General features: G+C 39.3%; 2 protein-coding genes across 11 annotated transcripts in view; both read left to right on the plus strand.

The window, feature by feature from the left end:
• The first annotated feature begins 246 nt into the window (after positions 1–246).
• SLC44A1 (solute carrier family 44 member 1) lies at positions 247–83,602 on the plus strand. Of its 8 annotated transcripts, none has more exons than XR_007200785.1 (18): positions 247–484; positions 15,748–15,837; positions 17,905–18,047; positions 25,592–25,728; positions 39,451–39,544; positions 44,326–44,495; positions 46,280–46,369; positions 48,483–48,610; positions 49,641–49,827; positions 51,774–51,939; positions 56,858–57,014; positions 57,456–57,539; positions 58,604–58,741; positions 60,462–60,698; positions 62,282–62,563; positions 72,308–72,456; positions 74,006–78,696; positions 80,186–83,602. XR_007200785.1 is itself a non-coding variant. In XM_048290768.1 (17 exons), exons 1-16 carry the CDS (start codon positions 458–460, stop codon positions 72,407–72,409), a joined length of 2,232 nt encoding a protein of 743 aa, XP_048146725.1. In that variant the 5' UTR covers positions 247–457; the 3' UTR covers positions 72,410–72,456; positions 74,006–83,602. The 8 variants fall into 8 exon arrangements, 5 of the variants coding, with proteins under 5 accessions (XP_048146725.1, XP_048146726.1, XP_048146729.1 ...); XR_007200784.1 differs by having other exon boundaries at positions 74,006–74,215; positions 78,619–83,602; XR_007200786.1 differs by having other exon boundaries at positions 74,006–74,215.
• A 27,897-nt stretch (positions 83,603–111,499) lies between these two features.
• The window catches only part of SLC27A6 (solute carrier family 27 member 6), a 37,272-nt gene continuing 4,592 nt past the window's right edge, over positions 111,500–144,179 (plus strand). Inside the window, exons 1-8 of one of the 3 annotated variants that reach the window (XM_048292339.1) lie at positions 111,500–112,500; positions 120,476–120,682; positions 122,835–122,993; positions 123,712–123,836; positions 133,997–134,188; positions 140,712–140,802; positions 142,593–142,791; positions 143,376–143,473. In XM_048292339.1, coding sequence (XP_048148296.1) covers positions 111,987–112,500; positions 120,476–120,682; positions 122,835–122,993; positions 123,712–123,836; positions 133,997–134,188; positions 140,712–140,802; positions 142,593–142,791; positions 143,376–143,473 — 1,585 coding nt within the window. In that variant the 5' untranslated portion in view covers positions 111,500–111,986. Of the gene's footprint in view, positions 112,501–120,475; positions 120,683–122,834; positions 122,994–123,711; positions 123,837–133,993; positions 134,189–140,711; positions 140,803–142,592; positions 142,792–143,375; positions 143,474–144,179 lie in introns of all 3 variants that reach the window. The other 2 variants (XM_048292338.1, XM_048292340.1) reach the window with 2 other exon arrangements.

Genomic DNA, 144,179 nt, shown 5'->3' on the forward strand with positions numbered 1-144,179 from the left:
CTCCGGGTCACACACTGCCCGTGGGGCGAGCGAAGGACGCGGCCTGAGGGCAAACAGCTCTACAGCGGCGGCACCTCCGCCGCCATTGCCGCACCGGAAGCGGCGGCGGCGCGCGGGGGGCGGGGCGGGGGCGGGGCCGCCGGCCGGGCAGGTACCCCCCGCGCCGCGGTGCCCTGGCCACGCCCACCCGGGCCCCGCCTCTACAGGCCCCGCCCACCCGCCGGTTCCGCCCCTTCCTCGAGCGGCCGCGGCGCGGGGGAGGAGGATGAGGGGGCGCCGCGGCGGCGCTTGTGGTGCAGCCGCGCTCGTCTGACCGGGCCCCGCCGTCCCCGCCGCTTCGCCGGCGCTCTCTCCGTGCCGCCCTCCGTGCGCCCCGCACCACACCGCCGCTCGGGGCGGGGAGTCGCAGCGAGTGGATGCCTAGCGGGCAGCCCCGGGGCAGAGACCCGCGGACGCCATGGGCTGCTGCAGCTCCGCCGCGCACGTGAGTGGCCCGTGTCCCCCTCCCTTCCTCCAACCCCGCCGCTCTCCTCTGCCGGGCCCTGTCACAGCCGCCCGCGGCCCCGCTGCCCGCCCCGTGGCTGTGCCCCTCCCGGCCCCGGGTCTGCCCCTGTCGCTGTCCTGTGGCTGCGCAGCCGCTTGTCCCCTCCCCAGCCGCGCTCTCTGGCGGCCGTGCATCCCCTTGTGCCCCTCGCAGCACAGCTTCCCTTAGGCTGCGCACCCACTACAGAGCTCCGCTTTGCTGTGGCGGTGCATCCCCTCGCTACACCTGTAGCGCCGTTCTCCCGTGGCTGCGCGCTCGCCCGTGTCCCAGTCTGTAACCATACTCTCTCATGGCTGGGAGCCCCTTGCTTTCCTTCTCCCCTTCACGCTCCTCCACCAACAGCTCTGCTCCCTCATGACTGTGACTCCCTTGCTTTCCTCTTCCGTAGCCTTGCTGTTTCGTGGCTGGGTACAACCCTCTCACATCCACTCGCCCCAAGCCGTGCACATGAACTGTGAACCTTTTTGCTCCCTCTGTAGCTGTGCTTTTCCCGCTTATGGTTATGCACCCCCTTGTTCACCCCCTATAGCCTTGCTCCTACCGTGCTGCGCAGTTCTATCCCTGCATGCTGTTCTGTATGGTGCTTCCCCTGTGGATCAGCTTCACCTTGCCCCTTCTTCCCCAGCCCTCCTTTGGCTTTGCAATCTTTGCCATACCCTGCTCCAGTTCCTTGCTATGGCTGCAGCTGCAGACCTCCAGTTCTTACCTGCCATCCTCGTAGTGCCTTGCACCACTGTCCTGTGATCCCCACCCCACCTCCCCCCACCATGCCTCAATACATCTCCCTAGATAGCTCTGCATGCCTTTCCGTTCTTGCAGCATGTTCTTTGGGGTCCCTACTGCCCCACCCGAGAGAGAGAGGCTATTCCGTGGGAGGAAAGTCATCATGCCCAGGGCATCCCTCAAATCCACTGCCTCTGGAAAGGGAGACACAGTGAGGAAGGAGGCTGGGATTAGGACTATGTCCAAGGGTTCAGGTGCCTCCCTACATCCATTTCCCTGTGTGTGATTGGTCCCGTGCACATCTCTTGTTTCCGAGGTCGGCTTTTCTTTCTTCCCCCTCCCCCTTCGCTCTGCTTTGCCCTTACTGACTCCTTTTTTTCCCCCAGAGTGGTGCTGCCAGGCAAGGCACAATCGGGAGCTCCACCCAACGCTCCAGTTTGCGGCTGTGCTTCCCATTTTAACTTTCCCTTTAAACAACACGGCTAAAGCTATGCTGCGTTTTTGCTTGGCTCTTTTCTGAAGGCTGTAGTACGATCACGACTGATGCCTTGGCTGTGCTTTGCTCACTTGTAAATGTTAGTTTCCTTTGGCTGTGTCACTTGCAGTGGCTGCTGAATCCAGCTTCCAGCAGACTGCTTATGTGGGAAAGTCTGTCTCTGCTGTCCCAGATGACTCATCACACAGATGAGTTTTTGTAGCTCATCCGTTCAGGCAGACTTTTTTTTTTTTTTATATAAGAGCTCTGTCCTTCCAATGCAGAACACTGCGGAGAGCTGTCCAGTTGCAATAGGGAACATCCTTTCTGTGTAGCAAATATGCTGCAAAGAGGGAGGCAATCAGCTTTATGGTGCATGAAGAAATGGTTTGAACTAAGAGAGTGAGATATATGCTAAATGTTAAGGGAAGATCTTGAAATTGTTCAGTCACTGCAGTAGACTGCCAGAGGATATTGTGAAGTCTGTATTGTTTGAGGTTTGCTAAAAAAAAAACCCAAACAAAACCATGTTAGATAAACATCTGTCAGGAGTGGCTTAAGGAAAGCTGATACAGACTTGGAGCACTGAGAGTGAAGTTGATGTTTTGAAGTAATGTTTTGAAGTCTTTTCCAACCTTATTTTCTGTGATTCCTATCCAAATTACTTTTCTTAAGTGTTTTGTAGGCTCTTTCTAGCTCTTTTGTATGAATTTGAATTGCTGTTCACTGTTCTTCTCTTAAAGGAAAATGCAGGCTTCTTTGTTTGTAATGTTAGAGGATGAGTTGGTTTGCATATCTGGCCTGTTCATAGGTTTCAGCCGACTGATTCTGGGTTTTAGTGAAATTTGTGTTCTGCTGCCAGGTTGTATGATGTTAAAAGTATCCTGCTGAACTTTTCATTTGCCTTCCTTATGTGTGGCAAGATGCAGTACAACAATTGAGCTTTGTACCCCATATATATAACTGAAGTATGAAGAATGGCAGTTTATTGAATTTCCTGGCCGTAAGCAGTGGTGTGTCTCCTCAAGAAATCCAAATCAAATGCTAGTTGCTAGTAGATAAAATATTCATTTTATCAGCAGTTTTGTCTGGTATATGGATTACAGAAACCTTGCTACCTGAAATACAGCATTACATTAGGTCCTAATGCCTGTCTTATCATACCTTTTATCATTAAAAATAAATGTTGTGTTCCTCATCTTCCATGGTCCTTGCACTCCCACTCTTACATTTTTTCCTGGGCAGGGGTCCATCAGACATTCCTTCATGTCTCCTCACCTTTTTGCTTCTCCCTTTGTAGTCCATATTGGTCTTTGACATAGTCTCTCCTCTTATCATGAATGCACTCATTCCTTATGACTTTGTTTTTCAAGTAGATTTTCTCATTATTTTTCAGCTCTCTAGCCTATTTGATCTTCATCTGCTAATCCCCATTTGTTTCTGAGAGAAATGATTACTTCTGTTTTGATTCTGCCAACCATCTTATCTGATTACCGCATCTCCAAGTCCCTTTCTCATGACTGCCACCTTCTTCTCTCATTTCTGATAATGCATCTACCTGTGTCTGATTGTTGAACTGGATAGATTTCTTTGTAGTTTTATTCACAGCTTTTGTTTCATACTCAATTACCAATTTTTTCCCTTAGATGCATTTCCCATTCCTTTGCTTTGCGGACTGTGTAAAGCTCTATCTTAAGGCCTTTTCCTGTGCCTCTTCCCCAGCAGAATCTGAAGGTTTCCAGAGAAAAACTGATTAGAATCGACATGTTTACCTTTATTCAGCATTATTGATTGCTACTTACAGAGATGTATTCTCGTGTTTGTTTTCTGCTTTTTCTGCCTTTTCAACTACCCAAAGCCCCATTCATTCTGTTTTTCAGTTTTAATTTCAAATTTCATGTTTTTACCTTCTGCTGCCATCTTATTCCCTTCTTAATTTTATTCTAAGTTGCTATTCTCCATCCTTAAAAATAACCACACTCTAGTCTGTTTCCCTTCTTTTCCAAATTCCTGAACAGAGGAACGTATGCTTGTTGCTACACATTCTTTCCTCCTTCTTCCTACTACATTAATTCCAGTCCAGATTCTGTGTTGTGCTGAAATGATCTTCGATTAATATCTCTACAGGCTTCTTATGCCCAAGTTGCAAGGACTCCCCTTCTTTCTTACCCTCCTTGATCTCTGTTGCTTTCAATAGTATATGTAATCCTCTACCACATGATGTCTTATTCTCCTTGGGACGTCTGTAGTACCGCAGAATTTTTCGAGTTGGAAAGGATCATTGAATCCAACTCTTAAGTGAATGGTCCTTACAGGGAAAGTACTGTCCTTTTGCAATTATTCACTGCCTTCTACTCTCTGAATATTATTTGCCACTACTTCTATCTGTGTTTGTACTTCCAGCCTTTTCCCCCCTTTTGTTAACTTGCTATTTTACCAAATTTTTCAGCTTTATCTGTTAAGAGTCATGTTAAATTAAACTTAATGCAGCCATACCAGACTTTCTTCCAGATGAGCTCATTCTTTCTGTTATTCCACTGCTGTTTTGCCTGCTGAGGTGATTAGAACTGGAGTACTTCTTTTCCAGTTTCTTTTTTATTTTCATTCTGGTTTTCCATGTTTGCATGAAGTTCTTTCACTTCCACGGGATGACAGCATCTTCTGTGATCTCTACTATTTCTTTGTCATCACAACTAGAATTCTTGTTTACTTCTTGTTCCTTTTCAGTGTTACCTTGTTTCTTTTTGGTGTTATGAGGGTGTTATCTTTTCTTCTTTAGGGACTTGTGCAATTCTGTACTTACTGAGTATCACTAAGCTGTCATTTTTTTGTGCTTGCTGTCTCTTTACTATTACCGTCTTGCACCTTGAACTTTAGAGAAAAGCTTGTGCAATGTCAGCTACATTTTAGCAGTTGTCTTAAAGCAGTCTGTGTATTCCTTTTTAGTTATCATGACCAGATCTTCCTAACGTTTCTTTGAATTGTAGTTTAGCCAAAGTGTACTATTGTATATGAGATGAAAGCCTGTAAAAGAAGGGACAAACACTGAAGTGGGATTTCTGTCTGCTGTCTGGTATTGCTGTTAGTTGTCAGTACCTTCATGTTGTTTCAGCCCACTGTCCTCTCTTGGCCATATCTATATCATGAGATGGCTGTTTTCTCAGGATGGGTGCTTCTGTCTGGATGCATCTCTTTTGCCATGGATCTGCTGTGCAACAAACCTTAAGTTTCTTCTTACTTTTGATAGAGGTAGCTCTAGTTCGGGTTTGTGGAATTTTTTGTGTGTTTGTGCTGTTTTGGAAATGATCTTCTCTACCTAAATCTAGGGATCTTTTGAGCAAGTGGTGCAGAAGTTGTGAGTTGTTAGAATAAATGAATTTTTTTCAAGTCTTTAGTTTTGCTGAGAAAGAAGAATGGAACTGAGCGCCAGTATTCTCTTCCCTTGCTTTTCATTCTTCTCCTTTACCGGTGCTATTTTCTTCTATGTCACAGTATCAATCCATTTTAAAACTGGATTTTTAGGAAGTAACTGTTGGAGTTCATCACTCCTGTGTTGCCACAACTGTTAGCCTGTGCCGTAAATCTGTTTAAACTAATCCATACAGGTTTTTTGTTTGTTTCTAAGCAAGAAAACTTCTTTTACAGTATGACTCAAATTGCTCCACTGATCTAGTTTATAGCACAGTTCTGTAGAGTTTGGATTGTTATATCTGAGGGGGCAGAAATTCATACATAGTAAAAGGGAATGAGGTGTGGGGAGAGACAGACTTTAAACTGCTTTCTCATTCAACGGTTGTAATACATCTGTTCTCCCTTCCTGCTGTTCTGCAATGGAAGTAGTTGATTGTAGTTAAAAGGTGTTTGGTTTGGCAACACGTGATAGGAAACAAGGCAATTTATTGAAGTCTCAGTGTTTGTATTGCAATTGGGAAATACTGTGTGTGTTTAAAATAAACTTACAGCTTTTTACATTAGTGACTTAATCTACGATATGTGTGATAGAAGCTTGAAATATCACTGTAAACTGGAGGCATGACTGAGAAAAACAAAGCACATGTTATTCTTGGTGGTTTTAGTGGTGGCCTTGGTTTTTGAAAGACTGTAAGAACTTCCCATTATAAGAAGAGATGAAGACAGATTATCCCTTATCTTTCCCTTGAACATCTGCTAGCAAAACAACATTGAATAAATCTGGAGTTCCTAACTTTTTGAAAAAATGAGTAGTTCTGACAGAATGTCTCTTCTAACTGTTATGGGCAATACAGGTTCTAATTGTACATCAGCCATATATCTTCAGCTGTCAGAAGTTCTCACAGTCAAATGAATTTAAGGGACATCAAAACATGCCTGTTTCATTGTGGGTGTACCATCATGGAAGAAGACCAGACAAATAATGGTGTTGATGAAGGGAAACAGAATGAGTTGTGAATTCTCCTTCCAGGAGATAGGAAGCTTGATTTCCCCTTCAGTATATTGACAGTAGATGAGGCTTCTATTCTAGCCTCTGGTAAGCAGATATAGTATGAGGGATGAAGTGTACAGGCAGGATCCAAGAACATGCTGATGATAAGGCATCTCATGGAGTTGCTTCTGTATTTCTGGTCTGTGAGCTCCGTAAGTTTCCTGTGAAGCATGAGATGTCCTTTTATAAATGCTGTCACAAGCAGCACAACCTGTGCAAATATTTTCTTTTGATCTTAACATAGAAATATTTCAACTACATAGATACTTGTGAGTACTCTATAAAATTCACTGAGCTTTTCCTACTGAGGGCTAGCTAATCTGAGGTTCAGACTACCCTTCTGTTGTATCACTTCTTGAAAGTTGTAAGTAGCGAGTTCTTTCCTTTGCTTTGTCAGGTAATTCAAAGATCGGGCGTTTTAAGAGCTTCAGGAAGTGATAGTTTGTACTGGGAACAAGCCTGGGACATAGGATCCTTACAAAATTTTTTTTTTTTGGATGGAGTGAGAACAGTTTTGGAGAAGACTGATTATCTTGCATTGTTAATAGTGAATGCTAAATCCAAAGCTTATGTTACTGTAATCTAATTGACATCAAGACTGCTGTCAGCCATCAGACTTTTAGGTTAGTAATTGTGAGGATATGTTCAGTATCACCCAACTGATGGCTTTTATTTGTCATTATGAAGAAATGACAGTGTTTGTTAAGTAGTGAAGTTGTCAGCTGTCTTTATGCTGCTTACTCTGAAGGCAGGCTTTGGCGCTAGCTGTGCATGCTTTTTCCGTATTTTGGCTGACTGTAATTTTTGTTCCTATGAACTTAGTGATTTCTTTTGTGAAAAGTAGAACTTGCAAACCAATTTAACAGAAAATGTGTCTTTGATATTTTGTATTTGCATCTTTCCGCCTTTGAAGCAGCTTTTGGAAAATTGTGTAGATCTTATGCTTACCTTCTAAAAAATGTTTATGCAGTGTTGTCAGGTTACTTCTACCTGTTGACTAAACTGATTGCTAATTTTTACCTTTGTTTTATGAAACTGTACTGAGAGCTTTGCTATAAATTTTAGAGAAAGTTTGTGTTGGTGAATATCTAATCCGGTTTCTTAGATATTTTTAATATCTAGTATCTAATAGTGGCCTTTCAACCACTTTGAAGTTTCCTAGACTTAGACAGTAAGTAAATGTCATTGCATTGATTGGCCTGCTTTTACTAGGCCCCTCTTCTCTTTTTTTTTTTTTTTTTTTCCCCATTTAAATCTTCTTGGTAAGCATTTTTCTAATGTGGAATAAAAGTGTATAATTGTATGACAACAGCCTCAAGAGCATCTGTATGTATTTTTAAGAAGAGAGAAGTGTCAACTTCATTTTGAAGTTCAGCTTTACAGTCCAAAAATTTAGTTTTCTCTGCTTTAATATGATTTCAACCCAGTATGCAATGCACTATAAGAATAAGAGATGATTGCTGTATATTGGAAAGCTGATTCCATACTGCATTTCTACATGCTAGTTTCTAGCAGCCACTGTTTTTACTAGTGGTGTTGCTGGACTATGGTGGCGAGCATGGTGAGCAGAACATGGTGACTTGTATCTGATAATATATAATGTTCCTGCTCTTTATTAATGTAGTTAATAACACTAGAAATGAGCACTGGCCTGTTTTGTTTTCATTTGGTTTTAAATTGAAACTACTCTTGCAGCTCTTCAGATATATTATTTGACAGAGGAAGAGACCTCTGCGTATTGTATACAGATCTACAGAAACAAAAGAGGAAACCCATTTGTTCAAGGTCATGATAACCATGACCTGGGAATGCTTTGTCAGACTTCCCATAGTTTGCTATGAAAAACTGAAAAATTATTGCCTAGTTAAAAGGAAATACGCTTATGTAATAAGGTAGGGGCTTGACACATTATTTCCCTTTCCATTCTCCTCCCAGTGTTAGCTCCTGTTGATCTAATACACTCTGTGTCCTCGAGCACTGCCCTCTTACTGTAATTATGAGTGTTTTTCTTTCTTGTTATGCGAGAAATTTGAACCTCTAAGCTGGGAGTTTGTATTTAAGCAGCTATGATTTTCAGTTGGCAAACATATTTGAATATAGGATGGATTTTGAAGGAACATGTATCAAACTGCTATGAATGGCCCTGTAAGTGGCAACATGGTTAGTTCTCCCAGCAGTGCTGTGCAGGCCATGAGCTCCTAATGAGCTGTGATGTCTTTGGTCTTGAATTTACAAGAAGACAGTGGAGAGAACCGGGGGAGCTTTTCTATGGAATGTCCTTCACATCTCATGTGGAGACCAGTAACTGGGGAGTTCTGCCCTGGGATTCCTGGTGGGTTTTTTGCATGTGTCTTAATGTCCTGTGATAAAGCTAACATTGGAAAGTAAAGTGTGTTTTTAATTTTATGTTTTAGTAGTCTAAAGTTAGAAAATATTTTGTAATTTGGGATTTTCAGTCTGTAGAAGTAATAACATTTGAAATTCTGTGAAACAGGTTGATGAACAAGTAGAAAATTCAAATGTAATACAGTAACTTGGTAGGTGCAAAGTGTCTTCAGAAGTGAAGAAATGTTTTAATTTTTTAGTTTTGTGGGCTTTGGGGGTGTTGTGGGGTTTTGTTTGGTTTTTTGTGGTTTGTTTTATTATTGTTGCTTTGAGTTTTCATTGTTATTGGTTTGGTTTTGTTTTCATGACTGTTTTTTTTATTAGTGAGTAAGAACCATGGAAGTTCCAAAATTGCATTGAAATGGATATTTTAAGCCCCTGAAAAATACTACTGTGATATTTTTAAAGTATCCTTATTTATTGCTCATTTGAAATAAATGCTTAATAATGTGTAATGAAGAAAAGAAACAATAACTAAATATTTTGAGACTTAAAAACAAGGCTTTTGTCTGCAGATGGCCTGATCTCTAAACTTCAAAACTGCAGCAGGTGTGCTGATCATGTCAACTCTTTATTTAATCAGCTGTGTTATGTCTCAAGATAAATATTTAGTTGTTGATTGAGGCAGAGGCATGTAATCAAGGAGTTTTGAAGCAATGTTTAATATGAATTGACTGTAAAGATGAATGGAAGATGATCTACAACACAACATATGCTACCTTCAAGAGCGAAGTCCCCACGTATGAGTTTTCAGGGTAAACATCCATTAGTAATTCTCTAAGTGATACCTTATGGTGATCTCGATTTTGTTTACCATATGTTAAAAACTTATAAATACTATTGGTGGAGTCTGAGAACATTAGTGAAATAGAAGATGTGGACCCATTGAATTGGTGGTATTCTTAATCTCTGAAGAGAAGCAAAGTATAAATTCATTACCCTTCGGTGGATAAAGCAGTATTACACCATCAGAAAACTTTTTCTAGCATTATTTCTGAGTTTCATACTTTTAACAGGCAGGTGCATTTTTTCAGTGGACAAGGCATTGGAGATCAAGTGATGAATGTGAAGTCATTAGGAAAATAAGGATGTAGGTGCCTGTATGTAAAATACTGGTATATGGCTCTTAAGTCTGAAGTGTAACTAGTGTCTGCTTTGCAGTAAACTGAAAAATACACCATTTTGTAATGAAATTGAAGCAGAAATTACACACAAATGGACTCACAGTTGAACTCCACCGTGAATTGCATGTTTTATTATGCAGTCCCTTTTCGAATTGCTCCAAGGTGTTTGGGCTTCTTTCTAGAGATGGCTGGGACATGCTGCAGTAGTGTTACAGTGACAAGCGCTTTTGTCCCTGTAAGTGGGAGACATTGCTTCAGTTTTGCAAGTCTGGGGCAATTCAAGTCTCCCATGAGAATGCAACCATTAGTAAGTTCTTTGAGGTTGGAGCAATACTGCTCTTCCCCAGAGGTAGATCCAGGCCAAGTCTATACTAACAGTTTTTTTAGTGTGTTTATGGAGGTATTTTTATGATACAATGTAGTTCATTCTTCCAGGGAATTGGTAAAATTTGGTAGGGTAAAAGTTTGCACTTGCTGGTGCATGTTCCTGCTCTAGTAATGGAGGTGTACCAATAATATGCTGTATAATAAACAAGTTTTATTGTGAACCTGAGAGATTGTCTGAACTCATGATAGTGATGTAAGCTGCTATTTAGTGCTTTGTCTGAATACTTGTAGGTCATGCATAGGAAGTCTGTAGGTAATGGTGAACATTTTAACTAAGTCAACTGAGCCAGTGTTCTTAGACTTCTTGGTGAAGTAAGCCAAGGGTTTTCTATAAAACTGTAACATGATTGGTAAAGACGTGAACTGAAAATATGTTTATGCTTCAAGACTTTGTTCTGCACACTTTAAACAGTAGATTCACCACATGAACTTTTTATATAGAGAACTGGTTTACTTGAGTTGTTAACTTTTGTTCTCGAAAGTGTACTTGTGTGGGGAATTGAGTGTGTATGCTTGGGATCAGGACTCATATACTCTTTTTCTTTAGGCTCTAGGATCAAAGTCTGTTAAGAGGTGGAAGAAGTTTCATTAGGACAGCATGCAGCTGGTGCTAGTTCTTTTAAACAGCTGCACAGTGTAGAAAAGTCTGCCATGTCTTAGAAAAATGCCATATCTGTTAAACCTGGAGAATTACTCTATTGCATTGCAAACAGTTTGGTAAACTAGTAAATTATGGCTCATCTTATTTGTAGGCAGAATGCTTCACAGTAAAGGTCAACGTGTGATTAGTACTGTTCTTTAGCTTGTAAAGATGTAAAATGAATAAAATACCATCTCCTTAAATGGCTGTTAGGAAACACTGATAAATGTTTCAAGAGCTGTCTTTTTTCTGTTTTTTTTCTTCTATGTGGGTATGTTTCAATAGCCTTTCAAGATGCAGGGTTAAACTTGGCTTGCAGGACAGCTTCTGAACTGGATGACTTCTTGGTCATCACCTTTTTAACTTGGCTTGCCCATTTCCCAAGGAGCCCTTACATATAATTTGGTGGTATGCACAGTATTGCAAATGGACTCTCCAATTTTGAAGGGTCAAACTTGCATCAGAGGTGTAAAATTTATGTATTCTGTACTCACAGTGCTACTGGAATAAACCAAATACTGTTTATATGATCAGTTGAATCTGTTACTTTATCAGAACCAGTCTGCCTTCTAAGAAAGGTGGATGTCGCAGGACTCCAGCAGTTTCCACAAAAGATGGTCAGGATGAGAACCCTTTTTTGCCTCTAAAGGCCATTTATTAATGCTATGTGCATGCTGTGGCTGTTTGTCTTCTATGAAGATAGTTAGCTTCACAATAATTTCTGAATTCTAATATAAATAAACAAAGAGCAGTTATGTCTGTTTACTCTTCTGTATTGAACTACAGTTGTATGTACTCTGAGTCCAGATGTTACATCAAGGTGATAAAACAACAGAGAATTTAAAGGAGGTGTAGTTAGATTAATATGATTCCTAGGATAGGGTTTTGTAGCACATTATCTTAACATCAGTGTCCCTTAACTATGTGAATGAAGTTGTGGCTTTATTCTTACAACCTTTGTGTTCATATGCAAATTGGAATAGTCCTATACTCTCCAGTTGCTAACTTACACTCACTAGCCGAAGTGGAGCCTAGAGTCTAACCTCTAGGCTCTGACCTGCAACTTGTTTTCATCTGGTGGTTTTAACTCATGCCAGTTACTAATTGGGTTGTCCTTAATTCAGCCCACCTGCCTCACTAGTACTTTAATTTTCTTCTTGAAACATGTGCTCTGACCACCACAAGATTTTTTCTTTCTGCTGCCTGTACCGTGGTGTTGCAACATCATCAGCTGATGGCAAATTCCATCTTTATCCTTATCTTATTCACATCTTTGCTATTAACCCACAGCTTGATTATCTGTATATATAGTGCTGCAGATGTTCTTTAATAGGCTTCTTGCTTCAGTCTCATCACTCCCAAATTTTACATTGCATGACACGTCTTGTGTTTCAAATAAATTCTCTGTAGCTCCCTGCATCTGTAGTCTCCTGTTGAAATGCTGTATTTTTACATTTTTTTAATGGTCTTATATGTGTTTCACTCTGGTTATGGCACGTGAGTGCTTGTATGGCAGCATCCAGTACTGCTATTACGGTTGCCAGTGAAAGTGGTAACCACTGGTTTTGGCTATTCTTGTACCGAAGTATACTGCAGTATGCAGAGGAGACCTACTATTTGGTGCTCCAAAGATATATTTTGGAAGTGGCAGCAAGAAAGAAATCTGGAAGAGGGATTTCTGTTTTTGCTTGGGAGTGACTGGATGCAATGAATACCAAGAAAATAACCTCTTTTTTATTTTGTATTTGCGTGCAAGTATTTTTAGTCATGAGAATGTGTGACTCTGAATTTAACTAGGAAAAACCAGTAGTTAATGTCCTGACGTTCTTCACACTTCCTCTTCTGCAAGAGAAGGCTTAATTGTAGACATGCAGTTTTCTAGGTGTGTAGTACTAAAACATGATGGTAAAACTGCTGAACCCAAGGGTTCTGATTTGGTTTTGAGTTTGCTAAGTCTTGTGCAAAATGGACAGGTGTAAACTTCTGAACACACTCATTTGGGTTCTTGAGTAAATAACTCATGAAATCAACACAGAAAAGCTATTATGAGGAAATGCCCAACCTGCAAGTTTGTCTTGGAGAGAAGGGCTCTTTTGCCAGCCTTCCACTTCTGACTGATAGTGCTCAAAATTCTCTGTGCTTTCATGACAGTACAGGCTCTGTGCTTTGTTAATGGCAAGAATATCTTTAGAGAGCATAGTGTAAATTACGAAAGCTCTATTTTAAGAGAAAATGTGAAATGAATCAAATAATTTCAAAAACATTTTTTTTGTCTCTAGCTTTCTTGCATAAGCAAATACTGTAGACTCCTAATCTATCTGGAAGAAGGGCTAAAATAAGTAGAAGTGCAGTTTTAGGATTTCAGGTAAAGCATGTCTGCTATAATGTTGTGGTGTTTCAGTCACAGTGAGGGCAAAGTATAGTTTACAGATTGCAGAACGAACATTTGTTAGACCTTATGTTGACCATGGATTAACAATTTATGTTGCTAAAGCATGAAAATCACAGTCTGAGTAAGTGCCTAAGGGTGTAGAGTAGACAGAGAGCAGTCACTGGAGAGACACAGACACCAACGTCAAAGACAAGGATAAAGGGCTGGGAAGCTATGGAAGAAGATTCATTGGGAATCCAGAGTACAAAGAGGCAACTGGGAAAAAAATAGTAGATAATGGTAGCTAGCTTGGGTTTTGTAAGGTCTGAGGACAAGAAAGATGAGACAGGCTACAGAAGAGGGGTGTTGTTTTAAACATACACAGTTTCAGACCTTGCTACCTTGCTAGGTGGTTAAATTGTAAGTTAGTAAGTATCTAGTGCCTGTTGAGTTTCTTCCAAGGATACTTTTTGTTTAGAATACCTTCCTTATTTTTTTAAAAATTTTGTTCTGTTAATTTTTTTTTTTTTAGCACAGTAAGAATTTTAGACAGAGAATTAATTTATCTGTGTAACCTCCTAACTATGTCCTATGTTATGGCATTTCAAGTTTCTTTTTGACATAAAAACTGTAGTCCACTTAGTAAGTAAAATGGATTACTTATGGTAACTGTGACTGGTCAGACAACCTAAATCCTTACCAGAGCTATTCTAGAGGCTTTTAAAAATCCTATTAAAAGATTTTGTATGCAGATGGTAGAGAGAGGATTAAAAAAACCCCAACAAAACAAACAAAGCACACACTGCAGTGCATTTTGCTGCTCCCTCTTTTGCCAAGGGCAGTTTACTCTTAAGATAGCAGCTGTAGCTGAAATTTGTCTCTGCTGTTTGTAAATAAAAGTAAATTTCGAAAAAATCTAGAGTTCTTGGGGTGAATTAAGAATAGGAAGCACGAAGTCTTATGTATTTTATGTAATTATGATTATACTAATTATAACAACATAAATGTCACAATCTTGTGGTAAATGTTAAGTTCGAAGAGGGTGTTCGTTTTAAGCGTGAATTGCCAGGATCAGAAGATTCTGTTTTGTTGAATGTGGGTTGTAGAGTGCATAATGTGACCTTTTAGCACCTCTCACTACTGATTATTGAGTAAAATCTAAAGAAGTTTTACTGTTCAGAACCTATGGTGAGTTTGCAGTCTGAATTAAAACTGTATTTATCACATCTGTAAGTGGAACTTCCTTAATAAAAGATTGCAAAATTTGCATGGAATCCCCTAATGCAAAGTCAGACTACTTAGAAAACTGAATTTTTTGAAGTGTGATGCATGCAGGATTTCATTTGTTTACCCAGTTTTTAGCTTTCTAATGGTAGTATTTGAAAAGGTTGCTTTGTGCTTGTGAATTAACAAAAGCCAAAGTCATGAATACCAAAAAAGCACCTTGCTAATATCATTTAAGTTACATGCTATTGCTTTTTTTTATTAAAAATATGCAAAATACATACTGGAGATAAAAGCAGTTGACATTTCACCCAGCCATTCTGTTTTAATTCAGTACTGACATTTACTACCTTGTCAGCAAAATCTTGAAGATTCTTCAGAGTCTTAAGAGAAAAAAATAAATTCAAAATTTGAATAGGTTATCCCCTTTGCTCTGTCTCTGGAGAGAGCTGTTGTGTATGTAGTCTCCCTGTATCAATCTCCTTTTCTTCCTCAAGGATTAAAACGTTGTCTGCAGTTTTTGGGTCTCAGCCAATATATCTGAAGATTCAGTATTTGGGAGCCTGTTGAAAAAACTTGTTTGTGTAACTGTGTATTTTTAAAAGTAGCTGTAATCAGTATTTTTGTTATAACAAATTCTGATTTGGTGGTTGATTTTGTATTACAGCGAGTGCTTATTCTTTCCCTGAAACCTTTCTGCCTAGATGACTGTTTATAAGACTTTAATTGTCTTAGCAATGTATACATGAGAATTTTTACCTCATGAGCAGCAAACTATCTGAATTGCTTACAACTACCTCCATCATTGAGTGTTTCAACCTTTAATTGCACAACTTTCTGTTCTGGCACCATAGCAATACCGATAAAGTATTTCTTCACTGAAATGTTAAGCTCAGCTGCCTTATGGCAGGTAGAAAACTGTTCCTTAATCGGCAATTTGTTGCCTCCTTTCTACAGGCATAGTTCTTGTTCAACCTGCCAATAGTGTTTGAATACTTAGGGGCTTTTGAAAAGTTTAATCCTTTATCTTTGCTGGAAATCAGATTACTGAAAGGCAACTGTGGAAGACTGCAATAGGAGACATTGTCAATTTCATGCCATTAATTTCTGTTTTCTGTTAATAAAAAGACAAGTGAAAATAACCTGTTTTGTGGATAACTATTTGTAAATTTCTGGATAAATTAACTGTTTTCTGGATAAATAACTGTTTGGTGATCTAGCTCCTGTGGAGGCACTTCTTTTGGAGTCCTACATGAACCTTACTCTAAGCCTTTTGACCAAACTTCTTCAACTATCTTGGCACTTAAAGATGGCTCCTGCTGTATGTAAATGCCCTGTAGAATAATTTTCTGCCTTTTTCTATTATGAGCAGACAAAGTGTTGTTAACCTTATCTCTCTCTTCTCACACAAGAGTTCCAAGCGAGAGTGGAAGCCTCTGGAAGACCACAGCTGCACAGATGTACCATGGCTGCTCTTATTCATCCTTTTCTGCATAGGAATGGTGAGTAAAACTCAGAGGATTTTGTAAATGTTACATAGTTGAAGACTTTGCATTCATAAGAAAGGAATTTTAAAACCCATCAGTAACTTAATCACTGGAAAAGGTCAGGATATATTTGCATGGGAACCATCAGCTGTAGAAGAAATGGGTAGTATGTACATATCAAAGGTCTTTGGTAGGGATCCGTAATTCATTGTTTATGCCAGTTCTTGCTCCAGCTTCTCATCCCCTGAAACTGCAGTTTCAGTGATAAGTGATTTTCAGCATGGTGAATTACCACTTGACTCATGTTCCTTATGGGGCTCTGCATGTCCCAGAAATGATAGCTGGGAGTCTGGTAAACTGTGAATCCCAGTAAACTTCTTGTGAGAAGCAATGTTTCTGGCTATCAAAGAGTTGACTTTTTGTTTATTTGTTAATTTATTTATTTTTATTGAATGCTTAGTAGAAGCAGCTGTTGTTAACAACCATATTACTAATGATAAGATCTTTCTTTCAAAGTTTTAACAGTTCTGTTCTCTGTGATGAAACCATCACCTTTCTCAAGTCAGCCTCACAACACTCTACGCTTTTTATTACTAGATCAAACCTCCAAGAGTTACAGATTAATGAAAACTAGAAGTACACCTCCTTCCATCTTGTTTCGTTTCATGGACCTATGCCTGCTACTCTTCTTAAACAGAAAACGTCCATTGCTGTTTTCTACTGCTGTGTTGCAAGCAGTTGTCCTTAGAGGCGTTTGGGACTTACGTGCTCTCAGCTTTTTTTTCTGCTGTACCTCGGTCTCTGGTGTTTGGAATAATTCCACTGAAAAATTTCTTCTGCCTTCCCTAGGGTGTTTTTCAATGGTTGGACTTCAAATGCAAAAATTATAATGATTATTTAAAATCAGTGTCACTGTAATATGAATATCTTAAAATTGCAAAAAGCACAGTGCTTCCTGAAACAAGTATCTCTCTTGTGTGTTTGGTTTTTTTCTGGTTTTGCTGATGTTCCCTGATTATTCAGTTACACTTACCTGTTCGCCCAGTTATAAATTAGTTTTCTGTGCATGAGTGTCCCAAATTTTGCTGTCTGATCGATATAATATACAGAGCAATCATCCAACTTGGTCACATAATTGGTGCTGTAGGAGACTTCACTTGCAGGGCGAACCACCCACATTTTCACTGTTCCATGCCAACTTCATTACCTGTTGCCATCATTTCATCTGATCCTTCCACTACCATCTTTTGCTCCATGCATTTGCTTCAGCTGTTTGTTCTGCTTCCACATCTCACATCTTAGCCTGCCTCACATGTGAAAACAGTTTCTTGGTGGTAGTGGAGTGAGCTGATTGTTCATTTCTCCCTGTCAGTGGTTTGATAATGAAGCTTTTGGGCCAGTCTCTTGTTTGCACAATCACTGCCTTGATCTTGGTTTTGCTTGTGAAATATCTCTGAAAGTTCACAGCAAGACTTGCTTACTTAGGGTATTTTCCGCATTACGTGATCTGAGCCATCTTGCTTTGCATCTGTTTCTTTCCTGCATTTAAAACCTGCATCTTAAACCGTAGTGGCCCTGACCTGGTCACTTGCTTTAAGAGGATTTCCTTAAAAGAAACTTGTGTTAGATAGGCCTGTTCATTCTATCTCATCATTGAAAGCACTTAATTTAAAGGAAAGAAAAAAATCGGAAAGGAAGAAAATCTGGATTGTGTGGAAGATTCTCTAAGATGCATAGCAATCCTTGACATCTCTGCTTGTAGCTCTCCTTCACTGCCTGCCCTTGCTCACTTGCTGACTTCTGCTTCATGCCCGCTTGCTGAAAATATGACTCTCATAAAAACCACATACAAGGGTCTTAACTATGGTTGTATGATACGCAGTATTAGATGTCTGAATCCTCTTTTAGCTTGCATTTAATTTTATTATTGCACAACAGTTCTCTGTGATGATCCTTGTCTTTCCTTTTCCAGTCTGAAAGAATTTTTAGACAATCTCTGCTTAGAAATAAATTAATAAAACCAACTTTTCCCATCTGGCAAACAGAGTATTGCTAAACTGTGGGGTTTTTTTATTCCTCCAGGGTTTTATCTGTGGCTTTTCAATAGCTACAGGAGCAGCTGCAAGACTGCTTTCAGGATATGACAGTTATGGAAATATTTGTGGACAGAAAAATGTTAAGGTGGAGGGAATAGTCAACAGTGGTCTGGACCTCACACACAAGAAGTAAGTATGCGATACAATTTTTGCATTCTGTAAACCAGGAAAGGCAAAACCTTTCTTCCTTTGAGAGTGGTTTTAAATAAAGTGGGAAAAGGGGTATGCTAACTCATTCCTGCTTGACCTTTGACACTTTTCTCACTTAGAGGACAACAGTCTTTTGTAACAACCGGCAACATTAGACTATGTATTGGCAGATATGCAATATGAATACAGCTAAGACATTGAGGAATTACTTTTTCTCAGTATCCATTTCATGTAGGATATTGTATTAGGCTGCTGAAAAGTCTTGTTTGTTAGAGTTTTAGGTCTTAGATTTGGGAGCAAGCCTTTGATATCTGTGTAAAAATGGTTTGCTTTTGATCTTGTATGCTCGGTTTCTGCCACTAGGTGTGGGGGGAGATTAAGTGTGCCTGGCGCCTTAGAATAAGACTTTAAAACTTAAACTGTAGGCAGAATATATGTAAGTGACTTGTGGAAAAAATGCACAAAACTTTAGAGGCACACGCAGCTTTGATTAAGCAGTGTCCTGTTTAAAACTTGTACTTAAAGTTCAGGTACTTCCTATCGGTTGTACAGAAAGACTTTATATTGCTGTAGTAGTACTGGAGCAGTGGCAAGAATTCTGCACTGACAGGTTGAAAACCTGAATGTCTCTTGAGGTGTGTCTGTCAGTAAGTGCTCAGAGGGCTTCTGCACAGCTTGGGTAACTTAAGGAAGTAAACTGTTTAGCTTAGTACGGTGTGGTATTAACTGACAAAAAAATGTTTCTTTCTCTGTTGATTACTTCAAGGAACTAAAAAGTTATTAATTTCTGAGTATGAAAGCCTTTTCCTTCACACTTTCAGACTAAGAGAAAATTTGATGATTTTCTTAAATTATTTTGGAAGCATACTTTCCTGAGATCTGGTTCTATTCTAAAGACTTCTAAATATGTAATTTAAGATTTAATGTAGATAGATAATTGTTGGTTACCAGAAATATTTGAGATAAATAAAATATCTGGAACTTTTTACAGATCTCTTATGTCAGAAGAATAATTTCTTGATATAATCCCATCTTTCAAGAAGGTTGAAAGGCTTAAAACTTAAGCAGCATAATTTTCCTATCTTTTCACACAAACATTTTCTCACTTCCTAAACCCATTTGTATTCAGTACAGAGTTATGATTCTAATGTTCTGAGAGAAAAAGCAAATTTTAAAATCATAATTTTAAGTTTACCTTTAGAAAGAAATGGTGTCTGAGTTCATGTGAAGGTAGAGAAATTCAGACACCTTATTGAAATGTTATAATTAATATTGTGATAGTCTTTTACATCTGACATAAATCAGACCGCCATGTGGGGAAACCTCTACCACTAAGTGATTTCCTCTTGTAAATGCAAGCTCAAAAGACAGCAGAAAAAAAGAGAGACTGTTTTTAACACAGCTAATTGACAGAGCCTGTTGTTTGTCAAGAGTCTTAATGAGGTTCAAAAGAATTACGTTTTTCTAACAAAGATGTCATGGCTTGAGGCATGATCTAAGCAAATTAATAGATACATATTTGAGATATAATCATCTCTATTTGGTTAAGAAAAACATTCTGCTAAGGCACATTATTCTTTAACTATTCACATGAAGTGCCTGGTATAGTCCAGGGTGTTCAGTTTTGGAAGAGATTGGTTCTTATGTAAGTGGGTGATCCTTCCTTCTCTCACAGCCCATAGTTTCTTCTGAAAATTTGCCAAGCACATTTAAAAAGCTATCTGCTTTGCATCTGTCTCTAGCAGATGGAGTTCCTACAGTGTCTGAGGTGGAGTTCATGGGAGTATTTAATACTATTTTTACAGGGGCACTTTGCAGACAGACTGTAAAAATAAACTCTTCTTCCTGTCTGTACATTTCAGTTTGTGTAGAGAAAGAAAAGACTTTTAAGCTCCACAAATGGGGCTCTGGAAACATGAAGTTAATTCTCATTGCATTTTGCTTGCAGGGTAGTTCCATTTTCGTTTCCCAGTCCAAGCGCTGAAAAGCTAAATCATCTGTAAAAATAACATTTTCTTCCTTGTATATGACAGCAACCCATAGGCACTGTCACGTGGAAGTGAAATTGATGTGGTCTGTGTGGATATGGAAATCTAGGTGGTAAGAATGAAAAGCAGAGTTCTTACAGGGTTATGATTTGCTCTGTGTACATCAGATTTGCTGAAACCAGTGAGCTGAAATGTTGGGAAGGAGGATTTTACAACCTGGTCTCATGAACAAACACTGGGTCAGGCATCTTTTTATTTTTACAAGAAACCACAACACACTTTAATAGTCTGTGCTCTAGAGTCAGACATAGGATTATACTCTAGATCTGGCAGGGAATTCTAATCAAACCTGTCTGCTTCAAGTAAGCTCCTTGCTTTACAAGTTCTGGTAGTTACAAGGGGTTAAAGAAATGACCTTTTTATTTGCAAATAAATGATGACCATGGCAGCCAAGTATAAGTCCCTGGAGTGCTAATTCAGTCTGGTTTTTGATCACCAATGTTATTTGGACAGAATTCAGTTCGTGCTGTCTGCTCAAGTAGAAGGAGATGTGCATATGATGCTATGGAGGACAGTTAGGGTGGCATTCTACCTGAATACATGCCTTTGACCCCAGGAAATGATTGGAAATGCTTAGGTAGTGGGAAAACCCAGGGATGGTTTGCAGCATCTACAGAGAGTATTTGGTTGAGTGAAACTGTATATGCCCCAATGTTAAAGACATTTTTGACACTAGACTCTCACCTCCATTAGATGGCACAGATCAGTTATGATATCTGGTAGCTTGATCTATATGCCTTGGAAAAAGAGAACCTGAATGAGGAAATATTTCCCTTGCAATCTAAGTTCCCTATCCCTTACGTGGCAGCCTGGACCAACAGCCCTGTTAGGGCCTGGAGTGGTCTTTCTTTTCATTGGTTTGCTGTTGTGTTACCAGGTGGTTGCCATGTGGTCATCTTCACACCCTCTTAGGTTGGTTTTTGTGGGGGTTTTGCTTGGTTCTGTACTTCATGTTGCAATATGAGCATTACAGTTCCTATACCATGCCCTATGGGCTGTACACTCTAGCTGTTAATTTTTAGGTAATATTTAAGATGCTAGCTTTTTCTATTCTAAGCATTATTAATGTTCAAATTAGCTCTTGGTTTCACCTTATTTCTCTACAGCTACCTGAAAGGAGGCTGTAGATGGGGGAATCAACTTCTTCTCCCAGGTTACAAGTGACAGGATGAGAGGAAATGGTCTCACACTGTGCAAGGGGAGGTTTAGATTGGACATTATGACAAATTCTTTTTGCCAAAAAGGTTATCAAGCCTAGGGAAGTGGTTGAGTCACCATTCCTGGAGGTATTTAAAAGATGTGTAGACATGGTGCTTAGGGACATGGTTTAGTGGTGGACTCGGCAGTGCTGCATTTACAGTTAGAGTAGATGATGTGAAGGGTCTTTTCCAACGAAAATGATTCTATCATTCTAAATCTACCTTCTTTTAGTTTAAAGCCATTACCCTTTGTCCTTTCACTATATGCCTGTGTGAAAAGTCACTTTCTGTCTTTTACAGAAGCCCCCTACAAGTACTGGAAAGCTGCCAAAAGGTGTCTTTACAGCCTTGGCTTCTCCAGGCTGAGCAGCCCCAACTCTCTAAGCCTGTCTTCATATGCTCCAGCCCTCTCATCATTTTCATGGGTCTCCTCTGCACTTGCTATAAGGGGTTCATGTCTTTCCTGTACTGGGCATCCCAGAGCTGGGTGCAGTATACGAGGTGGGGGACACTCCTGAGGGCAGAGTAAAACTTGCCTTGCTAGTTATGCTTCTTTTTATGAAGCCCTGGATACAGTTGGCTTTCTGGGCTGCAGGTGTACATTGCTGGGTCATGTCCAATTTTTCATGCACCAGTACCTCCAGGTCCCTCTCTGCAGGGCTGATACTTTATAAAGATGCATAAACGTGCATATGTTGTATGTCTACTATATTGACTTCCAAATAGCAAACATTTTCATTTGCAGTGTTGCGGCATCTCTAACAATATGATTACTTTGTTTACATCAGTCTTTGTACTGCTGATATAAGTTGTTTCCTTATTAGAAAATTAGTCTATTGCTGATTGTAAATAACTGGAATTGCAGCACAAAGCATGTAGTGACATTCTTCTAGAGAGAAAAAAAAACCTGTTCCGTGGTGACACAGTATGAAATTTTCTGCAGTAAAACCACTTGTTTTCTACAAGTAAGCTTTATAAACAAAAAAATTAACTTTTCTTCTGTAATGCTGGTGCCTAGCATTTTGGCTCTTGTTCTAGCTGCTAGAAAGTAAAAAAAAAATCTTACTTGTGTCTTCCTAGGCCACAGATTGAAGCCACAGATTTGATAGCCTGGAGTTTTCTGTGCGCCTCCCTTACTGCTGTCAGAACAGTCTCTGTACTATACAATGCAGTGTTGGAATTACATGTGTCTGTTTAAGGCTATGCCCACACTTCTGTCAAAACTGCATATGACACTATAATTGCGTTGTATTTCTCAACTTCCAGGTTTGAGTTAAAATTGTAGCATTTATTTTACAAAATATTCTGGCAATTAAAATGATAGCTTGACCCTTGAATTGAGACCACTGTGGAAGTGGGCTGAGTTCTAGCTTGCTAATGGCGACATTCCTGATTTGGTTTCCTTAGGGAAATTCAGAGGACCCTCCTGCCCAGGAAATGGAGTCCAGTCCTACAGTTCCCAGAACCCAGGGTCTTTGCCTGGGCTGAGGAATGTGGATGGAGAGTCACATATGGGACATGGACACAGCTGGTTACAGACTGGCAGTGACAAGGTGCTGCCTTCAACAGTGGCACTCACAAGAACAGCCAACCATGTCCTCTCCTCCTCATGGGATGACAGTGGCAGAAGGTCCCTAGTGTAGGCACAGGCATGATGCTTTCCAGGTTCGGAAGCTCTAATACATTTGTGGATTCTCTGAGTACCAGCACAGCACCTCTGCCCCTTATCCACCTCATGGGTTCCCCCTACTCAGCAGCTGATCCAGTTTGGTGCTGACTGTCAAACACTCACACACTCATTCCACAGGCATCACAGACCCACAGTTTCCCCAAAATAATACCACAGACCTTCTGCCCACCCAACACTTCTCACTCAGAGCTCCCTACTCACCACCATCTGATACAGCTTGGAGTTTGCTACTGAGTTGTACCAGGAGCAGGACTCAGTGATCCTTGTGGGTCTCTTCCAAATCAGGATTGTCTATGATTCTCTAATTTGCATAGATCTGTTCTGGGGAAGGTACAACAGCCAGCACCACAAGGGCTGTGACCACCTATGCTGAGTCTATCACATCTGCTTTTCTTTTGTGGGCACACATTGTTCCCACCCCAGCAGCTCATTGCCAAGACCCCTTGCTGCTACTGGCACTGAGACCCCACTCACTTTGGTAGCTGACACCACAGTCCTGGGGCAGCCAAACCCCTGGTCTGCTTCCAGTTGCTGGCACTTAAAACTCTCACACCCATGTCAGTCCGCCCAGTAGCTGGCACTTAACCCCTGCAGCTCTTGCAGCATCCATGCACATGGGATAGAATTAGGCAAAGAGGGTTAAAAGCTTCAGCAATAGGACAAGACAGACTGCAGTGATGAGGTGCTGAGATCAGATAATGTACTGTACTGACCAACATCAACTATTCCCTTTTACACCCCTTTCTGTTTGCTACCCTGTCCTATGCACATTCCCTCAGCAGCTGGCACAGTGTCACTGACCCCTCTGACATTCTGTGCTTAGGAGTTTGCATCCCTATCAATCACAAAGTCCTTGTCTGCAGTTTCTTGATAGCCCATCAATTAGTGTGATGGACTGTTTCTATTAACATTAAGTGGACAACTTTTATGTGTGAGTGTCTCCCTCCTTTTCCTTATCTCAATTTGGCAAGGTCTTCAGTCAGATAGTCTTACTGAAAAATCGTAATTTTCATAATCCACATATCCTTACCAATTAGTGAGACTGACCGGTTTTGTTCCCATCCTAGCCTCCCTTGCCATTATCAATCAGATTTGACTCTGTAGGTTCTTGTTTGTAGCTCCTTTGACCAAATACCCTCAAAGGAGTAGACACTCTCTTTCTATGTGCCCTTACTGTATGGGATAACAACTGGAGGAACTTCAATTAGAACAGCTATTGTATGTCTTGGTATAAACTCAAGAGTATTTTCTTTGAAATAAGGATAACTGTGGCTTATTGCTTGCATGCAGTTACTTTAACTGTGTCTGCAGGACAGAATTTTCATGTTCACACTTGTTTCTCAGACTTCAGTGAACATAGACCCTAGTTTATGAAGTCCTGAGATGCGTAGTGTGTAATAAGTAAAAAAGAAATAGAGGTGGATGATTTCACTGAGATGTTGACAAAGAAAGGAATGTTTTAAGAATGCAAGTAATCTATTACCATGTTACAGTTGATTTAGATGACATGAGTTTTGAGGGACTTTCAAGGAAGACTGTACTATATAGTAATCGTTCTTGAACTGACACTGGGTAATAGAACAGTAGACAGCAATTAGCATATAGACAGAAGGTGTCCAGGCAGGAGCTAAATGCTTTCTAGGAGCAGAAGGGATTTTTACTGGTTACAGAATGAATTCCCATCATGAGGACTGCAAAAATAGAAATGGCATTTTATGTGGCAGATTGCTGGTGTTTTCATATATGATGTTAGGTAATATGAAGAGAATATTTCAATGCATAGTATATCCCAGAACAGTAGGAATTTAAGATTTGGTCAACTTTCGAAGACAAAAGCATCTGTATTATACCAGTGGAAGTTTTGTAGGGTTAGTGTTTCTCATAAAGTGTATATAGCCAGGAGATGTTAGTTAAGAATCTATAATATGTACTTCATGCATTGAATTTTTAAATGGCACTCATTGTGGAAAGTTAGCAAAGAGAATCTCTTTAAAAATACTACACTTAAACATTAGATAATTCTACTTGAAATATCCAAAGGATTTTTATTTCTAACTAAATACTAAAGTAATCTGTTCTGTCATGGCATGGAAAATCAATCTAAACTAAAAAGCTGTTCTTAATTACTGGTATTATGTGTATTCATTAATATAGTCATGGACCTTTTCCTTTTTGCAGCATAAGAGTGACTTTATTTGGTTTGTTGGGTGTTTTTGGAAAAAATTTGGCAATCTCAAACTCAAGTTTAAGGTTGGAGTAAAGGTTTGTGAATGTTTGGATTCATATCTGTGAAGAGGCATGGTAGGACTACTGCTGGTTTTCTGGGTAGCACCATTTGAATGGACTTGAATCAGGTAGAGTTAAACACCCATTCTGTGTAATCCAAAGGTAGATAAATACCCATACATTTGTTGTGCATATATTGAGTACATAAATTCTTTTGATCCACGGAGTTATAATAATATCAAATTTCCTGTGTTTCTGGGTAGACTGAATCACTGTCTTGACTGAATCCCATAGTTTGAAATTTTTTTCAGTGTAATTGTTAATTAAAATAGAAGTAATTTACCTTTTTTCCTTCCCTAGGTATGTATTCTTCTTGGATCCATGCAACATTGATCTAGTACATCAGAAAATTAAGTCTATTGCCTTGTGTGTATCAGCTTGCCCAAGGACAGAACTGAAAACTCTGGCTGATGTACAGAAATTTGCAGAAACTAATGGTATGAAAAAAATAAGTTTGTTTTTGTTCATATTTTCATAGGATCTAAAAAAGACTTGTGCATTAGCTGAGCTAAAAATTATTTATGTATTAAGAAATATGAATAGAAATAATGAGCTCTTTTCATTAAGCTAAAACATTACTGTATCTTACAGCATTGTAGTATTCCATCATGTCTTGGGCAGTTTGGAAAGCTTGTTTTTAAAACAGGAGTACAAAGTGTAACAAGCATTTGAAGGAATGTCTGACTATATGATGTGTTTTCAGCTACGAAGGAAACATTCTGACATTGCTGCTTAGCAGTAGTGCTGTTGAAATGCTCTCGTGTACATGGGGTCAGTGAGAGCTGATACTGTTTAATGGCACTCGTGGCACAGAGTATGGCTGTGTGTGTGAAAATACCGCTGCTTTCCTTCAGTGCTACAGTGCGGTTCCTGATTGGTTTGGTTTTGTTTTCCTATGCTTTTCTTTAAAAAATAAGTGTAAAGGAAACTAATTGCATTAACAAGGAAATATTATACCTTGTCTTCCTTAAGAGCAGTACTTTTTCTCAATAGAAGTAGTAGTAGTATTGACATTACTAGCTCAGTTCCTATTTTAGCAGTCTATGGAATAAAATGTATGAGAAGTAACCAACCTTTGGACATACAAAAGAAAGTAAAGAAAAAAACTCAATTTGAGGAAATTTCAGCATTTTTTAGCTATTCAAGTGGGAACATCTTCCTAATGGGTGGAAACAGTCCTAAAGTTATCTTTTAAAATGATGCAGTAATATTTCTTTGCAAGGTTCTTGACTAAAAATGAGTCAGTCTGGATGACCCAGTTCAAAGCAGTGGAACTGATTACTTTCCATAAAAGAAACTGTTTATTTCTGTAGTAGCATTAGGTTATATGAGTACTTCTTGTTTGAAAGCAGAGTGAGTTGATGTGGCCCTGGGACACTGCTAGTGCCCGTGGTCTCCCACTGCACTGTATCTGCACATCTGGGTGTCTGATATCTGAGTCAGGAAGCTGAATTGCTATGGGGCATCACAGCTTTCACAGAGCCGCACAAACAGCTTCCTTGTGTGATCTGTGCACCGTTGTCAATTACAAGTGAAAATAGTCAATATCTAAAGTTGCATTCTTTACTCCTTCTCTGAGCATGCTGTGTTTTCTTAGCTAATGCAGGCCAGTTCTTTGTTAGTATGAAGTGAAGGTCATTTGTAGTGGAGTTTAAGTACCTCTTGAAGTACTGGAATTCAGCCGTGTCGTCCTTATCACCAACATTGCTTCTATGTTTATAAGTTAAATCTCTTACTAATTGTGCCTGAAATATGTTCAGTATAACTATCTCTTAAAGTACAACAAAAACCACTCTTCCCAAAACATGCTATGCTATGTCTTGTCCTCATGATTCTTTAAGTGTATTTTCCTTAGAGCTTTAGATTTTAAAAAATAAAGATAATTTTTTTTTTTTTTATTAATATGACAGGCAATTTTTTCAGTTTCCCGAAGCTTGGTCAAAAGTATGAAACCTGGTGCTGGAGCAAAACAAAATCACTAATGAATTCAATTCCTAATTTTCCTTATATGCTATTTGGCTTATCAAAAACAGGTATTACACTAAACTGAGCTTTCCTTTTATAAATGAAGTCTATGCATGAAATCACTCTGTTCAGAGAAATATTCTCATCCTCATGGTTATATTTCTGCTTAAATGTTCACCAACCTATGGAAGTTCCAAAGAATTATGTTTTGCAGCAAATGAACAGCTTAATTGTTGATTATCTTAACAGTTGCATATATATATATAGTAAAAGTTCAAGTGTGATTCAGCCTTTTTATAGAGCAACAACAGTGAATTAGTACCAAAACTATAGTGGTCAGTAAGCAGAATAATTTTTCTGAGATCCACTTTGTAAATATGTTAAGTGGATTTAAATTAATTCATACTAGGATTAGGTTTGGCAGTCTATTTTAAGTGACCATTGACTCCACTGTAAAAATAATAATAATGAAATCTGAGGACCTTGGACATGACTGCATATAGAGCTTAATGTCAATTTCTGTGTTTGTGATGATATATAGTTAAGAATAGAGCGTTCAGCTGTCAATTTCTGAAGAAGGAGGGCAAGTTGTGTTTGATTTTGTGATAATCAGTACTGAATTTTCTCAGGCTCACAACTTCTAAGATTTAAAAAGAAAAACCTAATGTTTTAAGTATATAGGTAAAGAATGCAGTCAACTCTTAATTTTGCTCTGTTGAGCCTTTCTGAAAGCTTTAACCCTTCCCACATCTTGAAAATAGCAATTATCTGGACACAGACTATGTAGGTTGTTCCATGTGCTTTTGTAGAGTTGGCCATTTTCACCTAGCTCATATGCCATCCCTGATATCACCTTACTTGTCCATGCACCTTGAAATTCTTTAAAAAATTACTGCTTAAGAACCCTTCCTCAACCCAAAGAAATCACCTGCTGTCCCTCAGTTGCCCATCAAGAGGTAGTGTGGTAAGTTCAAATAAATGTGTTTTTTAATACAAACAGCTTTATCAAGAGCTGTAACATGTAAAACATACTAAAACATATTTATATTTACTAGTGATGATATCTAAACCGTATATGATTTTCCAGCTAGCCTAGCATTTATGGTATTTTTACTAAAGTGAGACAGGCACTTGATTGCCTCAACACAACAGGACAGAGCTGCCAATCCCAAAGATTCAGAATGCTTATGGCAGAGCTCATATTTATTGTGCAGTTCTGCAAGCGAGATTATAAATAAGCATTTAGGGCAGGGAAAATGCTTGCTTGAGGCAAGAAGACCATTTCGTGACAAAGCAGCGTTTTAGCTTTCTGAATCAGTAATGATGCACTTGCTCTTCTGCTGTAATTTGGAAAAAGGAGCTGATTTTGTGAATAACATGGCACCATTTCAGGGCAGTAACTTCACTCCCACCCCTACCCTCACTTGCCCTCTCCCAGTCAGGTCCTGCATTTTCAGTACCTTCCCCTCAAGGAAGAGAAGAAGCCCACCCCTTGCAAAGCCAGGCTGATTTTAACAAAATAAAAAAGCATGTACATTTAATCTGTTCACAAGAACTGACACTCAGAAAACTAGAACCAGTTGGGACCTTTTACAAGAGGAGGAGAAAGAGAAAGAGAAAGCTGGGCACTTGACCACTCAGACCTTTGACCCATACAGAAATGCAAGCTGTAAAATACAGGAATATTCCAGTGCAACTCCTGGAAGTGACACAGGATGGTTGCCGTGTTACCTGAGAAATGCTGTAATGCTGTTCTCAAACAGCCATGCTAGTATTTGAGTTTGTAGAGCAATCGACGGGACACAACTGGGAATGTTATATGTTTTGAACTGACTGCTTTTGCTCTCCCCAGTCTTTTCTCACCCAGTATAACACCTCAGGCACAGAATGCTTGTGATTCAATGTTTTTGTTGGTCTTGGCCCTTAAAAAATGATGTATTTTGAGCAGTGTGACTGAAAGCTGTTTTTCCCAGAAACTCAATTGATGCTTCAAAACTTAATGTCCGTGAAATACTGCAGTGATGTTTTCAAGGACTTGCCAAAGCATTTTGAAATATCCTTGAAGATACAATTCATCTATGACTGTGCCAAATGAATAATGAAATGTCATTATTAAAGAGAAACACTAGACAGGTGGCTACAATTTCTGTTGTGTTTAATTCAGTAATAACTACAGTGTCTGCTCAGTGTGGGAACTACTATTCCTGTTCATTGTGTAAATAATTGGATGCATATTTAGGAACCTAAAATGAAATTTTTGTTTTGCAGCGCTTTGGCAGACATCTCTGTTGTCAGAATTCTGTAGCTAGACCAGAGTAGTTGTGATCTGGGTGGACATAGAGCCAGAGGGAATGCTTCATTAAGTTTGCTATAGAGACTGTCCCGAAAGAGATCAATAAAGGAAATCAGTCTGGCTAAGTGAGAGCGTGTGATATCTCTGAGCTATTAGAAGGAACCACGGGAGAAACAAAAAGGATTTTTCTTTTGTCTGAAGATAATGACGTCTTCATGTGTAGTAGTCAAAGTACATCTTTGCAGTTCCTGTTGGCACTTGCCTTAGAAATAGCTGTTACATGGGTCACTGCGAGCTTCTGACATTTTTTTGTCTGCTCTTGTTCCCCCTGCCTTTGTTTTCAGTGAAAATATGCTGATTAATCCTTTGCTTACGATTTTCTTGAAGTATGTTGTACTGTGTTAGTTATAGGAATCTTATGCTTAAAGCAATTCTGCACCCATAGGTCTTTGGAAATCTGTGTATGTTAATTTTGAGTGTCATATTTTTTTTTATTGACTAGAGTAAAAATACATTATGAGCAGTTTTGAGATACAGTCATCCACTGCTACTCTATCTTGTTACCAGAACTGTCCATCAGGTTTGTGTAGTATTGGAAATGTATCCTCTAGTTAGAATGAGTGTTTCCTCAACAGAAAGTGGCAGCACATGGAGTCCTCCAGTAATGCTGTGTTGTGTTATTGATTACATTAATAAACAATTTGGAAAGGGGAAGAAACAGCAAGGTTATAAATCTTGTTGTGACTACTGAATTATTTAGAATTATATGGAGGAAAAAACCCTGCTATCAATTGCAGTGGAATAAAATGTCAAATCAAAAGGAGTGCCCCCAGAATGAAGGAGTGGGAAACTATTGTTATGCATATAGTGTTTTAATTTTAAATCGTTATTGGTACTTGGGGAAGAGATTGTGTAACTACCGAGGATCACAAGAGGATGAAGTTGGAGGCAGAGCATTGTCCGAAAGAGTAATGTTTATGAATTATTAAGAGGGACTGCATTTTGTGTAAACTCATGCTTTGTTGGCATCATAAAGGCTGTGTTCTGCTCTTGACAATTTTTTTTAAACTTACACACAAACACACACGTATGTATGTACTCAGTATGTATTCACATACTGTATGTATATACATACTGAGAAGGGAAGCAAGGATTATCGTAATAAGAGGACCAGTGATTTCCTCTGTCTGTAAAGAGAAAACTTTCAGGAAGAATAAGGTCATTAAAAGCAGGAATATCTTAGAGAAGGTTGAAAAATTATTATTCCTTTATCTCATAACCTGAGTAATGTGAAACTAGAGATCAAAAATGAAATCGCTAAGCTTCAAAGAGATTTTTCTGCACACAAGTTATAGTTAATTTACAAAACTTACTGCCATGAGAATATTTTAAATACAAAAAATAAACTCTTAGAATAGTACTGTTTGGATATTGTGTTAGCGCTGAAGAATATCCTTAAGTTCTAAGTGGTGCAGAGCTAAAGATTAAGTAGGAGAAACATCTGCTACTTGACTAGATGGATTCTTAATTTGGTTCCAGAGTAGCTGGTTTTATTTAGCACTGGAAGAAATACGAGCGGAGGAATAGGTAGATTAATATTTGTGTTCAACTGTACTGTTAATAAGAATGGGAGAAAGTGAAGACTATTGTCTTTTTTTTAATTACAACTCAAAATACACATATATATATATATAAATTCTGAATCTAGGAATTTTTTTACATACTCTTAGTTGTAACAGCATGTTTTTGGTCTTCAATTCTAGAGACTTTTGAAGATGTAACTAGTGGGATTTTTGATGTATCTTTCTTGGAGTATTCTTGCAGGCACTGGAGACTCCTTACTTTCATTTCAGTCCTATATTTACGTATAAAAGCAACTGTAATTTCTCCTGCCCTTTGATGCTCATTGCTTTAAAGGAGTGGTGGCATGTCTCTCTGCAACAACTGAAGTATAGATATGTATAAACCTTGCTGTTCTTTCTTGAAAACCCACACTGTGCTTCTGGAAGGCACCAGTGGGTAGATCTAGAGTATGAAGCTTTCTTTTTTCACTGAGGATAGCTCTGTCATATTAATCTGAGAAGTCCTGACAGCAAGGTGGTCTGTCCTATGCCTTTTTGCTCATCTCAAGGCATCCCTATTTTGCTAGGACCCAGAAATCAGATTTAGGTGTCAAGGTTCAGCTCTGTCCTTTTTTGGTCTTCTGGCTCTATTCCTGCACATTTGCAAAAGGCATAGCTGCAATGTTTAGCTATGTTTGTGCAATCCTCTAGTACTTCCACTTTATATGATACTTTAGACTACATTAAAATCTATGGCTAAGAAGTAGAGTTCTTGTTTTCTCAGTCATTTCCAGCTCTGATGCTAATCTATGCATAACTAAATGCTACTTCATTCCTAAATGAAGCATCATATGTGTGTGCTCTTGGAAAGGTTTTGTTTTTCTAAAATAGGTAAATAGGAAATTTATACAATCCTAAGCTTTTGTGCTTAGTGCTTCTGTTCTGAATAGAATTACTTCCTATAGTTGTAGATGGGTTATAATTACTATTGTCAAACCTAGCAGTCAAAGAATAAAGTAAGTCTGGTCAACATAATGTGGTTTGTTTCATGGTAATCTGAACCTTTTTCCATTTGACAGGAGTTCATGAAGAGAGGTTCATTATTACTTGCCGTAGGCGTGCTTTTTCTGGGGTCATGCAGCATTATTCTCTTTACTGATAGAACTCAGCCAAGGATTGTAACTACCACCTTTTGTGGAAGTAGTGTTTGGCATCCTGCCAGTTCTGTGGGTTTTGGCTCTTGAATTTGCAGCAGCCAGATACATGAGACGCTGTTTTAAGCTCTCACTTTTCTACGCTGTGTTGCTAGTCCATAATATGCTAAGGCAATACCCAATTATTGGAAGTGTACCAAGTTGTCTCATTGCATGAAGCTTTGAATGGGTAGTGTGGTTCAGATTAACACTTTAGAGCTGATTGAGTTTGACAGATAGATTTCAGCCAGGTTCTGGGGTGAGAAATGTAGGAAAGTGTTAAGAATTTTATCCTTGTGACAGTCTGGGAGCCTTGTCCTTCCTGAACACCAGTGAACTGCAGCTCTGTCAGTGTCAATAACATACTCTAGCCTTTATTGCATGGGTTGGTGGAGCATAATCATCTGTGAGTCATGTATTCACAATGTTAACTAAGTTTTAATTGGTGAACTTAGTCATAAAATACACAGAACTCAAGAGGAAGTAGGACTGGGCTGAAAGTCCAGAGATGAGGAGTTGTGATTTAAACAGTCTCATTGCTGCTAACATTTCCGAACATTTCTGTGTCTGTGAGTTTTATTCCTGTGTCAGAGAACTTCATGAACTAATAGGATGTTATGTGTGAAGGAGACAATGAAATAAGATACTAAGTTTTTGAACTATAATCTCTGCTTTGTCATATGGCCTTTTAGAAGTCAGTTATCAGTCACTGTAGAATATACTGAGTTGGGGGGACCCACCATGAAGTCCACCTTCTGGCCCTGTGCAGGATACTCCAAGAATCACACCATGTATGTGAGTGTATTGTCCAAACACTTCTTGAACTCTGTTAGGCTTATGCTGTAACCACTTCCCTGGGGAGCCTGTTCCAGTGCCCAATCACCTCTGAAAAGGTGAAGAACCTTTTCATAATATGCAACCTAAATCTCTCCTGACACAACTTCAGGCCATTCACTCAGAGTGCCTGCCTCTCCTTTTCCCCTCACAAGGAAGTTGCAGGTTCCCCTCAGTCTTGTCCAGGCTGAATCAACCAAGTGACCTCATCCATTCCTCACACAGCTTCTCCTCAAGTTCCTTCATCATCTTTGGTGCCCTCCTTTGGATGCTCTTCAAGAGCTTAATATCTTTCTCATATTGTGGCACCCAAAACTGCCCCCAGCACTCGAGGTGAGGCTGCCCTATTACTGCAGGCCTGGGCCCTAGGGTATATCACCGTGTCCCGCAGCCGTAGGGAGGAGGAGGAGAGAAGATCCAGCAGGCAGGAATTGTGCAGCAAGATTGCCTTATTTAATTATTTTACAAACTCTTTTATAGACTTTTTTCTTCATAGTCTAATTGGACAAAGGATCAGCCACCCCTTGGGGGTGATTGGCTAAAATCCTAAAACATCCATTGTCAAAATATTTTTCTACTATACCATAAACAAGACTTCTCAAGGTTGCAGGTGGCTTGGTTGTTTACATTCCCTGCTACCTCTTCTGCGTGAGAGAGAAGTCTCTCACGGACTTAGAAAATAGCAAGAAAATCCTTGCTAGCAGCATTTTTGTATCTACACTGCCCCAGTGCAGAGCAGAGTGGGACAATCCCCTCCCTTGCCCAGCTGGCGATGCTGTGCCTGATGCACCCCAGGACAAGGTTGGCCCTCCTGGCTGCCAGGGCACTGCTGGCTGATATTCAATTTGCCCTTGACCAGGACCCCCAGGTCCCTTTCCACAGCACTGTTCTCCAGGATCTTATTCCCCGGTCTGTCCATGCATCCAGGGTTGCCCTGTCCCAGGTGCAGAATCCAGCACTTGTCTTTCTTAAACTTTATACAGGTGGTGATTACCCAGCCCTCTCATTTGTTGAGGCCTCTCTGCAGGGCCTCTGCCTTTGAGAGAGTGAATGGCTCCTCCCAATTTTGTATCATCAAACTTACTGTGACCCTCAGTCTTGTGTCCGAGTTGTTTGTGAAGATGTTGAACAGCAAAGGGGCTCAGCTGGAGGCCCATGGAATCCCACCAGTGGCAGGCCACCAGTCTGATGTCACCCATTCACTGTAACCCTTTGTGCCTGACCCCTGAGCCAGCTGCTCACCCATCACAGGATGTCTTTATCCAGCTGTGGGCTGGACATTTTCTCCAGAAGTTTGAAAAATATTACATCAACTGGCTTCCCTTGATCAGCTAGGTGGTTTACCCTGTCCTAGAAGAAAGTCTTCCTCTCATGAAGCTGGTTGTGATGATGGCTGTGGTGTCATGCATGCTAAGAAAGCATTAAACACATCACGTATGTCATGCCACATTTGTGCACAATACACACACCATGTCAGACTCAGAATGGAGGTTCATATAAATTACTTCATCAAAACTGTGGTTTGTAGTCTCTCAGGCTGTGCTTTGCCATGTGTGTGTGAGAAGGGGTATGTGGAGCTGCTTGGAGCTCTTTGTAGCTTAAACAAAACATACTCCTAAACTTCTAAGGTGATTGTGCTGCTCCTGATACTGAAGCTATCCATGTTGTCTCTGCATAGTTCTGTATTTTTCTGCTTAAATCCTTGACTCTGAATATGAGTCCATGTTTCTATATCTGAAAGTCCTTGTTTTAGCTGCTGTTAGTAAGTGTTGATAGATGGGTAGACCCTGCTGAGCTCTCAGAATGGAGTCCAAAACCCCTGGTATGCTTTCCACTACTATAAGTCAGGGAATATAAATGTCATTGGTGTCCTCTGTGGACTGCTCCTCTTACTGGATGACTTAGGAAATCCTACCATTTCTCAAGCTGTAAACTCTTGATAGTAATGCTGCTTTAGCAGGGGTTTGTTTGTTGGTTTACAGTACAGCAAATACAGGAAGGAAAGCTGTACTGGAGCTCTGGTCTCTAAAAGTATTTTTATCTAACCACCTTTGGTTAGTTTGGACCTTCCTGTTTACTGTACTGTTGTGGAAAGCACGGCATTATGTCTTTTGTGCACTGTGTCTTCTGAGCACACAAGACTTGCAATAATTTGCCTTCTCATTTAGAAAGAATCTTTGAAGTCAAAGTTATGGCTTTCTACAGCATCTTTATATATAATTTGGGCTAAATATAGCTATTTTCTGTGAATGCCAGAGATAATGGCTGTTTAGCTCCTTACTAATCCAAGCCTAGACAAAAGAGAAAGGAGATTTAGAAAAGAAGTTCCTACAGCTAGGTTGGAAGTTTGTCTCTTGAGATACTTTGCTCCAGTTATGGCTCCCAATACGTTCTAATGGCTGGAGCAGTTCTATTCATTGAAAAGACACCATGGAACAGAAGCCATGGTATGTCTCCATGACACCACTTTGTGTGTAAAACCACCAAATACAGAATCGTGGGACCAAAGTGTGCACACACAGGTCAGGCACACTACTATGTGCTCACCAGTAGCCCTAAAACAGATGCTCTGCATAGTTTAGAAGTATTTTTCTTTAAGGTTGAAACATGTTGGGATCTGAAATGCAATCCTTGTAGGACAGTTTGATGTCATTTGCCTAAGGGCTTCTCCAGAAGAAATATGTGCATTCTTGTAGGAAGCAAAAGATGTATTATTTCAATGATCTTTTAGTTTGTTTTCTGTGTTCTGCACATACTGGTTTTGAAACATTTATGAGTGATAATAATTTAGGAATAAAAGTAGTGACTTTGGTAAACTAATTATCTCAGCAAGGTAGATGACTCAAATGTTTCCTTAAACTTTTTCAGGCCTTACAAACTTGAAGAGCAACAAAAAGATAGGCTGTGCTAGACAGTCTCTACTAACCTAGAGTAACTCATAGGGAGTGGAAGGTTTGACAGTGAAGTTCATTCTTCTCTCTCTCACCTTAGAAAATGAAAACTTCTATTTAATGATGCACACGGACTCTTTTGTTAAGAAATCAGTTTTAAATTTAATGTAAAGTGACGTTATTCAAGCACGCGTTTGAGTTCTAAAACTCTCCTACACAGTATTAGAGAAGTTGGAAGGTTCAAAATATAAATAAGTATTTATGGGAATAATTAGAGTTTCTGCCTAGTTATATGGGACAAAAGGACTAATAATCTTATGGGCATTATTTTGGCTTTGGGACTGGTAGTTTCTTTAAATACAGGGTGGTTAATACCCTTTGTTTGACAAACTCCAGGAAAATATTTCTGTGCTTGGCTGTAACTCTAAAGAAGCATGCCGTGTGAGGTAGGCAGCTGGAGGGCAAAGATCCAGAGTAGCCCAAAAGCAGTTCCCAGGCAAGAGATGGTAGTGGCAGCCTGAGTTGTCAGGCATGACAGGAGGGAACATACTGTTGGCTTCCAGAGGGACCTGTCAAGGTGTCTCAAGTTTCCTCTACAGCCAGAAGTGTACTGGGTTACCCTGCAGGTCTTACTTGAATGGCTTGTGACCTGTATTCAGATCAGGGTCTGGTATTTGATTTTGCTTCGTTTATATTTGTGATCCAAACAGGTCTTCAGATACACATTTGTACAAAGAGTTTCCTTTCCTCTCCATAGCAAATCCTACCCTTTTTCTCTCCTGCCTGAACTGCTAGCAGTCAAAATGGAGCATGGGCATCCACATATCAGTCCTGTCCCTCTGGCTTGTTTAGATGTGGGGGCCTTTGCATAAGATACTTAAACTGTAGTTCACAGTGGTCACTTGGCAGAATGGCCAAGCTGACCCCAAACATTGTGTGTCATGAATCTGTATACACTTGTCCACATAACACACATCCCACTTCTTCTCATAGAACTCCTTGTTCTCACCATAGAATCACAACCAGGGAATTATTTAGGCTGGAAAGCACCCTTAAGATCATCAAGTCCATCAGTAAACCATTTACCTACGCTCCACATCTGCATGTCTTTTTAAGTACCTCCAGGGATGGTGGCTCAATTGCTTCCCTGGGCAGCCTGTTCCAATGCTTGATGACCCTTTTGGTGAAAAAATTACTCTTAATACCCAGTCTAAACTTTCCCTGGCACAGCTTGATGCCATTTTTTCTTGCCCTGTCTCTTGTTACCTGGGAGAACAGTTAACACTGTACCTCCACCTCACTACAGCCTACTTTCAGGCAGTTGTAGAGAGTGATAAGATCACCCCTGATACTCCTTTTCTCCAGGCTAAACACCGCCAGCTCCTTCAGTTGCTCCTCATAAGACTTGTGCTCCAGACCGTTCACCAGTTCCGTTGCCCTTCTCGGGACCCTCTCGAGGACCTCAATGTCTTTCTTGCAGTGAGGGATCCAAAACTGGACACAGGATTTGAGGAGTGGCCTCACCAGTGCCAGGTACAGGGAGACAATCCCTGCCCTGGTCCTGCGAGCCACACTATTTCTGAAACAGGCCATTGGCCTTCTTGGCCACCTGGGTGCAAGTGGGTCATGTTGAGCTGGCTGTCATCCATCTTTATAACTTATCTTTTAGTCTATATTCAAAGCAAAATAAATGTAAATATCTGCAATCTTCTTTTTCCTTTGGCTTTTAAGATAAACCTGTAACACTCTCTACTGCCAGCCCCTCTATCAGATGGAGTTGTTAGTAAGTGCACATGATCTGGAAGTTTTCATATGTACAAGAAAAAATTAAAAATTTTTGCAGCAGTATAGAGCCTTTTGTCCAAGAAGGACAAAATATTTTAGATACTACATTTACAACTAAGATCTAAGGAATGTTGTTTTGTCTGATGTCTGTTTATCTTATGCCATGTTTTCCACATAGGCAAGCAGAGGCATAATGATTCATATTAACAGTATAATTGAAAATGCATTTCAGATGTTTCACCTGGTAACTTTTCTTTGTAGGAAATCTAATTTTCTTCAATAGTGCATTTGGTGGTTAGAACTGGCTTCCAAAAAACCTCTTTGTAGAAGTTGTACTTAAATAGTGTTCCAGAGACTGCATTAGATAGAGAGCAGCTGAGGCAGCTAAGTAGGCTCTCTGCTCTTTCTGTCTGTAAATAGAAGAGGTCTCTTCATAGAGGTAGAAATAAAGCAATGATAAATAAAATTTCTGCAAATAATGCTCTACAAATTCTACAAATAATAGTTCTGTTTTGTGTAATGCATGCCAAGATAAAGCTGTTTGTCAAAAGTCTTGGTTTATTTTGGGTAATAGTGTATATGTATTATCCAGATCCAGTTTGCAGAACTCTCTTCTACAAAGTATTCCTGAAGAGGAGACTTTAATAATGGAAAGAATTGTTTATATGGATGATCAAGATTAAGATAAGTCCTTATTAAGATAAATGCTTAGTGTATTGCGTAGGGAAAAAGGACACTGAAAGTTATGTATTAAAAGCCCTTGCATTTGGAAGTAAGCAATCTATTAGGAAACAAGCTTGGAAGGAAATTAATTTTTGGATAGGCAGCTTGTATCATTGGAGGCTTCCTTACCTCTGCAATTTCTGACATACCAGGGCTCCAGTCTGATTTGGAAGTTGCTGATTTCCTAGAAGCATTGGGTCAGATGTTCAGTGTCTTCATTATAGATAAATTGAAAGAAACCTCTCCTAGGTAAGGCACTTCCATTAGGCAAGTGTCAGGTACAAAGGAAAACTTAATTTATGTTTGAATTTTGTTATAGGCAACTTGATCTTTATTGTGCTGTACCAATTTGTTTAATGGAGAGAGTTCAGCTTTTTAGAAGCTTTGGATATGTAATGCAGAGCTTCTGTTATTTTTCAGCCAACTTTCTAACTTTATCAGTTCAGGTTCATTGTTTCTCTCCCTGAAATCTGTAGACCAGTTGTATTTTGAATATGCACACGTAAAAAACCGCTGCAAACCCAAGAATATTTTCTTTCTATCATGCATGTTGTGTTATGCAATGTTCATGCCTTAAAAATGATCAAGAAAAACATGGTGGAATAGCCAGGGAGAGGGACTTCATAGTATTTTGTGTCCTTCTCTTTTATACTGTATTGTGAATTAGTCTTTTCCACTCAAATACCCAAACTTTGGAAAACCCAAAGCTAGATGGAGGGTGTTGTTGTACTCTACTGACGACTGTGTTGGATTCACCGCTACCTTACAGGAGGAATTGTAGCAAAGCTTCTTGGTAATAACATGAGGATGTGCAGAATTAGCAGCTGTATCAGTTTTAATGATGTTTGCAAGGAATATGAATGTTTGATTTTTATTTGTTTTCCACACCAATTTTTTTTTTCCTTTTCAACAGGATCCACTCTGTGTAGCTATGAACTACAGCCAGCAGAATATACTACAGACCCAAGGGCTGCCAAGTTATGTCCTAAATATCCTGTTCCAGAGAGGTAATATTAATAAGTTGTCTGATTTGGGGTGGAGGGAACAGAGATTTGTTTTGTTCATGACAGTTCTTTAGAAAATACCAGCACATGTTCACTCTTACCAGGTAGATGTTTCAGTACATTCTTGTATATATTTATAAAATACTCTTTTTCAAAAGGTATTGAAAATAACTCTCAAAGAAAACCCCAAATTTTCTATGTATAGGTTACTGAGACTATTGAGCTGATATCTTCAAATTCTCTTCTATCTTATGTGACTGACACTGTTTCAAGTATCAGCTGTTTTACTGCCTTTCACCCTATCTGTAGCCAGCTGCCAGTCAGCAATGCAGATCTGAGACAATAGTGGAACACTTTTAATCTTTGGGAGGAAAAATTATGTAGGGATGCACAGCTCTCTGCAGCATTTGCTTCTTATACCTTACCTCAGTCAGTCAGATAGATGCAAATGGCTTCATTTTTTGCTCTTTCCGTCCCAAACAACTAATATAAGGATAGTAAAGTACAAAAAAGAGGGCTATATTTTATTAACAGATCATTTTTAGGTTTATTGCTTTAAGTATTATATTGGACTGCTGTTTGTGCAGTAGGATTGCAAAGTTCATAGCTTCATAAATTCTTCTAGCTATACTGACTGGACCTTTGGAGATGAGCATTGCTGAGAAAAGAAGTGATCTGTTAGCTGTTGTGCACAGCCTTCTGTCAGTAATTGCACTAACTCAAGAAGAGCCATGTTGTGTTTCCTCAAAATTTATCTTCTCAAATACACTCAGTAGTGGGTGGTAACTGCAGAGTCTTTTTTTATGCATAGTTTCCTGTCATGTTTTTAGTAAATGTGATATTTGTGTCAGTTCTACAAACTCTGATTTTAAGTCTTTGTTGTTTACATGGTAACCTCTCCACTGAATATTTTTTTTTTGTATTAGAGTGACAATTAGCGGCAGCTGGAATATTAACTTTTTTTTACTTTTCCCTATATAGATTAATATTCCATGCAGCTAGTCAGCTGTTACAGCAGTAATACAAAAACAAATGAAAACTTCACTGCCAGTTTGCGTACTGAAAAGGCTTGTTAGTCTTAATTTTTGCCAGAATTATATTGACTTCTCATTGTGTGCTCCCACGTCATTCAGTCTCAATGAATATAGCTTAGTTAGAAAGCAGAAGAATAGAACAATGTGTTAGAGCTCTAATGATGCTATGTAAATTCCTCATAAAAACTACCTCAAGACTTATTTTAAAAAAGCTATTGTGTAGGGGGAGTATTTCCCCTTTTTGATACGGTATTACTAAAATGTACAATATGTTTGAGTATTTTTGAGATTGAAAGTTTGAACTTAATACCCTAAGGCAAAAAAAGCCTTAGGCACTGGTTTTTGGGTTTTTATAGTGAAATTATTTGAGTAAACGTAATTTGAAGGTGGAATGGAATCCTCTTGAGACAACCAAATGAAAACCCAACTTCTTGTAGACTGAGGCATTCAGGAAGAACTTACCTAACAGTCAGATTTGATCTGTGTCATCATTTAAACCCATCCAGCAACTCAGCCCCACACAGCCACTCACTCACTTGCCCACTAGCAGGACTGGGGAGACAATTGGAAGGGTAAAAGGTAGAAAGCTTGTGGGTTGATATAAAGATAGTTTAACAGGGGAAGGAAAAACTGCACACACAAGCAAAGCAAAACAAGGAATTAATTCATCACTTCGCATGGGTAGGCAGGTGTTCAGCCATCTCCAGGAGAGCTGGGCCTCATCACATGCAACAGTTATTTGGGAAGACAAACACCATCACTCCAAATGTACCCTCCTTCCTCTTCTTCCCCCCATTTTATACCCAAGTATGATGCCATATGGTCTGGAATATCCCTGTAGTCTGTTGGGGTCACCTGTCCTGTGTCTCTTCCCAACCTCCCATGCACCCCCAACTTCACCACCATCACAGCAGTGCAAAAAGCAGAAAAGGCCCTGACTCTGTGCAAGCCCTGCTCAGCAATAACAAAAACATCTCTGTATTATCAACACTGTGTTCAGCGCAAATCCAGAACTCAGCCCCATACCAGCCACTGTGAGGAAAATTATCTTTACCCCAGTTGAAACCAGCGCAATCTGTCAAGGGTTATGAACCCTCTGATTCCCATTAATTCCATGGGATGGAGATAGCATATGGTGTGAAGACTGTCCCTTGATGTTTTCTCTTTGATGACCAGGCTTCTTCACAGCCTTCAGTTGATGCTATTAATGGACTCTTACCATCCATCTTCAAGGTATTACGTCCAACTTTGACAGAGCAGTACAGTCTAGCGGTGCAGTCAGCGATATGTGTGTCTTCCACATCCAGCCTCAGTAGACATGACTTGACTGTTTAGAGGATTTGGAGGAAAACCTGTCCAGTCCCTGTGGCATTTAAACCAGCTGTGCTGAGGGACTGCCCTGTAGAGGTTATAAAGAGCAGCTAGGTGTGGCATTCCAATCAGACGCCGCCTCCCTTCACACAGATTACTGTATTTGCCCATGGGTAGTAGTGTAAGGAAAAACTCTTTGAAATCTAATACTTGAGTAATCAGATGGATCTTCTAACTTTATTTGAATATTGCTTTAAAAATACAGCTTCTGAGACCATCTGCTGGCTTGAACTTTATTCGTTCTTGTTTATGATTAAGCATCATGTTGCTATTCTTAGAAATTTGTAATTCCTTTTCAGTAGATAATATGCCAAGATATAATCAAGAGGTCATATAAAATAGCACAGGTCATGGCAAATAGATCTATTATTGTGTTTTTTATTAAGACACTTTACCTCACATACTCATTCAGTCAGTACCACTGAAGCAGAAGCAGATCTCAAAAGTGGAGTCTCAGGAGTCCCATTTACTCAAGAAAGCTTGTTGGAATCACTAACCTATTTTTTTAAATTAATTAAAACAAACTTAGCAATTAATTACTGTACATGAAAATAGGTAACTTAAAATAGATAGTGAAATTGCTTTAGGTTAAGGGATATTAGATGAGTAATATAAACTCTGATGCAAAAAGCATGTTTTCCCTCTGTTGGGATGTATTTTGGAAGAGGGCTTTAATTCCATTAGTTTGCTTTTCAAAGTGGATATTTTTGTATTTGGATGAAGGAATGACATTCTTTTGCTTACTCCTGCCTCAAAATTTGGGCTTTGTTACTGGTAATGACAACTTATAAATGCTCTAGGCTTTCTGCGAAGTTGTAGTACTTAATAATTAAATAAACCTCTCAAATTTCAGTCTTTTTCAGTAATACTGCATATAATGAGCAGCAGTGTTTCAAAATAGGCTATGTTGTAAGAGGCTAAGAGGATGCATGGACTGCCTTTTAAGTAGGGCAGCCATCACTATGGGTTTAATTTGTTTTTTAACAACTGTGACTAATGCACAATTACTTTGCTGTGCTTAACTGCTGTATTCATTATTATCTGAAAGTAGACCATCAATATGAGCATCTCCAAATGCATTTACCTACTCAGCACAGTAAGCCTAGAGCCATAAAATTTGCAATCATCAGTGACTTCAAATGAAAACCTAGGATCTACTAATTACCTAGATATGGCAGGTGATCATAATTTCTCCCAATTTCTTTACAGTATAATTACACATTAATGGTTTTCAGCATGTCATCCTTTTTCCCCAAAAAAACAATGGATAGGAAAGATGTGCCTAAGGCAGCTGGTTTATTCACTATGTGTTTAAAATGATGGTTAGAATTTTGGAAAGACATGGCCTTAAAAAATAGTGATTGAGGACAGAAAATTGTTGATTTCTAGGTCATTGCTGAAATGGGGAAACTGCAGAAAATTATGTTCATTGCTGCTACAGTCCACTGAAATCTTTCACATAAGGAAGATTGGGCAGGGTGAAACAATACAAAAGACATTTTTTCAGTGGATCCAATTACAGGAAGGAACATGTAATTAATGTCTGAAATGTAACAGGGAATTGATCAAATGATCACTTTGAGATCTGACATATTTTATGAGCAAGACAGACAGCTACTAAATGGGAGATTTAGAAAACAAAATTAGCCACTTTTAAAGGAAAGTTTTTGCTCTCTTGTATCTTTCTCTGATGGACTTGAAAGCAGGTTCTTCTGAGCATTGTGCAAAGTTTAGTGCGTAGTCTCAATAGTTTTTTGTGAGAGTGCTTCCAAAACCGTTCAAAGCAGTAGAGACATCCTGGCATGTTTTGCGTAATTTTAACAAAGTCAATGAATAGAAACACTGTGATTGTAAAATTCAATACAAGAACAAGCTTAGTATGGGGAAAGACTAGGAATAAATACATTGGTTTTGCTTGGCAGCAATTGTGAATGCTGATGTCCTTTAGCACAAAATGCATACTCTCAAGAAGTGTATTGTTATTCTGCAATTTCCTTTGCTGCAAATATGGGCCAGTATTCCATTCTAACATGAGTGAAAGGCATTGTTTCAGCTGCTCGTTCACCACTTGAAAGAAAGACATTTAAGTGGAAATAGGAACATATACTTTCTGAGCCTTGTCATTTAAGGATGGGAGGGTAATAATTTCCTATTGGAATGTACACTCCAGCCTCACAGGGTTATGTGTAAGAACTGCATCACTTTCCATTATGATCATCCTCATTTCAGCAGCACTTGTGCATTCAACACATGGTTTCTGATTATGATGTTGTAAGGGTAGAATGATTGCATCTATTCACCTTTCATTTGTGTGTTGATGTGGCATTTATATTAAGTAGGAGTAATTTTTTTTTCTGATTTTTTTTCTTGTGTCACCAGTGCACCTATTCCATTCTTCCATCGCTGTGCTCCTGTGAACATTTCCTGCTATGCCAAGTTTGCAGAGGCCCTGATCACCTTTGTCAGTGACAGTAGTGTCTTACACAGGCTGATTAGTGGAGTTATGACCAGCAAAGAGATTATAATGGGACTTTGCTTGTTATCACTAGGTAATTGTTTTTCTCATTACTAGCTGTTTCTTAGTGTACTGCATTAGGAGATTGTTAACACACTCTAACCACAGTATGAGCAAAAAACATGTATAATAGCGACAATCCCTTAGCAAATTCTTCAGAATGCTTTTTTAAAATTGTATTTGAGAGCTGGGTAACTTATTCAGAAGTATTATATATATGCATTCCTCTTTTTTTATTTCTCTTCCACTGATTACAAGATAGTGGATGTGTGGCTGTTAATTAGCCAACATTAGTTTTAACAGTTAAGAGAGCATCCCCTTTTTCCAAAGTTTTATTATAATATTCCCTTTTCCCATTTGTAGTAGTCATCTTCTACCAACTCCAGTCCAAATAAACCCTTTCCAAATAAAAAGGACAGGGTGAGAAATGCACAATGTTGGATGTAGGGGATTTCATTTGTTTCATTTAACGTACTTGCGCAAAGATATGAGAACTTTCAGAGTGAAAACAGGAAAATTAGATGCCCATTTGTTGTACTGTATGTTACCTCCTTCTTCCCCTTCCTCCCAAATTAAAAACTTCAGGTCTTTGAAAATCTCAGCCTTGTCTAAAGAGCTGGAAATTCCCAACAGTACAGAGGTCCTGAATTGTTTCTATAGCTGCGAGATGCCTCTAATTTATAGAGTGACACTTTGCGCTAGACTGAAGAGCTGTCTTAACAAAGTCATCTTGTTTAGAGTGGAATGTTGCCCACCCACATAAATTGCTTTCCTAGTGAGTCTATTTTACTCATACAGTGTATAAAATCTGAAATCCTGAAGTGGGAGGATCAAGATATTAGCTATGCATATGCACAGTATATCATTTAGAAAGAAACATTGCAAAGCTGTATCAGATATAGGGATCCTTTGTTTTCAGTTTGCTTTTGTGGTTAAAAAAAAAACGGGGGGAGGAAGGGAAAAAGAAAGGAAAAAGAAGAGGATACTACATACCATTAACCTCCCCCTACACACACACGAAAGACCACTGTGTATGTTTTTAGCTGTAACTGGAAAGCTGTTTATTTTTACATCTTGATAGCTTCAGTATTTGGCAATAATGGTAGAAAACTGGAATCTGAAAGCTAGTGGCTGATTTGCAGTGCTACTGTTCAGTTAGAAGTTAGTGCAGAGTTTACATACAGTTAATTTAAAAAATAGTTTTCCTAATTTCATAGTTAGACAGAAATTATTTATTTTAAAACAGTGGGTTAGACTGTGATTCAAAAAGCCAGGTTCCAGTGGCTTGCATGTAACTGCTGAACACAAACATGTATGTGTTAAACTATGAGTATGCACTTGTACACCCCACTCACTTAGCCTTAGCTGTATAGTTTTTTTACTTATGACTGGCATGACGTTTTGGAATACACAGATACCATATTAACTGCACTTGTTTGAAATGTGTATTTGAGTGCAGACTCTGCTCTGGTCCTCAGGAGGTGTGCTCATGTTACCAGACCCAAAGTACTGTCATGTCTTGCTGTTTGTTTGTTCATTGTCTAAGTACATCTCTGTCTGTATGCACACATTATGTCTTGTATTTAATGTATTGTGTAAATGTATTTGTGCTCTCATTGTTTTAATCAACATTATCAAAGCAGAAGTTGTAAAGTGCCTAATTTTCTTAACTGTCTATTCGGTGAGTTTGTAAGACTCAAAGAAGAAATCTGTAAAAATTCTGTTGGAAGGCAGTTTTCTTAGTGCAGTGGGAAAATTAGGAAGGCTATTTCTACTTGAAGTAATTAGTCTGCTTATTTTATTTGTCTTCTCTTGCAGTGTTGTCCATGATTTTGATGGTTATAATAAGGTACATTTCAAGAGTACTTGTCTGGATTTTAACAATTCTTGTCATTCTGGGATCACTTGGTAAGTCTTGCTTGTCTCCCAGTGTGAGCACCCAGTTCTAATCCTTGTGCTCCATGTCCTCAGCCCAGCTACATCCCATACAGATCTTGGATCATGCATTTCCCTTCAGCCTGTTTTTGAGTCCCTTTCAAAATGCACATCAGAAATGCCACCTTAGTAGTTGCAGACCTCTCTCAGAGTACATTGCTCCTTGGATATTTGCATATGCTGCTTGGCAGGCAATCTTCATGTCAGCTTAGCTCACTAGACCCCACAGGTGTCAGTGCAGGAGATTCCTCACAGCACTTGTAGCACAACCCTAAACGTTGCCTACTTCTTAACCTGCCTTCCAAATAGGTCAGCAAGGCAGCACACCTGGCTGTGTCTGATGGCTGGTGCATGAAGAAATCAAAGGGCAGCTATTGCTTATGCAGCTGAATATGTTACCACCCTGACATGTTCATCAGCCCCTTCAGTTCTTTGAGTAGCTCTTTAAGACCTCTTATTGAAGAGAGGAAGTAAAGGTTCTTGTCTAGAAATTCTAATAAAATCCTTATATTTCCATATGGCTCAGGAAGACCTGCATGACCTAGATCATGTGTGAAATGCAACCGGCCATGCTATCTTGGAAATGTCCAAAGGTTATCTCTTCCAAAATGATGTAGCTTGTATGAAAATAGCCTTATTTTATCAGATCAGCTTTTAAATTTGTAAAACTAAAGTTTTCTACGCTTCTTACTGAGTAGATAAGCCAAAATGTCTGGGCAGATGACTGTAGGGAAGAAAAAAACCCACAATAATCGTATTAGGAAGCACTAGTGATTTAATTCTTGCAATCCATGACTGCAGTGGATGGAAAAAAATCAGCAGATCATCTGTATTTTTTCAGGATCACTTTGGTTTTCTGCTTAATGGCCTCACAATCTATGACCAGGGAAAAGGAAAAATATAGATTTTTTTTTTTTTTTTCATTTCTATTCTCTTTAGAAGCTGAGAAACCATGTTCAGTGAAACAGTGGAATGACTTATATTATTGGCAGCTGTTACTATGTTGTAAAAAGTTTCATCCTTTACACAGCCTGAATAAAAACCTGTCTTCTATGACACATACTGCTTATTCTGTCTTGGCTGTTTGTTTAGGAGATGTCGAAAGAGCATTCTTCATTTTAGACTTGAACAGAGTACCTTCAGCAAAAACATGTGATCACAGAATGGGTAAGGTTGGAAGGGACCAGAGAGGCTCATCTGGTACAACCTCCCGACTAAGCTCATGCATTTGATTCAGAAATACCACCAGAACAGAGAAGGACACTCAAAAGAAAAAAGAAATGTCTCAGAGAGGAGAGGTTATCTCTCTGAGGGGCTGGAGACCTGTGTTTAAGAAAAGCTCTATCTTGGAAAGGCAGCTAGAATAGGAGAGTGTTATTCTGGCCATAAGGCTAGGTTTTCATAACAGGGATGAGAAGATAGTACCTCACGTTGTATTTGCCTCCTGTGCCTTTCACTAATTTTTTTTCCAGTGTCCAAGATGTTGTCTGAAAGCAAGTTAAGCTACATACCATTATGGTGCTGTTTCCAGCATCAGGCTGATCCTTGTTGTTTCAATTACCCAGGAGCGGTAGACTCCTTGTTTTGTTGTTGCTATTTCACATCCTAGTCCAAAGGTCTGTCTCTGTTCTCCCTCCTAAATTCTTACCCCCTGCATTGTTATACACACATATACATCCATACATATAGCCTACCATAGAACTATTTATTCTTCCTTTTGTTCCTCTCTTACGTGTCTAGTGGGAGCTGTGCTGTTCATTGTTAGGGCTCCCCATGAAGTAATTCTTCCATGCAGTTTACCCTAGAACACAGAATCAAGGTTCTGCAAGTCTCTTAAGTGGTCATAGTGTGGTGAGACTGTGAAAAGAGTTGATTCACCTGAGAAGAGGGCAACAGATGACAACTAAGTACTTCTCCCTCCTCTCAGGTTCCTGTTGGGTTGAGCATCACTGCTCTTGAGTGTTCAGTACCAGATTAGACTTAAAATGAAAGAACTGTTTCATTTCTCTGGGACTAGGTAGCATGACTGTGTCACACAGAAGATGTATCATTCATTTATCCTTTCTGTTTTCTCACTAAAACGTAGGTGGTACAGGAGTCCTGTGGTGGCTCTATGCTAAACAACGACTATCTGCCAGTGCTCTTGAGACTCAAATAGCCAAAGACAATCTTCAGGCTCTCTTGATCTATGCCATTGCAGCTACAGTCTTCACGGTATGGTTTGCTAATGACTGCATCATTTTCTTGTTCTTGTCTTCCTGTTGGTTTCTGTTTTTTTTATTCAGGTGAAAGCATTGTATTGCACACATTTTTGAACAGTTTATTTCTGCCACAATTTCTGTTGAAGTGATTTTCTTTCATTATGTTATTTTTTTAACTTTCAGGAACTGTTCTCTAATACCTAAATATGAGTCAGGGGAGATTTTCTAGGAACAGTTCTCTAATATCTGATTTTGAGTCAGGAGAGACTTTCTAACCCTGCAGCTACTTTCATCTACTGTGAAATGTCCACAGGGACTTCCAAGAATAGGTATGATATTGGACTGCCAATCCAAAGAGATTTTTCTTAGGTTCTCAGTTCAGAGGTACTTAGTCATCTCAGTGTATTTAAAAATCCTTAGCCTACTTCTGAAAGAAGTTGTTCTCAAGTCGTTGTGAACTGAAATACTAACACTGACTATTGGACCAATTTATCTTTTTTGGGCCTTGCTGTTCATTTCAGAGTCACTGAATTTACTACCAAAAACTGACAATGTTTGACTAATTTCACAGGAATTGTAGACTCCCTGTTTTCTTCCTCTTTTTTCACATCCTAATCCAAAAGTTCCTCTCTGTTCCCTCTCCTAGATTTTTAGTCCCTATGTTATTACACACATATATACATACATCCTGTAAGATCACCACACCATAGTCAAATATAAATTTTAAATTACCTTTCTGCTAAAACTTGCCAATTTCACTGTTTTGTAAAACATAACTGAGGATAGAACCTGGTCTTATCTAATCAGCTTGAGGCTGATGATGATTCCAAATACATAATTATGAGAATGGAATTCCCCAAAAGTATAATTTGGAAAATAATTTATCACTAGAGGAAGCTGATAGAGGTTTTACATTTTGATCTTGTGATCTTCTAGATAGAGTATCTGTTAATTTAGTGTGTTTGAATATCCTTGCTATGCAAAAGAATAGCTTGATTCTGTTTCAGTACTCTAAAATGTGATTTGAAAACTTCCCCCTCTAGGTTATCTTGTTCTTAATTATGTTAATTATGCGCAAAAGAGTAGCTCTCACCATTGCCTTGTTCCACGTGGCCGGCAAGGTCTTCATTCACCTGCCGCTGTTAGTCTTCCAGCCATTTTGGACATTCTTTGTGCTTATCCTCTTCTGGACATACTGGATTGCAGTCCTGCTTTTTCTTGGTACTACAGGTAAGCAGCTGTCACTTATTTTAAATACATTTCACTTTGGTTTTGTATTATTTCAAGCAGAGTTGGCTAAAAAGCATTTGGGAATCTCAAGGAAAAAAGCCCACTTGTGCTTCTATTCCTGTCTACTTCACTGACTTCAGAGCACTTGTTTCAAGAAAGTTATCGTGCATTTTAGTGTGCATTCCCAGCATGGTACTTTGTGTGTGGCTTTTTGATTTGATGCAAGCTGGCTTGCTGCAAACCATGAGACTCTATTAATAAAACTGCTGTAGCAATTTTTCAAATAATTCCCTCAAATTTTACACGTGCAAATTAAAGACAGCATAATCTTGGAGCTAATATCACCAAGTGTTGTTGGCAGTACTCACACAGATGAGTACACAGTAAGGGAAGGGCCATTGCACACAATTACTGTCTCCCACAATGTAAATATTGTGGAATTAGTTTTCAGTTGTTTGTAACTTAGGTGTCCAGTATTATTCCAGAATCATTAGGGAGATTTTTCTGCTGTTTGTACACTGTATTCAGAGAGCAGCCAATGTACTCTTAATTCTGCCTGCTCTTCAGTACATAGAAGGTGAAAGCTTTATTTGTATTCAGGGTCTGACAAGAGCGTCTAGAATTAATCAATCCTATAGGTCCAAATCTTACTTATTTCAGCAGAGAAACATAGCAGATGCTTTTTAAAAAGTGTGTTATTTTGCAGTATATTGTAGATAACAGAGGCTGTCATTCATAAATACCTTAAAATTTTGAAATGTGTTGTTTACTACTGATCCAAAAGTAACAGTGTTTCAAGTCACAAAGCTATTTCACAGTAATACAAGGTAAGTATTTTTCATATCCTGAGTTCTTAGCAAGGGTTGGAGGCAATAGAATTCATGTGTTCTTGTTCTCATTACTGCTGAAATTTTTAGTTTTCATTGCACGCTGTGCTGTGTGCAGAAAATGGTCGCCACTAAAAATCTCAGCCCTGTGCTTCACTTTCTGAATCAGACCACTGCACAGGCACTAAATTTGTAGCAGAATGTAGTCTGATTTTACAGGTAACTGGTAGAACCCTTCAACTGGCCTTGATTCTTCAAAAACTTATTTATCTTTTTAGCTTATATGCACTCAAACAAAATATTTGTGCAAATAAGGCCAAATCCTTGTTCACTGAAACCAGATTTCAATAGTTAATATATTCACAAGAAAACATTGATTTTATATGTAAGTATAAAAACATAACTAGGAACGCGGATAATGTGCCGTGAGTGCTAAGTCAAAACAATTGTTTTTCAAGGTATGCACTTTATGCACGTAAAGTTACTTGCAGTGTTTTTCTGAATCTCATCAGCTGTTCATGTGACTGTTGTATAAGATGAAATATCTCACTGTGCATTAACACATTGAAATAGACCTTATCCTAGGAGTGTTCTGACATGCTGTCAGTCTCTGTACATGATTCATATTAGAGAAAGAGTCAGTGCATTCTTGAATATATGAAATCATATATTTAGAATTTCTAAGGCTGTTCCGTATGTCTGTTAATAGCTTTAAAGCTACAAAAACTTACTGTAAGGAAAACAAAAGTGATTGTTAATGTTGACATCTAGATGTAAGGAGCTGATACTGATTCCTGCTGTATGAATAATACTGATAAAGCAGCTAACTCAATTTAAGAATGACTGAAGTAGACTTCCATTATGTTTAACTATATGAATTTTTGCTATAAGATGGTGGTTAGTTGTGGAAATTTTTTTAGTGGTTTTTTTTTTCCCCAATACCATTATACTTATTGTCTCAAAAACTATCTTTCTTAAGAACAGTCTTCCTGAACATGACATTTAAAACTATGAGTACAAACTGGAGGGTTTCTGCTGTAACTGGTTATGAACCATATGCTTCCTTCTTTATCAGGTGATGTAAGCATCAATTACTTTTTTACCCTCATTTATTTCTAGGTAGTCCTGTCCCAAATGAAGAAGGATTTGTTGAATTTCAGATGGCAGGTCCTTTGAAATACATGTGGTGGTACCACATAGTGGGACTCATCTGGATCAGCGAGTTTATCCTAGCCTGTCAGCAGATGACAGTAGCAGGGGCTGTTGTGACATACTATTTTACAAGGTAAGGATAACTTTGATAGCTCTATCATGAGCCACACTGGGCACCACTAAATTTGTGTTGGTTTGGCCAAATTTAGAAATATATCTTCTGAGAGAAGGCAGGTTACAACCACCCCTCCCCCACCAGGTTCTGGAATAGTTGAATTTTCCTTGAAGGAAATTGAAAGAGATAAAAACTATTTAACAAACACACAGGAAAAGAATAATAATGCTAAATGATAAAACCTCTCGCTGTGGAGAGAAAAACCTGGGAAAATTTCAGAGTCCTTCCGTAGTCTCTATCTCTCCCTCCTTGGAGCTGGGATGGGGTGGTGAGCCCACCTCCAGGGCCAGGGCCTCGGTGGAAAGTTCTCCCGATGTATTCTGATGTTGAAACAGTCCAGCAGAGAGAAAAGGAAAAAAACGAAAAGGAAAACAAAAGTTCAGCTCTCCGGAGGAAAAGGAGCTGAAAAACTGACCGAAAGCTGGCTGGAAAGCAAGCAGGCTGCTTCCCCACCCTCGCTCTGCAGAAGCAGACAGGTTTTATCTCTGTGTCCTCAGAACATGAAAACAAACTGCTTTGGAAAAGTACACTTTTCTCTCTCCCCTCTCAGGCTCAATTTAAAGGCATAGAAAGGCATATATGCTAATTTCTGGGCATAGTGCAGCGATAGGGAATACAACATCAAGTCACCCCAAGACAGTAGCCTACACATTGACTTAGCAGAAATAATGAGGGGCAGAGGTTTTGGGGAGAATACTTGTATCCATTGTGAAAGCTGGGGAACAGTTAAATTGCCTTGACTCTTTTTAAATCATGTGAAGTCCTGAAATATCTGTTTTGCCAGTTATAGATGGTGTTCTTGACATATAAGACTTGAAGTCTTATTTGCCTTGTAACCTGTGCACATTCTACAGAGATGGGTGGTTGTTTACAAAGTAGGATGTGCCTGGAAGGTCATCTGTTTTGCTAATAATTAATGCTGGTAAGATCTGTAGAGGTTAAAAAAATAATGAAAGCAATTGATTATTATTTTAATTGCAAAACAGTGCCTTTTAAATTATTTACAGTGCTTCACTAGTCTTCATTAATCTTTCTTTCATGAGATTACGTAAGATCTTATTAGATTCATCATTTACATATAGATTCTGACAAGATTGTATACAAGTAAAAATTCTTGTAAAATTTTAAAGCTCCATATTTCATTGCTATGTTTGTGGACTAAGTTGTGTATCAGTTTTTGAATAATGTATGCAGATATTTTTCAAGTGCATGATTCAGATCACAAATATTTAATTGGTTTGTCTTTTTAATTGAGGCTGTTATCTGAACTACATTTTACTCCTTTTCTGTTCTACTCTTTAAAATAGTATCAAAAGCACGGAATCAATTTACTGTGCTGTCAGAAATTTTGTTATTTTCTTAATGATGAAGTTCTCCAGTATACCAGTGAAATACATCTATGAAATTATTACAAGATGTTACAGGGATGTAATCTTGTGAATAGTTAAACTAGATTGAGTACGGAATGAGGAAAATACAGAGGGAAGAGAATAACTCTGCATTTAAATAGATTGCTTAGGAACATGTATGCTTCACCTGTAAGTTTATGTATTTCCTATCACCTGAGGGTGAATGGATTTTCTTTTTTTTCCATATTCTATAATTCCATAACAGCAATTTTATTTTAAGTTAGTAAATACTCATTTCTCTCTGCTCTTATCTTCTTCTTGCATTTTAAGGTGCAATCATAATTTGAAAAGTGACTTGTAAAAATGGAAAAGGCATTAATTTGCACTTACCCATTATTTTGCATATGAGCAGCTTCCCAAATCAAATGAGACGAGGTTATCCATGGAGAAATGTTTTATATGTGTTCACTGCTCATTCACCTTAGCCAGATGGATTCCTTTCAACTCAGGCAATAAAAGGCCTCAAAGTGTTTTGCAAGACAGACTTTGCCCTGAACATGAGAAAGTGTTTGGGTTGCCTGGGCATAAGACTCAAGCCATTTTTGTGATTGTGCCCAACAGGGAGTAAAATTTGTCTTCCCCTGAAAGTTAGTTGAGAGAACATACAGGGTAAACCTATTTTAATCATTAACGTCTCAGATTATGTTATGCAGGTATTAGTTTCATGGAATGAAGAACCTACTTTATTATCTTTTCTGAATGAAATTTGCATCTTTCTGAAGCTGGGGAGATCCTTTATTTTTTGAATGTTAGCACATGTTTCTTAATATGCTTATTATCATGCTCTTATTTTTAATAAAGAAGAAGAGCCATTCTTTAAATGTTTAATAGTGCTGTTCTTTGAGAGAGACATATAAGTGAGTTTCTTGGTAGAAAAGTGGCTTCAAACTGTGAAAGTATTTATCTGATAAATTAAAAATATTATAGCTACATTGCATTAAATAACTTGTTTTAAGGCTCAACACTTGGTACCTTGAGGACATAATAGCTAAATCAGAAATGCAAAAAATCTGAGAAAAGACTGTAGGTGATCAATTAGTAATATCCTCTCCAAAGTCCACACAAAGATCTCCAACGAAACAAGAGGGGAGAAGGCAAGTTTATCTAAAAATGTATTAGCACGGTTTCTTACTGTTTTAGAAGGTTTTGAATTGCACACCATCCAATGTAACTTTACAGGAACTGCCAGTTGTTAACAGTGGTAATGAAGCCAGCTGCTAGTAAGACTACCTGTCACCAATGAGTATTTTCAGTTGCTCAGAGAATCACTGGCAAAGGTATTGGCAAAAACAGGTTAGTATAAAAGTGAAAGTGTGACAGTTCATTCACAAGATTCACTCTACTTCTTAGTAGATGGTTAAAGCACACAGAGGAAAAGTAGGATTAAAATCTAAAATCAATTGATCTAAAACTAAACCTAAGATTATTTATGTGGAAGCTGGGGATGGAAAAAGGTTAAGGATGAGAAAGGATAAGGATAAAAAGGAGTAAGGGAGACCCTCCCACTGAGTCACAAGAGTGGACCCTCTTGCCTCTTTCAACCCCAGACTTGACCAACAGTTTAGGCCTAAAGATTTTAACAGCACTTAAACTTAGCATCACTTAATCAATACCCTAATTTAACCAATTTTCCAGAAGAGTCTATAGAATTTACTGTGAGCACAACAGTAACTCAGTTATAGACTTGACTTACTTAGCAATCTAACATTCATAGTACATTTGCTGTAGTACATTCACACTCACACTTGTATGTACAAGGTATAGATCAGTAAAAATAATTCCTTTCAAGTTCAGGGAAGTGCTCAGGCTGGATGCCTTTGCACCTTCTCAACAGGCAAAGGGTTGAGGCTTGAGCAGTGGGGTGTCAGCCCAGGCTCTGTCAGCAGCATTTGACATTGGTCCTCTGAGTATCACAAACTTGAGAGTTCACTGGCTCAGAGAGGCCCCACTCAGAGGGAGGTGCTGGTCACAGCCCACTGCAGTCCAGGAATCTGCGGGGTTGCAAGAGAACTGGCTTCAGTGATAGTAATTCTCCATCCTGGCCACAATTCAGGTCTGCAATTTTCTTTGAAAGTTCAATAACAGAAATGTTGTTCTTCCTAGGTTGTTATTTAGTCACAAAAAAGAAAGTTTACAAGGCTGTTTAAAAACAGGAGCTTGTTAGACAGGACAAGTTCCTGGGAGCAGACCATGTTTCTGATAAGTTTGAGGAGCTGAGCCCAGGTGCTCTTTGTCAAGACTGAGGCCTAACAAGCATTTCTGAGATCACAGTGCAGCCCAAAGCAGGAAGGGACAAAGGGGATGCACCACCACACTACTCATATGTGTTACGAATAGATTTAAACACAGAAGAGCAAAGAAAACTAAGTCTCTGTGAATAAAGCAGATCAAACCCAGAAAGGTTTGAAATACACCCCAAAACTTGATTAAAACCAAAGGAGGTTAGATGTTGGTGCCAAAAAAAACTTGATATATTTTATTTAATTGTAAAAGAGGCAAAGAGAGAAAATAAAGAAAGAAAGAAATCGAAGAAGAGCGGGGTGGGGCAGGGAGAGTGACACGGGTTAGGTAGAAACATATCATCCTTCCAAGGATCCCAATGATGTCTGGTGACTTCTCTCCATCTGATCTTCTTTGTGCTTGGGGTCCCCTGCTGCACCCCAAAAAGTATAGTCCAATGGATTCTATACTTTTTGGGCCAGGTGGGAAAGCCCAGGTGCCTCCCCTGGGGAGGACAAGTTTGACACTGTCCCTTGCAACACTATGGATCTGTTGCATCATGTTGCAGTGCTGTGGTGGAGGCTTTGATGGGCCATGACATCCCCGCTGCTGTCATTCACATGAGTGGCCGTAGATCTGGCTATCCCAGGGTGAAGGGCCCCACATCTGAGCTGGTCTGCACAGCAGAGGATGGGAATTCACTGCCTTTGACTAGAGGCTTTTTCACCACACACCCAAAGCCTCTCTCCGCCCTCCCTTTGGTGTGACAGTCTGTGGGAGACTGGCAGCTGATAGCCCTGGGGCTGTGGTCTCCACCAGGTGAAGGTGAGGCTTAACCCTCCTGTGAATGTATTCTTTTCCCGAAGCCCAGACTTGAGTCACTTTATCTTATCTCCATCAACTTGCAGTCCAGGGCCTCAGTCGGGAGGCTCATGGAGGGTGTGGTGGTCTTCTATGCAGCTTTTGTTATACAGTTTTGCTATAATAGGCAATAAGTCCTAAGCCAAAAAAATTTCAGTCTCTGACAGTATGACATACTGATTCCTTATCCTCGTCCTACTTCTGCATTAGAGAAAAATCTGCGAGTTACACAGATTGTCAGGGTGGAGTAAGCAATATATCCTGAAAGCTAGTATGAGGATAATATATTCCTTTTCCACATTGTTTTATTGAGAATTTGTAGCACTTGTAGAAGATTTCACATAAATACTGATCATTCTACTTCATTTTTTTTCTCTTTTCAACAGGGAGAAAAGAAATCTGCCATTTACTCCTATTCTGGCATCTGTTAATCGCCTTGTTTGTTACCACCTAGGAACAGTAGCAAAGGGGTCTTTCATTATCACACTAGTGAAGATACCACGAATGATTCTCATGTATATTCACACACAACTCAAAGGAAAAGTAAGAGAAATAAATTCCATTTTCTTACCAAAACTCAAGGCCTGACGTGTTTACCTGTTTGTTTAGTCAATGTGGGAGGTTGGAAGTCTTGTTTAGGAATAGATCAAGGGTAAAAATAAATTCTTCACTATCAGGGTGGTGAGACACTAGAACAGGTTACCCAGAGAAGTTGTGGATACCCCACCCCTGGAAGTGTTCTGAGTCACATTGGATGAGGCTTTGAGCAACCTGGCCTAGTGAAAGGTGTCCCTGGCTGGTGGTTTTGGGAGTTCCTTCCAACCCAAACCATCCTATGAATATGAATATTTAGACTTTATAGGACCATGGGACTGATACAGATTGCTTAAGTTAGTAGGCTGAATATCAGTTACTGAAACACCAGGGAATATTTTTCCATAAAAACTCTTTATCTATGTTTTCCCACATTCTGTGCTTTTCTAGGAAAATGCTTGTGCTCGCTGTATGCTTAAAGCCTGCATCTGCTGCCTTTGGTGTCTAGAAAAGTGCCTGACATACTTAAATCAGGTAAGATTTTCAATATTTAAATTTTATGTAAGGGCTGGTACTAGTATATATATTCTCAGAGTGCAGCCTGATGCCAACACATAATGTCTTGTACTTTGGACCTGAACTTGAATGAAAACACTTCAGTCTTATCTCCATTACTGAAATTATACTGCAAAACACTACATTGACCTTTGGAATGTAAACAAAAACTAAAAATAGCCAATATTCATCTTTATGAACATGGTATCTAAACTTTATAACAATGTATTTAGTGGTTGGAGACATTCCCTCTTATGTCTACTCGTTCAAACTGCCTCTGAGTTTCAAAATATTTTTGCAGTGAGACGAGAATTAAGCTTTGCTAGGTGTAATATTTAAGATTCCCACAGTATAAGAACTATACAAAACATCAAATTGTCATCATTGTCTCCAAAGGGGAAAAAGAGTTGCAAAGTGCAACATACTAGCTGGTCCTTGTAAAAGACCCTTTGTAAAAGTGGGTTTATGGGCCTGTAGTTCCACCTCTTACAGATGTACATAAATACCTTGGTAATATCTGTTTCACTGTTGTTAATTTTTTTTGCTTGTGGAAATGTACAAAATAAAATCATAAGAAAGCATTTTAAACCCCTCAATGTAATCCTTGAAAACTGTCCTCACTAACCTTAAATGCAGTCTAGTTGAGTATCTAGAAATTATCTTGGTTGACTTGTATGACACTCAAATTCTTTTATATTTCCAGATTTCTTTTTTGGAACTATTTAATTTCTGTAGCTATGCTACCGTTCACCACCTCCTGCAGAGAAATTGCAAATTCCGTTTAATGAGTTTTTTTGAACAAACTAGTTAATGCATAAATTATGAGCAAGGAAGGAGAAGAATAGTAATTCTTTACCTCATATAATCTTCTGTCAGCTGGTTCATATTGCTTGATTCAACAACTCTCAAGGGAATTTTGGTTCATTAAAATCATATGATGAATGTGACTTACTCAGAAGCTGTATCTTCCCCCTCACCTTCCCCACCCTCTATCTGAAATACCTGATCGTTCTATGAACAAATCTTCAATCTCCTTTTCTCAGAATGCGTATACAGCCACAGCTATCAACAGCACCAATTTCTGCACCTCAGCAAAGGATGCCTTTGTTATCCTAGTGGAAAATGCTTTGCGAGTGGCTGCCATAAACACAGTTGGGGATTTTATGCTGTTTCTAGGAAAGGTATGTCTGCTGCATACAGTTGTTACAGACCTACAGAGAAGCAATCTTTCTTTAGCAATGGCTTGAACCCTAATACAAAATGCCTTAAAAATCCTGTTTCTTAGTGTGCACTTTATCACATCTAGCAGCATCCTATTAGGAAGGGACTATTCAGGATAGGGAGCATAAGCAGATGACCCGCTTAAACTTAGTAAAAGTGACTAGAGAGGAATAGCTGAAGCTTATGACACCTTTTCCATTATTTTTTTAGGGAGTCAAGAGAAAAGTGATTAGAAGTTCTAAGGTTTTGATTTTGTGGTTAAGACAGAATTGCAAGGAAAGGAAGCTTTTCTTTTAAATTCTGTTTAGGAAGGATTCTTCAGGTTTATGTTGAAAATTTGACATATTATTGACCACCCTTTATTGGGGTGACAAAATTGGACTGGAAGAGTACAGAAGCCTGCTATGAGGAACTGCCAGCTTAAGCAACTAAGTTAGTTCTACTCTGAGAATTAAAAGGAGACTAGAATAATTTCTTCAGTCAGTCAGCCTCTTGGGTCTCCAGCTGATGGAGACAGACTGTATGGAAATGTAATCCAGTGAATTATTTCTATCCTTTGAAGTGCCATAATTTACTGAAACAATTAATACCAGTCTTCTTAAATCACCTGTGCCTAAGTATTTGGACACTGGTTGGACTGATCTGTATTCCTTATTGCATTCCTCTACTTCTGTTAAATCAGAATACAGCGGGCTGAACTTTGAATCCAGTAATTAAGTGAGTAAGATGTGAGAAGGAATAAACACATTAGGGAGATAAAGGTGCTTGAGAGAACCTGAAATTACATAACAAAGTTTTACTGAGGTATCTGAAAAATGTTAGGAAATACCTCCCTGAAAAGAAGTCTCAGATTATTAGAAAAATGTGCCAATGACAGAAATGTTCAAATGAACAGTGCATATAAAAATTAGTATCAGCTGTAACAATGCTACACTATCAGCATCTCCTCTACCAGTTCAATGTGGTGTTTTCATAAAAGCTGACCTATGTAATGATTTTGTGTTTAGTTGCAGTTCATAATAATAAATTCAGAAATGCTCAAAAAGTTAAGTGGCCAATTAGTCCTTTTATTTTTGCCAAAACCACACTGGTACCCAGTGGAATATATGTTAGGGCCTCACACATAGTGTAGTTCTGTGGAGACTATTACATGAAGTGCCTCATGTGAATTCTGATCTACTTGCTCCTGTATGGACGGGAGATAGATATTAAACAAGCTTGAAAGTTGTTCCACTAGCAAAATGAAAAACATACCATCCTCCTTATACCTGACTTTCTCCCTCCACCCCAAATAAAAAAACCCTACTGCATGTTAGCTGATGCGCTGCATCAGGTTGTGGGGTTTATATAATTGACAGGATAAAGTTCTTTTTTACAGGAATATTGTATAACACTAGAACAATGACAGCAGAATATAAATGTAATCTGCTCTGAAAAATAATCTTTGTGCTGAAGGATGTGTAACAATTGACTTGAACCTGCTGAAAAATGAATTAAATGTCATTTTCCCCGAGGGACATGGTAGGAGGTAAAGGAGGTAAAGATCTTGTTACCTACCATGTGTAACCTCTAATTCTAACCCTGGCAGACCAAGAAGCATATTGCCTTAAAAAAAATAAACCAAACAAAAAATATCAAAAGGCTTCTGCCATTAGAGTTGCCTACCATTTTCTTCTTCAGGTCCTGATTGTCTGCAGCACAGGTTTGGCCGGCATTATGTTGCTGAATTACCAACGAGATTACACCATCTGGGTGCTGCCACTCATCATTGTCTGCCTCTTTGCATTCCTGGTTGCTCACTGCTTCCTTTCCATTTATGAAATGGTTGTTGATGTCCTTTTCTTATGTTTTGCCATCGATACAAAATACAATGATGGGAGCCCTGGCAGGGAATTCTACATGGATAAAGTTCTCATGGTAAGTTTCCCCTTACTCTCAAAGTCTAAGGATCTGGTTCCATAAAATAGGTATTTTGACAGTGGAATGAATGCACTAGCTGAGTTCAATATGGGGATTTTTTGGTTGTTTGATTTTTTTACCTTGCCATCTTGTTTATGGCTTGATCAGGAGACAGTGTCATCTGATAAGCATCAAATAAGGAATGATGCTTCCTTCCTGTGGTATTGGCTTTTATTTGCTAGCTGTTAGATGAGCAGTCAGCTTGCAGAATCATACTATTGGGTATCATGTCTTGTAAATGCCACAGTGCAAAATAGAAAGAAGCAAAACTAAGGGAAGAAAATTTGGGTTTTGTACTTTCCCAAGAAGGACCTCTCTTTGGATGTGAGAGAGAAAAAAATAACAGACTATTCTACCTCACACATAGATAGAGTGACCACAGTGGAGTTTTTGTACAGACACGAACCAGAATTTGTGTGACTCTGTCACACATAGAAACACCAGGCTTTATGTTCTGTCCTGGAGCCTACATGCTTTGTCAAGGCTTTTTGCAAGGCCATTTAATTTTGTTTATTTTTGTTCCATGTTGTTTTCTGTTCACTCTAACTAGAAACCAAGATGTAAAAATTCTGCTTCTCAAGCCCTTCACTTTGTTGTTGAGTAGGAAATTTCTTGACAGTGTTTTTAAGTGGCAGCTGTAGAATGTGTCTCTGTAAAATGTACCCTCGTGTAGGCTAGAGGAAGATTCTCCTGACTTCCTAGCATGATTTTTTTTTTATTACTGTGGGAAAACCATGCCAAGAATTTAGTGCTAAATTTTTTGTAAACCCCTACAGAATCTAAAGTATATAATAAAAAAAGTGGCAGCTGATGAGTTGCTTCTTAACAAAGAGTAACAGTAAAATGCAGCATGTTCTATCAGAAGAAAGCGCTGATAAATTCTAAAAGCATTGTGGGTTTCTTTAGTCAGCAGTCAATATCAGAGAACCCCAGCAGCTAAAGTTTACTGACATTTTCTGCAGAATTCTTGCCTTTAGGAGAAAAAAATTGCTTAAAATTGAATTAGCACCTTTTCTAATTTTCATGAAAAGGAGATTGTGATTTGGTGAAAAATGTAAGAGGTTGTATTGAGGAAAGTTAGGGAAATCACCCAAACCTTGCAAGTAATTACCTCCAAGTCCTTTTGTTTAATGGAGTTCTAACATTATGCACAGGATACAAGGCAGTAAATGGGATTCTGGTTTGTTTGGGGTTTTTGTTGTTATGGTTTATTTTTTGTTTGGTTTTGGCTTGTTTTTTGCTTTTTTTGAAAACCAGCCTTTTACCTTCTTTCCCCATAAAGGAGAGCATTGCAGGGTAAATGTGAAAGTTGTAAGAGCACACAAGGCAAACATTTGTCTGGCTTCCAGAATTAAGTGAGGGAGGCCTTTGTGGCTGTTTGGCAGGCTTTTTTGATACTTCATGGTCAAGTCTAAGCCAGAGAAGTGGGAGATGCAAACTGCCTGGATATTTTGAGTAGTTACATCTTGAAGTTCTGTCTTGAGTTTGATGTTTGGAGTCTGCTCTATGAAAGCACTTGTCATTTCATTACTGTTTTTCAGGAGTTTGTGGAGAACAGTAGGAAATCTATGAAAGAAGCTGGCCGGGGAGGTGGAGCTGAGGGCAGAGAGCTAAAACCAATGGTAGGTGCAGATGAGGAGGTGGCGATCCTCCAAGAGTTTCACTTTTACTTCTTCTCCCTCTTTGTCTTTACTGACTGCACTTCTTCAGGAGAAGTTTTTGTTCTCTGTATCACTCAAGATGTTCTGCTTTTTCTGTTTGTGAGCTTGCCTATCACCTGGATGGCAGAGTTTTTGTCACAGCTGAGACCATCTCCTGTAAAAGTAAGATGAAAGGAACTGTCTCATATGAAACAAATGCAGTATAATTTCATTAGGATTAGTGGCGCATGATATGTGGTATATGCAGACACCTCAATTGCTGAATAGTCTAAAAATAAGACGGCTCTGAGATTCATTGGGCTCTTCTTTGCCCTGAGATGAACAATTTTTGCTCATCTTACATTCCCTACAAAAGCCTGAAATGAAGAACACTGCTGAGTGCATCTGTTGTTGCAGAGTAAAACCAGGTATTTAAAGCCCTCACCAAATTATCTTACACAGTGCCAAGGAATTGGATACAGTGATTCCTTTCAACCTGCTCAAATGACATTTCTCCCAGTTGTTTGTTTTATTGCCAACTACTTATGTTGCTTGTCTCTTGTGTGCTCTTTCCATCTCACACTGTCAGATGCACAGACAGTGAACAATGCATCATTTATGCTTCTGCAGCCTGTTTTACTAATGGTGTGCCTGTTAGGAAGGCGTTGCATGTCTGAGTAGCCTGGAATAAGGAACACTATATATGGTACAGATAACAGATAGGAGGATAAGTTTGGAAGGTGGAGAACAGAGAGCGTATAATGGAGAGCCAGGCTGGGCAAGGTATGACTTGTCATTGTACATTATGACTTTGTAAGAGAGAGTATTTTTCCATCATCACTTTCTCAGAGTGTTTGGGGTCGTATTTCTATACCATGGGGATAATTTTTTAACCAAATGGAATCTAAATAAGTGTATGCTAACAGAAGAATTTATTTTTTCAACAATGTATGTGAAGCCATGTTGCATGAGCATTTTTTGACTAAGCTGGAATGGGTCCCTGCTATAGACTGGATAGATGTGTAGCTTTGCGTGTTTTGCTATTTCATTATGGCATACCAATTTCTAGATTTGCTTATGCCTAAATGCTGCTGTGTTTATACATATAAAAAACTAATTCAATGCTCATTTACTGTTTTCTTCTGGGAGTAATTCTAGCCGGTCAAGCAGACACTAACATTGGGATTTTCAAAGCAGCCTAAATGCTATATAGATGCAAATGTGTCATGAAAATGACTGAGAATTGGGTATGAAAACTCTCTAGTCATATGTACAAAAAATTCAGTTCAAAATTTTATGTTGAATTCTTAATTCAAATAATTGGTTTACCTTAAGTGGTTTTCCACTCATGCTGTTGTCAGAGCTGGCACAGGCTGCTACTTATACTTTTGTACTTGACTGCCTAAAGCTTGGATGTTAAAAAACTTTATTTACCCCCAGCCCTGTAAAAGCACAAACCAAGTACTTGCAAATCAAGGGTGGTCTTATTCTTAGAGGAATTTTTTTCTCGGCTCTTGAGCCTGGTACTGGCTGAAAGTTGTCATGGGACTGCTGGGGAAGATGCTGAGCACTTGGGGCACAGCATGGGAGTAGTCACCTGCTGAATTGCTCCCAGTTCTGCTGCTCATGTGATTGTCTTGTTTGGAACTGTTTGGGCCTTGTGGTTTTCCATTTTTGGGCATTCAGCTCCAGTTGATTTAACGTTGAAATACTAGGTTCTCACTTCCTGAAAACGATGGGACACAGCAGTTAAATTTCTGATACCTTTCCCCAAAGTACTGATAGATGGCCTCAGTTACATCTAGAATAGGATCATTCATGAGTCTGTTATGTATCAGTAGTACCCATAGTCCCAAAATTGCATGTCTGAAATTTAGATCAATGTTACTTTTTTCTCTTATTTTAAAAACACAGTCTTTACTGTTTTGCTTCAGTTTCCTTGAAATGCAGATATTTTTTAGATATGACAATTATTTCTTAAAGTGAAATGCCGATATTTCTTAGATATGACAATTATTTCTTAAAGTGAAATGCCCTAAGTGCAGTTGTATTTAAAGTAGATCTTAGTAGCAGAGATGAGGAAACACTTAGGATGTTCTGTTCTCATATCAGGGCACAACAAAAAACCCCACCTTTTCATGCTTCTTTCTTTATGGCTTCCAGTGACCCCTTTGATTCAGTTTCTCCTTGTCCTTTGGCATTTGTCTAAGACTGTACTGTATGACTTTGTTTTCTAGGCCTCTGGAGCAAGTTCATCTTGAAACTAGCCAGCCATATTGGAACCCATTGACATTCCAAAACAGTATATATATACATATATACATACATATATATATATATATATATATAAATATACAGCCAAAATCAGAGAAAAGGAACAGGGATTTAAAACTTTTTTTAACAATTATTTTTGTGAAACATGTACTCTTTTCATACGGGTGGCTTTTACAAGCAGCTTTATCATTGTTCCATTTCTTAAATTATTTGTTGTGGTCATGGAAATGTTGATTCTTATCTGCTCGATATTTTAAAATCTGGAGGAAGTATCATTGTAAAGATAATTTGAAATCATGACTGGGTTTAGAGACAGATTTCCCATGACACTGCTAATCTGCTGAGAGTTTTACTTGTTTAATTTATTTTAAATTTGCATTAAATTCGGGGCAGTGACGTACAGAAAACCTTAAAATCAAGGAAAGTCTCAAATTTAGATTTTCAATAGGTAGTTTCAGCAAGAATTCATCCAGTTCAAATGTGTTTGTAAGCAGTTATTTTACTTTACAGCCCTGGCAGGGTACAGTTTTGTTTACCAGTATCAGATATCACAATAACCAACTCCTCAGGTATTTAGGTGTGTGGGAGCCCTTGCATCTCCTATTAAACAGAACCTATAAAATGGGGACAGATAATTTTTATATGCAATTAACTTCCTGCTTACCCTACTTACCCCTCATACCCATTGCCCTCTATCCTCCCCTTGAGTTCAGTAGCCTCCTTCACATTTCAGCAGTGTTCCTTTGAAGGGTATGGATTCTCCATACAGGCAATTGAAATAACAGATTGCTAAAGCTTAGTCTTAGCCATACTCGTGATTAATTCATGACTAGATACAAAGATGCTGAGGATGGGAAGAGAGATGAACTGTACTACTGTACATAAAAAAGTACTGTATGCTTCATTTCATCTAATAAGAAAGCTCTGGGAGGTAGCAGGGATCATTCCTTGCCTGTTGTTTGATCCATATTTGTACATACTGTAGAGGGTGGCTAAAGCCAGAAAGGGCAGAGAAACATTCCTTTGGAAGTAAAACTGCCAGGATAGTTATCTGAAGTTATTAAATAATGACACGAGAACATGCTTTTTTATTATTATTAGATACATAAATTTATTTTCAGTCTGGAAGCTCACCAGATATGAATGCTAATATTCAATTATTCAGCATAGTGAAATGGTAAATGCTTAAGTGTATTTGCTAAGAATTAATGATCTGTCTATGCTATATATTCCTTTTGTTACCATTTTTTTAAGAAAACTATTTTTGTTATTGTAAAGTTAATATTTCAGAGCAGAATTTTTAAAATTATTGCACTAAATACAAGCTGTCTACAAATAATGATGCCTCAATGGTTCAATCACTCCATTCAAGAAAATCTTTTGAAAAAGAGTAAGAGCCTTTCTACAGAAGCTTTATGATGGAGTGGAGAGGTATGTCTAGGTAGAGACATGCACAACTCGTGTTATCAAGGTTTAGTAAGTAAGCAGTTATCTGTGCTTCCTTTCAGACTATCAGACTTTTAAATTGCTGCTGAAGGTTTAAAAAATCATGTAGTATCATGTAGCTAACTAGTGCTCTTATCTTTTGGCAATAGTAAAATGTTTCACTTTTGCTTCCAGAAGTCATTTGATAACTTAAATTTGTTACATTTTTTTTTTCTGTAAGCCAATTAAAACAATTTACACTTTTCATATCACAGATCCCAAACTATTCGAAAGGTATGAAAATAAAGATATGTTTGGAAAGGATAGCTGCTGGGGAGACAAAGAGCATTATCCAGTCTGGGAAGCACTTACTCATTTAGGTGAACTGTATCTGTAACTACTAGCATCAGGAGGGCTCTATAAGTATGGAAGTTGTAACTTACACATCTGTGTAAATGCTGACTGGACTATAGCTTCAGCCTAGGGATTTAAACTGGAGCACTAGTGAGGCCTCTCAGTGCAAGTTAGAGGTCAGACTTGCCCAGAAGAAACAGTGGGGCAGCCTTACGTTTGTGGAAAGGAGACATTCTTGCAGTGTCTAAGACAGCAGTGGCACTCAGCACCAGTATTTGTGTAGATCAGAGGGGTTCAGCAACACAAATTTAAAAACTGGCTTAGATGAATCCTAGAAACTGGTTTTCAAGGCTAAAAGTCTTATCAAGTACCCAGTTGCTTCCAGTGAAGCTAGTTTTCATCATGTTTGGAGGTTATTGGAGGTGCTTAATTAAAGAATCCTTGTATTCTGCTCATTTTGATAAAAAATTTCTTCCCTGACTGGCTCTGCAAGTTTATGTTCTCCGCTCACTGGAAGTCCTGGGTGGGGACTTTTCTCTGTAATTGCAACTGGGACTGCAGTTGGTAACAAATTTTGTATTTTTGTATGACTTGACTGTGCACCATTTTTATAGCAGTTTATCCTGTCTTAAAAATAAATTTGTTTATTTACATGGTGTTTAAAAGATACAGGCAACATTTTTCTATGGGTAGTTGTAACATTTAAGTGAGAAATCTATATCATTACAAAGTTCTTAATAAAAACGTGTGCACCATTCTTGAGTGTATATCCAGCATGCAGAGCTTTTCAGTCCTGTCAAAAAGGCATTTCATCCACACACAGGCTTTACAGTGGCCCTTTAAAGCTTTTGAATGTCCTTTGAAGTTCATTTGCAACCAAACTACAAGCTGCCCTCTTCCAGCTCTGTCTTGTGCACAGAGATAAGCAGAAGACAGAATTCTGAAAAAACAACTTTTCAGGACAAATTTAGACTCTGCTTTCTGTTCCTAGTGGGGATAGTGGAGTGGGAGGACATTTTGGCATGTAAATCCCGTACATAAATTTTGGCAGTAGGGGTACTGGGGTCTGCCAGCTGTGATGGATTAAATAATTTTTCTCATTGTTGGTTATTAAAGCCAGTGTATGGTCTGCTTTGTGGGAAGCAGTCTAGACTAAGTAGAGAGTGATGCTGCACTGAGAATAACAATGCAGAGGAGCAGACGAGACAGCTGAAACAGAGAAATCATCTCCTCAGAAAGTCCATTGAATTGAGTAGTGCTCAAAGACTGGAGATTTAGGCTGGACAGTTTGGATTTAGAAACAATCATTGAGATTACTGCTTCCCAGCATTTGGTTTCGGCATCATAGCCTCTGACCAGCTAGGTTTCAGAGGACAAAAAGCATACCATCCCTCAAATTGTTAATTTTTTTTCCATGTTATTTTTTCTGTTTGGAAGTTGAACAGCACCATGTCATCTTTATTGCTTCTTCCAGTCCTGCAGAATATTTTTTTGTTGTTGTTCTTTTGAGTCTCATTTCCATATTGCTCTCTGAGTAAAGGAGTGGCAAGTGTCAATGTCAGCTCCCCTTTGTCCCTTGATCTTACCACATTCCCTTTCACCTTCCTGAGGCAATGATTCAGGGTATCACCTGGACTGAATGGGAGGGGGAGTAGGTGCTGAGCTAAAGTCCTGAGGTGAGACTGTTTTGTTTTTTTTTTTTGTGGTATTACTCCATCACTGTGGTTAAAAGTGCAACCAATTACTTCTAGAATTTCATTGCTGCTCCACAGCTAGACTTAACACATCAGATGGCCAGCTTAGAATTGCATCTTCAGCTGTCCAGTAGCTCCCAGCTGCCAGAACCAGGACGGCCTTCTAAATGTGGCCTTAGCTTGGCATAGTAACTAAAGGACTTTCTTCAGTGGGAAATTGTGTCGTGGAAGGGACAACTAGGAGAACTGACAGTGGAAAATGCAGTTAAATGTTGTGGTGGGTTGACCACGGCTGTAACATACAATGGTACTCTGTTGCTTGCTCAGTCCCTGCAGCATGATGGGAGAAAGCAGTGAAAGGACAAAAAAGCATTGATATAAATGTAGTTCATTAAGCAAAGAAGGGGAAAGAAAAAAGCAAAGGCAATCAGTTACCAGCAGACCAATGCCCAGCCAATCTCCAAGCAGCAACGGCTTCAGAACCACACCCACCCCAGTTTTATTGGTGTTACATTATATAGTGTGGAATGTTTCTTCAGTCTGTTCAGGTCAGCTGTCCTGGCTGTGTGCCCTCTCATCCTTTTGCCCAACCCCAAATGACTGCTGGGGTGGTAGAGTGGGAAACAAGAGAAGGCCTTGACCCTGTGCAAGCGCTACTCAGCAACAGGTAAAGCTTTGTGTTATCAAAACGGTTTTGGTTGCAGATCTAAAACACAGCACTTTGCAGGTTGCTGAAAAGAAAATTAACTTCATCCAGCCTAACCCAGTATACAGGTCCACTTACCCAACAGTTAATCCAAGACTTGCTCCCTGCATTTCTGTACAGCATCTTCTCAGGGTGGTTACTTCTTTCTGAAAGGGCTTTTTTTTGCAGTAGGCAATTAGCCTGCTTCACAGTGCTCCCTTTCATGGAGGGAGCAGGGGATGTTAGCTCTTACTCTTTCAGCACATAATGGGGATATAAAGCAAAAATGAGCCCTTTCTGTATTAGTGTTCTGGCAATTGAGCAGCCAGTGTTGGAGACAACATACTTAATGTGCCCTCAGGGCATGCACTTTAGTGGTTTGCTCTGAGTGGTTATGACGTATTCTATGAATGTATGTTATAGAGTCAGAATAAAATGCATGTAGCAGACATATACTCATCACCATCTAGTGAGCATTTAGTTCAGAGTGCATATTACATGCTGTATTGAATATGGCACAGTCATCTTAAGAAATAGTCTTAAGATTTATAAGTAGATACCTAACAGCATTCCTGTTTTTTAAATCATGGCTTGGCCTGTGCAGATACTGTTTACTAAATCTAAATATCACTAGCCCATTGTTTCTTGAACAGCTTGTGTCACATTATCAACACAGAAATCCTATTTCATCTTTGTGAAAAAAACAAAAAAACCAACAAAATGACCCTCGTGTTTCCCAACACAAAACCCAAGAGAGTTCTTTGAAGCATTTCTTGCACTCGGCTTCTTTGTTGGGATGATGAAAGTTTACTCTAAATATTTCATTTTCAAATGCTCTTCCAACTATTTCATCTCTGCTGTTATTTCCATCACATAACAAGATTATGGAGACTAGTAAATCTATATTTCTTGTGTTCCATAGCAAATACTGTTCTTGAGGTACTTTTTTCTTTTATATTTAAAGAGATGAGAAAAGAGGTGAAACATGTCTCTTGTGATGTGGGTCATGTATAAAAGGCAAAATTTCTGGTCTGGGATGGAGCTGTGATGAGTCTTGCAATCTGATACAATCAAGCCAAAGCTCCTCAGAGACTAGGATTATGAAAATATTTCTCGGGACAATTGGTAGCACGAATTGATCTGAAAATACCTTTTTGGAGGCTAAACTATGTGGCATTCATTTGACAGACATCTGTTAAAATGGAACTAGCAGAAAACCAGCAAACACCCATCAGATTCTACTCCCCTGTCCTCACTGAGGTCAAGTCATCATATTTGAGTGTGATGAGCAGAATCTGGTGTTAGAAGCATTTGGTACTTTTCAGTAGAAACATGGGACTTGCCTTAGAACCAAAGTTGCAAGAATTCAGAGTAAAAGTACCAGCTCACTTTAACAGAACTAGCCTGATTTTGTTAATGGCCTCTCTAAGTATGTGACTTACAAGTAGATACCTAACAGCATTCCTGTTTTATGCTGGCAGCATAGGGGGCTCCCGTTCCTCAAGTGTACCACCTCTCTTCTCTGGCTTGAGTGGGAATAGGGACACCTTATTTCAGAAAGGCTTGGTGAAATTAGGACTTACTTATGAAATTAGGAATTAGGACTACTTATGAAACCCAGCAGAAGTTATGCACTGACTGGAGTTCCCACTATAACCATGTTTTTTAACTCTCAAATACCACATGTGCTCCATGTTAGTATTAGCTGGATCCCTCCCTGCTGCTCAGACTGAAATGGGAGAGTATCTCATTTGAAAAACAGCGCCACAGACAATTTCATAGTGTCTCCTTGGGGAGTGAGAGAAGAGAAAACAGAAAGATGGTTTTGTTTCTAATGTAGGCTAGAAAGCAGCTGCCAGAAGTTAGGTGGAGCCATGGAGACCAGGTAGAAAATATTCCACAGAATTTTTGCAGTAGTTAAGAAAATTCACATTCCAATTCAGGTATCTCACAGCAACATTTCCTGTGTCCTGCTTTTATTTTACTCTGGAGCTCTTCAGAGCAAAATGAAGGTGGAATCCTATACCTGCAGAAGAGAATTATTTCTATATAATGGATTGTGTTGCTGATTACAGAAACTACCCTAAGGAAAAAGGAAAATCTTCTGAACAGATTTTAAAGGCTTGACAGTACTTGCATTGTCATAGTCCATCAAAGCTTCATCTGGAAATGAATTTTTCATCCTACTTCACTCATACTTCTAACAGGGCAATCAAACCCCTGGACTGGCTTAGTGATGTACATTGAATCAAGATCAACTAACAAGTGCTCCTTTTTCCAGTGGAATGCCACCTCCTTTGAGAATGGGAAAAGTAAATGTGACACTGTTTATTGTTGTCTGGAGAACTTAAAGTATTTTATACTGCAAGCTGTGAATGCAAGAAGATAAAAGAAATTAACAGTGCTGATCTAATCTTAGATTTTCTGTGTAAACTGACGTGCCAGGATACTGATGCAAAACTGTATTTTAGTCTAAGAAATGTATAGATTTTTTAATGTATCAAAATAAAGTTTTCCTTTTAAGTAAGAAAGATATTTCGATGTCTTCCATGCGGTGTGTGTAAGCCCTGCTCTTCTTAACAATACAATCTCATGTTCCTGAGAAGCAAGCCAAATTTTTGCTGAAGTTTTACTTTACTCTGTCCCTGCCCTTTAGCTGAGTAGCTGCAGTAACACTGGACATACTGTCCAGGTTCCAAGAAAAGCATTTTGACGCTAATGTTTTCTGAGATGAGCGTGTGAATGCGGTTTGGTAGACCAAAGTCAGGATATTTTTGCTGCCTTTCTTCTCACTGATCCTCAGTGATCCTCTCACATCTGCTTCTCAGCTTCTCTCCAGCATGTTGGAAATTGCCTCTCTAGGCCAAGAGTGTCACCCATCACCATGTTCCTCAGCCTCTCTGATAGGCTACAGGGTGTGCTGAAGGTCAGTCACATACAGAAGCTGTTGGAAAGTTCTTCACTGTGGAAGGGGAGGTTGTGGTCACACATGCAGACAAGTCCTTGCTCATACCCAGGAAGTAGGACTCTCAGGGCTCATAAGGCTCTCTGGAGCATACTGGCTCATAACCTATGCTTTGCCTTACCAGGACAGCTATGGGGCAATGCACAGTAGGGAGGCATGAAGGAAATCTTGTTATGCATTATCAGCCATTCAAGCTGCATATCACAGCGTCTCTTGTGGCACTTTCTTGTTCTTCAAGGGTCCTGTACACACTCCCCACGGCACAGCTGTTCTAATGAGCTTGAATGTCCAAAGATGAATGGTGAGTAGAAGCAGTAACAGAGGCACATGCAGTCATAAAGATTCCTTCCCCTCTCTATCCCATAGGCACAGCAGATTTCTGCTTTTTGCTGCCATTTTCTTTTTTTACACTAATGTACTTAAGCCAAGCTGAACCATGTCTTCTGCTTCTATTACTCTTCACTGCAAACCACTTCAGTACTGCCTTTGCATAAGATGATTTACTTTATCTGGAAACTACTGCTACTTAGGCTGATGCTGTTGAGGCCGACCAGTCAATACCATCAGGAGGAAAAGGACCGGACAGCCCATCGGGTAGAACCTCTGCACACAGGCAGGGTCCCATGCTATGAACCCAAAGTGTTCTGCTGCGTGTCAGTGTTCTGCAGCTCCTGTGAAGGTATGTCCCTTTGGCTCGGAGTGTCTATTTCATGGTTTATTAACAGTGAAGCTGCTTGGCTAGATGGGTTTAGTTGCCTGGAGCAAAAGAGGCTCCAGAGATACCCTTCACCAGTAGAGGTGTTAGGGTCAGGAGGCACAAAACATACATGTTGTAAAAACCCTGTCTGGTTTCCACTGTATTTTGCCTGTGTCAGAACTACAGAACAGGAGTTGTTTAGCTTTTTTCACTCCCTCTAGCAATGAGGGACTGAAGCACTGTCTGCAGAGATCGATGCTCTGAAATGAGTTTCATGACTTCCAGGAGAAAAAAAAAAAAAGCAAGCACCTAAAGGTGGGCTGCAGAAGGCTAGGGAGAGAAGCACATGCAGAGAGAACAGAATGGGACATGGAAAGGAAAGGAAGGGAAACTTCAGGTTACTGTGGTGGTGTGTGGAAGAAAACTGCTCTCCTGCTGTGAGCAGGGACCTGGAGACAGAGGACTGGAGCTGCAGATGCAGGATTTTTCCTTCAACCACACAGCAGTTCCCACTGCCAAGACATTCTGCATGCAGTGGGCATTTACCTCCGATTACTTAGCCTTGGGACTCAGTCCCTGGCACTGGCAATTGCAGAACACCACAGGCAAATGCCTCCTCAGATCCCTGCTCCCTGGAAAGCCCTGCTGTCCCACTGGAGATGAAGGACCAGTCTGCTTGCTAGCAGCACAGTACAGGTCCTTGGCCACTGAACAAGCTCTTCTGCATGGAGAGGATGGGGCCCTCTCTATGCAGCATTTAGTGTGCAGCAAAAGGGATCCTTCTCTGAGCAAGGGAGCCCAGATCCTGTGCTACTGGAGTCTGGCATGGCTCCTTCCCTCCACCGCAGGCCACTAAGGAGCTGACCCAGTTTTAGTCACTGGTATTTAGATGTTTAATGAAGATTAGCTAGTGCCTAGGGAGAGATTATTTAGAATTTCTAATTACTGTTTAAATTAAGAATGTGTGAAATGGATGGAGCTTGCACTTCTGCACACAGAAAACCTAAAAAGGCTGTTTTTCTGACAGATTACTGCAGATTACTGCATAATCTTCATCTAGTGCTTACTCTTGTTTACCTTAGATACACTAAAAATAAAATGGAAGAAAATCCAGCACCAGAGCATATTTTCTGAGACCCTTGCCAGAGCAGTCAAAGCTAGAAATAAAGCCTGTGACAGAAGCTACTGAATTGTAGTATCTCACTACCTCAGCTGACAGTAATCAAGCGGGAGACAAATAAATGGGTGAGCAGGCATTTCACACTGCAGTCCTCTGAAGAAGAAATCACAGACCTGAACCCTGTGCCCTAGGAAAAGGCTGCCACAGTCTCAGAAATAGTGATAAGATGTCCCCTGTTTTTACTTACTTTTCTGATAGCTCTTACTTGTATTCTAGTTTTAACTATTAAGTCCTGAACACAAACCTTAGACAAAGAACATTTGCTAGTCATTGGCGATGCCAGATGGAGTAGGGTGGTCTAGCTACTTCTGATTGCAAGGGCCTGCCATGTTCCCCCACCTTTGCTTCCAGGTGAGAAAAGGATGGCTCAAAGATCTGGACACCTGCCTGGGGCCAACACACTGCTGCTCCACCACAGACCTCCTCTGTAGCCTGGGACCTACACTTGCTCTCTTCATGCCTCGCTTTCTTCAAGGAAGGGGATACCATGAAGGCCAAGTACATTAAAGATCAGTCGGCACTCAGATACCGCAGGAGGATGGATGAATGAAATAGGGGCAGGTAAGGCTGTGTGTGAAATTGGGATCTAAAAATACCTCTCTGCAGCTTCAAGAGGCAATGAATTGGGTGGAAGTTGCAACCCATGCAAGGGAGATTATACAGATGTGAACACCTCAGACTCATTCCTCTTCTGAGAGTTAAAATATCTGAAAACTCAATCCTCCACTAGAAAATCATCTCCAGTCCTTTACTGGGTCTTGGTAGTTCACTGTGCCTGCTTTCTGCAAGAAGAAAAATCCACTTGTTGGAAGGGTGCTGGGTCTCTTTCAAATCTCTCAAAATTGCACTATCCCTAGTGACAACAAGAAACCTAACTTTAGTACCTGGTGTTGAACATTGCTGAATGAAGGAAAAGCATTTCAGAGCATGAGTTTGCTGCCTGTTCTGAAAGGTTGGGTAGGAGGGCTGCCGAGGAGTTCTTCCTTCTTATGGTCACAGAAGCTCTACTGCCTCCAGGCGAGGAGTATCACAGCTTGCTTTTGAAAGCTGTGGTGTTGGATCTGTGCATTATGGGACAACATAAGGACAAGAAAACCTCAGAAGGATTTGTATTGCATTGCAGCAGGAGACCAGCCTGCCAGAAGAGCATATGAGGTTCATGCTGTTTATGATGAAGATGAAGCTTGACAGCTTTATAAAAATACAATTTTTTCCCCCAAAAGACCAGCGTAAGTGCTTGCAGGTCTGAATTTCCCAGAAGATGAACAGCTTGAAAAGCTATTAAGCTTCTGGAAGAAATAATAAGGAATCAAAGCTTGAATGAAGAGTGTAGGAGAACTCTACAGTGTGTTCATGGGCCAGGACCCCCCACCTTTCCATAATCACCATCTGAACTTAGTTTAAGAATAGCACATAACAAGGCAAGTAAAAAGCACACATTGAGGTTTTAAGCCACAGGGGCAAATGAACTCTTGTTTGAAATAAGCTAAACATTTGATATGTGGTCACACACTGTGGTGGGGCTCCAGAAGGGCTCCAGCCATGACATGGTGAAGGAACTGGGGGGAAGGAGGGAATGGACTGATGACCTGCCAAGCCAGAGGCAGGACATCAGTTGGGGTAAGTCCCAGCAATGGGGAAACCTTGTTTGGTGTCCAGGCTGCTGTGGGCCAGCCTTCTATTTGCATGTACCTTGTAGCTCTGCCCACAGCCATTAAGGTCCTGTGGATCTTTTCCAGCTACTATTACTGGAGGGATCAGGGTAGAAAAGCAGTAAGTAGGGAAAAGGCAATGGAAAATCTAATCTGGAAAGGGCAGTAAAGTAGCAATGAAGTGCCAGAACTCAGAGACCCTCCTCTGAAGTGGAAAGCCCAGAGGGGATCCAAGAACATTATCTATACCATGCTTACTGGAGGGATGGCAGTGAAGTGTTTCTTTGCAGGGTGAGTATTTGTGCTTGCCTTTACCAATTACAGCTGCTGTAATGAACACAGCTGTTGCTGGAAATAAAAAAAAAAAATTTAAAAAACCCAAAACTAAGTTGCTTTGGCTAGAATTAAGCATTTGCATGGAAGTGTTTGGAAAAGTCCTATGAAGACAAATGAGCTCTTTCTGTCTGATCATCATTGGATTTGCAGCAGAAGGAGATTTTGGAGAGACCCTCCCTTGAGTGTCTTACTTTTGCAAGGGGGAAGAGCTGTCCTTGCTGCTTGTTCTGATACAAAAAATGTTAAGAAGGTCTGGTAATAAATGATGCAGTGTTGCAGGCTAGGACACAGAGCACCTTGGTGTGATAGTGGTAACACATTAGGCACGGGGTACTGAGTATGTCACATATGTCCAGATATCCCTGTGGTGTGCTTGTGCAGGTGGAAGCTGTTAAAACTTACTAGCACTTCACACTGAAGTAGTCTACTCTTTGGAAAAAAAAAGAGCAGCTGCTCCTGAGTCAAAGGGTTAAAATTTTTTGTATCACAAAACCTAGACAAATACAAAATTTTTGTTTTCACTCTTGCAGATGAGTCCTGCCAACTCATTCAGCCTAAGGGCACAGCTCAGTACCAGGCACAGGCAGCATCATAAGCCTAAACAGCAACAGCTTCATCTGCTATTCTGTTCCTTCCTTTGCAGTCACAATAATAAAATCCAGGGGGAATTAAAAGTATCCTGGCTGCAGAGCCCATCATCCAACCATTGTAATATGACTGTGAAATACAGAGCCACAGACTAGCAGGCACAATTAGCTAATAATACCGGTGCTCCATCATAACCCCATTTTAAACAGGCTGCTGATAGAGTAATTTTGACACCAAAATAGCATCACAGGAAATGCATATTCACTGAAACTCATTGTGCGTTCTATTAAGCAATACTACAAAGAAGCCAGCAAATGATTTTCACTGGGGGCTGTCAGCAGGAGCAATTTCTCTGCTCAGACCCGTGCTGATGAGAAAATTTTCCATGTCCCCTTCCCCCAAGCAGAGCCAGAAGGGCATGGTTACACATGCCAGCTGTGAAGGTTTTAGGCTGCCCACAGCTTCCCTCACAGACCTCAGCTGGGAGAAGCACCATGGCTGTTCAGCAGCACATTGGCTCTGCCATATCCTCCATAAATAACTCAGCTCAGCTCAACTCAGTGTGCATTGAGCCATATTTATTCCTGTGGGGCACTAGGCCTGTTCTTACCCCTACGCATGAAGATCAGGAAACCAAACCAGCCATGCTCGACTGTTTGAGTCAGCTCCTAGAAAATGGAGGACCAGCAGCTCAGAGCCCGTTAGGGAATGTAATTTAATGCTCTTTAATGCCCCGACAATGTACAACTGCTTCCCACAGCATGCATGGATGCACAGCACTCCCTGGGTTTGGAAGCTCCCCAGCAATGGTGCTCTCTGTCACGGTCCTAACTGGAAACAATGCAGCTCTCTGAAAGGAAAAGGCAACATTTTTTTCTGCTCTAGTTTCTCCTGTAAGAACAAACTGCTCTCTTTTATATCTAATCTAGGTTTTTAACAAACCAGCAAAGGGCAGTTCATCTTATTAGAGCCCACGACATGAAATCTTTCACCACAAAAATAATCCTAGTGCAATGAAGTCTCCAGTCTTCAAAGGCACCTCTTGGGCCAGCTCCAGCCCTGAAAAGCCTTATTCTGAGATGAGATGTGGTGCTGCAGCTGGGTGGTATGGCTTCCAGTGACCCTTCCTGAGATCTATTCTCTCAGTGCCCCGCCCCCTGCCTTCTGAGCCTGCCCGGAGGGTGGACTCACAATGTGCCAGGATTGCTGTGAGCTTTGCCAGCCTCTTGCCTAAAGGACTGTTGCCAGCTTGATGACTTTCTGACAGATGTCAACCCTGTGTGCCCCACTTCTCTCCTCCTCCAAGGCAGGGCTGATTTGTGTCAGCGTTTGTCCCCCCCACAGCCTGTGGTGCACACACCTGACATGATTTTTTACTGGACACAGCCAGCCTATGAGTGCTGCCAGAAGTGTGAACAGATGAGAAGCTCACCTCCTGACTGGCCCAGTCCAGAGCCAGAAGACTGTGCACAAAGCACTGGCATTGACAGTACTTGACCTCCCCCAGCTCCTGTCCTTTCCTCCTCCTTATCAGACTGCAACCCAAGGTTATTGCTCTCTGGGAGGTAGCAGAAAATTAGCATTTGGGGCAAAGGTGATCTGCTGCCTCCGAGTTTCAGTTATAGTAAGTGTAGGACAGGATTATAACACCCTTTCATGCTCCCCAGCTTCTTCTCCTTAAGGAGATTTATGGCTCATCAAGCCCAAAAAGTGCTGTGGTTTTTTTCCTGCTGTGAATCTTCTTTTGCTGTGCAGCCAGAATTCACTGCAAGATCTGAGAAGTTAAAGGGTCAGATCCTTCATCCATTACTGCTTCCTGAAGTGGTCACACAAATATATGCAACACTGCCTTCACAGAAGTGCAGAAATGTGACTTCTAACCCTTTTATGACTGTCTTTTTGTCCTTGAGGATCACATCCCTGAATCACCTTTCTTACCTCACCTCAATTGCTGCAGTCCTATTTTTTTCTATTCTTTGAACAGACAGTTGATCTTCATGCCACACATAAAACTCACCCTGTGCTTTTGCTGTCCACATGCTCAGCCACTTCCCTTCCACTTGTTTACCTTACACTGCTTGTCTTCACCTACCCAAACATCACCCAGCTGTGCCTCTGTTCAGCTCTGCTGTTCTCTGTGATTTTCCAAAACCAAACCTTTGGACCCAGCCTTGAGCTCTATGTATAATCTATACCTCTCCCCCACCCAGGCCTTGCCTCCATGATATTTCTCTCCTCTTCCAGCTCTCCTGGAACCTGAGGTGTCCCACAGTCATGTTTATGCTCTGACTCTTGCTTCTGTCATCTGGGACAAAGTTCCCCATACTTCTCTCTCTCTCTCTCTCTTGGTTCTTTTTCAAGCTAGATGTCAAATTTTTTGTCTCATAGTTTAAACATCCTCAAGGAAAGAAAATGGAAGCTGTGTGCATTCTGCAGCACTGGCTTGCCCCAGTAACTTCAGTGAAGGTAGGCAAATGGACAACAGCTTCCAATCTCTGTCCTGCCTTTTACAGGATCAGTCAATGGCCGTGTATTTCTGCTGCTATTTTAAACTTTGATCACCTTGCTTTGTACCTAATGCTAGCAACAAGACACAGATGTATTGCTACCTCCTTGCATGTCCATCCTGCAGTTCCTCTCTCTGTGTAGGTGGGTCGCTGTGTAGTGCTTGGTAAACCAGGGGTCTGACTCCAATATAAAATGTTATGGTGGAATTTCAACTGCCCTTGGCTCTGTCTGCCCCCCACTTACTTGCACTACAAGCAGAGTGGAGAGCAGATATGCACAATCAAGTATTTTTAACCATGTCACCCTAAAATTATTTGAACAGGGACCCAAAGGACTTATGCATGGTGTGTTCTAGTTCATTCAAGTACCGTTTAAGTGGAATTGCTAGTTGCAGGGTCCCTCGTTGGCACAGGCAACAAGCCCATAGATACAATCTGTCTACATTTCACTCACAGATAGAATAGATAGAGTCAGATCTAAAAAACCTAAAGCTTTGTTTTAGAATGTGTTTTGTCTTGGATTCACTTACAATTTAAACACTGATTTGAAGTGCTCACTTTGAGAAGACATGAGGAAGTTAGGCACTCCACACTGGCTCCAGTAACATGGGGAGACTCACACTGGTTTCTGCAGGATTTCACTGCACTTTTCAAATGAAAACCAAGAGCGCCCTAAATGCTTTCAGCACATGGCACTTTTTAATTAAAATTTATTTCAGTTAGTGACCTTAGCAGAGCATAGTGCCACGTGTTGTTACCTGCTTGTCCTCTGCGAGGCCACAGCTGGCAGGTGGCACACCCTGACGACCCTGGGCACACAGACCTACATGCAGGCTCTTCTAATGGCGGGTGTGCCCCTGCAGCCATCACATGGTGTCCTCTTCTGCACGGACCCTCAGCATCCCCAGGTGGGTGAGGGCTGTGGAGCTCAGGGCCAGAGAGGTGCCTGCAGGAGCAGGCACTGAGGGAGACTGGGGCATGGTGGGGACAGGAAGTGCAGCGATGGGTGCTGCTGATACCCAGGTCTGGGGTGCTTGTGGGGGTGTGGCAGAAGCCCTGAGACAACACAGGTCACAGCAAAGTCAGAAAAAATGCTTGCAAATTTGCAACCTCCATCACTTTGCCTTCTCTCTGCTCTTCAAATCTTTTACAAAATACTTCAAATGTCCCCAACAACTTTAGTAAAACTCTACTTGCCTGAGCAAAACTGCAACTACTTAAAAAGAGGACGTGGCCCCACGAGGATTCAGTAAAAAATGCTATAAATTATAAATGCTTGTCAGTGATCAGCAAGCTGCCTGTTTGACCAGCTGGCCAGAAAATGGCAGGCTTTTCAAGTCAGGCACGTCCAAATTGCAATAGCAGCAGTCACCTGTTCCTGTGAAGGAAGGTGTACACTGTACACAGATGCTTTCTTGAGCACTATGACAGTCTGATTTCCATTTCAGGTCTCTGGCAACAGCTGCACCCTCTAGAGGAGCATGCTGTGGAGCTTCTTCACTGGTCAGGGTGACCACCTTGGGCATGGGAAATCTCCAACTAATTGCAGCATGGTTCATTCTCCCCCACAGAGCAGGCAGACACTGTGGGGAAGTGGAAGAGGACTGGCTAATCTTTCTTTACTAGAAAGTGCTGATGATGTTCGGCTGCAGTCATAGCTGGCTGTCCTAGGGAGGAGGATGTGGGGCTGTCACCAGCTGCTTCTCAGGCTTTCAGACCACCCACAGCTCCCAAAAGGAGAGCCAGGATTGCTCTTGAAAGAAGTAAGATGAAGGTGTCTTTACAAACAGACTGTGTGAATCTGCTTGTCGACAGGGCCAGGGATTTGTAGGTAAGTAAGTAACAGGCGAAATTATCAGTTTCAGAAAATACTACTAATTGACATGGACTGCTGCTCAGCCAAGGTCGTGCTAAATTCCTGAACTTAGAGAAGAAGAACAAAGACTTAATAGAATATGAATATCATTTAATATACAAAAAGGGGGTTGTATCTTAAGAGAGGCATACAGTACACGGATCAGGGAGTCCATACCTTGCAGGTACCTTAGCCAATGGGGAAAGGAAGAGGGTGATGCTGCTGGGAAATTAGGAAAAAAGGAGGCTGCATCCTCCAACAATTTGAGACACCCCAGGGGGAAATGCCCCATGGCCTCTCTCTTTGTTCATGAATAAAGTTACAGGAATCCTCTGTCTCCTTTTTGGACATAAACCTCTGGCGACGTGATTTTTTCTGCACACTGTCCATGTCACAGCCTCCAGCTCCGTTGTGCCCAGGCTACGGTCTCTGTGTGCACAAGAGCTTCCTCCTCTGCAAAGTTTTCAGGTGCCAGCACCCCTGTTCAATGTTAACTGGAGGGTAAAAATGGCAGGTCATGGACTATGATTGGTGCTACAGCAATCCTTCTAGGCACTGATCACAGGCAGGTAACCCACTGCTCTCCTCCAGACAGGCAGACTGACAAAGACACAGTGCCATCAGCTGGGCATTTGCAGAGTCCGGGCCACTTTCCTGCCAAAAGGCAGGGGCTTCATTTTGGTGACTACAAGCTTTTTGTGGCAGACAACAGTGCGTGCAGAGCATATGCCTGTCATAGGTGAGGTGGGCAAGCCAGTCTGCAGCACAAAAGCAGGATTAGAAGGTGTTGAGTAGGGCAGCACTAATTCTTGCTAAGAAGCAGATTTAGGGAGCCTTTTGTCCTTCATTCCACACCTTGCCATCCATCAGCACTTACTTGCTACATGAAGGCAGGCATGGCAGCAGCAGTGCCACTGGCACTAGCAGCAGTGTGCCATGGGGACAAAAGCCTTTGCCTGCAATTTGATTTGTGAACATTTTATAATGAAAGGGGAGGTGCAGGCAGCAAGCTGGATGGACATTATTCCTTAAGCTTTAACAGCTGGGGCACTGCAACTGACTCTGCAGCCCAGCAGAGTGCATACAGCCTTGAAAACCTAATTAATTATGCTCCTTCTCTTCCACACTGAAACTGGTCTTTCCAGTTGTGCTGGAGTATGCCAACATATCTCTCCCTGGAGGTGAGAGCTCATATTTCCTTCTCCCCACTAAAAATAATAGGCAACAGCAGAGCCTTTTCACAGGTGTGCTTGCTGTAATGCCACACGAAAAACCTCCCTTTTTCTGCTCTTTCTCTTGCTGCTGCCTCTGATCCTCCCCAGTTTATCTCTTCACTCTGCCTGTCTTCTTTCTGCTCCTGGATGGCTGCAGGGCTTCTCAAAATCTGGTTTTAAAATAAGAAGTGACTTTTGGACTGTGTGGCTCTGGGCCATGCCTTCATAGGCAGTGGCTGAGGAAATGTACTTACTCACTGCTTTTTGACATGGTCAAAGCTTATTCTGATAGACACTTTGGCATGAGAGGAGCAGCTTCAGAAACTGACAAAATGATGTGGTTCGAAGAACTCAGCCTTCATCTTCATAGAGGGATGGCTCCTGAGCAATATACTTGTTTTTCACATAATGTACCTTCTGTTTCTTTCCAGCAGTTCTCATGAATTCCCTTGAGTCTGCTTTATTTGAGGGGTGTATAGGGGTTTATCCTACTTATATTGATATATCTTGTGTTCTGAAGAATTCCCTCTGTCAGAGACGGGGAAGGAGCAGGAGGTGCATGGGTGGGGCAGAGAATTAAATTCACAGTAGTTAAATGAAATTAAAGGCCAAATTCTAGTCAGCTGGGTCCTTTTGAAACTTACCTCTCCCAACAGAAACAGTCAGTATCAGGGGAACAAAATTCACAGCAGGGCAGTGTCCCAACGATGGCACAAGCCTGGTGATGCGTTTTAGTACCAGCACCGTGCTGAAGGCTGCTGTAACACCGTGAAGCTGCGCTACAGCCCAGTGGCTGTTTGTGGCTGGATTTCTGTCAAACGCCATCATTATGAAATTACTATTTCCTTTCAACACTGCGGTGTTGGAATTCGTTTGTTTGTTTTTTTAAAATTTTTTTACTTTATTTTTAGAACTTGGATTAGTGAGCTCTGTCATAAAGCAAAGTAAACACGTATACACAATACTCAGCCATAGAATGGCTGGGGTTGGAAGGGACCTCAAAGATCACACGGCAGGACAGTACAGCCTCACATGTGATTGCAGTTGTTGCGATCCCACATGACACCCAGGGTATGGGGACAGGCTCCCCACTGCGGGACACCCCGAACTTGAACCCGCCGCCCCAGCACAGCGCACTCGCGGCCCGCCCCCGCGTTGGCTGCCAGCTCCCACTGCGCATTCCCAGCAGGCATCCTGGACGAAGGAGGGCTTGTGCCGCCGGCGGGAGCCTGCATCCCCGTGCTGCTCCGGGGGAAGGGCGGACCTGCCCATCTGTCCCAAAATGTGGAGTGTATCAAGATTGCCTTAAGTGAGGATGTGCTTCAGTGTAAGATCTTTGTATGCTTTCAAGCCTAATCAGCAAGAAAGGAGACGTAATCAGTGGAACAGGGAGCGGCTAGCATCGTCTAGTTCAGGACATCCGGGAACTAACAAGCTGTGCAGATGTAGTAAATCAAGATGTTAATGTTACATACATTGATAACTTGGCAATACACTCAAGCTCCATGTATCCTATAGCTGAACTATGTGCATTATGATACTTAAAATCACGCCTGTAGATAAAAAAATCCCTGACCAGGTGAAAACTCTTCCCCTGAGCATGCGTAGAAATTATCTGGGGTGTATTAAGGTATGGAAATTTCCGACTAATCGTGATAGCGGAGCTGTACTTGAGAAGTCACTGACTCCTAACTTGTGCGTGTAAATAATGTAGCAGCAAGGCCGGCACGGCGCCCTCCATCTCTGGAATACCACGGAGCTCGCGCAGCTCTGAAATAAACAACCAATGCCTCTCCTGAGTGTGTAATTATTGGCTTGTGGCGAGGAATCCGATTTTGTGGAGAGCGCTCCCGCGGCTGGGGGCGCTGCCAGGGGCTCCGCCGGCACCTTCGGCGGTGCGGGGGCCAAGAGGCTGCCCCGCCCCGCTCGCCCTGGGTCGCAGCGGGGTCCCGGGGCAGTGTCCGGCCGCAGGCTCTGCTCCGTGCCCTGTGCTCCGGGCGCCGGCGGTGCCGCTGGTGCTGCTGCCCCGCAAAGTAGCGCGGCTCTGGTGTAGCGTGCCTCCCTGTAGCGTGTATCTCTGTCGGCAGTAACTATGGTGCATGCATAGACCCTTCTGTTTTCTCACTGATGTGGTTGAAGGGATCTAATTATAACAGCGTTTTTGTATGTTTGTTTTTCCTGTGTCTGCTGCCTTATAATTTTCTCTTTCCCTTACTTGCTATCTACCTCCTCGGGGAAATCACTGAGGAGCAAAGATATGCCTGGCCAGGGGCTGAGCTTTCCAGTCCAGAGCTGGGTTGGAAAATGGGGAATAAAAAGCAGTAAAATTTTGGTGCTATAATTTTTTTCTCATTAGTTTTCTCTTTCAAACCAAAAGAAAAATGACCTAATCTGAGAGCCCATCATCCCTTCTTAATGAAATAATTAATTCCTTTAAGAAGCAGCAGAACTCTGTTTACACATCTGCTTCCACCCTAAGTCAAGGACACCTGATCGCAGTGATGATGTGGCTGAGCCCAGCTGCTCAAATCTCCCACCTGCCCAGCCCCGGATGCCAAGCTGGTAATAGGGAGCCCCTTTACTGAACCACCTAACCCCAAAAACCTGTGAGAAGGGAAAGTGCATTCTCAGATTTTAGAAGCAAACATAGGAAAACCCACAACAACTGTTGAAGCTCACACCTTACCATCTGCTCCAGATCAGGATTGCTGTGTTTCTCCAGCTTACCATGAAAAGCATGGTTATTGAAAGCTCCTGGCATCTTCTTTTTTTCCTGTTAAAATGGTAGGAAGATAGAGATATCTATTCCTAACAACTGGCTTGTTTTGCTTCTGCTCTGAGTAGATGACTGTGTTAAACTGGGACCTTGTGAATTCTGGCTGCCATCCTGCCTGTCCCCCTCACACTTCCCTCCAGCACAGCACCCATCTAAGAAGGATGTTTTTCAAGGGCTCGATTCAGATTGGTGGTTTCCACTCTCCTGGCACCATTACTTGAGTAAAATGATACGTCCTCTTATGACTGGCTCATCACAAACACCCTCTTCCACTGCTCACATAGTAAAGAACTACATAAATAAATGTAGTTTATGTTTATATATAAATACATATAGTAAATAAAGTGTGTAAGCAGACATAACAAGCAACGTCAATCCTTGTAATACAAATCTGAGAAACTGTGCTAGTTTGAAAACAAACCAGTGGGAGGCACCAAGTCAGAATAACAATTTAATGGAAATTAAAGAAAAGGGGAAAAAAAGGTAAAAGAAAACACTGTCAAACTGACAGAGTCAAGGTACAACCTGACACCCTGTTAGGCAGGGTGGTGGTAGCAGTCTGGTAGAATGGTGGCTGCAGTCCTCTGGGTGGAGCATCTCACAATGGGGTAATGAGTCATGAGGCAAAGTGTTGATTAGGCTCATTAACAAAAGATAGTCCGGAGGGAGTTATCTCTGAGTCATGCTGCAGGACAATGATGGGCAATTAACAGAAAGATAGTCTGGGGGGAGGAGGCAAGGAAACACTGCCCCACCTGATTTCAACAGCTGATGGGGATGGTAATAGAATACACTGCAACCCAGGACATTATCCACCCCTTATTCTATTACCATCTACATTATCCCAAATCAATACCTTCTTAAACTCTAAAACACACATACATATATATATATATATATACACAGTGAAATCTACACACCGTTCTCACCTAAGATTAGGTCTCCTTGTGGTACACAACGGGTTTCCCCATCTTTCTGCATTACCCACCAAGTGCAACCAGGTCCTTGAGCAAAGACAATCCCACGGATGGGTTTGCCTTTGCCTGAGGTGGGATTAATCCAGTCAGTCTTTCCTAAAATACCTCTCAGGTGTACCACAGGGACTCTGTCTCCATCCACTGTGTGCAAGGGTTCAGACTCGCAGGACCAGCTCGATTGATGGACCCTCGGGTATTGACTATCCAGGTGGCCTTTGCTAAGTTCACTTCCCAATTTTTGAAGGTCCCCCCACCAAGTGCCTTTAGGGTAGTTTTAAGTAGTCCATTGCAGCGTTCAACTTTTCCAGCAGCTGGTGCATGATAAGGAATATGATATATCCATTCAATACCGTGTTCTCTGGCCCAGGTGTTGATGAGGCTGTTCTTAAAATGAGTCCCGTTGTCTGACTCGATCCTGTCAGGGGTGCCATGTCTCCACAGGACTTGCTTTTCCAGGCCCAGGATGGTGTTCCGGGCTGTAGCATGAGGCACAGGGTAGGTCTCCAGCCATCCAGTGGTTGCTTCAACCATGGTCAACACGTAGTGCTTGCCTTGGCGGGTTTGGGGAAGGGTGATGTAGTCAACTTGCCAGGCTTCATCATACCTGTACTTTGACCATCGTCCACCGTACCACAGAGGCTTCACCCGCTTGGCCTGTTTGATTGCAGCACAGGTCTCACAACTGTGGATGACCTGTGAGATGCTGTCCATGGAAAGGTCCACCCCTCGGTCACGGGCCCATCGGTATGTTGCATCTCTCCCCTGATGACCAGAGGCATCATGGGCCCAACGAGCTAGGAATAATTCTCCCTTGTGCTGCCAGTCCAGATCCACCTGTGATACTTTCACCTTGGCAGCTTGGTCCACCTGCTCGTTGTTGCGATGTTCTTCATTAGCCCGACTCTTGGGTACGTGCGCATCCACGTGTCGAACCTTCACGGTCAGCTTCTCTACTCGGGCGGCGATGTCCTGCCAAATCTCAGCGGCCCAGATGGGTTTCCCTCTGCGCTGCCAGTTGGCCTTTCTCCAGCGATCCAGCCATCCCCACAGAGCATTAGCTACCATCCATGAGTCGGTGTAGAGATAGAGCCTTGGCCACTTCTCTCGTTCAGCGATATCCAAAGCCAGCTGGACGGCTTTAAGCTCTGCAACCTGACTTGATCCACCTTGTCCCTCGGTAGCTTGTGCAACTCGTCGTGTGGGGCTCCATACTGCAGCTTTCCACTTCCGGTTAGCGCCTACAATTCGGCAGGAACCATCAGTGAAGAGGGCATAACATCTTTCAGTCTCCGGTAGCTCATTATATGGTGGGGCTTCCTCAGCACGAGTCACTTGCTCTTCCTCTTCTTCAGAAGATAATCCAAAAGTCTCACCTTCAGGCCAGTTTGTTATAATTTCTAGAATCCCAGGGCGATTCGGGTTTCCAATACGGGCACGCTGTGTGATGAGGGCGATCCACTTGCTCCATGTGGTGTCGGTGGCGTGATGCGTGGAAGGAACCTTTCCCTTGAACATCCAACCCAGCACCGGTAGTCGGGGTGCCAGAAGCAACTGTGCTTCAGTGCCAATTACCTCTGAGGCAGCCTGGACTCCTTCATAGGTTGCCAAGATTTCCTTCTCTGTGGGAGTGTAGTTGGCTTCAGACCCTCTGTAGCTTCGGCTCCAGAATCCCAGTGGTCGGCCACGAGTCTCACCAGGCACCTTCTGCCAGAGGCTCCAGGACAGACCATTGTTCCTGGCTGCAGAGTAGAGCACATTCTTCATCTCTGGTCCTGTCCTGACTGGGCCAAGGGCTACCGCATGAGCGATTTCCTGCTTGATCTGGGCAAAGGCTTGCTGCTGTTCGGGGCCCCAGTGGAAATCATTCTTCTTGCGGGTAACCAGGTAGAGAGGGCTCACGATCTGGCTGTACTCGGGAATGTGCATCCTCCAGAAACCTATGGCGCCTAGGAAAGCTTGTGTTTCCTTCTTGTTGGTCGGTGGAGACATTGCTGTGATCTTATTGATGACCTCGGTGGGAATCTGACGTCGTCCATCTTGCCACTTTACTCCCAGGAACTGGATCTCTTGGGCAGGTCCCTTGACCTTGCTCCTTTTGATGGCAAAGCCGGCTTCCAGGAGAATCTGGATGATTTTCTCTCCTTTCTCAAACACTTCCTTTGCTGTGTTTCCCCACACGATGATGTCATCGATGTATTGCAGATGTTCTGGAGCCTCACCCTTTTCCAATGCAGTCTGGATCAGTCCGTGGCAAATGGTGGGTCTGTGCTTCCACCCCTGGGGCAGTCGGTTCCAGGTGTATTGCACACCCTTCCAGGTAAAAGCAAACTGGCGCCTGCATTCCGCTGCCAAAGGAATGGAGAAGAAGGCATTGGCAATGTCAATAGTGGCGTACCACTTCGCTGCTTTGGACTCCAGCTCGTACTGAAGTTCCAACATGTCCGGCACAGCGGCGCTCAATGGTGGCGTGACCTCATTCAGGCCACGGTAGTCCACCGTCAGCCTCCATTCTCCACTGGACTTACGCACTGGCCATATAGGGCTGTTGAAAGGTGAATGGGCCTTGCTGACCACCCCTTGGCTCTCCAGTTTGCGAATCATCTCATGGATGGGAACCACAGAGTCTCTGTCAGTGCGGTATTGCCGGCGGTGCACTGTTGCTGTGGCGATTGGCACCTGTTGTTCTGCAACTCTTAGCAGTCCCACGGCAGAGGGGTCATCCGAGAGGCCAGGCAATGTACTCAGTTGTCTGATATCTTCTGTCTCCACAGCAGCTATCCCAAAAGCCCAACGATGTCCTTTTGGGTCCTTGAAATATCCATTTCTGAGATAGTCTATGCCGAGAATGCACGGGGCCTCCGGGCCAGTCACGATGGGGTGTTTCTGCCACTCGTTCCCAGTTAAACTCACTTCAGCTTCCAGTACAGTCAGCTGCTGGGATCCTCCTGTCACCCCAGAAATAGAAATGGGTTCTGCTCCCACATACCTTGATGGCATCAGAGTACATTGAGCACCGGTGTCAACCAAAGCCGTGTATCTTTGTGGGTCAGATGTGCCAGGCCATCGGACCCACACAGTCCAAAAGACCCGATTCTCCCTTTCCTCTACCTGGCTAGAGGCAGGGCCCCTCTATTCCTGGTCATGTTGCATGTTGCTCCCTTCCGGTGAATACGTTCCTGAGGTCCCTTCAAGAGGATCGGTCATATTATCATTCCGGTACCGTCTGGAGTTCTGTGTGCGGGAGACCGGAGCAATGTTGACTCTAGATGCGCTTCTTGTGGTAGTTGTCCCTCTTTTTAGTTCACGTACCCGAGCTGCTAAGGAGGAGGTGGGTTTTCCTTCCCACTTACTCATGTCTTCTCCATGTTCCTGAAGGAAAAACCAGAGGTTACCTCGTGGGATGTATCCTCTCTCCCTGGTTGGGGGTCGCCGGCTCCTAATGGCAGAGACTCTTGTTGGTTCTGGTGAGATCTGGTAAATCTCTTCCTTAAGTTCCTTTTTCAATTTCTGATGGCCTTCTTCAATCAAGCTCCGGACTTGCTCAGCCAAAAGACTTGTTTCCACGGATGAGACATGGGTGCGAAACGGGGCTGTGACGGTGTCCTCATAAATCCTCAGTTTGTTCACCAAGACGCCCACCCTGTCCTCACCTTCCCTCCATTGCAGCGTTGCCAGGTAACGGGAGTATATCTCTGGTCCCAGGCGTGCGAACCTCAACCACATCTGTGACGTGCACTGGACACCATCTGGGCTCTTAGGAAATCTCTCATCTTCTGAGAAAATGATCTCCAGCACAGCCAATTCCCTCAGGCACCAGATACCTTGTTCCATTGTGCTCCATTTTCCTTGGTGCACCTGGAGGTCTTCTTTACAAAGGTACCTGTCCCTTACACTTGTAAGCAGTCGCCGCCAGAGGCTGAGGGTTTCTTGGGTTCTCCCGATCCCCTGGTCAATGACCACATCCCGGGACAGAGATCCCAGCTGCCTGGCCTCACTTCCGTCCAGAACGGTGTCATTGGCTGCAGCGTCCCAGATGCGGAGCAGCCAGGTCAGGATAGACTCGTTCGTCTGGCGGGTGAATTCCCTCCGCAGGTCTCGCAGCTCATCCAGGGATAGTGACCGAGTGATGATCTCTGGCTCTGCCTCTTCTGCTGGGTGCGAAGGTCCTGCTGCATCCTCGTCAGTCACTATGCGGACTGATTTGCTTTTTGATTTCTTCTTCTGCACGGGGGCAACTGCAATCGGTTTAGGCTGTTCTGGTTCAGTGATGGTTTGCATGGGGACGCTGACAGTGCTTTTGGTTCCCTTCTCCTCTGTGTCAGTCTGCGTGGACATGGACGCTGTTGTCTTGTGTCTGGGTTCTTTCTCCTCTGTGTCAGTCTGCGTGGACATGGACGCTGTTGTCTTGTGTCTGGGTTCTTTCTCCTCTGTGTCAGTCTGCGTAGACATGGACGCTGTTGTCTTGCATCTGGGTTCTTTCTCCTCGGTGACAGTCTGCGTAGACATGGACGCTGTTGCTTTGCATTTGGTTCCTTTCTCCTCTGTGTCAGTCTGCGTAGGCATGGTGTTTGTTGCTCTGCTCTTTTTCTCTCCCTCATCCTGAGGATGCTGTGCCATAGCTCTGATTCTAAGCATGGTGTACATGGTGCAGGCTGTACAGAGAAGACAAAGCAGAACTGACAGCAAGTTTATGCCGTCTTTGACATCCAGAGGGAATTCAATATTTTCAAAAACTGCTGTGCCTGGCCTGAAAGGCTGGAAGAAACCACTCTCTACTCCTCCCACCAGGGGCTGGGTGCGATTGTTGAGGAGATCCCAGACATAGGAGCCCAGACTAGGACAGCCAAACAAAACTGAGTATATACTCCGAATGGTATTCATCGCCTCACAGGTTATTATGCTGTAGACATAATAAACCATTAAAGCAATTCTCATACCATTCCCTGGTTTTAACAGGAGTAGTACTACAGGCAGGTAGTTCCCCATGTGAGGAAAAATATAGAGAGCAAGATACAGTACCCACGTAGACAAGCTGAGCACCATGGTGAATAGGTTTCCGTTAACACAAAATTGTAATTCTGACTTTCTCTCAGAGCTGCCCCACACTGGGCGCCAAATTATGTGCTAGTTTGAAAACAAACCAGTGGGAGGCACCAAGTCAGAATAACAATTTAATGGAAATTAAAGAAAAGGGGAAAAAAAGGTAAAAGAAAACACTGTCAAACTGACAGAGTCAAGGTACAACCTGACACCCTGTTAGGCAGGGTGGTGGTAGCAGTCTGGTAGAATGGTGGCTGCAGTCCTCTGAAGCAGTGATCCTGTAGTAAAACAGTCTGCTCTTCCTCAGGAAGTCCAGTGGTGGCTGTGTAGCTCCTGTCCTCTGGAAATCCAGTGGGAAGCCCGTGTCTCTGGTGTTCAGCCTCAGATTATATCCACGATGGGATGCTTGGTTCCTCCCTCTGGGTGGAGCATCTCACAATGGGGTAACGAGTCATAAGGCAAAGTGTTGATTAGGCTCATTAACAGAAGATAGTCCAGAGGGAGTTATCTCTGAGTCAGGCGGCAGGACAATGATGGGCAATTAACAGAAAGATAGTCTGGGGGGAGGAGGCAAGGAAACACTGCCCCACCTGATTTCAACAGCTGATGGGGATGGTAATAGAATACACTGCAACCCAGGACAGAAACATAGGCACACAATAGAGCTGTACAATTCACAAGAAGTTGAATCCATAAACTCTCTGTCATCTGTCCTGCATACCCCGCCAGGGCAGACAAGGCTAAACCTTGAAAACACAAGGATCAATTTAAAAAAATGAAAATAATCTCCCACCCTACCAACGGACTGCAGTTCCTAAACAAAACAGGACTGTTGAATTCTACACTGCCTTTCTTTTCCCGATGAGAACAGATCGCAGTGCAGGGCGCTGGGGCCCCGCACGAGGCCGGCCATGGGGACACGAGCGCGCTGCCTCCTGAGGCACGCTCCGGGTCAGGCAAGGCTGCCCTCTGGTGTTTCTCAGCAGGATATCCAGCCTACCACGGGGGCTGCGAGCCGGGGATGCCAACATCAGAGTGCTTCCCGCACAGCCCTCCCTCCTCAGGCCAGCTGACCAGCATCACACGGCTCCATCACTGGGGAGTACCCCCGGATCCCTAAAATAGGACACGAGGAAGCGGCGACCAACCGTGCTGACTGACCCACCCCGCTCCCGGGTAGCACAGATCACCCGTACCATCGAATCCTTCAAAAAGACTCACAGCAAGCCAAGGGGGCCTGTGCCCACACTTGTCTTGTGCAGACCACAGGGCTGTTTTCTTCCCCTTCTCCTGACTCTTTTCAGCTGCTTTCAGTAAAAAAAACCTCTCATATATCTCCAAACAAAAGCAATTCATGTAGTTTTAAGAGGAATGGTGGAAGAAGGTAGCTCTGTCAAAATATTTCTTTGCGTGAGGACAAGTGGAGACCTCAGGGCAGCCTTTGTTGGCCCTTCATATTGATTAATTCATATTTACACTGCTTTGCTTCATTTGAATGGAGCTTGTTGTGATTTATTTCTCATGTATTTTCAGAAACGTAGCCCTGGCCTGCCAACACGGACAGGAGCTCCACAGGCTGTAGTTTGGTTTCAAGTGTTTGTTTACTATTCTTGTAGTAGACAGTTGGTTGCATTGTGATGCTTAATAAATCCCCTTTTTGCTGTGTGTGTCGGTATGCAAGCAGAGCCTGCCCGCTGGGGGTTGAGACAAACACCCCCAGTGCAGGTAGCTCGGTGTGCAAGCTGCCGGTGCCAGCCGCAGGTTGTACCCTGGATGGCAGGAAGCCAGCCGGGAATGGGGGAGGACTCTTCGTCTAACGAAGGGCATGGGCCCTGCGAGGTGGGCATGAGGGAGACATTATCCCGAGACTCCGCAGGAGCCAGTGGACACGGAGAGACCCCGGACTAAACACCAGCGTCGGAATGCGCGCGGCAGCTCGAGCCGTCCTCGTGTCGCTGCACCACGAGTGAAAACGCTCCAAGAGGGGAGAGGTCTGGGAATGCGTTATGGAAAACCTGCGGCCGAGCCGGTGGGAGGAACTGGTCAGACTGGGGGGGTGTGGGGTGTGCAGGGAGCCAAGCGGGGCACCCGTCGGGTCACCGGAGCAGCCCTCTGCGAAGGGGCTGCGGTCCCAGCTGCGGCAGTCCCCGTTTCACCTAGGATCTCCGAAGCAGGGAGGAGCCAAAGGGTGCGTGTTGAAATTTCCGGAGTAGATCCAGTATCAGTCGTAAGGGTGGACTCGAGCCCCTCCGCTAGGGCAGTATTTTGTTCAGATTTGGTGACATTCCTGCGGGGGAGTGTGTGTGTGTGGTTGAAGTCCCTCGGAAGGCGCACGTAGAGGGTGGGGAAGTGTTTTTTGTCCGGTGCCGCAGCGTTATCCCAGGAGCCGCAGTCGCGGGGCGGGAGGAACGGCCGCTCTCACCTGGAGCTTGGCGGAGCGATGCCATCACGGGGACCGCCGATCACACCGATTCCCTTTCCTGCGGCAATGGTTGCCGGGCGATTCCCATATCCCAGGGTTTATTGCTGTGTCTGAAAGACGGCGCCGGGGGCTAATTGAGGGAATCTTACTACCGTGCATTCTATCAGTACTAATTAATGAATATTTACACATGTGTAAATTGCATTTAAAGGACGTAAAATCAATTTTGAAAAAACATCAAAATAAACCTTTTTGAGTGGACAAAAAATGGAGTCCATCCTCGGGGTAGGGGGGCGGTTGGTGGAAAGATGTCTTGAGGAAATATTCATCCTAATCAAAAGAGACAAACAAAAGAAAGAAATTCTCATGCAAAAGTGGATATAAGATAAAATCTGTCTTGAAGGGTTTCCAGCAGTCCATATGTAGGCTCTTTCTAATATGACTTGCAACCATGGTTAATTGGGTCTCTGAAAAACAGACACACTGTTATTTAGTCATTATTCTTAACCTCTGACTTGACTCTAGAAGAAATGAAGAGGCCCAGCAACAATGATGCAAAGAACTTCCATTTCCTGTGGCTCCCAGACAGTATTTTTTACTTGATTTTGGCTAACTTTATTTCTTGTTTGCAGAAAGACATTGGGAAGAGGTTTCTAAGAGTATGCAGGGAGTTATTTAATTTTTGCATTATGTCTGCTCTACTATGTTGAGGAGTTCTTGTATTTGTTTTGGGTCTTTTGGTTGGTCTTTTTTCCCCCCAAACTTGTATTTCTGTGTAGAAAACCCTGATTTTGTTAATGTAATATCAAGGAAATTATTTTCCATTTTCATTTAAATGGAAAATCTCAGGAACCTGTATTCACAATACAAACATTTTAAATAATTAATAGCTGTTTATTAAAATCTTAATCTTATTATTGCAAGTTTTTAGGTAGTTACCAAGAAATATTCCTGCTAGTTATTCAATTTGAAACAGTCTTGCTTGGTTATGATGGAATGCTATTACCATCTGGCAGCTACTCAGTGCCTGTGTGAAATGGCTGAGTCGTCTAAGTGTGTTTTGTGTCTCAAGTGTTGCCAAATGAGAGAATGAACTAGCAAACTTAATAGCAGACTGAGGTCAGGAGCCAAAACCTACATGATCTGGGAATTGTGGAGATGGGAGTAGCAGTGTGAAGAGGAAATCAGGCATGTTACAGATCAAGAGGGAAAAACAAATAAGAGCTAAACTGTGGCCTAATTCAGCATGAGAACAGAATAAAGTGTTTGCTATTTTGAAAACATTGTAAAAGTGGTAACAATGCCTGAGAACATTCTGTTTTGAACTTTTTCCTTAAGGTAAGCCATGTTTTAAATGAGATTATTTTATATCCACTTCTGCTCTCAGACACTGACTATTGTGTGCTGTCCAACTTGCTCATGAATTGGCACTTTAAAAACTGCTGTACAGCAATTGCTTACACAGCATTATTTTACATTTCTCACTGATACTAATTATTTTTGTCTGGGCCACCAGTGTCTTAAGTTAGCTGAATATTTTACTCCTTTAGATCATAATACTGATTCTGCCTTTAAACTGCATAAGTTATTAGATTAATAACGCTGTAGGCATTAATAAAATACAAAACTGGCAGTCAGAAACATAACCAAAATACAAGCAGTGCATATAGACAACAGTTTAATGTTTGTTAATTATATGATGTAATATTTAATTACAGTATTTTATGCTCAGTATCAATTTTTTTGTGTGGAAAATAAACATTCAATGTCAAAATACAGTTGTAGCATTTAGTGGCCATTATTTTCCACAGCTTACACCAGAATTAACACAGATAATCTGTTTGCAAGAACCCATCACTCCTGGCATGTAATTTCTTCCTTTACTTACCAGTAGCTATACTACTGAAAGAGAGTTCTCATGAAAACTGGGCTGAAATGACTGTAAGTTCCAGCTGTTTCTGTAAGTGAACACCTAGGCCTTGTTAAAAGGAAGAAGCAGATCAGAGAATATAGCATTAGCACACCTGCTGGATGTACTCTCCTTCACTGCCTGTACCTGATTACATTTAAAAATTAAACAACTCCACACTTATGTGAGGGAAAACCTGTCTGCTCTATATTCTACTGTGTATTTCCCTGAATTCACATGATCTTTTCTCCGGACAGATAAAATAGGTATTGTATCAAGATAGTTCTTGCCCTATTTGGAGCCCATTTTGCAGAGGTGTGTGGTTAGATGTTTCCCAAGCAGGGGACTTACTTTCTCTTGGTTTTCAGTCTATGCTGTCACTACTGCCATAACACATTGAAACACAGTAACTGGTAATAATAATAACAATAATAATAATAATTGTAATAATAATAACGAATGCTACCTTCATCTAGGGCACATTGATATCTCCCACGGGATACAAGGTTTCTGAACTTGGAGTGAAATTTTAAAAGAGCAATAATATTTGTTACGTAATCCATATAGATTTACTAATCTCCAGAAAAATACTCCAAAGTCTACAGGTGACAGGCGTGGTAAAAAACAAAACAAAACAAAAAAAGGCATAATGTTTTGTTTATAAAGCTATAGAAAAAGCTTCTAATATAACACACATTTTTAGCTATAGTAATGCACTTAAAGAATAAATATTGTACCTAAATATACCAGAGTGCTTTCAATAAACTATGCTGCACATTAAATCAAGTGAAATGAACTGCCCACAAAATAATTTTGTATTAATTATAGGTCACATTTAGCTGTAATATGGGAAGATTTTGGCTTAGTTTTCTATACACTATAATCAAGAACCCCAGACTAGATAAATTTTTCGTAACATATAATTTTCATGTAACTTTTCTAATGAAACAAAGAAAATCTCCCCAGTTACAGAGACAGATTATATGACCAGATAAAGACATTAGAGTTGGTGCCAGGGGAGTGATAGTTGGTCCTTACCAACCATTATAAAAGACATAGACTGCTATCAAGTCACTAAATTCAGGTTATCATATAACCTTAAAACGTGCACATCAGTTGTAAACTCTTCAGAGCAAAGAATCTTTTTACTCTGCTTTGAGGGTCTTTCTGAGGGTGATAGAGCCCTTCAAAACATCCTCTATTTTAATTTAAAAAATAATTTATATGCCACTAAGCCATAGATCATTTATTATATTATAGAATATTATATTATAGAATTATTATAGAATAGAATTTAAAAGAATAATATTAATAATTCTAATGGAATTATTATTATAGAATAGAATCATTGAACAGAGTCACAGAATAGAATATTTTCAGTTGGAAGGGACCCATAAGGATCATTGAGTCCAGCTCACTGTTCCTTTCAGGACTATCAAAACCGTATGAATAAGAGCATAATGCAGATGCTTTTCTAATTACTTGTTGCAAATTAATAAACCAAACTAATCTACTGAAAGAAATTACTTCAATAGTACTAAGGAACCACAAAAGCACTTTGAAAGCTTGTTTCAGAAGGCGTGTGGACACTACATGTAATTACATACCAAGTGGGTAAGTAGCTGAGCTTCAGAGCAGTATCAGTATTTTCACTCATTTCAGTCACCACAAGGTGGTAGCATTTCTGAACATTGCTCATACTGCCTGTCTTCTCTAGTACTTCAGCAGCGGCCTGATTTTTAATCGCAGAATGGTTGAGGTTGGAAGGCTCTGGATGTCTTCTGGTCCAGCCCCTCAACTCCAGCAGAAACACCCAGAGCCAGCTACCCAGATGGCTTTTGATCATCTCCAGAGTGGGAGACTCAACACCACTCTGAGCAACCTGCACCAGTGTTTGGTGACCCTCAGATTAAAGAACAACATTTTCCTGATGTTGTTATTGTTCATATTAACATATTAATGTTCAAGTGGAACCTCCTGTGCTTCAGTATGTGCCCATTGCCTCTTGTCCTGTCACTGGGCACTACTGATAACATCATAGCTCCACCTTCTGTAACACACTGCCTCCAGGTATTTGTACAGTGAGGTGATCCCCCTTGAGTTTTTCTTCTCCAGACTAAACAGTCCCAGCTCATTCAGCTTTTCCTCATAGGAAATAAACATCCATAAAGATCTTTGTGTTGGCCCGAACTCTCCACAGTACCCAAAATACTCTCCATGTGCTCACAACTAGACGCAGCATTACAGGTATGACATCAAGAGTGCTGAGGAAAGGGGAAGAAGAACCTCCCTTAGCCTGCTGGCAATGCTCCTCCTAATGCAGCCCAGGACATAAATATTTTCTAATAATAAGAATAATATTAAAGAGCTCCAGGAAGCTCAGAGAAAAGTCTGGTGACTACTCTGGCTTTATTCTCACTGTGAAGATATATTACAGTACACTGTCTGCCCATTACTGTCTCAATTCTTCCTCACGCTTTTCCCCTCTATAGTCAATTCTTTTCCAACATCCAGTCTTCAGAAAAAGTTAAAATAAAGAAGAGCACAAGACAACAATTCTGCTCCTGGTTTCACAATTAAAAGCCAGTAGCTTATTCATTTGCACAGGTGAAGAGCAAGTTATGTCCCACCTGACTTAACTTAAAAGTTAATGTTTTCAAAATGCCTTAGAAAAGAAATTACATCTCTTTTGTTTACAGTTCAGTTCAAAATTGTAATTTAATTTCTAGTTTAAGGAATAAACTTATGCTAATAAGTTCCTCTCCATCAATGGTGGAGCTACCCGGTATGCTTTTTAAGGCACCAGTACTTTTTTCGCTATCAGTACAAATGTCTTGATAAACTAGCAGTAAGATGCAAAACATGTAAGGAACTAAATGTGATAAGGAAAACACTGTACCTACACAAGAGGAAAATAGCTAATCAGCAACTTTGTAAAGAAAAGGCTACATTGGCTAGAGTGATCAAATCAAAGGACATAACTTACAAAGTCAGCACATGCAAACCGAGGCTGTTTATTCTCCAGCAGCCTGCATAAAGCAAGCTCCCACTGTGGTTACACTGGGTGTAAAACACAATGGCCAAGATGATTTGACCTGCACAAAACCTGGCTCTTTCTGCAAGTTTAAGAGCTTCTAGAACAGTGTTGAGCACAGAGAGAAATTCAGCTGTGTTTGTATTCCTCCATGAACAGACAACCAAAAAAGCTAACAGGTAGTTTTAATTACCTCTAGCAGCAGCAGTGCGTACCATCCACCTAATTAAGCATGGCAGCTGCCTCTGGAAGTGCCAATCTCTTCCTACTAATGATAAAGTTTTCAAACCTGAGTGCTTTGTGTTGCACCTAAATCAGATGTACAGACAACAATGATGTAAAAGTCCTCAAAAAGGACTTCATTTGCACATGGGTCTCCCTTCATTCTCCCTTGGCCTGCAAAGGCAGAGAATGAACACATAGTTTTGTGAGCAGCGGAGCATGCTTCAGCATAGAAATATCTCTGGGTGAAGAGCTCTCAATACCTGAACAGTGAACTAAACAATACTTTGAAGGTAAAGAGAGCTGGGAATTGTGAAACACTTTCAATAGGAGCTCTTAGACTGCTGAGGAGGTTGTGAAATAAATGTTGTTGGAAGTTGTATTTAAAAATCCATCTCAGATGTGCCCTAAGCTTCTAGCCACTGTATATCTTGTTATGGAGTTGAGAACACTTTACTGTACTTCAAAAAAAGCAGTCATCCAGCCATGATCAGCATTCACAGGAAACCACGTACCTTCACACAGGCCGCAGGGATTGGTTGCATTTGTTGTTCTCACAAGCTGTATGTGTTGGTGAAATAAATATCAGGTATACTTTATTTGCTGTTGAATTTCTTTTAAAGTGAAGACATACTAGATGACTTGTTTTGGCCTCTCCACACTTTATGCTTTGTATTTTTGTTCAAAACCAGGAGGAATTTTATCTCAGGACTAAAAGTAATCTCCTCTGTATGCATCAATAAGGTCTAGGTGACCTGCCAAAACTCAAGATATGTAAGGTTATTGTGGTAAGAATAGAAACAGATGGCAGAGTCAGGTATTTTTCCACACACTTTCATCTGCTTCACAGTTCAAAGCCTTCAGTCACCTCCCAGGGTTAATCTTTCTTCCATGTTCTCTCCTTCTCCGTCGGTACTTTACATAATGGTATCAGACTTTGGCATCTTGTCTGTTTTTTTTGCGTTGTTTCTTTCTTGTATCAGCAAACACCCAGTTCAAAACAGTAACAGTAACACATCTTCACTTCTTATTTCAAGATATAGTTGACTTTTGTTTTGGAGGAAGATATGCATTCAATTTTGAAAATGATATTACTTAAAAAACTTATTTTCACAAAGGAGCTCTGTCCTGCACTGTACAAAAGTCTTAAACTAATTACAATAGTTGAAACTTAGCATTTAAACCAGAGTCAAATCACCATTACAGAAATTAATGCCAAATATTATAATAAGAATTTTTAGTACTGAAAAGCTTTTAAATATATTGTTTAGTAGCCCATGTCACAGATGGGTGTGGAACAACAGTGCCCTATCAAATAAGAGGACCCTTAAAGAAACTGGGGGACTGAGTATTTCATATGCAGACCACAATATTTCTAGCAATAGGAGAAAAGTCCTATAAAAGACAAAAAATCCTTCACATGTTAACAATTTCAACAATAAATTGGGAGGGCATTAATTTCTCTGTTCAAAGCCTGAAAGCCTCTTAGGTGCAAGGATATCAGGACTTTTATTTGCTAATAATGCCAACCCTTTTTTTGAGATCTGAAGAAGGAGGGTGATACTTACATGCTTTTGCCATGCTTTTTCCATGCAAGGAGAACAGAAAAATCTCTGGAAAGAAGTTCAGAAGTAAGTTTGTTAATATCTGAAGATATGATCCACAGTAGTATTTACATAAGTGTCTATACATACCACAGGTGATTCAGTCTATCACCTTAATGCTGCCTTGTGTTTAGCTTATGCAGCAGAAGGACAGAAAGAGATAGACATGATTTGAATGTAAGCAAACTATATGGCAAAGACATGCCTTACCATTTGTTCTCAAGAAACTTTTAAAATTTATACTTTTAAAACTTAGATCTTGTTCTTGCCACTGGTCACTTTTTCCAATATAACACCTCAGTGCTGATCAGGTTTTGCAGTCTGTCCTGCTCAGCAGCTGAATACATTTCCTACCATCAGTGTTCCTGCCCAAGTTGGTGTCATGCAGAGAACAGTCCTAGAGCCTCCAGAGAATCCTTGTATTTGGGCTGATGTACAGCACCATAAATTCATTATCCTACTTTTCCCTGAACATGATTTGACTTGCACAGGAATCATCACTGCCTATGAACAAATCTGTTCTCTTTTGAGTTGAAAAGCAAGTTAAATATTCAACATGTTCTCTGGAAGATCAACTCAAAGAGAGAATATTACATAGCGTAGGGAAGGCATTAAAAGAAAAACCAGCCCTCCCACTCATTCCTCTAGAAGATACTGAAGTAGAAGTTTCTTAATATCCAGCCTCAAATATCTGGAGTCTTGACTGCTAAGCAGCACAGGCACCTGAAAACCTTTCACACCCTGAAACCTGAGAAGTTTTTAACCTGTGGAGGTATTAGGCAGTGCAGAAGCTCCAAGCCTCAAGCAGGTAAACAAACTGCCAGAAAACAGGCAAATGTTAAAAAAGTTCAGGGACAGCTGGAGGGTTTCATGGCATTCTAATCCCCATTCTACATGCTGATTTCAAAACATTCTAATGGTTTTATGTAGCACTGCTGATATTACCTGGCATTACCAGTGCTCCCTCAGGCCTAAAACCAATTGTTACTCTGTTTCCTTTGCTTGGACTAGATGAACTATAAAATTTTTTACACATGTCAAAGAAGTTTGACTTCTTCTAAAGCTTTCTACAAATAGGGTTTTAATTAAAAGAACAGTTACAGAAATGAAACAAGAGAATTCTGTTACTATTGGCATATTATACAAAATGTGCTATTTTAAATCAGAAGCAACACAAATACAGGTGGTTTCAAAAGCTTTAAAGAAAAATTTTATCTTAGAAGCAGAAAAAATATATTTATATTTAGAAGGAAAAACCTAAAGGGTTCCTTTGCAACTTTTTCAAAAAAATTCTAAGCCGTTTTGAAGAGTAGCAATAAGGCACATTTTACCAGATGCACCTTGATTAAACTTTGACAGTCAACACCAAAGGAAGCTGCTGGGAATATATTAATGTTCTTCACACACAGCAGAGAGGAATAGGCGTGAGCAAATTTCAGCCCAACTATTCTGACCTATTAGTACCTAAATATACTGAAATAGTACAAATCAAAGATTTAAAAGTTTTAGGATGAAGGATCATCTTTCCTTAATTGCAGATAGGTTACTCCCAAACAGACATAAAGAAAGATTTTTCAGAGTAAAGTGTTTGATATTTCTTTAGTTTACTAATGAAATACTATGATTCAAAAATTGCTATGTTTCAAGAACCATGTTTATCCTATCTTTAGAGGTCCTACAGATATATCAACATTCTGAAACTCCTCAAGTGAAAGAGAAAGGTGAATGTGAGTTTTAAACTGATCCATGTTTCTTGGTTTGTGGACTCAACACTTCAAAAATTAAAAAACATGGGGATATTTTAAATTTTAAATTAGAGTGTGTTTAATGTTGGATAATGCTTGCTTTAGTGTTTGTTTTACAACATTTTTTGTTGGTTTTCCTTGAGATTTGTTTTTGCTTGGAGTATTTCCTTGAATTTTATAAAATTCAATGTAACTCACCAAAGATTTCTTTCAAAGGCTTGGAGGAATATATTTAAATTAAACCATGTTGGCATTCTATATTGTAAATAACTACATACACAGTTATTTTTAAACTAGATCACCCTGGAATATGGAGTAATGAGTAAAGCAGAGTGTTTATAAGGTGATTCATAGCCTTTTAAATACCAGAAATCTGATAGCAACCTGGCTCCTATTACTTTTTTTACTACACAGGTATATTGTCATACTCATTTATCCTCCACATAGGAATTAAAAAATTTCCCCAAAACATTTTCTGAAAGCAACACCATCATCAAGTTTAGAAATTCTTCAAAAATAACGAATTTATTTAGTTTTTTTCTTTACCATTATAAAAATAACAATTGCAATATAAGTTTTGGGCCCATTTAATAATAGGTACTGATTTTGTCTTTTTGTCTGATTTTTGTCTTAGCAGTACAAATCTTCCAACATTGACAAATACTACTGTCATTTACTTGCACAAAACAGATTATACAAAACTTTTGCTCTGTGTAGAAGCTTATTTTCTACATACTTTTTACTTCCTGTTAGTTGGACAGATGCACTGCCACGTAAATATGAACAATACATATGCATTTTATGTAGATTACAATAAAAGGAATCTTTAGCAAAAAATCTCAGTGCTTTTACCTCTGGACACAGAGAAAAAGAAAGCCAAAACCATAGCATTGAGCTAGTTACCTCAATAAGAAGATCAGGAAAACAAGAAAATAATAATGAGAAAAAACACCAATATCAATAAACTAAGAGTCTTGCCACATTGAGACAATAATTTTAAATATATGGTATAGACAAGGACCCAGTAAAAATGGACAGAGTGAGATAATCTTAACACAAGTACCACTTCCATTGCAACACCCCCTAATCGTTTTATAGTTTGCCTTGAAGCCTGAGATATTTTTCAGAAAGAAGGGCAGCAACGGTGTGGCAAAGAGGTTAAGGGCCTTCAGAGACTGAGATACTTATGCAGCCTTACACTGAGGTTTGTGAGAGACATGATGGGGATGATGATATGTGGCTTATTCTGCTTCTGAGTGTTAGAGACAGTAAATGAACATTTGAGTCTGCCTGTGGGGAGGAGAAAGTGAAAATTATTTTATTTAGCAATAAGTCTTTATATCTGCCAGACCTGTCAAATGGCTCTTCTACACATGCAGCAGTATTTAGCAATTTCAACTGACAATACTTTAAAAATATGCTCTGTGTTGAAAAACAGTTTAAAAATAAATGAACTGTTCATTGTAGAACCCGTACTAGAAAAGCCTGTTAAATGGCTGATCCTTTACCTAGGTTATATTTAGAGATACCTCACACATAATTTTTCTGGTTTTGAAACTTCAAGGAGATGATTATTGAATTTTTACTAAAAATTACTATGGAAACCTTTCTCATAATACTTCACTAACCATTTGTTTATGAATATGATATTTGCAAAGCACATAAATTAAATACTTTTGTTATTAAATATACACAAAGAAAGATGGACTAACCAAATTGTGAGTACAGCCAGAACTCCTTTAGAAAAGGGTTTTTAGCAACTCCCAGACACAAGCTTTTTCACATTGCAAGGTAAGAGCCCAAAATGAATAATAAGGCTTTAAAGCCCTGCAGAAAAATTGATGCAAACAAATACTTTATTTTTGAAGTATATAGGCATAGTAAAGACTTCTGAACTTTAATTTCAGGAAAACAATTAGTCAGTATGAAAATTGGAATAATTCTCAAGCCTTATGGTGTAACCATGACATGTTGTTCCTCTCCTTACCACCACTGCCCTTCCCTGAGTTCTCACAACGTTTGGAAAGCAAAGTAATGCTGAGGGACAGGGTGCAGGAAAGGGGACAAGATGTGCAGCACATCATTGGCCTCTCTGTCCTTCCTACTGCTCCTTCCCCCTTGTTTGTCTTCGTTCTTTCTCACCCCCATTGTCAGAAGATGTCTGAAAAAGAAAAAAGAGAAAAAAGAGGAAAAAAGTTAGCACCCTCTCCCCCCCACAAACTGTTGCTCTTTAACAGGTGAGGGGTCTTCACTGAGCTACTTACAGAAAAGAATGCATGATAGAAGAGACTTATTGCTCATGCCTGAGCCTGTGCTGTCTAGGCGTACTGCTGTAGTCACTGCCATCACCAAAGTGAAACTCTTCTGCAGTTTGTGTTTTTTCTTGCTCCAGCTGGGCAATTGTCTGCTTTGATTATTACACAAGCTAGTCCAGCAAAAAATTCCTGCCTTGACATAATGTAGCAATCGCAAAAGCAGCTTGTAAGCTGATTTCCCCTGGCTGTTAGTTTTCAGTTATGATGGTTTGCAAACAGACTGAAATGTAGGAAGGCATACTAACAAAAAAGTATTTTAGTGAGACAATTTTGGCTGGTCATTTTTGTGCATCATTCCACGATCAGCTGACCTGGAGAAATCTTCCAGAATCCCTTTTGCTTTCAGTGGAAAGTAGAGCTCACTACCTTATGTTAAAGCCATTTTCAGTGCTGTTGACACAGTGGTACCAGAGCAAACAGTATTCTAGTGGAGAGAAGACAAAACAGGATTATCTTGACATTTATTAGTACATCACTGACCACTAACACTCATGCTGCGGGTGGTTGGTTAACACCATTGAGACAGAGCTATGAAGCTGCAAGTAGCCAATAGGCCAATTATTATTAGGTGGTTAATGGACTGGTGTACAACAGGCTACTAATGTAGATTACAGCAAGTCATTTATAGAAAAATGGCCCCTGCACCCAGACATACCCTTAAAAATTTCTTTTTCAACACCTTGGCACGAAAACATTTTGCAACAAGATCATTCATATAGATATAAAAAGTTATTCAACTCTATCCAGATGAAGATTTTGGCAAGGAAGTCCATTCCAGAAATAAAAGCATAACTATTTACTCACATAATGCTCATTTTAAAAGTGCCTATACTTGCCTTGTGGTTACCATGTTCTTTTTTTCTTTTATTGCCAGACTAGTATTTGAAGACACTTACATACTTACCTCCTCATTTTAAGATAACCACTTAATAACACAGACACACCCCAGGCAGTTAGAAACTAAGAAAATGGCCAATTTGTCTGAATGTTCATGGCTTAAATCTTACAAACACCATAAAATGACACACACAAAAGATTTTTTTTTTTTGCATGTAGTAGTGACTATATCACATAAATGTAAAGTTAATTATATTAAAGTATCTGATTGAGTAACCTTATTTGTTCCTTGTTAACTGTTTTCCTACATTTGTTCCCCATTAGCCTCATGAGGTTTATCAGTTGATGTGATTGAATCTGACAGATCTCATCTACAGTTCACATGACAAGTTACCTGAATGAACATAAAAGACTCTTTTTTTTAGAAACACTTTTTAGAAAACTGCTAAAGATATGAGGCTCCACCACCTTCTTAGAACCTGTGAGAATCGAGTAACAGGTAGTGACGTAAATTCGCCCTAATGGCCCTGACCAGCAATAACTTGGGATGTTCTCCCCTCCACCCAAAGGCTCCAAAGAGTCTAAGTTGAGGGCTGGGCAGGCCCTAAACTGAGTTGTCCTGCCCTGTGGATGGACACTGTCGTATCACTGTCCCTCGTCCTGCCTCTGGCCTCATGTCCTATCCTGGACCCGATCCATTACTGTGCCTTGTCTGGGACTGCTGGCAGCCCCTGTATTGAAGTACCCCAGACCATGGTGTGTTCAGGTGCAGCCAGACTGCCCTCTGGTCAGGGAGGGTGCTTCTGCCTGTGTTGGGGGCATCCTCAGCACCTGTTTTGTCCCCCAACTTGTTGAGTAGCTCTGCTGTTGCTGCTCAGTGACACTGACTATGTATAATGGAGTCACATGAATAGGAAATGCAGGTTTTCTCTCTGTCATCTCTCAAAGTAAACTGCCTTGTGAAGGGGGAAAGGGGAATACCAGGGAAAAAGGAGAGCACAAAGAGCATGTCAAACATTGCTTCAAGCAAGCAAAATTCATATGTGCCAGAAACTGTTATTAGCAGTGTTAACACAACAACACAGCAGCTCAATCCAGCAGACTTAATACAAGACCATTTTGATTTACAATCACATTGAACAGGATTTACGTAGAAGATGCTTGAGGAATGAGTCTCTTGCACCACAAAATGACTGTGGTTTCAGGATTCAGTAATGCTGAAACGTGTGGAGAGAAGTACAAGTACCTGTAACTCTTAAGTACCTTAAATTCTTTTCTCTGTCTCCTGTTTAAGTTGCTTCTTGGGCTTTCAAGAGAGTCATTTTTCCTCTTCATTTCCATACCACAGAAAAGGAACATGTGAGAAGAAAGCTAAGAAAATGAGTGAAAGTTTTTGCTACTGAATTTAAAGAAGTCAGTATTTTAGCATATAGCCCAGTTATACCAGATGGCAAAGTATTTCTGAAAATGTTCCATATAGAAGACCTAAGTTCTTAAAACATAGAGACAGTGTCAGAAATGGTAGTACAAGTACAGGGAAGTACTTCTAGCAAGAGGAGGTCACAGGAATGAACTGTTATACCAGCTAACATTGATAATACTCTTGTCACGGTCATCAGATAAAATTTCTAATGCAGTCAAAGCACGAAACAATGGAAGCACAAATAAGGGGCAGATGTTCTCTGGCGTACTGTTTAACTGTGTTGAAAACATGAAAGCTCGGAAAGCAGAGGCAAGTTGAAAATTATCTTATTCTTGCCTGAAGGCACAGAAGGCAAACACCCTGTTCTAATCCTTTGAAAGATGAGTACAGCAGCCCTTTCACCTAGAAATTCAGCATAATGAAAAGACGGAACACTTCCAACTGGTAGTTACTGAAAACACCCTGATATGAAAGATGCTTATTTTTAAAAGTTTCTTTTAAATTAAAATTTGTCTCCCTAGCACATACCCACAAAGCAGAAGCAAATAATGGAAATGGTAGACATCTAGCTCATGATTTCTTAGAGACAGTTACAGATAGTTGAAGTTTTGCTCATGATTTTCATGCCTCATTTGCTCCATGCTATTTTGACACAGGCCAACATGACAGAAAATTTCCCTGACAAGCATTGGAAGATTTCTTCGAGACTCTTATGGTATCCTAGTTAAAGCCAGATAAGATTGTATAAAAGTATACTTTTGTTATTTGACGTCTCTTGAAAACCAAATTGGGATGCTGTGCTCTGCAGTGATAGTCTAGAACAATTATAAGAATAACAAAAAAATTAAGGTGTAGAACTTTCAAAAAATGTTTAGGTGTTTTCCATATGAGTCAAGTTCCACTAGTGCTCAACAAAGTATCTATTTAAAGAATGTGAAAATCATGGCACTTCGTACTGAGAAGTCTGTTTCCTTCTCCGTTCAGTTAATGACCTGTCTCGGGTTTCCCCATGCTTTCAAGTCTTCTTGTTTACCTTACACCTGAGACAGCACCAAAATATCCTTTATAAAGGATTTGTATTCAGATTCTAATTTTCCTCTGGCTCTTATTTCATCTTTCTGTATAAATGATTACCTATTCTTAAGAGCCATGTAATGTATGCATCCCTTTGACAGGTCAGTGCTGTGTCCTATACCCGATAAGCAAGGCAATAGCTGTGGAATGGGAAAAATCAAAAGCACTGGTTTGAGACTATCAGATGATAGTATGAAGTCCTTCTGCATAATTGTTCTGCCTCAAATGTATAAACTGGTAGCTTGGTTAATTCACATTGCTTCTGGATGACAGTGGGACTGAACCCAAACTCTATAATTTCAGGACCAAAAGACTCACTGTTGTGAACTTCTTCCATCAGCAATCCACAAAGTAGTTCTAGGAGTGAGAATATTTGAATATTTCAGTATGCTTCTTTGGAAGCTTGTGGCTAAATTTTATTGGGGTACTAATGCATATGGCTCCTAGTACAAACACATTTTCATGAATTCAGGCAAAACAACAAATTTACCTTTAGAGCCTATTCAAAGCTAAGTAAAATTAAAAATAAAATGGGGCAAGGGGGTGTTAATGATCTAACTCATTAATAGTAAAGCTTTCTATTAAAATTTCTCCTACCTGAGATGATTTTTCTCTACATCTTTCCAACCTTTGAAAGGTTGACACAAGTCTGTTGACATGCTGTAGTGAATGACTTGAGACAAGACACTTTATGTAATGTAAGTATTTCAAATGAATGTCCTCACACAACTACAGAATAAACAAGCATTCCAAAACATTATAAAAATTAATTTTCATTTCCTATGGATTTGAATCCTAAATGCTTTCCTTTGATGAAAAACTTCCATAATGTCTGGTCTGCACCATGACAACAACTTTAGACTTTACCTCCTCAGGTCTCTGTAATAACTGTAGTATGACAACACCATTCATTCCCCAAATTCCCATGGGACATTATTAGTCAAGGGTTAGTTTTGTGTGGCTTTTTCAGCATTATGACTTGCTTACTGGCCACTCAGACATCAAATTCTGGTTTTCTTATTACTTGTTTAATTTTAGGTTTAAGATTTTAGCCTTTGCTAGACATATGTTTTGCAGCTAACCTCTGGATATTAATAGACACAATTACTTAGATATTATTGTTTCACTTTAATGGGAATGGAATTGAAGAGTGAGATGTGAAGATCTGGAAATTGCATTTTCAAGGTATTTTTATTTTTAGTTTAATCTTCTGGATTATATTTTAAAACATAATATATATTTTTAAATATATTTATTTTAGAATATAAAAAAGGAAGAATTCAATAGTGGTGGACAATCAGCAAGGCAATATTCAGAAGATGATGCTATGTTCTTCCTCTTCCATATTACAGCATTCTGACACTTTGAAAAGCCAGGAATCTATTTTTAAGTCATAAAATTTTTTTCTTCTAGGCATTTCTATTTAATCTCTTTCTGCTGTAAATTTCAAAACTTCTATTTCAGATGAAGAAAAGCCACTACTTTAAAATTACTTTAAGAGGAAATTAGAAAATACATGACACTTCAGAATTTATGCTACTATTTTCCCTGAGGGGACCCAAAAACTCCATAAATCTAAAATACCTTATTTAAAACAACTTTTGTTCCCCCCCCCCCATTTGATACTTATGTCACTAAAATAGCCCAAGCAAATTCCCTTAGGCATATTAACCATGTTCAGAGTTAATAAAAATAAATGTACAGCACCATATTGTGTTATCTGGATATTAAAAGGCATAATGTGCCAAAATGGTAACATCAAAACTACAGGTTTTTTATGCTACAGAAGAATTTCTGTAATCAGTGCATATTTTCTTGCAATACTGAGATTTTGTTACAGGGAAATGCTTTATCTTTAACCACAAAAAAAATCCCCAAAACTTCTCACATATGAGTTCCACCAGTAGAAAATTAAACTCCTTTGTATTTCACTACTGGGTCATAGCATACTCTCAGGCATCAAAATGTTTTCTGTTGAAGTGAAATTGAGCAGAATAATTACAGTATACTAAATAATTCAGGGCTCAGTGGTTTTTCTGTGGTATGAGTTTATGCGTCTTGTATAATGTCAAAAGTAAATTAAATTTCAGCTCATGACATTTAACAAGAAGCTGACGAACAGGTAGTTTCTTGGCATACTTCTGGGGTTTTATTTACTTTAAAATAAATATCACTACATTTAAAATATGAGAACTTTCTAGAGGTTTTTTTGAGTTAACCTTTGCAATAGTTTTAATCAAGGTTTCGTCATAGTATGGACGTATCACTTGCAAGTACATGATATGTTAGTAATTTTATTCTCATAATAACATACGTTTTTTCCCAGACAACTATTTTTCCCAACAACTTACTCAATGCATATGGCAACTCATGTTCTCTTAACTGTTCATATGTTACACTCAACAACCCATGCATGCAGATAGTTGCGTCTTCACTGCTGATATTAACTAGTTAACAAGAAAAAAAATTAATTTCTTTGTGAAGTCTTCAAATTCTATGCTGTTTACTTAAAAAAAAAAAAACAAACCAACAGATGTGCATGTGTTTCCATTGGATTAAGAACTGAAACAGTAGAGAGGAAAAATATTGAAGGTGAACTTAACTAATTTCTAACCCACCTCCTAACTTTAGGTGCTAGATCAGCTACCATTTCACTTAGCCTAGAATAGAAACTGCAGATCCTTATGTCTTAATCTGTAGTTGCTTGTGTAACCATCAAACCAAGGGTCTAAGAGAGCCTTAAGGTGTAAGGTTAGGCATGTGGCTTGACTAAATAACCCAGTTTGGGGACATTGTAAGAGATTAATCCAATATCCCCAGGGAATTCTGGCACAGGCAGGGTTTGAATCGAATTCCAGCATGGCTTCACCTGAGTTATGTGACTTTTTCATTGCCTATTGATATTTCTTGGCTTGCCTTACCCATTTTTACAACAGACCAGAAAATTATTGGAAAACAACTCATGCATTAGAGAATTGTCCTGTCTCCCTTCAGGAGGATACAAGAAGTAAGTTATTGCTGATGTTTACAAGAAACTTGGATACTGAATAGAGAGGATTGATATAATTTCTCCGTAGAATTAACGGGAAAAGAGACAATTCAGAGATCACAAACCCACAGTTTTGCTTTGAGATGACGTGTTGCAGAGTCATACCAGAGTCTTTATGTTAAGGTCTTGCTCATCATTTCAGTTCTTGGGGATTAGCAGCACTGATAATATCTAAACCACAAAGTTCTTCCTCTCTGTTCTCGTGACATGACTTTGGTGACATACTAGTCATAAGTCACTTTAGTAAATGCAATGTTGCCTGGATGATTTTTAGCTCACAGCAGAGTATATTTAAAATATATTTCTCTCATCCACAGGCAATTCTTATTGATCTTACTTTTGTGCTCTATCAATTACCTATTGCTTTTCCTCTCACTCTCATCCATATGCCCAGAGCTTTTCATTGACCTGACCGACCTTGCCTTCTGCTTTCTTTCTGCCTTCTTCAAAGCAATCTTTGCAAACAAGAGTATCTTTCAGCCTCTATTTTCCTTCAAATCAACACATAAGTATGCATCATCCTAAGGAGTCACGGCCTTTCCCTTTATTATTTATGCATATTTCTGCAGCAGTTAACAACAACCAAACTCCAGTCAATCAAATAGCTACAGTGAGTTTTTATATGTTAAGCACATGTTAATGCAGCATTTACTCTACCTGTTAGTTACTTTAAAAAAATTTGTGATAGTGGCCCTTTGAGGTATCTCCACCTAAGAAAAGTAAGCTAGAACTCTGTAGTCTCACAGAATGTCTTTCTGGAAGAAGTGATTCTCACCAGCTGAAAACCTAAATATTTCTGTCTTCCTGTAAATGGACACCTAGCTAGGACAGGACATACACATCCACTGTACTTTCTAAGTAAGGAACACTGCAGTATCAATAAAAAACTGTCAGCCTACTGAGAGTATTGCCTTTAAAGGGGCATGAAATCTATTCATAACCTAGTTTTGCACTATTTAATTTGCTTGAATTTGCTTTCAGTGCATGTCCAGTCAGTGTTCATATAACAGACCTGTGTCTGTACATTCTTCATCTCCTCGATCTTAGTGGTAAAACAGAAAAAAGTACTAGAGAGAGTTGGGAATACAACTCAATTCTTCAAGTGTCTGCTCTCCTTCACTGCTTCGGGGCCAAGCCTGCGGGCGGGGCCGAGCCCCGGGGACCAGCGGGTCCCCGATTTCGCGGGGCGGGACCGGCCGGCAGAAGCCACCTGCCCCCAGCGCCTCCCACCGCCCGCCCGGGACCGCGCCCGGAGCTCGCTCAGCCGCCGCCTGGGCCCGGGGCGAGGCTTCCTACACTCGGCTGTCGCCGCCTTCCCCGGGCGTCAACCCCGGGCTGCGGCCGCCGGGCGGGGTGAGCGGGAGATCGCGCCTTATGCAACCGGCTCAGGGAGCGGCCGCCGCCGCCTCGCCGGCAGCAGCAGCCCGGCGCTGTCCGTGAGTCCCGGGGCCGAGGGGGGAGAAGGTGTCCGGCCTCAGCCTCAGCCGTGCGCGGGGAGCGCAGCGCTCCCGCCCCGCTCCCGTCAGGCCGTCCGCAGGTGCGGCGAGGCTGAGGCGGGCGGGGGCTCCGGCCGTGCCGGGGCTGAGGCAGGCGTCGGGCGCCGTCGGAGCTCGCTGTCTCCCTTGCTCCTGAGCGGTGTTGGGCCCGCGAGTCCCGCTGTAGAGGAGGAGAGGGCGGGAAGAGCCTCAGCCCGTGCCAGCCTTCGCCTCCGCGCCCTGCCGGGCCGTGTGCCCGGCCGCCCGGCTGCGGGGAGATGCGTGGCTGGGACGACCTCTACCCTCTCCCAGTGCCGCCCTCCTGGGTGCCGGGGGCTGCCGTCGGGATTCTTTCCCTGCACTTCCTCCAGAAACTCCTCTTCCCCTACTTCTGGGCCGACCTGAGGTACCTACTCAAAGTGTTCGCCTATGGGCTGAGAGTGGAGATGTACCGGCTGCAAGGGAGGGTTGTCACCGTCCTGGACAAGTTTGTGAAGCTGGCAGAGAAGCAGCCCCACAAACCGTTCCTCATCTACGAGGGGACCGTTCACACCTACCGGGATGTGGACCGGAGGAGTAACAGGATAGCGCAGGTCTTTCTGCAGCACGAGGCTCTGAAGAAGGGAGACACGGTGGCCTTGCTGATGGGGAATGAGCCCGACTTCATCCACGTGTGGTTCGGACTGGCCAAGTTGGGCTGTGTGGTGGCGTTCCTCAACTTCAATGTCCGCTTCAGATCTCTCCTGCACTGTGTCAGGAGCTGTGAGCCCAAGATACTGGTTGTGGGAGCAGGTAGGGTATACTCCTCATTCCTATATCCAAAGCTTTTAATGTCACATCTCCCATATGTCTGGCCCTCCAGATCCTTTATTGGAAACCTGATTTACAGATGTTCACAGAATCAAAGAAATACAGGGCTGGAGCAGGCTTCAAGATGATAAAAAGCTTCAGCCTCTCAGGCAGAATTAGTTTTATCCATGCTTTGTGAAAATCCATTTACCCTTTTCTTAAAAAATGTGTATTGCAGGAGAGTTTTCAACATCTAAGTACAGCCTGTTACCAGTGTTCAGTTGCTTCAGTAGTAGCTTAAAGTGTCTCTGAAAACATTAAAATTACCTATTAAGTATAATTTTCCTTTACTTCTCAAATAGTAAAATTTAATCTTATTTAAGTAATGTACTTTATTCTCTTGTACTATCTCCCCATCTTTCTGCTGATCAAACACACTGTAAAATTGGAAAGTCTAAGCTTGGACTGTACAACCTCTGCTGTTCAACTGCAGAGGTATGACAGTTTTCCAGGAGTAAAGTTTTGGGAGTAAGGCACATAGGAGGTTGATTCATAAAAACCAACTTACTGTTGGTGTTGGATTGTGGAAGAAATTGCTGTGTTTGAATCCGGATGGTAGTGTGTGTGGTGTAAGTTTCTTGAGTATTACATTTTTATTAAATGCTTCAAAAGAATTTAAAATATTGTTGTAGGCATCCTGGGCATTGTACGTTCAAATTTGGCTTCAATTAGATAGATGTGTAAACTGAAGACAGATCCAAAACATAAACTTGCCATAGCATTTATGATCAAATGAAAATGAACCTGCAGTGCTCAACAATCACACAGAACCTTGACACTTGGTTGGAGGAAAATATATCAAAATATTGCATATTAATGTAATCCCATCTCTCTAAAATTAATGTTTCAAGTTTACTTTGTCTTTTTCTGTTGCACACCTTCTTGATTTTACTCCTGTTACACAAGTTGTGGGGTTTTGTACCCATGATACCTAAATGACGGAATTTTCTTCCTTCTGTTTTCTGCTGCTGTGAATTTGTGTTTTAAAAAATGCATTTAAGATTTTTCCCTTGCATATTTTTAAATTATAAATCTTGTCATTCTGATTCTATATGGTATGCTGGTTTAAGATGCTTGGTAATTAAAACAAGCCAATTTAAATATAATCCAAATACATGATAACAAGACTTCTGAACTGACAGCTTTTCATTTTGCCCTCTTACTTATTTTTTTTAAAAAATCTTGTTTAAGCCCCTTCTTATGAATATGTACTTTTGAGTGTATGGATTGAGGAAGGGAATTAATGTTCAGGAACTTCGTGCTCATTGACTGTGGCTAGGGAGAAACTGTGGATCAAAGCTTGTATCTAAGAGAAGTTTTTATTTAAATTAGAGGTAACTAATGGATGAAAAAAGCATCTGCAGAGCAGGGCAAGGAACTGTGTTTCTCCACTCTTAATTTTCTACCAGCAGCTGACAGTAAGAGCAACCATGTTGAACTAGGTTCTTTTGGGAGTCTGCCTCTGCTCACAAGAGGTGTGGGCAGACAGATGGTACAACAGAGATACCAACAAATTAGTCTCTCAGTTGTTGTTTTACATTTTGGACTTCTTACTTTATTAGTGACTTTTAGTGTCTGGTTTAAGTCTGTCAGTCCCATGAGCCTTCTCAGTACTTTTCTTCAGGACTTAGAGGCTCTTTTTATCTCTATCTGTGAAAGAAGTTAAAGTTGCTAGGTCCTCAGCTATTGACCACCTCATATGGGAGCCTCTCCAAAGGAGTATAGATTTAGCAAATGAAAGTTTATACTTAGTCCAGTGACTGTGAGGCCTAACTCACACCACTCTTGAAAGAAACATATTGTAACTAATTATTGTAGATAGTAATTTCCCCGTAATGTTTATAAAAATTGCAGAGCAATGTTTAATACTGGGGTTACGCAGTCAGTTTCATAATTCTTAGAGGGCTATTAAACATCTTTTCATCCAATGTTAGTGTGAGTTTCAAGGGATTCTTCCTCATCAATAGACATGAGTTGTGCATTTTCCTATTGTGGCATCATTTTCACAGGAGTGTGGATAGTTTGAATGTAGTATTTTTTTTCAAAAGTATTTACACTAAAACCAATCAACTTGTTGTCTAATATCTATCATTGCCATAGACAGGCATCGTGTTTGGCAATTAAGATTGTTTTTTTTAAATCAGAGAATAGTGTGTAATGGCAGTATTTCTGGATAGTGAAATTCTTTTAAAAAATATGTGGGTTTTTCACCCCTACACAAAGAAATACAGGTTAACTTGGCAATTCTGTTTCTTGCAATAGTTACAAACTAGATCTTCAGTGTTTTGGATGACCTTTGATCTTATTCACAGACTGCAGCACAGAAGATATTATCCCCTTAACAATTTGACTGCCTGTGCTCAGCAAGACCAAATTTGCTCTTGAAATTCTTGTCTGTAATAGTGCATTAGAACAGGAACTTGTATAGTGGTTCTACTGTTTAATCATGCTGTGTACCTAGTTAATAGTAAGGTTTCATTTATGCTGAAGGGAATCTTCCACCTTTGGCTGCTATCTGAAGCAATTCCCACAGATAATTGTTTATGGCTGAATCTTCCCTGCTCCCAGTGATGTAGTGTATCTACATCCCAGTAAATGATGATGTAGCCTCCCTTTGTGTGAGATGATTGCATCTTGAAGCTTTTTTTGTACCTAATTTTCAAAAATGCTTTTATTTTTTACAAATGTGATACCTCCAAACAAATAGGCTGGATACTATTTATGGTTGCATTTTCTTCCATACCTTGTTCCATTTTTTCATAGGGCCTCTTGTAAAAGATCACTCTCATGTGCCATTTTTTACTCCTCGCTTTTGTTGTGTGCCTGCATATTTTTCAGACATTGTGGTTTGGTAACCTCGTCCAGTTAGTATCATCTTGTCTTTGCTTCAGCACTTGGATTCAGACTTTCTTCTGGTCTGACAATTCTCTCATACTCTGATTCCTTTTTTTTAGTTCAGAGTGTTTCAGTAGTATTTAAGTTTTGTGGGTTTGATTTTGCCTTAATGTATTCTATGAACCCAGCAATTGAATGTTTTATTCTTAAGTTTCAGATATAAAAACTTCATTATTTCTTCCTCTTGTTGATTTCTTATATGAAATGACTATCTCTAAAAGTCTGATTTCTTTTTTCTATGACACTGATGCTCTTTCAATTCATTTAGTGCAATCAAGTAAATTTTTTGTCTTCTCATCCAGACTCTGGTTAAATGGCAAATACAGATTCTATGATTTGCCAGTATTTACTCTTTCTGTTCTTTTCCAGTAATTCCACTTTCCCTTGTGTCAGAGAGAGAGTTTTTTACTTTAACTATCCTCATTTGTCTGCTGTGTTCCCCAAGTATTTAGCTCTTGCTTTAATGTGTTACTTAACTTCTCACACTTGATTCCCAGAAACACTGTCTCCCACCACTTCCATTTTGGAGACTGTTTCTTGAAAGAGATTTAAAAGCTGGAGTTTAAAACTTCATTTTTAATAAAACAGTAGTTAACTAACTTGTAAGTTAATGAGGAACTTGTAAAAGAGAAAGGAAGAAATGTATGCTCTGCTCTTTCTAAAGGTGTTCATTCTTACTACATTTGTTACCAGACTATGTCACCCTTAGTTGTTTAAAAGCTGCTGGTTAAACAGAGGAGGTAAGGTGCTGCTTAAAATGAAGATATCTTTTAAGGAACTACGTCCTTTCTGGGGAATATATATTTCTATTGACTGAAGTCTTGCTTGAAGAAGGGATTGCATTGCAATCCCTTTTGTATCATTCTATCTATTACAGTGTAACAGCAATACTACTATTTTTTTACAGTAGTACAGTACTGCAGTACTACTAAACAACACTTGCAGTCCAGTGCGCTACCAGAAATGCACAAATGGAATTTATTTGCCAGGGCATCTCTAGTCTGTTCCTACTGGGAAGAGTTCAGCTCAGAGTAGGACATCACAGATTGCCGTCATGACTTCTGATGCAAGGATTCAGGTGTTAAAGGATTGCTTTCTGAACTGCATGAGATTGATTTACATGAGTCCTGATAACAAAGCCTATTAAGAGAGTGTACATGCTGCGTGGACACGTGTGGGCAGTCTGCTCTATGTGGCTCTGCTTGAGCAGGGAGATCAGACCAAGATGACCTCCAGAGACCCCTTCTATTCACAGCCATCTTGTGATTTTGCAGTTCTGTGCAGAGGTAGGTCTCCCAGTTGTATTGCAGTTTTCTGGCTAGGATTCTTTACTCTTGAGGCACTAGCAGTGCTTTCTGCCTCTGCTAAGTGTATTCTGAACTAGACAGAAGCATGTCTAAATCCTGGAGAAGGAGAGTAAACAAAGTATTTTTTGGTATTTGTAAATTAAGGTCATATGATGTTATGTACAAGTAGAAGTCTCATCTCTCATGTTAGTCACTGAATGAAAAAAAAGAATGGATTCTATCACAACTGCCTTTTCTTATCCATTTGGAATAAAGAGCTATTTAAACCTAAACATTTAAGACAAGGGGACCATAGAAGACATGTGGAAGACACCCTTACCTTCTCTATTAGACACCATATCTCTTTGATCACTTGCTCTTACTTAGTCTCTGTCTTGTCCCAGATGGTCTTTGAGTGGAAAAAAGAGCCAACTGTGATTTGCAAGGTGGTTTATGTTTTATTACCTTTACTGCCTTCAATGATACTTCAAGATACCAACACTGATCCTGAGCCACAGCTGACTTTTCTACTATTATTACTTTGTGAGAAGCCATGCCCAGTCACTTGGGGGATCAAGTACAAGTGGCAACTATTTTCTGAGGGCAGACAGTGTGGGGAAGAGTTTGGACTTGATATAACTTCCTGAGCATATCAGCCAGGGTACACATCAAAATTATGTAAGAACTGTTTCATAGAGTTTTCTTTCTTAGTAACTTTCTGTTCGGTACAAGCTGATCTCATAATCTAATGTATTCCTTTCATCAGTGTGGGATTGCATCCTTGCCAGCAGCCTGCATGATTTCTTTGCTAGAAAAGAACATAAGAAACCTTTGTGCAACTGGAAGCCTGGGACAGTAATTCAAAATATATTTTCCTTGCTTTCTCAAAAGATGTAACATGGTTATGTATTCATGTGAATATAAAGTAACAGTTTCAAAACTTTTTTGAATAATGCTTTAAAAGTAAGAGGACAAGAAAAGCAAACAAAAGTGGGAAAAATGTATCTATCCTGATCAATTCCAGATATTTTTTCCCAGTATAAGCCAAATAATTAGCAAATGGTGGACATTTGTATGCAAACAATGTAAACAACACAAACGGAACTTGCCAAATTTTGTATGAGCAGACATTTCTCCCAAAACAAGTAACCCAAAATCTGAATATACTTTCATAAAAAGTAAACAAGTACTTGAGAGAAACTCCAAGTTTACATAGCCGAGTTGCTTTACTGTAATTGCTTTTCTATATGAAGTGCACATACAAGGTAGCTCTAGAAATATTCAAATTATAGCCCTTCTCAGAGGGCTGTGTCTTCCTGACACGTGGAAAAGGTGATATGTAAAGACTAGGCAGCCCTACACAATGTCTGGCACAGAAGTTTTCTGTTTGGGGAACAAAATGTTAGTTGACTATCATTAGAATTATTATTTGGAAATAATGTTAGTACAATTGAGAGTCATCTACAAACACCTCATCTCCTGTGTGTTCCAGAAGTAATTTTCAGTTTCTGGCCCTTTGAATACAGCTGTTTTAAATTACCTTTTTTTATTCAGGAAATAATTTATTGTTTCTGCTGTTCTCTGCTATCTACTGAGAAGTTTCTTTCATGGTAACGTTTAATTACAAGCTGTTCACATATTGTTCCAACTACTAGATTCCTGAGCATAGAAGAAAAATTATGCTGTGTAATCATTTAGTAGTTCAATAGTAGTAAAAAACTCCAGAGCCATTTGTTTTAAGAGGGAGTGTTTAGAGAAACAGTAAACAACATGTATGTTTAATCTGAAGATTAATCTTAACTTCTTTGGGTAAATATGTTTCAGTCTACTGAAAGGGAGCTGTGTCCTCATGTCATTCTTGAATCTTAAATGATGATGTGTCTGCAGGGTTGAGATTAATAGTTGCCATATTTCTTCCTTTGATGCGAGAAAAGGGGAAAAAATAAAAAGAAGAGGCAAGTCCTCTTCTTTTTGACAGACTTGCATTGTAGATGGAGCCAGTGCATTAATAAAGAATGACAGAGAATGCCATATTCTCCTACTACTTTTGAGAACAGAAATAGAGTTCCAGCTGCTTTTAACACCTCTGTTTCTTTTGCTGGGTTCTCAGTCTAACTTGCACCTACACAAGCTATCCTTAGTGTATTTGAGAGACATATATGCATAATAGGAGGGAAAAAATCAGTATAAGAAGGTAATATGTATATAGTTGTTCTATCACACTTGATTTATGAATAGGTGTTAGAAGTAGTACAGTTGTATTTTTCTGTTTATTGCTTGAAAAATATACCATAATTCTATTATACAACAGCAAGACAGAATTAATATGCCAATGAACCTTGACATTCATGGCATCAGGTTTCCTGCAGTTAATACTACTGTTCTTAACATTGTTTTTTATTCACATTTTTTCGCTCTGTTGCTATCTATAATGGGGCTGTACTCCAGTGATTCAAACAGGAGGCTATCCATCTTTCAGATTTATAAAATTGCTTGGGTGATTCTTTCCTGGAATCATTCTGCAGTAAAAAAAAGTTTGAACAAAAATTTTTGCTGTTACGCTACACCAGATCTATTTGCTAAATGTTCATAAAGTACATAAAACTTGTACTCTGTAGGCTTTAGGTATATAAAACATGTTTAGTTGGCGATAGTAGGCTATATATCTGCAATAGCAATACAGATTAGTATGTTATTAATCAGAATAACTACATCAGTCATTAGGAAAGGAATTTTCTGAAAGATTAAAAATACTTAGTTGTTTTGATGTAAAATTTATGCATACAGTATAATATTTGTGAAATGAGTTGGGATTTGACACCAGGATTTCAAATGCTGACTCTGGCAATGCCTCATTGTGAGGTTCTGGGTAAGTCATGTCAACTTTGTTTGTTTATTCATCTATAAAAACTGAGATAATAAAATAAATTTATAGCCACAGGAATATTTGCAAGATTAATTATTTAGACTGAGATGTATCAAATTACTTAAGTGTAAATGAGTTCTGCTGAAAGCAGTATTGCTCTTGTTCTTGATGTGTTTCCTGGATTAGTACTTTAATGACTGTGCAGTCTTCTGAGAAAGAGATGTTGTAAAAATGCTTCAAAATATAAATACCAAATGGATTAATTAAGGACTGGCCTCTAGATATATTTTCTCTTTGTATTTAGTCTGGGAATCTCTCTCATTGTTTCTTTCCTGATAAGCCAACAAAATAAACCTCAGCGAAATTGCTGTTTGTTTTTAAATTTGTCACTTCTGTGCTTTTGAAAAAACCCCAACTTCTGAATGGGAGGTTGCTGTTGAGGGCATCCAAGGAAACCTGTACTGTAATTACCACTTATGTATGTATTTGTGTTGCATTTTCAATGGATTTCTTCAAGATTTATTTGAAGTTGAAATTTAACCACACTTCATTCTGGTCTTAGCAATGACTAAGGGTTACCTGAAATCATGTGGGGAATAGGAACTAGTAATCAAGACTCACAAGTTTGCCTTGAGAGCAAGTTGACAATTTGACTATGTGGTATCAGCAGTATTTTTAGCACATTATATCCTGTTTTCAGTAAATTTTCATTCTAGTCCATTGTTATTTTACTTAATCTCTTTATATCCATGGACGTGACTTGCATTTCTCTTTCTATTATAAAAAGTAAAACTTCAAGAGGAAAAATACTTTATTCTCTAGTTTTGTGAAGACATAATGTAAGTAACATTATTTCACGTTAATTTTTAAGATTTGCTTGGGACATTAGAAGAAATTCTTCCTAAACTTCAGAAAGATGTTAGTGTTTGGATTATGGCCAAAGACTCCACGTTTCCAAGTGTGCATACCCTTTTAGACAAAATAGAAACTGCATCTGAAGACCCTGTTCCAGTTAATCGATGCTCTGCCAACAACCTCAAGTCAGCTGTTCTATACATTTTTACTTCAGGAACAACAGGTACAGGTCTGCTAAAGAGTTGTTGTTTTCCTTCAGCTTTCATCTAGAAACTTGATTTTTCTGAAACTCTAATATCTCAATAGCAAAATGTCACATTTCTCATCTAGAAGCATTGTTATAGAAAACCACATGTATTTCTTGTAAGTAACCTTTTCTGTTTGGTGGTTTACAAGTTCCTCTTCTTTATTTTCTCTTGTCACACTGTACAAATACTATGAGAGTCTTTACCTCTCATTACTTCACAGCTAAGGCATTTATGAAACACTGCTTTTTTGGTCAGTTTACAACCATAATAGATAGTATTTTGTGACCATGTAACGCTGCGTAGCTAAAATTATTAAGATTTTACCTAGAACTTTAAAAAACAATCTTGAAACAAGGAAATAGACATTTGTTTTTCTTTCATTAATTCACGGTTTATGCATGTCACTGTAGAGACAGAAAAGAGCATTATGTTACTAGCTTTTTAGTTTAGAAACAGATGTCTGAATTGTGCTCCAGCAGCTAAAAAGCTAAGACTTAAAAAAACCTGATCACTGGCATGAAAGGCAGCATTATGTTTTTAAGATGAGTAGATTGGCATTCTCATTCAGTTGAACACAACAGTTTTAGTCACATGAAGATTGAAAATGCGTATGTGGTTTGAGGCTTTGTTCCTTCATACAAATAATAATTCAGTTTATTTGCTTCAGGTTCTCAAGAAAAATTAGGAAATAAGAACATCAGTCTCCAGTAAAAAAGTTAAGTTATAAATATTGTCAAGAGATGAGGTTTTGTTTGTAATATTGCTAATAGAAATATGGTTGAGCTTGCTTGTTAAGAGTTGGGAGTTGAATTTAGCTAAAAAATATTACAGAGTTGTCCAGGTGGAATGATTTTGTTCTTACAATGCAATCAGAATATCTGTGTGATATCTCAAATTTCAGTTATGTAGAATTCAAAATATATATTTTTGAGACTTAGTATATAATACATTAATTTACATTGAATTTCTATTATATACTACATAACTAAAACAGTAAGATTTGTTTAGTCTGAAGAGTATTGAATAACTAATTCTGAGTAACTGAGCATTTTCTCATGTTTTGATAACCCAGTGATTAAAAAACTAGTTAAAACTAGCTAAACTTAGTTAAAAGGAGTATTTTGCACAGTCTATGGTAGTCCCTCTGTAAAGGCAGAAACAAAAACCCCAAGACTGAAAACTTCTTGCTGTAAGCAGTTCATTGGCAACACAGGCGTATTCCCTTTTCTCTTTAGGGTAGAAAAGTGGGGTAGCTAGTGGAGTAGCCTTGAGGTGTAGCTAGACTCTCCACAGATTACACTTGCAGCTCTAGCTAAGTCTTCAAGTGAACAATAGCTTTACTAGAATAGGTGAGAAAACTTTATGAAACATTACATTTCTGAAAAATTGAACAGTTCTCACTGTTCATCATCAGCCTGACTCAGACTGAAATTTGTGTGTTTGAGAACATATATAATGCAAGATCACATCCCCTACTCAAATTAATAGGTACCAGAGTAGTAGCCCAAGAAGCCCTTGCATGTGAGTCTGCGTGTTGCTGAAGAGAAATGTTGTTCTGAACCTGAAGAAACTCATTCAGAAGAACCTCGCTGACATGGTCTTTTCACTGATTTTTTTTTTTAATTAATTCCTCGTAGTCTTCATAGAGCTCTAAAACAAATTGAAAGATTCTTACACAAGCACCTGCTGTGTGTTCCACTCCATGTAGATCCCATACCTTTCTTATTTATCTTACAGTCACTGTGACTCTTGCCGTAACAAGACCTGGTGTGATGCCTCTTTATGTTAAAAGAAGTCCATATGTAGAGTAAATGTTTTTGTCCCTTCTTACACTATATAATTTGATAGCAGGCAAGCCACTGAGTTTCTTCTTATTTCCACTTACATGAGTGGATGTGACATCAAACTAAATAGCAAAGAGATGAGGTTACAAACTGGCTAATCTTTATGTGTGCAGAAACATGCAATATTGTATTAAACATCCAGTTGTCCATTTATGGCCATCTGAAAAGACAGCTGACAATTTGGTTACAGAAGAAAGAAATTGATTCTTTTATGATTTTAGAGACTTTATACAGGGATTCTCTTTAAGAGAAGCCTTAATGCATTATTTTGTTGTTATTACAGGTCTTCCAAAGGCAGCAGTCATTAGTCATTTGCAGATTCTTAAAGGAGCTGCTGGACTGTGGGCTTTTGGTGCTACTTCAGAAGACATCGTTTATATTACTCTGCCTCTTTATCACAGTGCAGCTTCTCTTCTTGGCATTGGTGGATGCATTGAACTGGGTAAGGCTTGTTTGATTTTGTTGTTAATAGAGAATTAATTATTATAAAAATGTATAAAACACACTTAGGTTCACTACCCCTAGGGAAAGTAATGCTTCGCTCAAATGAGTCTTTTTTGGAATAGCTGTGTATTTTGGGGAGAGGGGGAGTTTTGTAATAACAAAGGATCTCTACAAGCTCTCTTTGTGGAGAAGAATTAGTTATCATAATTTGTGTCACAAATATTTTAACTTTTTAATATTTAGGTAAAAAGGAACTTAAGGACATACGCAATATTTTGGCAGTGTGTATGGTGCATTAGTATATGTACAGTCTAAGCATAGTACAGTAGAATAGACTTAAAATGTATTTTGTTGAACTTAAAATATTGACAAAGACATTTATAGTAAACAATCAGCTTTTCCATGTATTTTTAAACCATATAGAACCTTTTTCCATTTAATTTTTGTACTGTTTTTACACTGACAATAAAACACATCTATTAATGAAATCAGGTAGGTGTACTCCCTGACTGTCTTATAAAAGATTTATTTGGAACTCCATGGCAAATATTTTCTGTTTCCTTAGGCATCAAGTACAAGTCAGAGCAAGGGAAAGATCATTGTACCACATAGTTCTCTGAACGAGGCTGTCTTAGTTCCTCAAATGTTCTGTTTTATAGCTAAGCTGCCGCACAGAGAAATTGCTTAATTTCCTTTTCCTTACTGTTTCCATAAAGGTGCAACCTGTGTGTTAAAAAAGAAGTTCTCAGCCAGTCAGTTTTGGAGTGACTGCAGAAGGTACAACGTGACTGTCATCCAGTACATTGGAGAACTTTGCCGTTACCTTTGCAATCAGCCAGTGGTAAGTGGAATCACAGTGATGCCTATTTGTCTGTCAGTGCACTTATTGTTCTTAATGTGGGTATGTTAAAAGGGAAATTGAACTGTGTTGGGCATGTCATTCTGCCCTTCTTTTTATGTGAGGTTCTGCAAATATTTGGTGATATGTAGACGCTTAATAAAAATAATGGTTTGAATCATGAAGAACTAAAAGTATTATAAGGAACGACTTTGAGACTAAAAACTGGCTCAGTATCATTTGGTGAAAAAATACTATTTCATGGAATTTCACAAGGTAAGTTCAGAAAACCAGGATTACCATTTGATGACTTTTCTGAATTATCAAAACTTGTTTTCTTGGCATCTGAGCATGTCATTTTAATAAATGACTTTGCACAATTACCATTAAAAACCGCTTTTATTTAAAATATTAAATAAAAATAAATAAAAACCTCCAAGTGCCTGTATAACATTAAGCAAAAAGAAAATATCCTCTTTTAATTTAACAAAATATTCAGGATGACAGAAAGAATTTTGTGAAAATATATAGAAGTTGGATGTAATGCAACTGTTATCTCTTTGAAAAGCCTCCCTTTGCCACTATCATAATTCCATTTTGTTATTTCAAAAAAATAATCCGTGGTTTATCTCCTTTTCAGTGAATTTTATTAAAATTTCTCATCCCTTAGAAAAAGGTATCAGTAACTCAAAGTATTTAATCTGAAAATTATTAACATCCTCCTTAAGCAGTATTCTAAAATAAGAGAATGCAAATTAGTCTCGTTTTCCAACAGAATAATAATTTGCATTAATATCTCAAGTTGCTGACCAAAGAATGGAAAAGGTCATTGGATTGCTTTTCCCTTAGGAAATTTTTCAAAAGTATGTTTAAGCAATGTAGTTGTGGGTCATAGATCCTACTGCACTATCCATGCATGCCTCAATAAAGAGGATGTTCTTGAATTAAAGGGAGCATGGCTGATGGCCCAGTGAAGGCCACTGTCAGTGATGAAGAAACAGAATAGTGGTAACTTCTCTATCTGATTTTTTTTTTTGTTATGTTTTGGGGTTTTGTTTATTTTTAATTTTTATTTGTTTGGGGGATTTTGACTTTATAGTAAAATATACAAAAAATTACTGAATAACAAAAAATCAAATTATAGATCATAAGAAAAGTCAAGGCATAGGGGAGGCATAGTTTTTATAAATTGTGATTCTTTCCTCATTGTAGGCTAACTTGATTTTCGCAAAGTCATTTCCCTTCTCTCCAAAACTTCACAATTTTTGCCATGTTCGCAGTCTGAGATATTAATTGTTCCCCTTTTCAGTTCCCTTACTTTACAGGGAGAGCATGGCTTTTTTTCCCCACTCCTTTTTATCTTAAAGCAAGAATTATAGATTAATATACTTAATTTCTGAAACAAACTCTTCCATTTTTAAATCCTTACCAAGCCACCATGAAGTTAAAGCAATTTTAAATTGTGCAAATAAAAGTAATTTATACCATCCTTAACTATTTATATAGTTATACAATGGTTATACAATCATTAACTATTCATTAACTGTATAACTGTTCTATTTGTTAATTTACGTGCATACTCTGTAGGAGCTGGCATGTCTAAACTCTTCTGTGAGGCTTCTGTTTTGCTTGCTTGCTAAGCCTTCTCCAGAAAAACTAAAATTATAAAACAGATCGGTTTGACAGCTAGGTACTTTAAGAAAAATATTAAGTATTTGTCATGTTAAAACTGGCAGAGAAACATGTTCACACAAGTAAGTGGAAGGTTTTATGATATGTTATGCAATGCACTCTTAGTTTTCAAGTAAGTAAAATAATTTCCTAAGTTGGTTTCTCTATTTAAGTTTCATTAATGTTGAAGTACTATGTATGCTAGCAGCTTGAGAAATATATGGCAAGTTTAAAGTTCTTTGAAGATACTTTGTGGGCAGTGTTCTCAAGATTAGAATGCTACAAAGCCCTTCTAATCAACACAGATTGAAACCATAGTGAGTACCTTATTTTCTTAATTTGTTTCTTTAACACTGAACTTGAAATAAATGGTATATTGCTTACAGCTGGAGTCCACACTGTGGCCTCTTATTTCATAAATTTTGAATTGAACTTTGGGCAAGTCTCTGTGGTAGCGTATTGACTCTTGGCTGAGCTTTCCTTACTGGTTTTGTCTTATTTGGTCATTCTGCCTCCCACTCACATCTGCAACAGCTCTTGAAGACTCTTGCAGTAGGATTTTTCTGAGGTTATTCTGCATCCAGTTTGGTTTAGTAATCTGTTGTCTGGAAAGAACATTAGTTAGAAAAGGAAGTTGCCTTTTTCCTTAGGTAAAAGTACAAAAAGACCTGGCATTATGTGACATTCATAGATTTTGCTGGGCTTTTAAGTGAGCAGTCCTCATGCCTGCCCTCTTCCAAACACTTTTTCTCCAGTGTTTTGAATATAGTGAACATACAATGGCCAGCATTGATGGCTAATAGCCATCAGTAGCTACAAAATGGGTCCTGCTCTAAGCTACTACCGTGACTACACAAGTGAAAAAGAATATTCAGAAAACTGATAAATTGGTCTTGCTGGCTGACTTTGCTCAAAGTCTCTATTAACAGTGATCTGCAAAGCTACAAGAGTATGGCATAGCAAAGCTCCCTGTATCCTCTTCTTAGCAAAAGCCTTGGAAAGCCTTCTCTACTAATCTGTGGATATGTTTTCCTAGAGGCTTGCAACTAATTTAAATTTTAACATCTGAACTGTAAATTAAATCTTCCAAAGGCAGTTGCAGATTTATTTCAAATTTGACGTAATGATCTATTTAATAATGCATTGCATCCTGAGGCTTTTGGAAAGATAGGAATGATAATGCAGCATCTCTTTCCTGCTCTTCTGTGGAGAAGACCTGAATCCTGAAATGTGTTACAAACAGAGTGTAGAAATCAGTTTCCTCAATCGTTATGTCCTGTTTTCTACTTTCATAAGCTGTGATGCAGTATGACAGTATTTGTATGATTTGTGATACCTTACATGAAATAGGTGAACTCTCTATTAAAACCAGTTCATTTCTACTTGTATTCAAAGTCTGTTTCACAAGTAATTGTATAATTGCTTAGAATTTCCCATTTAATATGTGTCCTGGTTTATGTCCACTTGGTATTGAGACAGTGTTATCCTCCAGCATCAGTAACAATTCTTATTTCCTTGGGGTTACCTAAGAGTATAAGACCATGTATATCAGCTTTCAGACTTTGTTTTGTTAAGCTGAGGCAAGACAATCTCTCTACTAGATACAGTTTGGCCAAGGGATCCCATCTTTGGATGGGATTAAGCTCTCTTAAGTGACTTAAGATGCTTAGAGATTTCTTTTGTTAAAACTCTTCTGTGTTAGGACAATAGTAGTTTAGAAGGAGAAAACAAGGAATTCAATTACTGGCATAAGGAAACAGAATGAATATCTATATCCCTGCAGTTGACTCAAGTTTGTGGAAAGGGGTGTAAGAATGGGGTTTATGTAGTTGGACAGCACTAGTCGCTCACCTAGAAGCAGTTTTCCTTAAAGGAAGGCAATTTAATAGTCACGTAAGCAAGGAAAAATTAGTCAGCAGACACTTTCCTACAATGCAGATTTTACTTGTAATTACATTTTATTCCCCATTAAAGTTTAGCTCAATTTATGTTCAGTATTGGAAATTGTTCTTTTTAATATCCTTAAAATGTAGAGTGGAAATTTGTCAAGCCCCTTGCAAGTTTTTGGCATAAAGATTTTATTGAATTCCCCAAACCAGTAACATGACACAGTTACAAACAACCACATCTCTACCTTCCATGAGAAGGCTCCTAAGAATTTTTACATGTCATTAAAATTTGATTTACGGGGGGAATTTTGCAATTTATTTATTCTTCTACTGACCTATCCTTTAAAAAAAAAATTGAAACCATTTGCATGTGTCATAAGACATCATTCTTAATCCAAGGTGTTGCTGATTTACTGCAGTATTAACAGTGCCTAAAATGAAATTGAACACTGTTTTTACATACTGTTAGAGAAAATAGAACTTTTAGACTAAGAGCATATCCAGCACATCTGAGATTGAAGCTTAGAAAAGGCCATGAGATTTGGAAGCTTGTATTTTTTCCCTCTAGACTGTATCAATTGATCTTATAAAAACCAGATTGTATGTCACAGCAAACTTTGTGCTTTCAACTGCCATACCTACAACAACAGTATTATTTTTAAAAAGTGGCTTTATAAATACATTATAAACCCACCTATTTTTCCTACTGCCTTTTGATACTTATATGTACTGGCATACCTCTCTTGGTATCATCCACAGATGATCCTGTGTCTGTTTTCTCATTCTCCCCACTAATAATGGTAGAGGTTTTCAGACGTTCTTTGTGGAAAATGTCTTCTGTAATGCCTTAGGAAGCATTAGTTCTTCATATGCAAAACAGCACTGAAGGCTAGCTACAATGTCAACTACTGGTTCTGGCATGGTGGATTAAGACTTTTCTGAGTGTTTAAGAGGTCGTACAACTTGACCAGTTTCTCTTCTTCCAGCTTTCAGTTTTTCATAGACTCATCTTTTGGGTTAAACTAGTGGAGTCATGCAGAAAACGTCCTTATATTAAAGCCTGGAAATCACAGTCATGCTTTCACAAAGGGAAGCTTCATATTCCTCACAGAATACTGTGTGCAACATGCATTGCAAGAAATAATCTGTGTGTGCTTTAATTCTCTGAATTGATCTTTGAGAAGTTGTCTGTAATTTGTTTTGACTAGTGTGCTCCTGGGGCAACCACCAAAACCAAAACAATCTACTTCATATTACTGGGTGGAACACAGACAAAAGTGACTTTTTTTTGTTGGTAGATATTTTCTGAGGAAATGGGAGTACAACTAAACAAAACATTTAGAAGAGCTAAATGAAGAAAACTTCTTTTAGAATATAATTCTAAAGATTATATTCTAAAGATTCTATTCTAAATATAATTCTAAGATTACCAGGAGATTGATTATTAAAAATGGGGTGAGAATGAGCTTACTATTTAGTATCTCTAGTGAGCTACTAAATAGTAAGCAAGCAGTTTCTGAACTAGAAAGACATGTCCTTTTCCTACTGTTCCTGTTCTTTCTTAAGGTGCATCTCTTCACACCCTTCCTGTTTTCTTTTATTTGTATTTTTAAATTTGGGTATGTGTTTTGCAAAAAATCTAGTTGCAGTTTATAATTATGCATTACTAAATAATGAACATGGATGTGTATCTTGAAAAATGTATTCCATCTATAACAGTAGGATATCTCCCATCTTATTGTCTTCTAAACTACCTGATACCCCTTTTTCAGGGCTAATGTATCAGTAGAGGAACTGGTGAATGTGTTGTTACATACACACCTTGTAAATACTTGAATGCAAATCCTGAGTCATCTGTCTTATCATATTTTATAATTAACAGATGCATTCTCAGGCCCTGAGATTGCTTTCAATTTCATCAAGGCCATGATACAGAGAGCACTTCATGCCTCCTTTTCCTTGAATTATCTTTGTTTCTCTCCCTTTGGATTTTCCTTATGCAAAAATAATAGAAGTAGGAAAATGAACTTGTTTTCTTGTATTTCTTTAAAGCAGCTGCTCAGCACATTTTTTATGTAGCTGCAATTATGAATCCTTCTTGCACCAGTTAGTATACTGTTGATAGCACTCTAAAAGGCATTTACCAACAGCTTAATCATGTAGATAGTCAAAGTGTTTTATTAAGAACACTTAAGGAGAAAAGACTGACAGATGAAAAATCCCAGGTATGTGGTATTTAATGTAATAAGGCAGATCTTGACTTGTCAATTAATTAATATACAAAAGAAACAAGCACACAAGATGGAGACATAGTGTGTCAAACTGATTTATGATGTGTGCAGATGTTTGGTACACAGTTCAAAGATCTTGGCAGAGTGAATGGAAAAGAATTCCAGGTGTATGGTAAGAATGTGCTCTTGCTTATTAATGCATTGATGTCAATAAAAAAGGCATTGAAAAAGTGCTTCACCTTTGCTGTTAGAAATAAGTGGATGTATACTGAACACCCATTTTATTTCAGACTCACTCTGAATTAAGAAAATAAAATCACGGTGCAGGAAAATAAACAGACATTTCTAGAAACCTTGGAAAGCTGTTACAACATTCTGTTATTCGAAAATCTGTTGTCCTAACTATCTGTGGAGAGCTATTAATACATTCAGAAACATGAACCGTAATTGAATTATCACAGGACGTGCAATTTGAACTTACTTGAATTTATCTTGTGGTAGCTGACCAGGGGAAGGCACTGAGTGCTTTGTGAATGAGATACTGTGAGGAAATACAGCTTTTAGTGTAGGAGGTGTTAATTTGGTACTGTGTTTTTGCAGTGGGCTACAAATACACATGCACACAATTTCTGCATGCCAACTGTTGCAGGGCAGCTGGCTGACATGCCACAGCTTGATCAGGTGTCAAGAATGGCACAGGGATAGCAGAGCTTTTCTGCTGGAAGAGAGATGTATTAGGTGACTCCTTGGAATTCCTTCCACTCCTTAATTCTATTTATTGTACCAAAGGGAAGCTGGTTGATGAAATGCCATCTGAATATGGTGGAAATACAAAGCATGACTATTTGGTCTAGTCAGTTTAAAGCATAAGTTTCTGCATATTTGTTTTATTTCTTTTTTCATTAGGACACCCTAAGTGTTTGTCATTCAACCATGTTTTTGTAATTTGTTGGAATTATCATCTCTTTTCCTTTCCTTCTCGTACTTGTAGCATTTTATTTACTGCATAACTATTCAGCCACAGTGCCTATGGATACCAATATGCCTGTCCTAAGAGCTGGACTTTGGCAGTGATATGGACAATAATATATGTGATGATGTTTGATGTTAAAAAGAAGTGACAGATATTAGAATGGCTAACTCACTTTACTGTGACTCACTTTACATTGAAAGCTAGTTACAGATAAAGCTAAAATGAACTAATATAATATATTAATTATAAAAATTATAAAAATAGATAAAATATAGCTATATTAATTTACTCACATGTAAAATGAATGTGAGTAAAACTCACTGCTTGAAGTTTCCCTAATTTTAGTAACTTTTTTCATGCTTATTAAACCTGCTGGGAGATTAAATTACACATAATTTTAATTTTTATGGTTGAAAGACTGTTAAATGCATGACAGTTTTAATGTCTTCACCAGAAAGCCCTGCAGTACTCTTCAGGGAATCTTATATCAACAGACAGGTACAACTATGGTGAGCTGACTAGATCACAAATACAGCAGTTGTAGCAATGCAATCTAACAGTGAATCTATCTTAGTTGTGAAGAAGGGAATTACTGCCCTACCTTTTTAGAAAATTTGTTTTCTGTGATCAGTCCTTGATAACATCACATACCTTCTTTATATTTTTGCAAAAGGCCTGAGTGCTGTAAGAGCACCTCTTCCTAAATTGAGATGGCCTTACGTTGTACTGTTGATGTTGATGATAGGTGCTAACATTGCAAGGAAAGTAGGATGATGACGTGTCAGGTCTACTCTGCATCTTTTCCACTGCACAAAAAAATTCCTGCTGTATTAATATAAACCAGCCAAAGTAATGTGAGGAACTGAAAGGTTCCTGCACTTATAAATGATGGGGTATTTGTTCTTTTGGGAAAAAAACCCGAACACCATAGTCCATGTAGGCCACTGTCTTCTAGCTCATCCTGGTTTGTGTCTTTTCAGCAAACAGCTATCAATGCTTTTCTTTTTCTTAAAGTATAAATAGTAGAAGCAAGGTCACCTTTTTATTAGCTTGGTCTCTAGAGGTTTTGAATGATCCTGGCCTGATGAAAGACTCAATTACTGTGTGTATATATATGCATATATTTATATCTTCTGTTCATTGTGGAACAAAGAATTTCCTTGAAAGTATCTCTTGAGCTATTTTTTGTATCTTAGCAGAGGCAGTACATTTGAATAATTCAGTGACATCAGCAAGAGATAGCTGCAGTTTGGCTATGGACACATTCATTTCAGATTAGCATTGAAATTGCAAGGAAAATAACCCACTTTGAAAAGTTTTATGTTGAGCTGACAGGAATATTCTATAAATGGTGGCCAATTTTCTTGAGGGGAAAAAAAATCCATTAAAAACTTTCCCGATTAAGTTCAAAGTAACACTGAAACAGTTTATTTTAAAAATTAATAATATTATTGCTGTTCATTGACAAGATAATGACTTTGAATATGTGATATAACAGATGCTATTATTTCAAGTATATGAAAAGCTACACTCTTGCATTGTGATATTGTGTGTGAAGTAGAAAAAACAAACCACTGAAAAAATGACATCTGTGGGCAACTTTTAGATACTTTGTTCCAGGCTGTGTCTGAGTCAGATTCATAATGCTATGTAATGCAGCACTTGTTAATAATGATTTAGCATGAAGTCAGTGAAGTATGTGCTTATGTGTTTAGAAATTACTTTCACTTCTAAAGATAGGAGAAGGGGAAAAGCAAGAATTGGGTTGTTGTAAAAACAGAATTGGTAGTGACCAGGGTAGGCTGGTGAGTCATTTATTTTTGACGTAAAATTGCAGGATAATGCCTCAGACTATAACCTGTCAACACTTGCATCTAGTGAACTAGGTGCATTCCTTCTGCAAAGTCTTACTTTGCAGAAGACTCTAAAGATGAATGAATACATTTTTATCTTTCTGTGAGTTACTGGTTTTGAAGAGGGAAGAAAAAAACTTAGATGGTCTTTGTGATTTAGAGGAACTTAAAATTCCATTGTGTTTGCAATTTTTCATTACAGTAGGAAAAATTCACATCCTCATGAAAAATTTAATTTCTCCAAGACATAAATCTCTGAGGAATACTGCTGTCTATGTACTCAGTAGAGGCTTTACTGTTTTTAACATCCAAATTATTAAAAAGATTCCTGTTTCACTCAGCTGACCAGATCTCTTGGCAAAAATAATTTGCTGTGATTTTATGTGAGACTAAAGGTGTTAAAATGGATTTTTAATATAAAGCCATAATTAATTCATACTGGTTTGGTGGGGGGGGATGCGTAATAGAAAAGTAGAAAATAGGGACTCTGTTTTCTGTAGTATATGTATGTGAATGTGTACATACATATATGTGTATATATATGTGTGTATATATATGTATATATATGTATATATATATGTAAAGAGGTGTTTGCATACATATATGTGAGTATACGTAGATAGAGGTATGTGGAGACAATGTTGCAGTGGCAGAGTGCTATGCAGTTCTGAAGGTATGTGGTAACAAATTGTACCTATGTTTTATGCTCTCTCACTTCTAGGGAATTCTTTATTGCCACTTGAAATGGTTAAAAAGCAAGTCTTATTTTAAACTAGATGAAATTTAAAAAAAATAAACCCAAACAAACCCAAACAGTATAGATGTTTTGCCCTCTGGTACTTCAGCTTGAACATGATTGTATTTTAAAGGTAGTCCATGCAATCTCAATATTTGGGAATGTGTTAATAAAATTAGAACATCTTACTGAACTGGATGCATACTGTTGTGTTCATTGTGGTAAACAGGGGAGCTGACAGCAGTAAAGACTCACGATCACTAGAAATAATATATTCCAGTAACATTGAACAACCTTGCAAGTCTTAATATTGAAAAAAATACAGAAGATGACTCATATGCAATATGTGGGAAGGAGCATATTTTTTTACAAGTGTGTGAAATCTAATTGTTTCCTCACAATCAGTCTGAAGACAAGAAAGTAACTATTCATCTCTTCTGACTTTAATCCTGTGACAGAAATAATTCCCGTCTTTCTCTCTTCTTCCCAATTTTTTAATTCCTCTGGGGAGAAATAGACTGAGACAATACAACTTTTAAAATATGGAAGTGTTTATATAAATTATTGTAGTCATAATTCATGAAATAATTTGTTCAACAAGAGAAGGTTTTAGATTGCAGCTTACTACTTTGCAACTGTCCACCAGCTGTGCCAGCTTTCTTTAACTTATTGAGTGTTTTTTTCCTTCTTTTTGTTTTTTTTACTGGATGTATTTCGAAGAAGGTACATTTTATCTGCAATATATGCAGAAATCAAATGCAATTATCAGTATACGATATTTTAATATTTTTTTTCTTTTTTTAACAGAAGGAAGGAGAAAAAAATCACAAAGTCCGACTAGCAGTTGGAAATGGAGTAAGAAATGATGTATGGAGGGAATTTTTAGACAGATTTGGTGCTGTTAAGATCTGTGAGTTCTATGGTGCTACCGAAGGAAACATTTGTTTCATGAACCACACAGGAAAAGTTGGATCCGTTGGACGCACCAATTTCTTTTATAAGGTGACTATTTACTTACATTCTACTTAGTTAGTGGTAGTGCTGAAAAATTGTGTTTCTTAGTTTGAGTACAGTCATAAGTCCAAGAAAAATTTTCTAACTCGGTTATTGCAAGTTAGTTGACCCTCTGTAAAATCTTGGCACCTGACCCAGTTAAACTCTCAGCAGTAACACTTGAGATTTTGCATAGAGTTCACAAGAGTCAAAAAGGCCTTGGCTCTCTTCCGACAGTTTTGAGTAATCTGACAGTTACCAAGTATAGTTTCAGGCCTCTACTACATTAGAGGACAAAAGAAAAAGTTGGATTCATACCTAAGTTCTTTGTGCCTAAGAACTCAGCATCAGAAGTAAGCATACAAATGTCCTATTCTGATTTACTTTTCTACAAATTATAGTTAGAAATGTGTTTATAGAGTATATTTATATTGCATATTGCTATGTAAATATTTGGCATAAATGGGAAAGAATAATAATATACTATAATAATTATATGCAGTATCATATAGAGAGATACAAATGTAGTAGATATTTTATACCTAGGTGCAATTAAACGTAATTAACTCAAACTACATCTAGTCTGTATCAGTATTCAGAAATGTCAAATATAAGACAATACCTATATAAACTCTGTTGATTTATTGTGACAGAGAATACTTGGCAAGATTATTAATTTTAAAATGCTATACCCCTTTATCTAAAGTCTGCTATATGTGTTTGCTGTATTCTAGGTTACTAAAACTAGAAAAAAAACCCTTCTGTATTTCATCAGCTTTGAAAATGGCAGTCATATATCTTGGGGAGGAGGATTACATATTTATATCACACATTATGACTTTCCTCCATCCTTCTGAGTAAATGAAGAATTTATTTCTGCTTGAAATTCCCAGAAAGACTTTTTCTTTTTGATCCTATTAGTACGACCTTTTAAGTGATTTGAAAGTCCCTAAGTAACACGTCCCAAGCTTTAGCTAATAATATGAAAGATGTTCAGTAAGCCTTTTTGCAAGGAGACTACATATTTATCATTATGTTGTTGTTTATGCCAGTTTTTACTCTTGAAATAAATAATACATCACGCATTGCCTGGAATTTTAAATGGACTGATACCTATCTATTTACAAGTCCTGTTGACTTAAATGACGTTTGTGCTCCTTAGGAGAACTGATAGCAAAACGTCCTGACAAAACTTCTTTTTAGAGAGTGATGTAAAACCGTTGTTTGGAAATACACCGGAGGTATCTTCTGATGACATGTAAATAGGTTTCTAGGCAGCATATGTTCCAGGGTCCACAACTTCAATACTCCATCACCACATTACAATCACTACAGACTCTTTACACTTTGGGGCCAGAGGAATTCTTCACTTCTAATACAGGAACTCAGACTGCAGGGAAGAATCTGGAACCACAAAGAAAACACCCCAGGAGCTAGTGTGTTGCTCAGAAACCACTGAGAGCTCAGGATTTTAAGCAGATGACTCCACTGATTCCCTGTCCTACATGTCTGAAGCTCGGTAGCAGGCATGGTGGCCATCCAGTGCTGATGGATATCTCCAGAAGGGTCCAGAACTGCTACGGGAAATCAGGAATCTGGAATTTAGGGAGTAGTAGGTGAACGAGGAACCGTAAACCTGATGTTAATTTTTGTTTCAGACTTTTCTAAGCCAGATGCCTTATTATCTTACAAGATTTTGCATGTGTTCCAAATCTGAGTAAACTTGTCTTCAGTATTGCAGAACTTTTGGCAGAATTTTGACATAAGTCATTAACCTTTTGGAAATACCATGTAAAGTCCACAGCAGATAAAGATTAAACTTGGAACTAGCTGTGTATTTATTTAATCATCTGTATTTTTAATCAAGTAGCATGGTGATTTTGCATGTGGCATTAAATATGTATTTTAAGGCCATAGGTAAGTTAATTTTTACTATTTCAGGCAATTGTTACGGAGGGTTTTTTAAATACATTTTGCGGCTTGCAGATTACTAAACAATGCCTTCTGAAGTGTAGCTGTTGTTTGTTTTACTTCAGTCTAAATGACATCCACGAGACAAGTAGTGATATGTAATGGAGAGCAGCATTATTTCTGATTTGCTGACCTGTGAATGATCTGAAGTCGGAAAGAATATCTGTCTCCTGCTGTAAAGCAGACAAGGGCACAGACAAGGCCTAGCTACCCAATTCCCAGCGTTTGTTGTTTCTTCAAAGACATGCTACAACAGCTTTTGAAGCATTCTCTTGACACACAGGACAACATTCTCTTTCACACACTTTCTAGGGATTTCCTAAACACTTATTTCTTAAACTGGGAATAGAAAGAAAGAGAACTGAGAAAGTGGGAGGAAGAGGCTTGTGTGCTCTTATATATGATACACTAAAGGAGAAGGAAGAAACTTGCTCTCTTCCTACAGCATAATTGCACAACTAGCAACAAAGTAAATGCAGTACAAAGCCCTATATGTACAGAGGGAATAATAGCAGAAAGGTTCAAAGTATAACATTTTTAGCAGGGAAAAAGGAAGATAAATAGGAGTGCATTCCTGTTGTAGGTAGTGACAATGGTACAGTTTGTAAAGGTGAAATACAGATAAAAGATACAGCTCTTAAAGGCAAGCTGAGCTCCCAGAATGAGCCAAGTAACTTCTCTGCCAGTTACTGCTAAGGGCTGGGGACAAATGCTTGTGATAGATATTAAGGTTCTGTAGAACACATTTATTTTCATAAAAATATTGGAAGACATAAGCTAATAAGAAGAAATGGATGAATGTTACAGCTGTTGCCAGAAGTCACTGTATTTAAGATGTTAACTAAAAGCAGTGCTCATGTTTGCACTTGTTTCTTTTCACACTGTGTTCTTTATATGAGGGATTGGTTCACGTGATTGAAAGCCTCCCTGTAGAATATGAAAAAATCTTTCAATAAAGATGTTTGCATAGAGTCAATGAACAGAGAAGTAGAAGCCTCCGAATAGCTTTTCAGCTGGTAAAACTTAAAATGTTTTACAAATAGATAGTGTATTGATTAACTCAGTAATATAATAAATTGCTGTTTAATCTTTGCATCTGACATACTATGTATCTAACAAATGTTAATAATCAATTTTGTTATATATGACATACATTATGTATGTATTTATATAAATGCGATATGGGAAAAATCTGGAAGACCCTCAGTTGTGTCTATCAAATATATATAAAAGTCTCTCACTCCTTAAATTCTGAGTGATGGCAGACAACAAAGAAGCTTGGGATTAGTGAGATCCAAGGAAGCTTATGAGAAGGGCTAAAAATAACATGTGGCATGTTCACCTGAAAAGCATTATGAAAAAAAAAAAATCCAAACTTTATTTGTAAATGTAATTTTTCATTATTTTAAGCATAGATATTCAAACTATCACAGGAATCTAAGTCTCTTACTCAAAACTGTGTAGATAAAAATCAGCTTTGAGCTGAGAAACACTTAAATCTTGCAACATATTTAAATAATTTCAGTATATAAAATGTCTTTCACACAGCCATTCAGAATTAGTATTATGCAGTTCTTCATGCAGTAATAGAACTTGTGGCAGATGAGAAATCTTTTAGTTTAAAAGTAAACAAAGCTAGTTTTAAGCAAATTTTCAGATCCTGGAGAAATCTGTTCACAAGAAGAAGACTGATTTGTAAATCCAAGCAATGGAAGCTCCTAAGTTCATTGGCCAGTGAAAATTAATGTTGTTTCTTCTCCTTTGACTAATTTTGAGCTAAAATAATGTACTACAATTGTATTCTAAGGTATTATTTTCTTACATGTCATGTAAGAAAACAATGTGATTCAGTTAATATCAAACGTAGCTTAAAAGATTTGTTTCTTGGTTTTGTTTACTTTGGCTAACAACACTGTGTGGAGGACTTATGCATCTGCTCTTTACAGCATAAATAAGCCATTACAAGTATATTTAAAAGCTGTCTCTAAGATACAATGATATTATGCTCCAAAATTTTTTTCTTACATTTCAGTTTTCAAAGATGCTTGAAATTAAATCTAGTACATGTAATGTTTGGTTTAGAAACTGATATTCTCCCAGAGAATTCAAAACCACTTCATCTCTAAAACAAGTAATAAAGAGCTTGTGATCTCTGTTTTCTGATAAAGGTTCTCTGAGCATTCTCTGCGAGTTGAAACTTTAGGAATGTCAAAACTATTTTCAAAACAATATTTAAATCCACATATTTCCAATCAATTGAAAAAAAGAAAAAAGGGTGAGGGAAGCTGTTACTAGATAACATCTAGGCAGCATAGTAAGAGACAATAATGTTGCATGTTTACTCATTATAAGTTTCAGCTAGCTAAATTATGATCTTTTTTTGCTACATTTATGTCGTGCTTCAGAGAGTAAAATGTAGATTAAAATGACGAATGTTGAATGCAGTACTCTATGAAAATAATATGATAAGGCTTCAACAGCTCAGGTCCTCGTCCCATTAAAATTTGAATAATGAGTTGAACCAAATGCTAGTCTGTGCCCACACTAAATACTTTGCTTTGGAGCTTTCATTTTCTAGTATTTAATACGAAAAACAAGCTGCTTAGAATCATAGAATGATTTAGCTTGAAAAAGACTTTTGCACAGGCACAGCTGTTGGCACAGTCTCTGTATAGTTTCACGATGCATATATAATACAAGATGTGGTATTTTCTTTTAATTATGTATTTTCATGACTACTATTTCAAAAACTTAATTGGAATACACCTCATTAATATTCTGAAGTTGTAGGCAAAAAAATACATATACAACATACTATAGTTATATATAATATAATAGTCTCAACAGTTTTTAGATTATCTCAGATACTGAATTACAGTTTCTGAGTATTTATAACAACTTAAAATTCTTCATTCTATCAGAGCTCAAGAGCTCTATCTTTTCAAAATACTACCCTGTATGATGCATTATTTTAAGCTATTCTAATCAGACACGAAAACACAATACATTTCATTTTATACCATTTCATTCTTATTATTTATATTTCTCTTTGCATTTGGTCATATGAAACCTATTAAAGTAATAAATGTCAACGTAAAAAAAAAAGAAGGTGAAAAAGAGTAGCATTTAAATGTAGACAGCCAGAAAAAAAGACCCACTCCCATTCTGTTCCTCAAGAATAATCAATTATTTTCTAATTGAGGCAAACTTTTTGGCTCTCAAATTCTTGACTTTGGTAAATGGTTTAATCTGAGGTTAATAAAAATAATTACCCTTCACTTAATTAGAATAGTGTCCCATTCTTGCAACATTATTTTGCACGCTATGACCTTTTTCCTTTGATCAATTGTTAAAATATCTTTTTATTTCAGACTTAGGGTAGAAAAAAACACAGTGCTGAACATTGAAAGTACTCAATGAACCAGTTTTGTCCATATGAGACTTAAATAGTGGGATTCAAGTTGCTCTTTATTCAGACTTCGAGAAAAAAATTATTTGATATATTTACAACAACATATCAAATTAGGATAACGATGCAACTCTTCATCCAAATTAGTGGCAGAAAAGGAAAGAGATTTGTGTTTTAACATCCTACTCTTTACTTCAGTCACTTTCATATAACCTTCCCTAAGTTACATTGCATTTCTTTGTTGTGAAGAGTGTAGGTGTATATTCATGTTTTATAAAATTGTTCCCCTATTGCCAAGATTTCTCAGGAGAAGATAATTACATATCCTTGGTTTCACTAGTTGTTAAAGATTGCTGATGTATTTCTTTTTGAGAAAGTGACACAGAATCCCAGGCAATTCTAAATTGTCTCTTTAGAATAATAAAGAGACAATTTGGACTACCGCAAACACCATGGTCCAAATGGTATCAGGCATAAGGTATCTGTCAGTGTCTCGTAAAGGTCCAGTTTGGATTCATATCACAGCAGAAAAATGAAGTGAAATAAGAGTCAAATGCTGTATATTCAAGAAAGAAAAAAAAAAAGTATTGCAGTTGCTAGTTTTGATAAGAGTATCTTGTCCTCTCCTTCAGTTTGCTTGGAACCATGGGAGTACATATCCTTCTGCTGGTGCTCACTCCTACCACCATACAGAGAAAGTGAGAGGGAAGAGCTGAGGCTAGTTAAGGAAGAGTAAAGCCCAACAGGAAGCAGGTTTTCCTTTGTGAGGCCTTTTACTTCCCAGCTGTTTCCAGTGCCAGAATACCCCAAGAACACTTCATACCAGCCACCACCATTAAATGTCACTTAAATACTAGAGATACGCTCTTACTGTGCTGACTGACATAGCTCTTCTGCTGATGATGTGGATCCTATAACTTACTTGTAAGAAAATTAACAAAACGACAGTTCTATGTCTTCATTTACAAAACTGTTTTGATGTTGCTTACCTCCAGAAAATGGCATAAATTTACATACAGAGTATTTTCAGTTTTAAATGAAACTGCATTCTTTCAGATCAGCAAGGCTGGAGTACAGGTTTCCTCATGTATATTTACTGCCACCAGATGTCACTGTGTAGATGAATAACTGATGACTTCTTCCCTTTTTTAGCTTTTTTTCCCATTTGATTTAATCAAGTATGATTTCCAAAAAGATGAACCAATTAGAAATAAGCATGGCTGGTGTGAAAAAGTTAAGAAAGGTAAGTATGTATTTTAATAGGATATTACGGCCTATTGATTTTAATAAAAATACTTCAGAGAGTTGTTTTAAGGAGCCTTGCTATTGTTACTGCAATTTACCAAATCTTTGCTCTGAAAAAAAGCAATATGATTTTTGATCTCAGATAAAACAGCATTAAACGCACCAGTGCTGATATCAGAAGCACTCAGGAGATCCTTGGATATATTCACAGAGCAGAGGAGTTATGTTCAAAAGTGATGCTATGGTATTATCTTTCAAAATATACCTAGTGACATCTGTGTTTTTAAAGGAGGCTAACATAAGGAAATGGTTGCCTAAGAGATCTACAGGAAGCACTGGTGGATTAGAGCAAATGCTTTTTGATGAGAGATTAAGTGTTTCTGACTACGTGATGTGATTCAGCTTAATAATTAAAAAAACCCCACCAACAAAACAAAACAACAAAAACCCAAAATTGCTTCCTTATGGCTGTCCTCAAAATATTTATCATGATTACAGAATCATGATTACACAAATTTTTCAGAGTGTTTATCAGATACTGGAGCATATATTGAAGTGTGGGAAGGTAACAGCTGAAACTGAAGCTAGAAAAACTCATATTGAAGGTCAGGCAGACAGCTTTAATAGGGAGCTGAAACACAATTTTCAAATGAGTTATGAGATTCTCTAACAGTTGGTAATCAAAGGTGGGCAATTTGAAGAAGGTATGTCCCCAAAAGCTGAAATTTTATAGGAATTTATCTCCAGGGATGCCACACTGACCTGTGAAGGGAACACATGCTCTAATTAGACACTTAGTCTAATTTTTTTCCAACTACACCACTCAGTCTAATAAAAAGTATTATCTCTGTCTATAATCTTTGTTTTTTCCATGTCTTATTTCTTCAGAGCATTATGGCTGCAATGATACTACCAGTGAACTAAATACTTCCACTTTAAACTTACTAGTTTATGAAAAAAAAAGGCACAGCTGTTTTTTAAGGAGGCAGTCTCAAATTAAAAATTGTGACTACTTTTGGAAGCATTTTGATATATTTTCATATTTATAATTCTTGTCTCTGATACAAAGTAATGTAACTATTAAGCTTTATTGTTCAGAACTTGCTCCCAAAAAGGGTATTTCATACAATTGTTCCATGTTCTGCAAACTAACACCTTGATACTCTACATGCATAACAGGATAACCCTTTCCTCTATGCTCCCTACATTTTGAGGAAAAAAAATTGTATTAAAACTTCTATATTGTGCTCCAAAAAGTAAACTGATGATGCTGTATCACTTAAGAAGTCACAGAATCATAGAATATTCTGAGTTAGAAGGGACCCAGGAGGATTAAGTCAAACTCTTTACGTGGATGGCCCTCACAGGGATTAAACCTACAAGCTCAGTGTTATTAACACCAGGCTCCAACCAACTGAGGTAATTTCAGTGTTCTCAGAACTTCTGAAAAGAGACTAAATAGGGACATAATGCCTGGGTTGAACACCTGCTTTTGATTAACAGTAGTTTTTCATTAGGAAGCTGATGAAGCTGAGACTCATTGGAAATTCAGTAACATGGGGGGAGTAAATTCAATATTAACTTGAATTGTGCACTTTCAGAGGATAATAAACTACTAATGAGCTTGCAATTGATGGATGACCATTCTGGTAGAAACCTGATGAGTCACCAGTAAGAAATACAAGTGATTGTGAATTTGAGTGGACAATATTGTAAGTAATATTAATGTCAGGTACATAAATGGCCAATGATGTTCTAGGTTTATATTCTTTCAACTTCTCCATATAGGGGAGGCTGGTCTTCTGATTTCCAAAGTCAACGCGAAGAACCCCTTCTTTGGTTACGCTGGCAATAAAAGACACACAGAAAAGAAATTACTCTGTGAGGTATTTAAGAAGGGAGATCTTTATTTTAATACTGGAGATCTAATGGTTCAAGACCATGACAATTTTCTATATTTTTGGGACAGGATTGGAGATACCTTCAGGTATAATTATTGTTTCTTTTCACATTTCTTCATTAAAGATATACAGAATAGAATAATGTGGTTATATTTGTTTTTGACTGGAACTATTCAATTTATTGGTATTGTGATGTAGTTTATAATGATTCTGAAGTGGATGATAGGGGCTTAATTTTGTCACAAGTGTTCCTTAATTAATAATCCTGTGGATTTGAATGGCTCATTTTCAGAACGGTTTGTAGGAATTCCAGCTCTTTGAACACTCTTCAGTAAGCATGTAACTAGTGATGCATTTGCTGTGAGCAAGGAAGTTGGGTATTGGTGTTGAAAAAATGTATCAAATAGTAGAGCTTGGCCACATTTGATGCATTTATATACCTGTAAAAAGCTTGGAAACAATTGCATTGATCTTCAATGCCCCCTACAGTGTTCTAATACCCAGTAAAGTTTGAATTGCAACATTGTCTTCTGGTGATCCAATTCCAGGGTGACAAGTGTGAAAAAATTTGAGGTGGTGTTAGTCTGAAATGAATGGAGTTTCTACTAAAGTTAATGTTTTTTTAAAGAGGAGGTGTCATGGGATAAAATTATTTTTTCACACATTTTAGATGGAAAGGGGAGAATGTTGCCACTACAGAAGTTTCTGATGTCATTGTAATGTTGGACTTCATACAAGAAGCAAATGTTTATGGTGTGTCTGTGCCAGGTAAAAGCTTTAGTTACACGTTTTTCTTCTCTCAGGTTAGTTGTTAACCCTCATAACTCTTCTTATTTTGTGTTTCAAACATATGAATCATGTTTGATTGATTCATCTGTTTAATACCCAGCTAAAATGTAGATTTTGATGCAGATAATGAAAATACCACTCGATTGTGAATGAGCCAGTGAATCATGCATTTTTTATCTGCATGCAATGAGGAGTATTTTTGAAAATTTTCCATGCATAAATTTGTGATAGCTATATAACCTAAATTAAAATATAAAGGTTTATTAAATTCACATCTGTGGAAAATCTAGACACGTGTCAAATAAAATACAACTTCAAAAATTAACTGTAATGTAACTCTAAAGGAAAATGTGTGAATACATTATTCTGTCTTATTTCACTTAGCCTCATAAAATAACTGTAAACAGCTAAGTTACAAAACCAAGAAGAAAGTGAAAAAGAATACAAAGAGGAAAATGAATCTGTAAGGAAAAAAATACATTAATTTCTTTTTAATAGGTTCTCTTTTTGTTATTTTTCATGAGATCATATGGGCTTGATTCTCATTCATGCTAAAACTTTTTTAAAAATATATGCTAGGTCTCTCTGGGATAAATATACATTTCTGTATGGGAGACTGTTTGATGCTGTTCTTTGCGTTGGTGGCTAAAACAGTGTTGATAACTTAACAGTGCTTGGCTACCAC

Source organism: Corvus hawaiiensis, chromosome Z (genome assembly GCF_020740725.1).
Source record: "Corvus hawaiiensis isolate bCorHaw1 chromosome Z, bCorHaw1.pri.cur, whole genome shotgun sequence".
NCBI lineage: Eukaryota > Metazoa > Chordata > Aves > Passeriformes > Corvidae > Corvus > Corvus hawaiiensis.

Excerpts from the sequence above, each read along its gene's own strand:
- SLC44A1 (XM_048290768.1), top strand. The coding sequence starts at position 458 with ATGGGCTGCTGCAGCTCCGCCGCGCAC. Across the intron at positions 25,729-39,450 it reads GAAATTTGCAGAAACTAATG|GATCCACTCTGTGTAGCTAT; the intron begins GTATGAAAAAAA and ends CCTTTTCAACAG. Across the intron at positions 58,742-60,461 it reads TTATGCTGTTTCTAGGAAAG|GTCCTGATTGTCTGCAGCAC; the intron begins GTATGTCTGCTG and ends TTTCTTCTTCAG.